This window comes from Rhinichthys klamathensis, unplaced genomic scaffold (genome assembly GCF_029890125.1).
Source record: "Rhinichthys klamathensis goyatoka isolate OS25496 unplaced genomic scaffold, OSU_Roscu_1.1 h1tg000009l_1, whole genome shotgun sequence".
Lineage (NCBI taxonomy): Eukaryota > Metazoa > Chordata > Actinopteri > Cypriniformes > Leuciscidae > Rhinichthys > Rhinichthys klamathensis.
The window spans coordinates 4,765,346-4,909,524 of NW_026606562.1; the positions used below are offsets into that span (position 1 = coordinate 4,765,346).

The 144,179-nt window shown below is 40.8% G+C and overlaps 3 protein-coding genes across 4 annotated transcripts; all 3 read left to right on the plus strand.

The window, feature by feature from the left end:
- Nucleotides 1-38,830: 38,830 nt before the first annotated feature.
- On the plus strand, nt 38,831-41,033 carry LOC130093962 (uncharacterized). 2 transcript variants are annotated; one of them, XM_056260604.1, is made up of 5 exons: nt 38,831-39,474; nt 39,559-39,891; nt 40,060-40,173; nt 40,457-40,536; nt 40,907-41,033. In XM_056260604.1, the coding sequence occupies exons 1-5, from the start codon at nt 39,411-39,413 to the stop codon at nt 40,994-40,996; spliced, it is 681 nt and encodes a 226-aa protein (XP_056116579.1). In that variant the 5' UTR covers nt 38,831-39,410; the 3' UTR covers nt 40,997-41,033. The 2 variants fall into 2 exon arrangements, with proteins under 2 accessions (XP_056116579.1, XP_056116578.1); XM_056260603.1 differs by having other exon boundaries at nt 38,846-39,474; nt 40,036-40,173.
- Nucleotides 41,034-56,698: 15,665 nt separating this feature from the next.
- Nucleotides 56,699-102,358, plus strand: LOC130094584 (uncharacterized). The gene is made up of 7 exons (XM_056260924.1): nt 56,699-56,801; nt 56,893-57,020; nt 57,154-57,478; nt 71,994-72,111; nt 101,629-101,669; nt 101,781-102,101; nt 102,218-102,358. Exons 1-7 carry the CDS (start codon nt 56,699-56,701, stop codon nt 102,328-102,330), a joined length of 1,149 nt encoding a protein of 382 aa, XP_056116899.1. The 3' UTR covers nt 102,331-102,358.
- Nucleotides 102,359-103,872: 1,514 nt separating this feature from the next.
- Nucleotides 103,873-111,686, plus strand: LOC130094592 (uncharacterized). Its single transcript, XM_056260936.1, has 6 exons — nt 103,873-104,031; nt 104,115-104,450; nt 104,620-104,733; nt 104,948-105,027; nt 111,173-111,238; nt 111,540-111,686. Exons 1-6 carry the CDS (start codon nt 103,968-103,970, stop codon nt 111,684-111,686), a joined length of 807 nt encoding a protein of 268 aa, XP_056116911.1. The 5' UTR covers nt 103,873-103,967.
- Nucleotides 111,687-144,179: the final 32,493 nt, after the last annotated feature.

Here is a 144,179-nt window from a genome sequence, read left to right on the forward strand (position 1 = left end):
CACCTTATCCCCCAGAGTTAGATTAGTCCATACATACCTTTTTCATCTCCGTGCGTGCTGTAACTCTATCTGACGCACCCACCGCTAGCCTAGCTTAGCACAAAGACTGGATGTAAATGGTTGCAGCTAGCATACTAATCCAAATAAGTGACAAAATAGCGCAAACATTTTCCTATTTACATGTTGTGATTTGTATAGTCACAGAGTGTACAAAAAACAAAGTCACATGAGACACAGACATATTTTAACCGTATAAATACTGGGAACTATATTCTCTGAAGGCGAAGCACTGCTACTTGGGCGGAGTGATAACCGCAGCACCTGAGACGCACCGTGGTGAGGAGTAGAGAGCGCGTCTCAGGTGCTGCGGTTATCACTCCGCCCAAGTAGCAGTGCTTCGCCTTCAGAGAATATAGTTCCCAGTATTTATACGGTTAAAATATGTCTGTGTCTCATGTGACTTTGTTTTTTTGTACACTCTGTGACTATACAAATCACAACATGTAAATAGAAACATGTTTGCGTTATTTTGTCACTTATTTGGATTAGTATGCTAGCTGCAACCATTTACATCCAGTCTTTGTGCTAAGCTAGGCTAGCGGTGGGTGCGTCAAACAGACTTATAGCACGCACAGAGATGAAAAAGGTATGTATGGACTTTTCTAACTATGGGGGATAAGGTGAATAGGCTAAAGTCCCAAAAAGTCGGAGTGTTCCTTTAAGGTGCAGACCGACTTGGCAGACGACGGGAAATACACCAGTTACTGTAATCTTAGTGTCCTTACGGAAATTGAATTAGTTATTTACTATAATCACAGGACAATACTGTATTTTAAAATACAGTAATTTACCAGGTACATTTATTAGTATAATACTGTAATTTTTCTACTAAATTAGATAATTGTATAAAATAACTCTGAATTTACAATACTCTTTATGCAGTATATTTTGGTATTTGTGAGATGTTAATTACTCTCTCAGCTGAATTCAGCTTGTCACCAGCGGGAGTGCCCTTGACATCCACCAGAGGACTCTCTCCTCTCTTTTTCATTGCCATTCACACATGGACTACACTTCCCATAATCCATTGTCTGGACTCATCATGTGTAATTGCATGCAGCTGTGTCTCATTAGCTCTGCCTATATAAGTCTGGTTATCTCAGTCATTTATTGTGAAGTCTTGTGTGTGTCACTGCTGCATTTCTGAGCGCTCTGTCTTTGGTTTGTTGTTCATGTTCATGATTTTTTACTTTTTGCTCGGTTCTTTTGGATTTCTCTGTTTTGCCTCTGCCCTTGATTCTGTTTGCCTGTGTTTTGTCCTTTGCTTGTTTTTTTTGGATTACGTATTTGGATTACCCTTTAAAACACAACTGCATTTGGATCCTCAACCTCTGTGTCTCCGAGCAGTTTTATGATACAGCTATTATCTCACAAATCATTCAAAATAATTTTCAATATCTTGAAAAACTAGTCTAAAATTCAAATAGAACTTTCATATTTACATATACATTAACAGACATTACTGTAGAGCTCACTCACAAAGGCACAGGTGGCAAGAGTCCAAGAAAGGTAATCTTTAACCCACAAACTGATGCAAATAATCACAGGAGAGCACAATAGCACACCAACAGTTACACAACTAACACCAGACAAAGAAAGAGGAGAATATAAGCATGAGCTTTTCTAATAAATTGAGTAACATGGTCATCATAAAAAAAAAAATCTAAAAGCCACAAAGACACTGAGATTATGTTAACACTTCACAATCAAGGCGACATGCTCAAACAGTGAATCTGCAAAACAATCTGAGATAGTTTTAATATAGATAATAATAATAGCCTAATAATATACAATAGATTTAGCATAAAAAGCATATTAAAGTTCAAGTACTTCAAACTTTTAAAATCAAACTTCATTTGGTTGTGCAGAAGTAATAACATAACCATATGAAAAAAGGCATACTTTACAACGAATAGAGATGTTAAAAGTGTCTGTTAACAGCTCGGAGCGCCATTAAAGTTACCGATGAACCGGTAACCCCTAATGTACAGTCTCTTTCTGAATCTTAAAAATAATATGGCGTGATAATTGGACTAATATAGGCCGGTCCTATCATTTAATCACTATAATATATATGCACTGATGCAGATAAATAATTGTATGCACGTCCATTAGCTTAAACAACACAAAAGTGCACTACATACGCGTATCACACCACAGATAGTGTTGATTAAAGATTGTCGAAAACTCAAATCTCACAACAACTAATAGATCAAGAATGCAATTCCAAAAAATAATTGCAATTGTCAATAAACAGATGTTTTGCTGGTCTCTGAGAGAGAGAGAGAAAATACTGAGATAGAGCAGTTTACTTTTGTGATTTAGCAATTATTGGAGTTTATTGATCATTTCTGTATTTATGTAGGCTACTGTCTCCTTTTTGCTAAGTGTGACCAGCAGAGGGAGCCAATGTTACATTAAGTCGTGGGAATTTTGAAAACTTGAGCCTGATATTTTTTTTTTTTTTTGTGGAAAGTTTAACATGATTTCCTGAATTTGGATACTATTAGCTTACCACAAAGTATCTGACACACTTTACCAAACTACCGTGATATAAAGTGATAGATACCGTGATAGAATAAAGAGACTGCTGAAATGTGCTTGCTTAAATCTCTAAATCCAAAGATGAGCGTTTTTTAAAAATAGATTGTCATGTGTCAGCTCCGAAACTTGTCCATGGCTATTTAAATGAATTAAATTAATAATAACAACTTATATTCTAGCCAGGAATGGACTATATACATGCATTTTGTATTGCCAAACTTCAACTGATATCCTGTGCCCAAGAAAAGAAAAAACTGCGTAGAGGACCAACCCTGTCATTTGGAGCACGGGGTGCAGCCCTGTTGTTTACTGTCTGAGTCACGAAAGGGCGATGCGGTATTTGGAAAGTCCGGTTCATTTATGCGATCCGGTTCTTTTAAACGGTTCGATTCTAAGAATCGGTTCAGAATTATTCAACAATTATTTTATGTTATATCGTATGCCACTATCTATTTTTTTTAACATCCGTGTCAATTAGACGCTCAACCACACTGAAATAAAGCGATAGTATACACCGGAAGATATTTTTTCCGGATCTCGTTTCATGTCGTGTCGGTGTGTCGATGTTTACTGAGTGATTCAAAAGAACCGACATGGGCTGCGTTCCACTTTACAGCTTATCCTCGACGCGTCCGCAAGAGCGCGAGTCACTGACTGCGCGCGCACCTCTACAAACGGACGAGGCGTTTATACACTCGACGCCGCTCGCCGTTGTGCTATTCTGTGAAACGACAGGGGGCGACTAAAGTAATTGTCCTCTTAACCATCAGGAATCAACGTGAGAAGAAGAAAGGTCCACACGTGACAATGTGTATTTTAGTACATCACCACCAATAACACTACAAAAAGAATCGTGTAAAATCCAGTAAACCCTGAGATTATTATTGTGACATTAGAACAAAATATGTGGATATGAAAACGTATGTAGGATGTAGGCTATACAACTCAATTAACGATCTTTTAAATATTTTCTTATTTCACTAAACATTTAATTAAGTTTAATGGACATTTTATAAAACATGGAACTTTATTTTTATTAAAATGGCTCATGTTTGCTATAGGCTCATTTTGTAAATGTAAGAAACTAATTTAAGACGCACAAACTGGATGCCGGTGCGGTGAGACATACATGCTCGGCCAGATTCGGCTCGAAGTCGTTCATCTTCGGATGCGGCGTCGCGTGCGATGTTACAAAAAGTGCCGTGTACACCGCCCGGCGAAATGGGGTCTTGCGCACCCAACGCGCACGACCGCCCACACCGCAATTAATTTTGCCGCGCGCACCTTCGCGCTCGTGCGGACGCGTGGGGTGTTTCTGCAACTACGGGCACTTTTGACCAGAGATGGGACCAAGTCACACATGTGCAAGTCTCAAGTAAGTCTCAAGTCTTAACCTTCAAGTCTCAAGTAAGTCCCAAGTATTTTTTTCCTGGGCAGGTCAAGTCAAGTCAAGTCACAGGCTATGTCAAGTCAAGTCAAGTCAAGTCTTGTAGTAGGTCAAGTCAAGTCCAAGTCAAGTCACCTTATTATTGTAATTTTACCTGCAGAGTTTGATCTATGGGCGTCAGTTTGGTTTGAAATGAACAGAGGCGCATTCGGAAGTGCATTTGGGAACAATGACGCATTCATTCACTTTTTTCTTTCACGCAGGTCATGTTTTGAAAGATGGTGTCCTGTAGCTTACTAATTTAAAGAAATAAAAATGTATACAAAAATGTGATGTCCGACTTCTTTTATGAAGAAGAAAGCCTTAAAGGGGTCATATAATGGTACATGCACTTTTACAAGTTGATTGTACTGAAATGTGTTTTGGCAGTGCCTGTACACAACCATCATATAATGATAAAAATCCATCCAGTGGTTTTGTTTTAATCTCCTTATATGTTTTCCCCTGCCTCAAATCGAGCCGTTCGAGCCTGTGACGTCACAGGCTCGGAAGCCCCTCCCACGATTGTTGAATGACAGCAGCGTTTCAACACAGACCCGCCCTCGCTCGTGAGAGCGAGCTGTCAATCATAGTCTGCGCGGACCGGCGCGGTCATTGTTGATATGCTGGAGCACTGTCTATGAGCAGAATGGCGTCTAAGCGATTGTGGTGTTCTGTTCTTGGGTGTAATAACGAACACAGTCATTTTAATGTTCCTAAATCCGAACCGCTGAAGACGCAGTGGCTGAGTTTGTTTTCGAAGGGAATATTCCCCACGAGCAACGTCAATGCTCTCATGTTTGCCCGAATCATTTCACACACCAGACTGCTTTATAAACGAGGGTGAGTATAAAGCTGGATTTGCTAAGTAGCTGCTCATGAAAAAAGATCGGTACCAGATATTCGTGTTCCTGCTGAATCTCCAGAAGAACTGAAGTGAGTGTAACGTTTTATTCAACTTTATATTAATATTTATATCTTTGCAAATCGCTAGCTGCACACTTCACAATGAATGCGTCTAAGGTTTACACTCAGGGTACATTACGGCATGTTTTCTATGTATGACTTTCTCAATATAATTCATAATTCCACGTTTATACTGAACAACGCGTTATGGTTATTGTGTTATTGTGTTACAAACGGTGTACGCACAGAACAGAGGGGCGGGGTGAGCAAATTATCATTTAAAGTCATATGCCCTGAAACGGCGTGCTGAAAACAGAGCTGTTTTTGACCAAGTAAAATAAGTGTTTTCTTACAATACTAATGAGAATTTTTAATTAAAGTATATTACAAACTTTTAATTTAGACCCCAAAGAATCATATTAGCTTGTACAAAAATGGCATTATATGCCCCTTTTAAGTTTTCAAAAAGCATTAGACATATGACCCACTATTCTGCTTCGTGTAAGTTATTTATCAATGAATTCAAACGCGTTGGCTGGCGCTGAGCCAGAGCCATACGCTCTCAGTGCTGTCATATATCACAACTGTTCAGTGTTTTCAACCACATCATTTTTATTTTAGGTTTCAGACATTTAAATACACATAACTACTAGCAAAAAATATATTTGTAGTTTGTAAAATATACACTGATGTCTATGGAAGCGTCAATAATAATCATTTCCATTATAATAAGACGCACGTTTTATTCATATCAGATACACATTGTGTAAGTAGCTTTACATTTTACCCTATTCTTCTCCCAGTTCACCGGTCACTTACTTTCATGTATTTCGTGAGAAGTTGAGAAATTGACGTGTTGTAAACTAACGTTAACATGGCACCGCCCATTCGCACATACAGCTCAACTAACGCGATCATTATAAAGGTGTTTAAACAACAAAACACATCCACTTACACATATTTGACAATCGGAATATCAGTGTTGCATGTTATAGCTAATACATTTGTGAACATTTTGAATAAAACAGGAAAAATGACATAAAAGCAGATCATTCATTCAGCGCTGTGTTGTGGTTGCGCTGTGTCACTTGACAAGCAATGACGCGTCACCATGAAACATTAAAGTGAGTGACAGGTTCTAAATAACGGTCGCCTAGAAAAACTCACGCTGGGGGATCAGTTAGAATAGTTTAAACTTACTTGTGAAAGGGTTAATGGCTACTTTAGCTATTACATTAGCTAACTACCAACTAACATTAACAAATTGACAAGCACTTACTGGGCAGAATGGCTCTTCAAATGACGGACGAAATTGGAGGTTGTCGTCTGGCTGTCCGCAATGTTAATGTTGTAGCCTATGTCTTGCAAAGCGCTGTTCGTCTTTTGCCATCGTGTGAATAATTCTTGAAGCCGAAAGCAATGACCCTCGGTACCCCTCCGGCTGACATTTTGATGCGATATCTGATCTAAGTGGGCGTGGTGTGCGTAAGGTACGAGGTATGACTGATGATAGTGTCGTGATCAACTTTAAAACATTTTTTTATATATATTTTATATTCAAACTGAAAACATGATGTGATTAACACTCAAGTCATTCAAGTCATCGTGTCTCAAGTCAAGTCAAGTCCCGAGTCTTTAACTTCCAAGTCCGAGTCAAGTCTCAAGTATTTCATTTTATGTCAAGTCAAGTCACAAGTCATAAAAATAGCGACTCGAGTCGACTCGAGTCCAAGTCACCAAGTCACAAGTCCCCATGTCTGCTTTTGACTATCCCAATCAAACCTCTATGAATTTTAATTTTAACCATAACAGTCTGTAATACAAAAATGCACACAAAATAGAATGTAGTCGTTAAGATTTTAATCTGGAACAGGTTTATTTTTTATGTTTTTCGGGTCATCTTCTTAAAAAGTGTCCTTACCGCAACTTTACAATAACGTTCATTTTATACATTTTTCTTTAGTAATTTCTATAAAAAATATATATATATTTAAATAGCTTTTTCAAATTTGATACAGTTTTGTAAATACTGATATAATAAAATAATATACAAAATAGGGAATTTCATGTTTTTTTCTATGCCATGTAAAAAATTTACAGTAACCTTAGATGTCAATTGTTTCCATACACAAAAGATGACATATTTAACTTTTTATAACAGATGTTGCAATTTCAATGTGTTAATCATCTCAGCTTAAGTGTAAAAATATTTTTTGCAAATGAAAATGTGAAAAAAAATGAAAATAGAGCAGTGCTGCGGTAATGACATCTTGTGTCGGTAAGGACACAATGTTAAACTGCCACGAAATCAAAAACAGGCTACTGTAAAAAAAAAAAAAAAAAAGAAAAAAGAAACATGCTACAGAAAACAAAAGGTATTGCATGTGTAAAAGATAGTGGCAGTTTTGCAGTAAATAACTATTTTATTTAACTCTTACTCTTTTAACTGCTTCAAAAATAGTCTCCTAAAGTTGATGATTCATGTTTATATATATATACTAATATATATACTAAATATGCTTCAGTACTAATAATATACTGAATATTAGTCATTTAATATACAGTAAACCTTAAATTTGTCTCTACCGCAACACAAGGTCTTTAAGAAACTAACACCCAAATGTGCTGCGGTAAAGACATGTTGTGGAAATGACATTTTTGCTAATATTTTAGCTAATTGGCAGCTAGCAAGGCCTACCACATTAGTTTTGACTCTTAGCATCTTAATATATATGAATTCAACAGTAATATACATTTATTTTTAAAATGTAGTTCAAAATACACAATTATTAAGCTGAATGGTAAGGACGCACAATAAATACTAGAGCAGAAAAGATGATGTTTACCCTATTTTTTTTATATCTTGTGAGTGAGGTAGTGTGGTGGCCCAGTCTGTCAGCAATGTGCTCAAGTGATCATTTCTGTTTCCATAGAAACTAGACTTGTTTGGGTTCGATAAAACTTCATAATAAAAGCTTTTTTTCATTGTTGCGGTAAGGACTCAAAAGTGTGGGACAGGCACATTTAGTTAAAAAAATAATAAAAATGATCAGTAAATAATAGAAAGAATTTTAAGGTGCTGTAAATGAATCTGTATATTAAACAATTCCATTTGAAATAATGTCAAATTGTAATTAAATTAGCTTATTTTATTTATCTCAACATTGAGACCACAGGTGTGGGACATTAACAAAAATGGTGTTTTGAGCTATAAATGCTTCATAATATTATATTTAATCACATTAATCAGTAATTATATTTTTTGTCAAGGTGTGTGGCACTGTGGATATATTTATGAAACATCAAATGACAAATTTGAACATAAATCAAAAATTTCACTGCTGGGACTTAAAAGTGCCCGTAGTTGCAGAAACACAAGGCACACTCGCGAACTTCCCTAAGCACTCCCCATTTTGAAGTAGGCTAAGTTCCACTTCGTGAAGTGGAGGAGGGAAGTTTATGGACAGACCGTCCTCGACCCCCCTCTGATGCACACTTCAAGCAGTTCTGTGTCCCACAATTCAACTTGATTGTGACGTCACAGATCGTTAACCGTATGACATATGAATTATTTTTTAAATTAATATAATAGAGTATAATATAATTATGTTGATATTTAATCGCATAATACGTGTAGCTACCCTATGTTCACAGTCAAAGTTTACTATTGATAGTAGTGGTATAGTGGTAGAACTTTTGCCAAGCGTGTCAGAGATTCTGGGTTCTAATCCGCACACATCAAAACAAAACTGATTATGTTCATCAGTGGTTGTAATTCAAGCAGGGACACGTAGCCTATGTATGCGTTTTGTGATTTCACCGAAACGAATAGAGACTGAGTCTCCGCAATGTCCGTATGAGTTTGTGCGAGCCACAAGAGCCGCGCCACTGATCGCAGCGGCAACGAGCGCTCAGCTTAATAAAAAAAAACATTTCAGCACTAGACTCTTACAAACGAACGAAATGAATGCTCTGCTAGTAAACTGGAGATAGATATATATATATTTTTTTATATAGGTAGGCTACATCAGTGCCTCAAGATGTTTCAATTAATGGCCAAATAACGGATCTTTATAAAAGGTCAAATATAACACAGATAACATTACATAAATATGTTTTATCATCTTAAATGTTGATTATTAGTTACTCAAACTTTATCTAAGCCTCTCTCGGTCACACCGATCCTCCTCCGAAGCGCAATGGGTTGTGGGCAATATTAGCCTTTATCAGGGCCGGTTCTAGACATTTGGAGGCCCTAGGCAATATTCATGTTGGAGGCCCCCCACCCCCAATAAAAAACTCTTGAAACAAATTTGATTCCTAACCTTTTAATTTATACAACATTTAATTTTAAATGTTGTATATTTTTACTTACACAGTAAATAAGTTTGGACACATTACTATTTTTAATGTTTTTGAAAGAAGTCTCTTATGCTCATCAAGCCTGGATTTATTTGATCAAAAATACAGAAAAATATATAGTGAAATATATAGTGCTTTTATCATTTTTTTCATAGCTGCGGTATGGGCAGGATTTTTCCCTCCCATTTAATCAATATTGACTGCAGATATTGTCATATTATTAATATAAGTAATATGATATTATGCATTGCATTGTTAGCTTAAATATGCTATACACAAATCAAGTGGAAGAGAAAGACACGGTCGCTACTGATTAGAAAAAAAATTCTAAACTGATATTATTGGCGTAACTAAGTAGGCTATGATGTCAGGGTATAATCTAATCATCTGCAGAATTTAGAAGATAGACCCGAGATCCTTTATTTTAAACATTTAAAAATGTTGTAGTGTGTTGGCTTTTTAACTTTGAATACAAACGTCTTGACTTTTACTTTTGTAGCGTTTTTAGTCAGCTCCCGACGCGATGTTATTCATTGTTCGCGCAAATTCAAAGCGTCGCGCCTGGGCACGTTAATGATGCTCGCGCTTTTTTAAACTCGTAATAAAGCGGTGAATGATTTTTCCAGAAATGACGCTGATCTACAGTACAAGTTTATATTTAGAATACATTGCAATCACTCCAAAATAGATGACGACAACTCACACACCTGCATTACGAGCTGTGCTTCTTTGCGTGCCTATTTAGGCTTTTGCTTCGCAGCACCTGATGGATGCGTCCGTTACACAAACTTTCAGAAGCCGGCACCCGCTTTAAAACGGAAACATTAATTGGTTTAACTGCAGATGAGTGACAATTCAACAAATATCCAATGAACAATGAGGCTAGTATTTCTGCCTGTCTGGTGGACTATATATAGGGGATGTTATGATTATGGAGGCCCCTCCTCAACCCCGAGGCCCTAGGCAATCGCCTGCTCTGCCTATAGCTAGCGCCGGCCCTGGCCTTATAGTGAGCACGGATCCACACTTCGAAAATCCACCAGAAATAGTAGACCATCCGGGGACTTTTGGCATACTCTTTTCAACATACTATGCTTTGGGACACACTTATTTTAATCTTGCACATTGTTTAGGATGGACATTGAGAAGCAGGGATAGTCTCATGGACTTAATGCTCCATGTTGCCAAGTCCACTTATTACACGCGAGTTTGGGCTTCTTTTTTTGGCCACGTTGACAAAATCAACGTCGCTGGTTGCAGTGTTTTAAGCTTATTTTTAAAAAAATGTGGCTGCTTGTTAGGAAAATATGATAAGCAACTTTGTTTTTTTATTTACATTTTATTTACATTCCCAAATGGCACCCGAAGCACTTCCTACGAGTCCGTAACACTTTCGTGACGTAACGCCGGTTTGACTGTCGGGAAGAAATCCGTAGAGGAGCTGTTTTTTTTACTGGTTATTTCCCGTGGCTGGTTATTTTACTGTTTAATAATCTAAATCTGATTTATTAGATTTAGTAGTTAATCTACTAAAAGATTATTAGTAGATGATTATTATTAAAAGCGCTAGCCTATAAAAAAAGTGACATGATCATGACTGTCAGCGGCAATCTCACCAATCGGTGAGGCCGAACTTCAAACACACCTAATCAGTTGAGTACTCAAAAATGTTTGTGTTAATGTGTTTACTTGTCAATGCACAAATATAGTGCCGTGGTTTATGTAGCGGCCGATCACCAACAATGATCTGCGGTTTGTGCGTCTTCACGATTCTCCTGTTTTCCAAATGTTTCTTTCTTTATGGCTGCGTTCCACTCCACTCCCCTGGCCCTAGTCCATAGCTGCGTTTCCACTGTCGGGCCAGTGCAAGCCAGGGCTTTAAACGGGCCGTGCTGGGCTAAAAGCCTCGGGCCTGTAGCACCGAGCCCAAAACCACGCTGCGTTTCCACTGTCGGGCCAGAAGCTCCGCAGCGCTTCACTAAAACCATAGACTTTTTATGGCTGCCGCGTGAACGTGTCAGTTGCCAACTCTTGTGAGTCAAAAAAGCAACCGCAGCCCAAAACAAGCCCTATATTATATTATCTATTATCATCAATATTATTTAATATCAATAAATGAGCCTGCAACATATTCAGTTGAAACCACTCAGAGTTTGAAAAGCAAAAACAGATATATTTGACCAAAATCATCAAATTGCAACAAAGCAAGAGCTGTACACTTATATACTATACTAATACTAACATTAGGTATGGTTTGAATTTATTTGATTATGAACATGTCATGTGGCTATATATTACAGCGCTCCCTTAGTGCTTGTCTTTTTCACGATTTGCAGTGCATGTTCACTACACTGCTCCTAATGTGCACCAACTTGAATGGGATAAATTCAGCGGACAGATTCCGACTATGGGTTAGCCTAATTGGACTTCACGTCACTTTATCTCCTTTCCATCTCCAAACCTCCAAACCAGACCACAGCTGATCGGGAAATTGTGCGTACACTTTGTTACAATTTGATGATTTTGGTTAAATAAATTTGTTTTTGCTTTTCAAAATTTGAGTGGTTTCAGTTGACTATGTTGCAGGCTCATTTATTGATAATAATGATAATATGATAGGCTATATAATGATAAATAATGATGATAATATAATATAATATAATATAATATAATATAATATAATATAATATAATATAATATAATATTGGGCTTGTTTTAGAGTTGGCAACTGACAGCCAAATAAGTCCACCACTAGACCGAAAGTGGAAGTGTACCTACGAGTCGTCACTTTCGTGACGTCACGCCGCTTTGACTGTGGGGTTGCGAGCACCCTTATAAATCCTAAAATGACGAATGGGATACGGATACACTAACGGTCTACTGGGCTAGGGCCAGAGGAGTGGAGTGGAACGCAGCCATAAACATTTGGAAAACAGGAAGTGGGAGAATCGTGAGGACGCGACACGAACCGCAGATCTGCCGCTACATGAACCATGACACATTCTCTGATGACACTAAGGTATGTATGGAAAGCCGTTAGGGCCAAAAACACGCGAATTTTAACGCGTATTTCACGCGTATTTCACGCGTAAAATACGTGTATTTTACGCGTGAAATACGCGTTGATTATGTCACGCGTATTTCACGCGTATTTCACGTGTAAAATACACGTAAAATACGCGTGAAATACGCGTGACATAATCAACGCGTATTTCACGTGTAAAATACGCGTATTTCACGTGTATTTTACACGTAAAATACGCGTGAAATACGCGTTAAAAATCAGTATGAACGGGTCCGTGTCATTGGCTGCTGAAGACTTGGGTCTAACCATTTGTGTGAGCTTAGAGGGGTGTACCTTTCATAGACTAGGCTACCACCAGTTTACATTCTATAGATCAGCTTATTCAGGTTTTTTGTATAACCTATATGAATAATATATTTAAATAGCAGTTTTATGACAATTAATTTTATGACAATTTAGATAAAAATAAAATTAACTTGTTTTTCTCCACTCATGCCTTTTTGTAAATAAACACATTAGTGGACATTCTAGCTTTAACATCAAAGCATTAACGTGTGTGGGGAAATCAGTTACAGTGGAGGTAACCAATGCAGGTTTATGATCACTGCAGGTTTAAGATACAGACCACTGTAATCAATATCTGTCTTTGGAAAACAACGTGAGCTTTTGTTGTGCTTACATTTACAGCTATAGCAAGCAGGGGGCGCTTTTTCAAACCTTTTTGTTCTGAAATTGGGCACTCAGACAAACTGTAATTAGGTATACAGGTGATATTATCAATTTAAAGGAATTTAATGACTTAAAGTATTTAAATATGTTATTTAAGGCTTTCAGGATTAGAATGAGAGCTTGTGCTCAGGTCAGGACAGGTATAAGAACTTGATTTGGCTTTCCTGACAGCAGAAGTATTTTACTGCTACCAAAATTAAATATCCTTCTATTTCTTTTTTTCTTTTTCGTCGTTTTCTTGTGTAGCCCAAAGAAAATAGATAGATTGCATTTTTATGAACAAATATTTTTACCAAGATTGCCCCCTTTTGCATATTAGTACATTTACATATTATTATTATTATTATAACAGGGACAATGGACAGTAAAGAACTGTCCCAGAATTAGCAGAGCTAAATTTCATCTGCAGTCCCTGGCATTTGGCAGATGCTTTTATCCTAAGTGCCTTACATTGCATTTCAATGTACACATTTACGTTCTTATCAGTTCTTGCTTTCCCTGGGAATCGAACCCTTGCATGAATTTTGCAAGCGCTAACATTCTACTGTTTGAGCTACAGGAAAAGTAGGAATTTATCTGTAAAACAAATCAACCCAACTCAAGATTTCTAATATTAAAAGTTAACATTTGATTGTGGAAAAGTTTACAGCTGTGGTTCTTGATCAATGCAATTGTAATGAATATCTGTTAAAACAACATAACCTTGCTTGCAGGGACCAAATTACAGAAACGTCCTATCTTAAAGGTATTGTTCACTCAATTTAAAATTCTGTCTTCATTAACTCACCCTCATGTTGTTTCAAACATGCATGAGCCTCTTTGAATGTTTGGTTACTAATATTTGAAGATTATTGGTAACCAAACATTGCTGGTCCCCATTGACTTCCATAATATTTTTTTCCATAGTATGGAAGTTCCACACAAGAAAGAAACTTTGGAACAACATAAGGGTGTAAATGGGTGAACTATACCTTTAAGCCCCAAGTTATAATCTGACAAGTTCAGTGTTTTAAATTGGTTCCAAAATGAAATCACAGTGGTTACTTAAGACAAGATATTACTCTGACTGAAGTTGTTTCTGCAATACAGCCTCAGGAAACCATTCCAGGTCATAATTTCAAGTCCTCCCTCAGTGTCATATATTATTAACTAATATTCAGGGCAATTTGTACTTACCTCAGACTTGTCAGCAGCTTAATATCCTTTTATCTTAGCTCCATATCCTTTATATCTTTAAACATACAATGCTTTAATAGTACAATAATACAAATGCAATAAATTAAACTGTGCAATACTCAAATCTATATTTTCTACTGTTTAGTTTCATAAGTAGAGTATATGTACAAGTAATCTTAATTTTTAAGATTTCACATACGCTTTTATTTCTTTTCTTAAATGTGAGCAATGGTGACATGACCAAATTTAAACCTGGGATCAATAAATTATATCTATTATGCAATTTATTTTCCACATTCACAGTGTCATTACATGGACATTTATCAACTTTATCATAGAAGGCTTTAATAAAATAAAGCTAACAGACATAGGCGTCGATTTCGGGGATGCGGTGATTTCGTACCACCAGATTTCGTCATGAGTCATTTTGCACCCACCACTTTTAACTCCCGTCCATATTAATTTGACTTTTGGTTCGATTTTTTGGACCGTTTTCAGTGGTTATGAGGAGCAATATGAGAGAGAAATTTGGCAATCATTGTCTGACCCAGCAAAAAAAACAACACTATAATACATTTTTTATTGATTTTTCTGTTCGCATTTATGAGGGAAAAAACAACGTGTCAGTTCTCGTTTACGGACGTGAGCGTTCTGAAAGCGGCACTAAAAGACTTCTTTAAAACTTTCACAGAGACCTCAAACAGAACAGCTGCCTTTCTTTACATTTATTTTCGTTTTATATTAATTATATCTTAATTTTAATCAATGTTTCATGAACCAATTGTCTGGATTTATTTAATAAATAAGAAGTAAATATAGCAGAATCACGACATGGAGGCGCCGGCGAGTGAATTGGAGTTCGTCTCATAAATTAACCGAAACTCGGCGTATAATGCACATTCACATTCACAGCGTATTAGACGCATTTATTATCATTACTTTTACCGGTTCTTTGTGGCAAGCTTTATGCGTGCGGTCGTGCGCTTGAGCACAAATTATGAGCTTTTGGCAATTTTTTTTTTATAATTATTGACAAAATTAGAATATAGTAAAAGGATTTTTTTGTGTGTGTGAAAGTTTTGGGTGGGCCTGTTGAAAAGTGGGGCCGTGCCTGAGCTACAGGACATCGTCTTTGAAAACATAACCTGCGCGAAAGAGAGAAAAAAAATTAATACGTCATTGTACCCAGCACTTCTGAAAATGCACTGAAAATGCACTTCCGAATGCGTCTCTGTCCCCAGCACATTTCAAACCAAACTGACGCCCATGATAACAAAGATAGATTTACAGGTGACACTGCAATGACTACCCTTTTAAATTGCTAATTTAACCCTTTACACTTTTTTTTTTTTACATCAGCAGGGTTCACTTGGAATGCTCCGAATGCAATGGGCAAACACGGTCCTCAAGGGTCAATGCCCTCTGCCCTGCAGAGTTCAGCTTCATTTCATTTTTTCTAAATGTAATAAATTTTCAGTGAAATCAATTCTGATTTAAAATAGTAATATGTTAACAAACTAACCCACAGTACCTTTTATCATGCAGATGATTTGTATGAATTTATGATCACAAGCTTGGATGTGTTCTGTCAGCTTGAGGAAGGTAAAGTAAGTGGGGAACTGAAAAAAAAAACCGAGTTGGCTTTATAGCAGTCTCATTTCAGTAAACTGCTGGTTAGGTATGAAATATGCCACATGGTGTCCGTAAGAGACTTGGTGAAAATATGTTGGAAATTTGAGAGTAACCTGTTTATTTGTCACCCCAACAACTCAGTTATTAACAAGGATTGAATGGTTGTACTTAGTTGTGGGTGTATTAGTGTGTGGTTTTCCATAGAAACAGAAAATGCAGAGTAAATATTCTAACATTAAATATTAGAGACAACACACTGACAACATACATTATTATACTTCATCTCATTAAACAACAAATTAAACCCCATGTAGCCTACTATTTAAATCGATTGCTGGACGTCGTAATGTTATTGTAGCATAAATCTGATTTAGCATTTTATTAGCAACCCCCACCCCACCTGTTCCACCCACTTTTTAAAACAAAGTTACGTCACTGATTTTTATGTTTATATGTTTACTTAAATGTTATATGGTGTTTTACCAAAGTGTCTAATCATTTTTACAGATAAATTGCTTTAATACCAATTACCAAGGTGACCTGTAAAATACTTCTGCTGTCAGGAAAGCCAAATCAAGTTCTTATACCTGTCCTGACCTGAGCACAAGCTCTCATTCTAATCCTGAAAGCCTTAAATAACATATTTAAATACTTTAAGTCATTAAATTCCTTTAAATTGATAATATCACCTGTATACCTAATTACAGTTTGTCTGAGTGCCCAATTTCAGAACAAAAAGGTTTGAAAAAGCGCCCCCTGCTTGCTATAGCTGTAAATGTAAGCACAACAAAAGCTCACGTTGTTTTCCAAAGACAGATATTGATTACAGTGGTCTGTATCTTAAACCTGCAGTGATCATAAACCTGCATTGGTTACCTCCACTGTAACTGATTTCCCCACACACGTTAATGCTTTGATGTTAAAGCTAGAATGTCCACTAATGTGTTTATTTACAAAAAGGCATGAGTGGAGAAAAACAAGTTAATTTTATTTTTATCTAAATTGTCATAAAATTAATTGTCATAAAACTGCTATTTAAATATATTATTCATATAGGTTATACAAAAAACCTGAATAAGCTGATCTATAGAATGTAAACTGGTGGTAGCCTAGTCTATGAAAGGTACACCCCTCTAAGCTCACACAAATGGTTAGACCCAAGTCTTCAGCAGCCAATGACACGGACCCGTTCATACTGATTTTTAACGCGTATTTCACGCGTATTTTACGTGTAAAATACACGTGAAATACGCGTATTTTACACGTGAAATACGCGTTGATTATGTCACGCGTATTTCACGCGTATTTTACGTGTATTTTACACGTGAAATACGCGTGAAATACGCGTGACATAATCAACGCGTATTTCACGCGTAAAATACACGTATTTTACGCGTGAAATACGCGTGAAATACGCGTTAAAATTCGCGTGTTTTTGGCCCTAACGGCTTTCCATAGGTATGTCTGTGTGTTGGCAAGTAAACACGTGTGACCACGTGCACGTTTAAGTTTTCAACTGATAGGTGTGTTTAAAGTTCGGCCCCACCGATTGGTGAGATTGCCGCTGGCAGTCATGTCATTTTTTATAGGCTAGCGCGCTTTTAATAATACAGATTGTTTTAAAGCAGATTGAGATATTAAACAGTAAAATAACCAGCCGCGGTTCGTCGGCAGGAGGGGCTTACGCTCCAACATGATATTCACCGAAAACACTATAAACTAAATCAACAATGAATTGTAATGTGTTCATTTTGAATAGGCCTAGTGATGTTACAGACACCGAAGCTTCAAAGTGTGTATCGAGTAGCCTATGCTACACAGCGCAGTTCTCATGAAGCCCCGTGCCGGAGGGCGTATTGTTTCAAACATTGTTTCGTGATCATCGAAAACCGAAACCTTTTTTTCCAATCACGTGAATCCTTCACTTTGCGTGTCGGATAAATGTCCACTACCAAAGATTCGGCTCGTTTGGTACATCACATGTCCTTGGCTGACATGTAGGCGAGACTAGGCGCGGCTGTATGGCAAGCCGTTTTAGCTTAAATTGGACCCAGCCTTAGGGCCGTTACATAGTCAACGCGAGCAACGCGAGCAAGCAACGCGAGCGACGCGAGCTACGCGCTCCTTTTCATAGTACACAAGCGTCACCGGCGATGCGTGAAATGCAATACAACGATCGCGCAGCAGGGGGTAGTAGAGTCTAGAGTCGGGTCACGTAAAATTCAGATCAAAATGGCAACTGAAGAGGAGTGCATATTGCTGATTTTACATCGGCGGCAACAAAGGATGTATACGAACAAGCTCGCATAACTTTTCTCTTCGCCCGCCATTGTATTCAAATCTTCTTCTTCTGTAAACATAATAATATACCTTTTTATGTACATTACTTGCAATGTCGCCCCCACCGACAACGCATAGTATTGCGTGCATCGGCGCGTCGCGTATCAAAAACTAGGATGACACATTTGGCTACGCATCGACGCATAATGGCGGCCGAAGCGTAGCGATGTGTAGCCTTGCGCACGCGTATGCGTACCGATGCGTTGACTATGTAAGGGCCCTTAAGGGGCTTTCACACAGGACGCGGAATGCGGAATGCTTGCTCTTCAGATACAACGTGATTTGCGCTGCGCTATGCCAGAGCAAAGTAGGCTGAGTTTTCAAAAACTTTAAGCGGGAGATCTATACGTCAGTATAATGACGTTAGTTATTTTGAATGTTGTTCCTCCTTTCGGTCAGCAGCAAACTACAAAGTAGTTTTAAAGTACAGCAAAGTAGTTAGCCGTAACCGTAACCATCCATTTTGATTTCCGTGCTTGTTTGAATGTCCCGTTTCTATTGGCCGCACTTATAATCGTCACAGAGCGCAGTGGCAAAAGTTTAACTATTTTGAACTTTGACCGCGGCGTGCGCGCGAGCATGTCAATGGTGCGCACCGCTGCGCTTGCGCTTTGGTCGACGCAGCAACAAAACGTCTTCGCGCGGCTCAAGCCATTGAAATGAATGGGGTTCATAGCGCATCGCAGCGCATTCCTCGTCCTGTGTGAAATGACAATTACTCGTCGTAATTACATTTTTACTAGTAAGAATTCAATTAGAGAGCTCTACAATTCAATTATTACTAGTACTCTACAATTCAATTATTACTAGTAACAATTACAATTAGAGAGCTCTACAAATGAATTTTTATTAGTCATATGTCTCCATTGACTCCCATTCATTTTTAATTACAGAGCTCTCTAATTCAATTGTTACTAGTAAGAATGCAATTGCAGAGCTCTGTAATTAATGGTGCGTTCACGTGCTATGGTAATTATGGTAAATACCAAAAGCCGACGTGGAAAATGCACATGAACACCCCCTCATGTGGTATTTTCCATTGGGCAACTCCTAGAATATTTTGATGCACGAGTTGCCGAGATGAGATTACCTTTGACCTTTTCAAAATGGCGGAGAGCAACGCAAGAGTTGTGAATGGTAAAAATATGTACTATTCATGATCTAGAAAATATACAGCATATTATTTACCGTTTGAGGTTTGATAAATCATTTTCTTGCTGTAGCAGATGACTTAAGCAATCTAAAATAGTTTTAGCTAAATAACAGGTCTGGATCTCCATCTTTTTACCACATTACGACAACAAAAGCACTTGAACGCAACACACTGGTAAATACCAGTTCACAAGTGGAAAATATCATATTTTCCATAGCACGTGAACGCACCATTAATTAAAGAGCTCTGCAATTACATTACTAGTAAGAATCGAATTAGAGAGCTCTCTAATTGTAATTGCTACTAGTACGAATTGAATTGTAAAGCTCTCTAATTGAATTATTACTAGTAAAAATGAAATTACGATGCAGTGAGGGGAGGAGTGAGAAAAAGTGCTGGCAAGATGGTCAGTTCTATTGGTGCGTTCAAGTCATCTCGTAAATATCCTATTTACGAGTTGAGCGCACATGAACGCCACCACAATGTCGTAAATACGAGTGGGAAGCTCGGGATTTTCTTCAAGCTCCGATCTTTACGAGTTCTGGGCGTGTCACTGAGAAACATGGCAGAATACCACAATACTCAAAGAATTTAGCAGTGATATTGTCAGGCTTTTTTTATTTACAGCAAAGTAAGCTAATTGCCGGCACAGAACATGATGGCATTATAATAACAGTGTAATATGTAACAATAAAGTTTGCAGTGGCTTCATAAATTAAATCGTCGTCTGAGACAGCGGAGAGTAGCCAGTTAAGCAAAGAGGTTTCTTTACAAAGATTAAGAAATTATATTTACTTTAGCTAGCTTCTTTGGATGAAGAACAACTAACTTGGATCACATGAGACACCTCAGCCTATCGTGTAATGACAGTGACGTCAGTGCCCGGCATTCAAAGTTTTATGACAGTCAATTACAGCTTATGTTAATCCATTTCTTGTGTTATTAGCGCATTGGTATTGTGAATAAATGTTTTATATTTGGTGCTATATCGCTAACGTACAGTAGAACTGTTTGAGGAATGTGCTATACTGTGGAAAAAAGCGTGAATATCTCTATTAGCTGCAAAGTACTATATTGCAGGGCACATAAAACTACATTTAAGATTACACTAAAGACTTAATTGTAATTTAATACATTCAATTCTTTAAAATTATGTTTTTTTTTACTTTAATTCATTAAAAAGCGCAATGTCATTATCATTAGGCACACAGCAGTCATAAATAATTACAATACAAGATTAACCTGGCAGCGATAGAAAGAACATTTCATTGTTTATTTTCATTAAACAACATACAATATAACACAATATTTTTAAAGTATTAAATTTTCTCTTTTTTCATTAAAGCTACATATCAAGAATTTACACATCGTTCCCAACAAAAGTATTGTTCAGCGTAAAATATGTGGAAGATTAGCGGACAGGCAATCGATTCATTAAAGGGGTCTCATTATGCTTTCCCACCTTTTCAACTTTATTTAGTGTAAATGTTGCTGTTTGAGCATAAAAAGATCTGCAAGGTTACAAAGCTTAAAGTCCACTCCAAAGAAGATAGGCCTATTTAATTTAACAGAATCCACTTTCCAAGAACTACAACGCAATTGTATTCCGGGCTTTATGAAGTCATAATGTAACTCATTTAAAAAATCCCCGCCTACGGAATATGCAAAAAAGGCCTGGATGAGCTGCTGCTATCTCAAAAAGATGCAGGTTTTTCCACAACTCATTTGTTTGACTGGTTAAAATTGGTTATCTGGTTAAAATTTTGGTAAAAATGTATTTAACCCCATTATAATCCCAATGTTTATCTGTGTGCTGCACATTTGAAATGAATAGAGTACAATGCAGGCTAGGCTCAAAAGCTTCTCCATTGACATCCATTTCAAAAAAAAAACAGCCTCTGGTCTCATGCTCTGTGTTAACACAGAGCCACAGCGTTAGCATTAGCATTAGCTGTTACTCTTTTTTTTGGCTAAAGGTCCCAGGCTTGCCTTCTAGTCGTCCGAAAACGTAGGCAGTGACTTGTTGCCTCGCTGCAATGACTTTGCAGGCAGTGTTTGCGCACGAAGGTTCCTCACGAAACTGATTTCAGACAGACTTCTGAGGCAGTGTTACAGTTTAATGATCTACAGCAAAATATAGCGAGCTTTGGTGAAACTAAGTGAATATTTAAAGCTCCCGTAACTTTTCCTCTTTGTCGCCATCTGTCTGTTCGAAATCTGTAACTGCAGTGATTCGCGGAATTATCATCTTTACGTGGGTTGTAAATCGGCATGAAACAGCGCGGATGAACACAGTGCTTTGAGGCGAGTGCTGCTGTCAGTCACTGCGCTGTGTGGATACTGTCATACAGAATCACAGATTCACTTTTTGAAAGTTTGACCAACATAAGAATTTTCATAAGAAAATGTCTTCTGAACAAGTAAGTAACATCCATTTTTGTTCTGACCAACTAAGGGGGAAAAAGCATTCGACATGATAAGCTTCGTTAGATTTAATCAACGCGATTTACAGCAACCGTGCAAATTATAGCCAACTTTGTTCTCAAATTCATGTTAACAACATCACATCAGCATTGCGTGACTAATGTTATATTTAATGTGTTTTATGGTTACCTGTGTAGTTCAGAATTCATATTCTCCATAATAGCAAAATGAGAAAGGCACAACAAAGGAAACTCCATAACTGTGAATTAAGAAAACGTACAGTTACACGATTGAACTATTGAAATGTCTTAACTTACTTGTTCAGCAGAAAAAAGTCGTCTCTTCTTCCGTTTTGAACCCCTTCAAAACACTGAGTTCACGCACTTTTCAAAAGCCCCGCCGATGTTTAAATCCTTGTGTTCGCATGAGACGGTTTCTTTCTCTTTCTCTAGCCACCTTAAATCCGAAGTACAAAGTCTTTTGGGTTTTATAACTGCTGAATCTCCAGTTGACACTGATGATTGTTGTTTGGATCTTTCTGGATGCCATAAGTTTAATTATGTAAAGTGCTGCGAGAAAAGCCTATACATCTAAACATCTCGTCACGCGCAGTATAGCAGGCTAGCCGAAATTACTCCTTTATGTGTACGGGTGTGACGTAATGACGCAAAGACATGCTCGAATTTCCCGCGGAAACCCACCAGTACCACTGGAATTAAAATCATTATTACAAGCTAACCGTTTTGAATCTAGCTATGGCAAGCAGATAGTTTTGACCACTGGCAGAATAAGTTTTTTTTAATATAATTATTTTGGATTATTTTTAACTTAAAAAAGTTACGGACTGGAGCTTTAAGGACTACAATAGCAATTTCTCGCTAGAAACTACATAAGGGGAAAACGTTTATCAAAAATGTACATTTAGACACAAACTGACGACCAGCCGCAACTTTCAGACGCAATCTTTATTTTTTTAGCTCAACTGTCACAGAATGGAAAGCACAGGATTGTGGGATATCAAAGGCAGTGAAGGATACATCTATGCTGCCTTTAAAACTCGATCAGATGAAGGAATCTCAAGAGAGAGAGTGAAACTAAGGCCTCGTTTACACTGTCAGTGAAATGTGACCCAATTCCGATTTTTTTACTCGTATGCGACACAGATTGGATGTGTTCTATGACAGTGTAAACAGGAAAAAAAACGCATCCATTCGGATATTTCGAGATCGGTTTCAGGCCTCGTTCATATGTGGAAATAAATCAGATGTAAATCGGATATGTGCCAATGCGACTGTCATGTAAACGGGCAGATCGATTTTTCCGAGGCATTAGGCTACGTCTCCGCGGTTTAATGACGAGAGAAACCCTGCCGCGTATCTGCGGATGGACGGATGGCCCGATGAAACATTGTGTCGTCGTAGGAGAGGAATGTGGACACACGTTGACACAACATATCAAAGGTTGGCTTGCTCATCCTAAAATTTCGGACCCACTGCTCCTCGTTAAAGCCCGCCACGATCTCATGAAAGTGCGTTTATTGCACGATTTTTTTTTTTTCACGTGGCATTTACGCCAAAAATAGTTTTTGCGTGCATGATACGCACTTTATGGCGTTTAATATGCACGTTTACAGTGCGTATCATATGCAAGCAAAAACTATTTTTGGCGTATAAATGGCATGAGAAATAAAATTTGTGCTATAGATACTCACTTTTATGAGATCGTGTTGTATGTTCCCACCAGTCCTGAGATCTCGCTGCGCGTTCGTCCATCTGAGCAAGAAGACCCCTTTAAACATGCGCGATGTTTCAGTCAAGTGTAAACACATGACTCGGATATGGGTCACAATTTAAAGAACGTGTAAAAGGACGGTAAAAAAAATCGGATATAGGCAACAAATCAGAATTGGGCATCAAGACCTGCAGTGTAAACGAGGCCTAACATTGCATTCAGAAGTGTCTTGATGCCTCACAACCTTGGCATGCGTCCTCTGAAGGCATCATTTATCAGGTTTCAGACGCAGCCATTAAACACCCCCATCCTCCCCCGCTTAATGAAACTATTTGCTACAGCCGGCGCTGCGTGTTAGCTCCTCTGGCTAAAAAACAAACAAACAAAATAACCATTAAATCCTATTAAACCCGTTCTCCAAATATTTTAATAAAGCTGCTCTGTTATTACGTCTCTATTCTGTTATTACGTCTCTATACCGGTTATAGGTATCTCAAACTAATATCAATCTCCTCTTTCCTCTGAACCTCTTCCAGTACTTTTCACAATACATGATAATCTCAACTGCTGCGTCCCAATTCGCCTGCTTATACTACGCCCTAAATGTATGCTCTGTGTTCTGAAGAAAAAGTTCATACTTTTGAGTCTGTAGCAGAAGAGAAGACAAGCTTTGATTGTGACTCCCACACCTTTTTGGACTGTTCTTTGAACTGTTCAACCCTTCTAATTGGTTTCAATCATTTAAAGAAACATGTACTGAACATAGGGCTTAAGAAAACTTTCCGTTTAGAGGGTTAAGATTTGTTTTCGGTTAGCCGGGAATTTTTTTAAATTCTGCTTTACAGAAATAGAACACTATTTTTGGGTTTGCAGAACGTTCCCCTAACTTTCAGCCAAAGTTCTCCTAATGTTTTTACTCCGATAAAACTGACAAAAAACTGATTGTATGTCAGTAATTGTCCAGCACTTCCCTTACCCTATATAGAGAATGTGAAGATGTCATACCTTGTTGCATGCTGGGACAGCAGCGCCCTCTGGTGAGGATCACTCGCTGTCAGATACTGAAATTGATACCAATACAAGTTGTTGAAATCTTGAGGGGAAAAGAATAATATGGCGAAGGGATGAGAAAAAGAGAAGGGTTTTTCTCATCCCAGCTAAAACTAAATATCAATGCCAAGCAACAGTTGGACAAATTAAGACTATGAACAAATAGATCCATTTGGCTTGGCATCCAAAACACTGGATTACAGACTCTGAAGCACTACATCTACTCACATACCCAGACATTGTGAACTATTTCTTTCTCTTTTTTTGGCCTATGTGCATACACTTTGCATGAGTTTAAATGTTAAAAAGAAGAATTTTGCCACAAGCCAGCAAACTGTGAAAGCATAGTCATACTCACAAAGGTAAAATGTCACCCCCTTTTGGCCTAATTATTAAAACATTCAAAAACACTCAGCTATGTGAACTTGGACCTAAAAGCATAGGTTAAAAAAGTTTTTCTACTTGCAGTTTTGTTTGACTGTTTCAACATGACACACCATGACACTGAGTTGAAATACATTCTAGTGACTTCATTACGCAATGGAGTAAAATAACCACTGAATCATTTAGTGAAGTGGTTCGTTGAAACAAACAAACCTGTTCGTGGAAATTAATCAGACTTTTTAATAAATATTGGCTACTGGCAAGTGAGGCGAATTAATGATTCCGAGTAAATTAATGAATGAGTTTCATTTGCACAGCATCTCAAATGTTGGTTTGATCATTCTGAAAAACCTGAGTCAAAGTCTATCATTAAAATGGTTGGGTGTAATGACATCCCTCCCTTTCAACTGATAAATTCTTCCGAACTCAAGATAACATGACAATGACAGTGTTTATTGCATTTTGTCTTTAATTTAAGATGTACGAAAAAAGAGCCACAGTGGCTTCCCCAATTTCCAAAACTTCCATTTTTATTACAGATATTTTGCACCAATTTACCACAAAGTGAGAGGATTTTGTTCTCTTGAACATCTGGAATGAAAATGGTGCCTTATTCGCAAATGTTTTATTCAATATGCGCTAAATTGGAATAAGTTAAATTCGTAACTTTGGATAGTAACGGTTAATGAAATGTTTGTCTGAAACAGAAGTCTTGTCTTGAGGAGAAATATTCTTAGTTAAAGTGCCCCATCATGCTATTTTAAAGGCTCCAAATGTCAGAGGTGGAAAGTAACGAATTACATTTACTCGCGTTACGTAATTGAGTAGTTTTTTTGTGTACTTCTACTTTTTTAAGTAGTTTTTAAAATCTGTACTTTTACTTAAGTACGTTTTGTTTGAAGTATTTTACTTCGCTACATTTGAAATCGTATCCGTTACTGAGTAAAAAATAATAATACAAGGGAGAAAAAAAAAATCACACTCCGGAAACTACTGCATTGATTGGTTGAAGGGCGGGAGAACAAACGCGCAAGAAAGGTGACGCAGACCAGAGACTTTGGCTTTGCGCAGACCCAGCTGAAGCTGAAAGCAAAGCGCCCTCGAATTCTTATGAAGCGAATTATGGCCAGTATGAAAATACTTTGTAGAAAAAAGCGTGGTTGTCCTCGAGGATAGATATCCAATTTGCAAAAAATGTGGACGCAAAGTGGCTGCAAAAGGAGGATACATAGGACACCATCCCTCCAGCAGATAAAGGTAACTAAGGGGGCTTTTACACTGGGCTCGTTTGCTGCTGTCCGAGCCCGAGCGCGTTTGTTCCCGGCGTCCCCCGCAGCGTTGGTCTGGTTTCACACACAACTGGATTCTATCGAACTGATGCGTTTGCGTGCATATGACGTCATCGCAAACGTGCACGGCGCATGATAGAAAACAGAACGTGGGTCAATATTGTTTTTTTTTTTTAATTAATTAGCTGCTATTATGCGCAGTTGAGTGAACACTACAGGTTTACTGTGCGTGTGTCACATAAGGTGGACTTCTGCTTCTTACAAACGGACTCTTTTTAGGAGACAGTGGATTTCCAACTTTGTTTCCCTGATTCCACGCGCAATGCACGAATACACTGCACGCAGGCTCACTCTCGCTCGTATCCAAGGTAAATCATCAACACTATCATCCCTTACAAGCGTTTTATTTAACTAAATACATCACAATAAGCTAAAACGCATGCGCAGGTTACTTTACTTCCTGAACAAGTGCGCACCCGAGTCCGTGTTGCTTTCACATTCACGCGAACCGCGGCACGGTTCGGGAGCAACCGAACTCAGACCACCTCCTCCAGGTAGTCTCGGGTTCGGTACCCCAGTGCGCACCCGGGTCCGCATGACAGCGTTCACATTAGCGATTTTTCATGCGAACCGTGCCCCGTTCCGAACTAAACTGCCAGTGTGAAAGCCCCCTAAGGGTGTATTCACACCTGCCTTGTTTGGTTCGATTGAATCGAACTCTAGTTCGTTTCCCCCCTTGGTGCGGACCTTTTGGACAGGTGTGAATACAGCAATCGAACTCGGGTGCGGACCAAACAACCGAACCGAGACCCAGCTGAAGAGGTGGTCTCGGTACGGTTCCAAACGAATTCTGGTACGGTTCGTTTACGGTGTGAACATGAACCGACCCAACTGCAAGAAAGCACTGCGCCTTTGAGTTAAAAGGCTTCCGTAGTCGGAGTTGCGTTATGGGAAAGTGATCTGTTGTAGCCTACTACATTACATCTGTTGCGCGTCGTGTGTGCATTAGGGGTGGAACGGTACATGTATTCGTATTGAACCGAAACGGTACGGGCGTCACGGTTCGGTGCACGAATTTACACGGAGAATACACGGTATAAAAATAAATAAAACTCGCGTGCAAATTAATTAATGTAATGCGGAACTACTGTTAGATATGCGGGTTCTTTAGGAACACATAATCTGTACCACCGGCTTAGCTCTGAACGCGCGTTCACTTCAAACGTTTGCTTTATGCGCGTCCAATTCGCTTTGGACTAGCGTCGAACTAGACGCGACTTTGACGCTCTATTCGCGTTTGGTGTGACCGCATAATGAACAGGCTGCAATGTCAAGATTGCAATGCTGGAGTGTGTGTGTGTGTGTGCGCAGAGGGGCGGCCGTGATCGAACTGTGTGTGTGTGTGTGTGTGTGAGAGAGAGGCGCGGGCGCGATCGAACAGTGGAAACATAAAAAAACATACTCCGTCATTTTGTTCATACAGATCATTAAACCTGCAAAGTGTTTACTTATATTTGTGTACACTCGCAATAAAACACAACATTGTGCTTTTGTCACACTGTAAACTCTTGTCAAACTGTAACCCACAACTGTCATCATTGGAATGGAATGAATGTATGAGTGTGTGCATCAGGACATTCACATACAGAGCGTTCTCTTTAGTCTAATCGCGCATAGATGCAAAAAAAAAAACATTTGCAGTTCATATAATGTAACGATAGTTATAATACAAGGATGATGCTGCGTTAATTTACGTTAAGCCTTTTTTGCACTTCCTGATTTCCCTACTTGAGAATCCTTGTCCAATGAATGGACGACCTTAGCACACGTGTGGTTTTGTTTACAAATTTTGGTTCACTTGCAAAAAGAGCAGTGTGAAAGCGAACCGTACCAAAAAAAAAAAAAAAAAAAAGTATTTGGTCCGGACCAAAGCAAGTGAACTATCGAACTTTCCTGGTGTGAATACACCCCTATGTCCCGATTATAATATGCAGAGGGAATCCCGGAATCAAGTCATGAAAATGGAATTTACATAACGCAGATGTCACGTAAAACACGCAAAATAATGGATGGATGAATACATGGAAAGTAGAACTGTGCAATAAGTCCAATCGCGACATGGTCTGTGATTTAAGCACAAAAATACTGCTATGTAAATAACCTATTTGTTCTGCTGAGCTGCGCCGCTTTGTCTACTAAGTTACATACTCAAGTACGCGTGACGTTCATGGTGTTTTCAGCGTCTCACAAACAATTTGAGGACATACATGAACATTTCCAGAGCTGCTCTGAGAGAACGCCTAATGAGCATTTTCATAATTTTATTTGAGAAAAACCATTGTCAAATACACTTTGAAACAGGTCTTCACTACAACCTGTCAAAATAAAAGTTCGGTTAGGAGAAATTCGGACAGAAATATATTACTATTGTAGGCATACAATAGAACGTACTTCTCAAAATAATAATAATAATAATAACAACAATAATAATACATTTTATTTAAACATTATTTAAAGGAATATTTTTTTTTTGTCCATGGTTTAATTTAGTAAATCTGTTTTTGCAGCGCTTCCCCAAAAAACAAAAGGACACAAGTTTAAATTTACATTTGATTACCACCGTTTTTGATTATATATTTGGATTAAATCATAAAAAGAAACATTAATTTTCTGAATAAAATACATTTGATAGGACTATATTATTCTTAAACATTTTAATAAATTATTAATGTTAAAAATAAGTTGTTAATCTAATTCATTATCAATTATTGAATTTAATTGATTAGACATGTTTTATTGAAATTTTAATAAACAAAACAAACAAATGGTTTCAAGTTTGTTATAGTAAAAGCATTTGTTCAACCCAAAAAAAGTCATTTTAACTGATGATAATAATAATAACCATAATTTAATAATACCGTTTATTTATTTAATAATTGATTAATACTGTAAACCGTGATATTTTCTGAGATGTTATCATACTGTGAAAATCTCATACCACAATGAAAAAAAAGTTGTAAAAAAGTTACTCAGTAACTTTTACTCTGAGTACATTTTAAATGAGCTACTTTTTACTTTTACTTGAGTAGATTTTTAGACCGGTAATTTTACTTGTACTTAAGTAAAATTTCATTGAAGTAGTACTTTTACTTGAGTAGAATATTTTATTACTCTTTCCACCTCTGCCAAATGTTGTTTATATGTATCAAAGGTCAAAAAACTTTTTCATTTTCTCAGTATATACATTGCACATCACCACATTTTACAATGATTCTCAAACAACTTGTCTGATGAATCAATCTCTCAAAAATCCCTCCTTTCCGAGAGCTCACTCTGATTGGCCAGACGGCTCAGTCTGTTGTGATTGGTCTACCGCATACAGCGCGTGTCAGAAACAAAAACGCCTATTGCCATAACAGAACTTCAGCTCCGTCTGGAGGCTTACAGCTCAGCGATTGTAAAGACAGCAACGATGTCGATTTTACCATATCAATCCTAGTGCGAGTCCAATGATGAAACATTGGAAGAACTAGTTATTCAACCCAAACCTCCATTACAAAGACGACTTGACGAGGACGTTTCTCAGTGATACGCTACTCCGTTTGAGGTACATCAAGAGATGGTACAGCTGTTATTCCTCACCATCAGCATTAACAAGAGTATGTCTATCAACAAACCCATGTGTATATTTCTAATTTATTGCGGTGCACATGTGGGAACTGTATAAATAACGGTGCATATGTTCGCCCAGCACTAACGTGAATAACGGATGTAACATACACGTTGGTAAAACAAATCTCGCTCCATCCTTCATCTTTACTCAAAGTAGTGAGAACGACAGATAATCTGCATTAATAGACACAGTTTTAGGTAATAGTGGCCCACAACTGATTCGCTGAAGTATTTCAGTAAGACAGTAATAAAACGAGTTAGCCGTAAACGAACACAATATAAAACACAAAACTATACTTCAATAATTATCCATACTTACAGGTTGTGATTCTGAGGAGTAAGCTGGTGCAAATAAACTGAGTACTGACCCATCTGTCAAGAGCAAGAAACCTGCGTTCAACTTTGAGATTTGAGAAGCAGTCGTCAGAAAAATTACGTTTAATGGCTGGTCAAGTTGTTCGCGGACAACGTACAACATATACAGGATTATGCAAATGTATCTTCTAGTGACATAGAACCGTCACGCAGTGGGATTCGAAACAAACGACTCGTATTGGTGGTTCAGAGTCGATTCTTTCTTTTGGGAGATAATAACTTTATTTATCGTGCACTTTCGACTTTACAACTTTGCAGAACGTTTACATTCACAAACAGCTATATTACACACTGCATGAAAGGGAATATTTGAAAAAGCATAATAGTAATGGATAGGCACAAGAATCATAGATGGCGCGACCAGCCATTGTTTATCAAATATTAACTTCGCTTTCTCTCATTTGTGCAGATGCTGCTTCATAGTATTACTTCTACATCTGACAGGCAAGGGTAAGTATTCACAGACCTCAGTTAAGATATTTGGTATCTATTGATGTATTTTATGTTTGGTGCAGTTTTTGTTGTTGTTTGCTTCCTAATGTAATTACTCTTTTCCTCAGTGTCTCTGCAGGACTCTGCAAACACATTTGAGTGTGTTGTTGGAGACTCGGTCACCTTGCCGTGCTTGTATGAGAATAAACAAAGTAATGTATTTTGGCGACACAATGTAAGAAGGAATGTGTTAAATATTATAAATGGCCAACTCTCACTACAAAAACAGGACACAATATTCCAGAATCGAACGGAAAGTTTATCTTCAGAGTATGTAAACGGAAACTATTCAATTACGCTGAAAAATGTGGAGTTAATTCATGCAGGAAACTACACTTGTTTTATTCAAGAATCAAATGAGAAAAAGAAGCTACAGCTTTATGTCAAAGGTACATGTAATCATTGTTTGGAAAATGACAGCATTTTAAATTTCCATTTTATCTCTATTCAACACTAATGAATTTACAGAACTGCTTCTCTCTACATTATTTTGTTTTTCTTACAGAAAAGCCTGCAGAACCAGCTCAGAAACAAAGAAACTCGTCCATAAAAACACAATCAAGGAAGATTATTACTTTCCTAACTGCTCTATTGGGACTTACTCTGCACTTTATCTGAGTTTTGCTTCAAGTGGCTTGGAATAGCTTTCCAATGCCATTGCCGTTGATAATAGGAGTAAGCAAGTTTGGAATGCGTACAAACGGAGTCGATGCAGGCGGATGTAGATGCAAACAATTGTCTTTCTATATTACTTGTGCTCCATTAAACATGATCTCGAAACTTTACTTAAAACTTCTTGTGGCCTTTCCTTGTTCACATGTACACACAAAGCCTTGTGAACAGCATAAGACTTAAATCCACCTTGCGAGCTAAACACTGTGTGCTTCCCAATTACCAACGCACACACTTGTTGCTCAGGTGCTCTAATTATACACAGCCACTGCACCATCCAGTGGACAAAACTTTACCACACAACAAACGGCTCCTACACATTTGATAACATTTAGTGTGTTTGCTGTTGACACTACTATTCTCAATCTGCATCAGTTCGATTTAACCTTGATGCACAAGCTATGAATACCCCTTCTAATGCACAACATGGGTCTAAAAAGACCCGTATTCATTTCCTATGTTATTTCATGCATGGTTTGGAATTTATTTTGTTTCACTTTTTGAAATCACTTTATTTGAGCATTTAATATTTCATGATCTATAAATTTCATGATTTATGAATATTCTAAATATCTTGTTTTCAATTATCACAAATTCATATTTTAATATTTCCTAGGTTTTGTGTTAATACATCAAGTTTACACACATGGGTTTAAAATGACCCATCTATGCAAGCGTGATAAAACAAGAGAATAAAGAAAGCTTTTTGTTAAAATAGCCAATGTCACAGTTGTTTAGATCAACACATTTACTGTAACACTTGAAATATGTTTATTGGCCACTTTGTCACACATAACACACATATAACGATAACACTGAAATTGAACTGTAGTGTAGTGCAACTGTATGGGGGATCTTCCCACCACCAATGTGCAGCATCCACCCGGATGATGCGACAGCAGCCATAGTGCACCAGAACGCCACCACACGACGGCTTATGTGACCGATAGCATTGATTTATGACCACAAATAAAAATGAATATGGAGGTACAAGGTTTCTGCCCAACAGCGACAAAATATATAACTTTCTATTGCAACTTTTATTTTGTTGACCTAGCTAACATTAGATCAAATAGAATATGTTGACCGAAAGCTATCTAATAGTATTGGACATGTTTCTCTTTTGCACTGGTAATGGATTTCAAGGTCAAGGTAACCTTAGCCTAAACGTTCAAATATTAGGCTATATCTAGATGTCTTTCACAAAATATAAAATATTTTCTGTGACAAAATTTTTTTTTAAATAAAACTTACATGCATGAAAAATACAAAAGCAGCCATGTTGAATTGTGAAATGTGTGGCAGGTGAATAGTTTTCTGAAGTAAATATATTTATACTATTTATAAATATCAAAGGTTCCTATTAGGGATGCTCCGATCAGGATTTTTGCAGCCGATACCGATAGCCGATTTCTTGTCATGGTGATCGGCCAATACCGATCCCGATACCGATGCTTAATATACTTAATATAAGACAATGATAAATACAAACAAAATGGAGCAGTCTGATGCAGCCCACAGGCTTAAATTAAACATTGTCCAATAGTAAACTTTGGAGGACAACATAAACATTTAATCACCTAAAATAGAGAAGTCATAACTTAAACCTTGTCCAATACAAGTCTGAGCAGGACAAAAATTAAATAAATAAATAATTGAAACTCCTAAAAGAACAAATTGGAGTAGTTTGATGCTACTCATTAGAAGGGATGGGCATTTCGAGCAAAAATAATATTCGAAGATACTCTAGCTGGCTATTATTCTAAAATCGCACCCCTCCCCCATATGCACGCACACATGCATAGGCCACAAAAGTGAGAAAAGCGGAGTGGTCTGACGTTTAGGCTAAATATAACTTAAAAACGTAAATATACATTTCATATTTGTTTTATATAATATAATGTTCTTTTTTTATTTCATCTATGTTGATTATATGAAAAAGGAACCGCATGAGATGGGTAAGATAGGATCATAAGATGCCCAATATATCAGGAGACATTTGGAGTGGGTCAGACATGATTTTGACCACTTAATTAAGTTTTGTTTTGTAGAAAGCCATTTTTTAAAGTGAATTTCGTTTTGTAAAAATTGTATCTTAATTTCAATCAATTTCAATCCGTACCATGAGAGCAGCAGGCGTAATGATATGACGCAGCGCCTGAAAATAGCCCCCAGCTCTATTGACGGAAGGTAGCCTATTTTCAGGCGCTGCGTCATGTCATTACGCCTGCTGCACTCATGGTACGGCAGTAAAGTTTCTTGATTATTACGCAGGATTGAGAGTATAGTTCCTAGCCATATCAGCCTAAAAAAATCGCAACTTTACATTTTCCGTCGGTCTTAGTGCACGATGTAACTACAGAAGAGTCAAGTTTTAAATAGGAAAAATATCGAAATACTTTGGTGATTTTTGTTTGAGAAATGCTAATGGTCTTGTCCACTTCAATGATGTATGCTAAGCTATGCTAAAAGTGGTACCGTCAGAACCGGAGATCGGCTGAATGGATTCAAAAACGGTAAACAGTTAAACTCTTGGGGAGTTGTAAAATGAGCCTATTTCCAAAAAAAGTGGAGTATCCCTTTAACACTGCAGAAGTAATTGCTTGTTTGGTCATTATATTTTTCATACTCATGTTTGGACCAGTGGATCACAATGCAGACACTCTGGACTCTTTTGACATATGAAACATCAACATTTGTATTATATGTGCTGAAAAAATGCTCCCAAGTTTGTGCACATTAATATGAATGGCTATAACTCTGTGAACAACATGAGATATTTTCACCAAACTTGACTTGTCACATTGACATGAAACGTCAAATCCCCACCACAAGAGTGTCTTATCAACTTGTTCACGTTATCAATTATCTTTTTTTTTTTTTGCTGTTAGTCTGCTTAGCCTCTTAACTCTTGCTGTTCTCGTCCTCTCTGACTCTCTGAATGCTATTGTTATTGTTAAATACTAAACTTAAAACTTAAATGCTAAACTTAAACGCTGCGTAGCTTTAAGACGCAGTGGGAACGCCCTCTGGGTGTGCCGATTGTCTGAAGCCCTTATAGAATCACGCCAATCCATTGGCTGATGGCACGGGCGCCGCCCCGACGCTCTTACGTCGTAACATTATATACGCGCGCGCGCCATCTGCTCCTCAGATTTCTCTGCCTTCACAAAGCGGTCATTTCATGCCCTTCGCTTTCGGTTTTTCTGAGTCTGAAAAATTCGGATTACAACTGCTTCGTCGTCTTCTGCACTTCAGCGACTGGAATAAGTGGAACTCTGTTCTCCTTACAGTGAAGTGCAATAGAATATTGTCGTTACTCTCCGCCATGCGCTCGCTTCATTGTGAGCGACGACCCTCACAGTAAGTGCGTTAAGTGTTCGGGTTTTTCACATGCGCGTGAGGCTGTTTTAGGATCGTCTAAATGTAAATTCTGTGACAATCTGCTTCTCAAAACCCTCTGCTCTAGGCTCGCGTTTTTTGAGAAGGCATTCATTCGTTCCCCACCGTCGCGCTCCCGAGACCGCCGAAGCCTCTCGAGGATCCGCGACCTGGGGTTTGGATGTAGAGCTCGAGGATTTGGAGTATGAGCAGACGGGCCTCGCCCTTTCGCTCCCTCCCTCTCCCGAGCGCGAACGTGGCATGCCAGTCAAGTTCGCGCATGATTATTTATGCCCCAGCCCGGGAGCACGCGAGACGGTTTCTTTCGGGCTGGAAGACGTAATTTATACTGCAGCTTCCGACTCTGAGGATTTCGGGCCTGCTTTAACCGACGACGTTATCCCGCCTAGCGGCCAGGAAACGCGGCCTACTGCGGCTTACACGGAACTTATAGACGTGCTTTCGCGCGCTACGGAAAAGCTCGCTATTGACTGGCCTTACGAGCCCCGCGAGTCACAGTCGTCTAAACTCGACGATAGATTTTTATAGTGGCCCTAATTCTAGGCCAGAGTGAAGAAAGCTGCCCTTTTTCAGTGATCTGCATCACGAGATTTGGCCACACACTATGGCCATTCTTCAGGCCTACCAGGCGAACGTCCTGAAGGAAATGGACGAGGGAAATGGAGTGACTCCTGAAGCTGTCAAAGGGCTTCGTAAAGCCACCGATCTGGCCCTAAGAGCCACCAAGCATACCGCACGCGCTGTAGGCCGTTCTATGGCGGGTGCGGAAGCGGAGCGCCATTTATGGCTCAATCTCACGGAGATCCGCGACAAGGAGAAACTTTTTCTTCTAGACGCCCCTATTTCACAGTCTGGTCTGTTTAGGGAGGCGGTCAACACGGTTGTTGAGAAATTCCGAGCTGCTAAGTCTCAGTCGGCTGCGTTTAAGCAGTTTATGCCTAGGAGGGTTAGGGAATCTTCCAACCCCTCCCCTTCTCAACCCAGAGAACCCCCCTCTCATAGAGCGGAGTTCCCTACTAGGAGGAGTGACCCGGCTTATCCCCCACCAACCACGGTTTAGGGAGCCCGTGGCCGCCCATTTCCCCGCCAGCGACCTCACAGGCGTCTTCAGTTGAAGCGGTCCAACAAACCGGCTGCTCCAGCTTCCTCGAGACGTTCCTGGACCCTCTGGTCAGAAAAAGGAGAGCTCCACTCCATCTAAGAGGTTGGGACAAGACTGCGCAAGCGTTTCTGCCCACCTCTATACCGCTCTCCTTTTCCTACCCTGTCACCTTCGCCACCCAGTGCGTCACCTCTTCCTGTGGTCCCAGAACAAGTTCCTCTCTCTGAGGGCAGTTCATGTTCCGGGGATTCTGAACCTCGCAGCAGATTTCCTGTCGAGGCAGAAGCTCAGGTCAGGGGAATGGATGTTGAACCACCAGACGGTGGCCCTGATCTGGGAGGTGTTCGGGGAAGCGGAAGTGGAAGTGGACCTCTTCTCAGGAGTCATCCCAATGCCCGCTCTGGTTCTCCCTGAGTCCACCAGCTCCGTTGGGGATAGATGCTTTCGCCCACCCGTGGCCGATCCGGAAACTCTATGCCTTCCCGCCCATCAAGTTGATCCAGGCGGTTCTGTCCAGAGTGAGGTAGAGTGGAGTCCGCCTCCTTCTTATAGCCCCATTCTGGCCATCCCAGCCTTGGTTTTCGGAGCTCATTGCTCTGCTGGAATCCTCCCCCTGGGAGATTCCGGTCAGGGAGGATCTACTTTCCCAACTTCAGGGCAGGATATGGCATCCTCGCCCCGACATTTGGAAGTTGTACGTTTGGCCCATCAGAGGCCGCTAGCTTTAAGCTTTGGTCTCCCAGCTGATGTTCAGGAAACCATCACAAGTGCGAGAGCCCCTTCTACGAGGAGGCTGTATTCCTCCAAGTGGAGGGTGTTTGAGTCATGGTGCTCAGCACATGCTAAGAACCCAGTTAGCTGCCCAGTTGGCTCAGTGCTGGAATTCCTGCAAGAGAAGTTTGCTTCTGGAGTGGCCGCTACCACTCTGAGTATACGTCGCGGCTATTTCCGCTCATAGAGAGTCGGACGAGATTCCCCATGGTAAACTTAGGCTAGTTTCAGCCTTTATGCGTGGGGTGAGGTGCCTAAAACCAGCACACTCCCCTGGAGTTCCCTCGTGGGACCTGTCAGTCGTCTTGGAGGGCTTGACAGAGGCTCCCTTCGAGCCCTTGGAGTCAGCCCCTGAGCGGATTCTGACTCTTAAGGTTGCTCTTTTGTTAGCTTTAACTTCGTTGAAGCGGATAGGAGACTTACAGGCTCTCTCTATGACCGAGTCATGCTTGGACTTCGCTCCTGGTCTGGTCAAGGTTACCTTAAAGGGTTAGTTCACCCAAAAATGAAAATTCTGTCAGTATTTACTCACCCTCATGTTGTTCCAACCCCGTAAGACCTTCGTTCATCTTCGGAACACGAATTAAGATATTTTTGATGAAATCTGAGAGCTGGATCACTCCTCCATACTAGTCCATAGGCTTCTTCAGGGATTGAACTTGTCGGCCTCGAAAAGTTATTAAAGACATCGTTAAAATAGTCCAAGTGACTACAGTGGCTCAATCTTAAGTGTGTGATCCAGCTCTCAGATTTCATCAAAAATATCTTAATTCGTGTTCCGAAGATGAACGAAGGTCTTACGTGGTTGGAACAACATGAGGGTGAGTAAATACTGACAGAATTTTCATATTTGGGTGAACTATCCCTTTAAGGCAGAGACCCGGGTATGTACCCAAGGTTCTGTCCACAACGTTCCGCTCTCATGTTATTAACCTTTACGCTTTCCATCCTCCTCCTTTTGCCTCTGAGGAGGATAGGAAACTTAACTTGCTCTGCTCGGTTCGAGCTTTGAAGTTCTATGTGGACCGCTCGGGTGGTTGGAGGAAATCGAACCAGCTCTTGGTATGTTTTGGTGCTGGCCGCCGCGGGCTTGCCGCATCAAAGCAGAGGATTTCCCACTGGGTTACGGAAGCTATTTCACTGGCTTATGAGGTGCGTGGCCTGCCTTCACCTCTTGGCAACAGAGCACATTCCACTAGAAGTGTGGCTTCCTCTCAAGCTCTTTTTAGAGGGGCCCTCTTGGAAGATATTTGTGTGGCGGCAGGCTGGTCCTCTCCAAACACTTTTGTCAGATTCTATAGTTTGGATCTTGACATGACTCCAGGTTCCCAAGTTTTATCTTCTTGAACCGGTCGTGTACTAGCTATGGCAGCGCTTTAACATGGCGAGTTTGGTATTTCGTTCCCACTGCGTCTTAAAACTACGCAGCTTTGGATTAACCTATGAAAGAGAACGTCTCTGGTTACTTACGTAACCTATGTTCTCTGAATAGGGAACGAGACGCTGCGTTCGCTGCCAAGCTCCTTGCGCTGCCAACAAGTTTTCTTTTTCGGCAGAGAAATCTGAGGAGCAGATGGCGCGCGCGCATATATAATGTTACGACGTAAGAGCGTCGGGGCGGCGCCTGCACCATCAGCCAATGAATTGGCATGATTCTATAAGGGCTTCAGACAATCGGCACACCCAGAGGGCGTTCCCACTGCGTCTTAAAGCTACGCAGCGTCTCGTTCCCTATTCAGAGAACATAGAACTGGTAAGTAACCAGAGACGTTTTTAATTGTTTTATACTTATTTTGTAATTATCATATTGTTTACATCTTTGTTCTTATTTTGTTTTTGTACAACAAACCAATCTAAAATAACAAGTGATATGTACGGTAAAACAAAGATAAATAATATCAGACCTTTTGTATGTTTAATGTAAAAATGAAAACCTATGCAATGCCACTGAAAACTAAAGTGACACAATTCAAAGAAAATGTTTTACAACTTACTGCATAAGTGTGCACACTGAACTAATACTTAGTTGAAGAACCATTTGATTTTATTACAGCACTTAAGACTGTTTGGATAGGAGTCTGTCAGCTTGGCACATCTTGTTTTGGGAATATTTTCCCACTCTTCTTAGCAAAAACATTCCAGTTCTGTTAAATTGCAAGGGCCTCTTATTGTATCCTAGTTAGTAACTGTATTTGTAAATCATTTTATTCTCTATTGCATTTACACATTTAGGACATTTAGTACTTCAATAGCACCTGCTGGTGGAATCCTCAAACTGCAAATGCACAGAGTTTTCAAACCCAGAGTTGAATTTTTGGTCAGTGATATTGTGATTGTTGGCTAAATTATAAACTTAAGTGCAAATTATTTTAAACCACTCCAACATCTTTCCATTCCAACAGTTAGTGGTGTTTTGCAAATCATAAATATGCGTAAAGAAAAAGCCTGTTAGCCTTTTTTGTGTGGCTGATTGTTTTGGAGTTTAAATGTATATATTTTTTTTTTCTGTTTTATATTTGTACAAAGGGGACTTTGATATAATCCAGCCTGCTTCATATGATGTTGAAATTAATTGGAAAAATAAATAAATAAATAAATAAATAAGTGCTGTGCGATCATAATTCCAGCTCTGACTTCCCCTCTCGTCTGTGTGGTCGAGGTTTGTGTTTCCGCTCTCAGTACGAGATGTTTGAATGATCACTATAGCAGATATTATTCATCTGGATCAGATCATGAAGATCATACAGCTGCAGATCTGTGAGTTTCTCATCTCACATTTATTTGTGTCAGTTTTCCTTTGATTTTATATCTTAATAAATGTGTTATTTCTTTCTGTCATAGATCTGTTCATGTTGTATCAAGCCACAGAGAGTCTAACACACATACCAGTAACTTTAGGATCTGATGTGAATATAACCTGTGATCTTGATATAGAGGAGATTTACTGGTACAAACTGAAATTACCGGATCCTCCAGTGTTGATGTTACGCACTTATGATAGCACAGTTGAAGGAGGTGAATATGAAAACAGCATCTCTAAACACAAATACTCAGTGAAAACTAACAGTCGTCTGTTCATCAAGAATATCACCATTGATGAATTAGGAGTTTATTATTGTGTGAAAACTAGTGAACCACTAAAATTCAACAACGGCACCAAAATCTACATCAGCGGTGAGTTATTTTATCATTTCATGTCTTTATAAACCACATGATGGAGTCCATATTGAATATACTGTATGAAGAACTAATATTTTTGCAGTTTCATTGTTCTGTTAAAGACTGAAATTGAAAGATTGAACTTCAAACCTTTTACAGACTTTGTCCAAAAGAATATTACAGACTCGGTCCACAGGAATCAGACAGATGACGCTCCACAACACCAGATACCATGGAGAAATATGACCATCTTCATATCTGTCCTGCTGAATGTGCTTCTGACCATTGCATTAATAAGTTTGTACTTGTTTTATACAGTAAAAGTCTCATTGAATCTCTGTTCGATTAATTTCCTATTATCACCATAAAGCTGCTTTGAAACAATCTGTATTATAAAAATTAAAAGTGCTAGGCTATGTAAATGAAGGTGATTGAACTCACCAGTAGACAAAATCAAGATCTACACAAATGCAACAATATCCTATCTTATATCAGTATTAATTTAGTTTTTATTTTGTTTGTTTAATCTGTCAAAAGGTGTAGTGATACGGAGATGTTTATTCACTGTTGTTTTATTCAGGTGTGGTGAAGAACTGCCTTCATGCAACTAGAACATCTAAAAATAGTTCAGAGAAACCCCCAAGTACCACTGCAGCTCAGGTGAGAATAATTGTGTAATGAATAATAGCTTAATTTAATTGTGCTTAATTAGCATACTATTTTCAAATAGTGTTGTAGATCTATTATTTGAATGAATATGTGATATTAAATAACTACAGTACAGTATAACGAACACTAAAATGCATATTTGACTGTTGTTAATTGCACTATAGTTTCATGTCTCACATAACTGCACTTCTAATTTGTCAGATCTATATTTCATGTCCATTTATATATTTAATTGATTATTGCAAAGTAAACCCGTTCAGACACTACTTCATGTTGCAGGATTTATTTTATGATAATGATGGCCTGGCTGTACTAATACTTACATGTGTGGACATTCATTGCTAATATCTTAATCTTTCAGTATGCTGAAGTCGAATCATCCGTGGCTCCCGGTGGAAGCAGGCCTTGCCAGGATCAGACCTACTCTCTTCTACAGCCAGTCAAAACGTAATAATGTATGATATTTAATGATTTATAATATTCATAATTTGTATATAAAAATATAAAGTTTAACATTTCTGTACTTCTATTTGTGGAAATTCATAGATTTAAACCCTTTAGTTGCGTATTCTGATTCATATCAAATGCAGAGTAATGAACATGACAACAGATTTTGTTCAACTTTGTTTCAAATCTGATCATGGACTCATACTTGTATGAACACAGACAGTTAGTAATAATCAGTTCTGAGATTATTTGACACACAACGTTTAAAGTTATTAAAAGTAGAATTAAAATGCTTATTGGTTGAACATAAAGTGCTGAAAGTAGTGGACACTGGGGCTATTTTCCAAAAGAAGAAATTGTCACAAAGACTACCTGTAAGTTATAACGTTTTGAGTCCAACGGGTGTTTCCACGACTGGTGGTTTTAACCACGAGGTTCATCTGCAACAATGTGTAAACATGCAGTGTGGTCGATGCTGTACATTGAGTGTTGTAGATAATAAACTGTTCTCCTCTGGTATGAAATGTTGCTGTTTTGAATGGAGATCTTCCTTTTGAGTTGTTCAGACTAGCAGTGGAAGTTGCATGTAAACCACAGTCTTATGCTACGTTCACAACGGACGCGAATAGCGCGTCAGGCGCGAGTGATTTCAATGTTAAGTCAATGCAAAGACGCGTTAAGGCCAATTTATACTTCTGCGTCGAGTGTACGCCGTAGTGTACGGCGTAGGCTACGCACGTAGGCGACGCCGTCATGAGCATTTATACTTCTGCATTTAGGTCTGCATTGCTCTACAGTACAGCGCCGAAACGCTAGTTGGCGGCGGAGGGTTTTAATGTTCCACTGTGTTTAGATTCCTCGCGGCAAGAAGAAGAAGATTCCTCGCGGCTGTTTTGAGTTTAGGTTTCTACAAGCAATGGCAACTGAAAGAGAGCAGATCATGTTGGAGTTGGAGCTTATCGAGGTGGAAAAGGTAAATTTTTAGTTTTTTTAAAAGTTTCGCTGTACTTAGAATTTAAAAATGGCGGGCGGTGCAGAAGAACACGCCGGAAATGCATAGGAGGAAACGCGATGCTACCAAGCCGACCAATCACAGATCTTGCGGTCCGCGTCGTCGCGACGTGTAGTTAAATTTTTGAGGAGGTGCGCGTCAGGTTACGGCGAAGGGTACGGCGTATGGTACGCGTCTGTGCGTGTGCTACGCCGTACCTACTGCGCGCACCCGACGCAGAAGTATAAATTGGCCTTTACGCGCGTAAAAAATTCCTGCGGCGCGAATGAGGCGAAGAGCGCGGCACGGTAGACGCGAATACGCCTCAAGGCCAATTTATACTTCTGCGTCGAGTGTACGCCGTAGTGTACGGCGTAGGCTACGCACGTAGGCGACGCCGTCATGAGCGTTTATACTTCTGCGTTTAGGTCTGCGTTGCTCTGCAGTACAGCGCCGAAACGCTAGTTGGCGGCGGAGGGTTTTAATGTTCCACTGTGTTTAGATTCCTCGCGGCAAGAAGAAGAAGATTCCTCGCGGCTGTTTTGAGTTTAGGTTACTACAAGCAATGGCAACTGAAAGAGAGCAGATCATGTTGGACTTGGAGCTCATCGAGGTGGAAAAGGTAATTTTTTTGTTTTTTTAACAGTTTCGCTGTACTTAAAATTTAAAAATGGCGGGCGGTGCAGAAGAACACGCCGGAAATACATAGGAGGAAACGCGATGCTGCCAAGCCGACCAATCACAGATCTTGCGGTCCGCGTCGTCGCGACGTGTAGTTACATTTTTGAGGAGGTGCGCGTCAGGTTACGGCGTATGGTACGCGTCTGTGCGTATGCTACGCCGTACCTACTGCGCGCACCCGACGCAGAAGTATAAATTGGCCTTCATTCGCGCGTCAAGTTCGCGCGAACGGCGCGAATTGAGCGTCTGGCGCGTTACGCGCGAATGGTGCATTTTGTGCATTCACGCGTTTGACGCGAATTCGCGTCTGCCGCCCGAGTTGAAAAATTTTAACTTCTGCGTCAATTCGCGCCGCGTTAACCAATCAGGAGCCTAGCTGCATGCTGCTGTCACGTGGTGAAGTATCTGGATGCTTCAATAAATTATTTTGTAATATGACGGTGGTTCTAATGTAGTTCTAATGCACAACAAAGCAAATATTTTATCACATAAAACTTGATTTCAATATAGGCCTATGAGACATATTCATTTTGTATTGAATGCTATTTATTCCATATCTAGATTAGGCCTATATGAAAGATTATTATAATGTAAAGACAACCAACATTCGTGTCTGGACAGTGATGTGTGTGCGAGAGAAAAAAAATCACAGGACAGATTAATCACTTTTGGAGGCTGGCTCCATTTATCATCAAAACAAAAATAAATGACAGATTAGGTGGATGAGGGCGAGGGTGATCCTCACTCCGATGCGGGACGAATTTGACGCGCTATTCGCGTCCGGTGTGAACGTAGCATAACGGGTTTCTTGGGCCTGAAGCATCTTCTTAGTAGCCTGATTTCGTCATATTCATATTCTAGTCAGAATGTGAGTCCGATACTGCTTCATAGGGCTTTGATTATGAGGCGTGTCTTAACCGAACCAGGAAAAAAAAAAACTCTGCACTCAATTGGATAGACCTACAACCAATGAGAGCAACGCAGTAAGTCAACTACTTTGCATAGCACAGTTGTCAACTACAGAACTCAAATGCACGCACGCTGGAAGAAGTAAAATAACGAGTGTTGCTTCTTTTACTTGGCCCTCTATGAGTGCGACCAAAGGAGAAACCACAACGACCACAGGGTTTTCATTGCGTCCCATCTTCTTAGTGACCATCGGAGCCAGCTGATAAATTACACTTTTGCCGAATCCCGTAGGAAGGACGGCAAACACATCTTTCCGATCGACAAATGCCTTGATTGCAGTTCTCTGTTCGTCTTTTAAAATGAATGCGCTGTCGATTTCTTTTACAACGGAAGCGATAGCGGAGTCTCTACATCTCAGTTCTCCAGCGGCAGTCATCTCTGAGGGAAACCAGTTCAACCCAAGCGCTCTTTGATAACGTGAGGATTACGTCCCTGCAGATCATCTGTCCATCATCGTATAAAGCCCGCCCTGGCAATTTGATTGGCCCGACGATTTCTGAACCGATCATAATTACTCCTCAATGGTGCGAGTCCAGACCGAACTTCCCGATCAAAAAATGTTGTGGGCGGGGTTCGGGCTGGCATCCAGGCTATCTTCTTAGCCCAGTTTCATGAAACTTGCAACAAATAATCCTTAATCTGACCACAGATCAGATGGCACGTCTGAATATAAAATTCCTGCCTTGCATTATTTTTCTCAAATGTTCTGCTACTTTTATGTTTCATAAAGATTTGACAAGCAGCTCGTAATCACAGCTTTCAATGGCTTGCGTATAAATAGTTTTTAATATTTTTAAAGCTATTAAAACCCCCACTACTGCTCATATCTTCTTTGTGGTTGACACACGTGGCGTGGTTCCTTGCAAACGAACTTTTCCGCTGTTTGGTCACTTGATAGACACAGCTCTAGTCACGAGTCACTCCTGCGAGTTTATTTATATTTTGTTTATAAGTCATAGACCAGGGTAGATGCCAAATCTAATTTTATGCATATGAGAACAAGACTGTGAGAGATAGACATAAAATCTTTATAATGCATGCGCTGTAAAGCTCCAAGATCACATGCCGTTTTAACGAAAACTCAAAACTTTCAACTGTTTAATGGAATTCTTGTCCATGGAATTTTGTTTTCTTTTTTTCGGAAAGATGTTTCTTTTGACCACTGAATAATAGTCCAGTTGTGTCTTTGCGAACAGCGTTGATGTGTTTTGTGGACGGAGCCTAACTGGTGGCAGAAACTCACAGTTCTGCTGTGGCAGTCTATGGAAGCCACGGAATAAAAGGTTTAAAAAATAATAAATACGTCATTTCGAGTTTATATCACAATTCTGACTTTTCCTCAAGTCACAATTCCGAGTTTATATCTCAGATTTAGAAGAATTGAGAGATATAAACTCGTTATTCTGTCTGTGAAATATTTAGGTTTAAATATTATTTCATGCTGTGACTATAGTGCATTATGTCCCGTATGAACTGCATATGTGAATATTATTTACTACATTATTTATATTTACATCAAATTCATGCTTTAACAGTCGGGTAATCATTGCAGGTTTCATCAGTCTGTCCGTTGTCTGTGTTTGGCTTTTTTAAGGGAGTCTTTGACAACAAATGGAAGTTCTTACTGGATTTCACATTCAATTTTAAAACAAACAAACAAAAGCGTGGGAAATGAAAGTAGGCTGCCTACACAAAACCTGCATGGGCCCAAAGGTACAAAAGCCCACACTGGGCCATCATGGGCTTAATGTGGACAATCCGATAATGTTGGCTGCTCACAGAGAGCCTACGGTGAGCCCAAAGCTGTGGGCCTGTTTAGGTTTGGTGTGGGCTGGTCCTAGCCCACTGCCTGCAAAAAGCCAGCATGTTTGCTGGGATCTATTCTGTTGTACGTGTCCTTCTTTAAAAAGCTCCTCATACCTCCATACTTACCGTGCGTTGCGTTGACACCGCCGCCGGCGAGACCGGATTTGCCAGCGACGCCGTGGAAAGATTCGTGGACGCTCTGATGCTCTGACGTAGATCGAATGCTTGGTCCTTTTTTTTTTAAACTTTATTTAAAGGGGCCGCAAAGCAAACAAGCATGTTGATCGTTATTTTGCAGAAAATTGACTGATGAAAGAACTTAACAATTAGAGTGACATGTTTGCTAACGAAATAAACCAATTAAAAGCCATTTGTGTGGTGTGGCTTTTGTGTTCATGGTTAAATGCTATTCTAATTTGCATTCCCGCTGAAAAACAAGTGTTCTAGAGCGAAAATCTTGCCTATAAATAGTGTTGCGCGCCTTCTAGGGGTGGAACGGTACATGTATTCGTATCGAACCGAAACGGTACGGGCGTCACGGTTCGGTGCACGAATTTACACGGAGAATACACGGTATAAAAATAAATAAAACTCGCGTGCAAATTAATTAATGTAGACCTAATGCGGAATACCGTTAGATACGCGGGTTCTTGACACATAATCTGTACCATCGGCTTAGCTCTGAACGCGCGTTCACTTCAAACGTTGGCTTTATACGCGCGTCCTATTCGCTTTGGACTAGCGTCGAACTAGACGCCATAGACGCGAATTTGACGCTCTATTCGCGTTTGGTGTGACCGCATAATGAAGGCTGCGATGTCAAGATTGCAATACTAGAGAGAGAGAGAGAGAGAGAGAGAGAGAGAGAGAGAGAGAGAGAGAGAGAGAGAGAGAGAGAGAGAGAGAGAGAGAGAGAGAGAGAGACGCAACCGAACAGTGGAAACATAAAAAAACATACTCCGTAATTTTGTTCATACAGATCATTAAACCTGCAAGTGTTTACTTATATTTGTGTAGGCCTACACTCAACCAAACACACGCACACACACACACACTGTTTTAAAAGAAAAACATATTTATCCGACTCCATTTCAAAACAGTCTGTGTTCCATCTTTTGGACATTCATCATATTGCATTGGTTTTCATTTCTTGTCCTCGGAGCACTAATCTTACACATTCTACATTGATTAAAAAAGAAAATCGAATGTGTTTTTAATGGTAGTATTATTTTAACAGAAATCAATTATTTATAATTCAGATGAGAATGTTACATTGTTAATTAATAATGTTAATTAAAATTAAGAAAACAAATATATTGATCTGAAATATAGCAAAATAATTTTAAATTAATTCAGAAACAATTACCAAACATATCGCAAGGTCTTTTTGTCTTTTCATTAATTTAATTAATAAACGAATTATATAAAACTATTGTCAGTGCACTACAAATAAACTGGTTCTATGCCTTTATATAATAAAACTTATTTTAAAAATACAATGCCTTCTGCATTTTTGTTTTGCTTTTCCCTCCATTGTACCGAAATCGTACCGAACCGTGACGTCTGAACCGAGGTATGAACCGAACCGTGACTTCTGTGTACCGTTCCACCCCTACCCGCCTTCTTATCAAATTCAAATGATCAACCTCTCCTCTATTTTGCTTGGGAACTAATGTGGTCGGAACCAAAGTTTACAGGACTGCGTTCTCTGGAATCCTCTCAAACGGAGCACTTCTGCATTCCCATTGGTTGCCGCCGAACCGGGTCATAGCTCATTACCATAAAGTGGACCTGATTTCAACTCTCCTCGCCGGAGCTCGCCGCCGGCTCTCATTGAAAATGAATGACTTCCGGCCACTTTGACGCTCTCGCCCGCGGCGGTGTGAACGCACAGTTAAAGTGAAATCAAAGAATGAACTGGTGTGATGTCATTTCGAACAAAATCAGGCCGAAACAAAGTTTGTTTTGGGAGATCGAAACCAAATCTGGTAAACTCCACCTTCTTTCACGTGAAAATCTTTTCTTGTTCAGTTGGCCTGTTCAGGCGGTTGAGGTCAGATGTTGTTTTGATGCTTTGTTGTGTTTATTTTGTTATTGAGAGAAAAGCACGCATCACATTTACTTTTTTTTTACTTTTTTCATCGCATTTACATTTACTTAACCGTCATTCTCAGCAGTGTTGGCGGCGTCAGATGCTCGATAACAGTATAACGCTGCTCACGTATTTACCCCTAAACAAAGAATGAAAAAGGACTTCGCCGTGAGTATATATCGGGGCCTAAAACATGAAACTGGTAGCCAATGTTGGTGGGTGTTGTAACACCATCTGACTCCAAAGAGAAAAAAAAAACATGAACAAAACTATAAAAAGTAAAAGAAATACAATCCGGGCTTATTTAAGTAGGGTACATACTTGTTTTCTTTGCGGATAAACGTGTTTTGTGTCGACCACAGTGTTTTGTGCAGCAAATTACTGACTGCCAAAACCGTCATTAGCGTTTACTTATATAATGGCTATATAGGCTACAGTTGAAGAAAATATCAAATTAGTGTTATCTTGAGTCATATTGTCTGTTACAAGTATGAAATATGAATTAATATTTTTTTTCACAAAGTGAAAAGACTAGGCTATTTGCGTTGTTAACAGAATAAAACACTACATGTGTGGGCAGACCAAGCCTGACTTTAACTTCCTCTTGATGTGTGAATCACCGTTTTACAGCTATGGGGTAAAGTTTCATGTGAAAGTAACAAGACTAGGTCATGCTGAAGTGTTTTAACACCCTAAAGATCATGTGCTCACAGATTAATTAAAGATTATGTTATCAAGTAAAGTGCTTTGTTTTATGATGTTTAATGACAAAATAATGATCCATATTGTGTGTGTGTGTGTGTTTATTTCGCAGACTTGCTTATGGTGTGAGATCAACTAACAGATTTGGGTCAAAATATGACTTTAAACTGTGATCTTGATGTAAAGAAGGTTACCTGGTTATTACTGAAACTACCAGATTCTCCGGTTCTGATATTGCGCACTTTCTCATCTACAACTCCTCCTCATTACAACAATAATAGATTTAGGCACAAATATTCAGTGCAAAGTAATCATCGCCATGATTACATGAAATCATGTCACTGTTGATGATTTGCGACTTTATTACTGAGTGACCAAAGACGTCCCTCCGAAATACAGCAATGACGGCAGACTGCACATCTTTGGTGAGTTCAGTCATCATGTTATTACACTACATACTTTTTACATACTTATAAAAAATGTATGTAAAACCCTTCAATGGTTGTGGTTCAATCATCGAACCGACTCCAGAGATCCATAATCAGAATCGAACACAATGGACAACTCTTACCCTGTAGTTGTTCTGTTGAATGGTCTTCTGATCATTGTGATGAGTTCCTTGATAGAATTGCATTTGTTACTCTTCTGTTAAAAAAATAAGTGACTTTTGTGATGCATGGGGTCCAAAAACAACTTGACTTTCATGAAATTCTTCTTTTTTTTTCTTTTTTTCTTTTGTGTTCCACAGATAATGTTTCTGAGTGTAGAATTGTTTGAATTTAAAGACAACAGCAATACGTTTGCCTTCTGCTTACATGCTATTGGTTTCCTGTTGCTTTTTCAGTACGCTGTGGTGGACTTTTCCACACCATGTCAATGGTTTCCGTCCAGCCAAGTCAACAGCACCTGTGCACCACTACAGCTGCTGAAAGCAAGAATACCTAACCATTGACCTCATTTCTCATTGCATTTAATAAAATGTCATTTATATTCTGTTGGGTTTTTAGACGTATGCTGGGTTGGCAGTCAAACAGCAGAAGTCCAAAACTATCTATCCTCTATGTGTTTATTTTAGATAACCTGATAGTTTTCTTCAAGGTGAAGGGGGTGAAACTACTGCCGCTTCAATGTCCTGTTGAGTGATTTGTAATGAGTGATTATAATCAAGGTATTAATCAATATTTATCCGCCTACATATTAAATGATTTGATTTGTGTTTTTCTAGAATTACATGGTTTCTGGAATGTGCACTCTCCATGTTTTTGAGAGAGACACCACACATATGTTAAAACACAGCCTATATTCACTCTTGGTTGACCAAGACAGCCAAGGTCACTGGGGGTCACTCCAGCCTGTCTCCTATGTGACCAATTCTTATGTAACACATTGGCGTGATCAAAATGGTCTCATGCTTGAGGCATCATAAAAAAAAAACCTTCCCCTTTTCCCTTTGTTCAAACTTGATCACTGGTCCTGCTTAAAGAGTTGCAAAACTACTTCTCTTCAACTTCTCCCTGACCGACCCTAGCGGAGACGGTGTCTGGGGCAAAAGACAGCCGAGGCCCAGAGACTAGAGACAAACTTGCAATACACATAAGAACGGACATTAGATCCATATTTACCCACAATCTACAGCCCCAACTGTAGTGTTCTCCTGTGGCTTTTGTATCCCTATGATATATTAGCCTTGTTGTAATTCTTTAGTTAAGTTAGGGTAACTTCAAATGCTGAAATCCAGGTTTAAGTATCACTGTTTTTAACGTTTACAGACACCATCTATTTGGTATCAAAAGAATCCTCTTTTCATTTAATAATTTATGGTGTATATTATGTTATGATAAAATGCACAGAGAAGTTTTACCAGTCTTTTGGGCAAAACTGCAAAAATTCTTCAGGCCAACATACATATGCAAATAGGGTGAGGATAGAACAAAGACTTTCTCTTGATTGGCCCTTGTGCCAGAAATGGGTGTGACTGATAGGGCCTTTAAAGAGTTCCCCATCCTTGAACAATCTCTTTTTAGACTACGTTTCTTGACCTCTTCCGGCTTTTTTACCTTCAAGTTAACTTTGTTGGATTCAACGTGGACCATCCAGAAGAACTGAACAAACGCTTCAGCGCACTCCTAACAAAATCATTCAGAATCTCTGGACTCTATTGCAACTTAAGTCACTGCAAGTATCTGTCTTGCAGCCTGTAGATGCGTCTCGAAGTTGTTCCTCTATTTAAGGTGACCCAGATTCTTTGAGGTTTCTCATAGGCCGTGGTTAACTGATTGTAATCTTGCCATTCTCTTCTCTCTCTCTCTCTCTCTCTCTCTCTCTCTCTCTCTCTCTCTCTCTCTCTCTCTCTCTCTCTCTCTCTCTCTCTCTCTCTCTCTCTCTCTCTCTCTTCTTTACTTTCTTTATAATGTATATAATCTTTCCTTAGTTTAGTTGTATGTAGCCTATACTTGTAGTTTCATTCATTAAACTATTATATCCACGCTTTATTGTCTATGTGTTGGTTGCACACAAATCAAAGTCACTGAAACATTTTGGTTTTGCGACATGCTATTACCCTTCTAGTACATTAGCAAAAAGTTATTCTTTCTTGGCAAGGAAGATAATTTACTTCCTAGAATTGATAATAGATTAAGCTGTCTGTTCGGTGGAAGTCACTAGAATAAAAAAGTATGAATATTGTCTGAACCTCTCACTGAGAGAAAGAAAATGTTATCAGTATGTGTTTTGGGAATGTTTCCTGATCAGAGCAAGAGCTCGACCAACTTCAGCCATAAAGAAGCTGTGTGTGTGTGTGCTAGTACTGTTTGTTACAGGTCCTGTATCGGTGAGGTGAACAACTGGCTATGCGACCTCGGATGGTCACTTCGTGCCGATCCTTGTGTCATCGGAATAACCAATGGAGATATGGTTCCGTCAATCAGTCCATATTTGGAGATTTTATAAGTTTATCAATTTCTTAACCAATCAGAATCATTATACATAGATTAGTGACCCGTGTAAAGTATTATTGCTGTGGTTTTGTGAATGTTTACGACAGCGGCCTACGAACTCCTCGCTGAGTGTTGAAGCTGCTGATTTGAAACTTATAAAATAATCTTCAGTAATATTTGCTTCTGTCGATTCCATCTCTCGACTCCTGGTCTTTCATTGATCGCATCTGGTCCTTTGGTCTTTATCTGTAAATCCCCCAACAAAGGGCATTGGTTGATTTCAGCTGTGATAGTTTCATATATCTATTCTTTCTCTTTCTCCTAATAAACTAATTCCAATTCAGATCAGTATGTCATGTTTATTTGGTAAGTAGCTGATATTGGGATATAAACAGTTAGCCCACTTTTTTTCCTGTAGGCTATATTTCCAGTGTTAAACATGCATACACTCATGTTGTTTGTTATTTTTTATGAAAACTGTTACAAAATTAGATGTTGGGTAGAATGACCATATGGTAATTTATATATTCTAACTCCCAATGGACAAAAAAGAAACTTTTTTACTCTGTTTATTCTAAATATATCAGGAGAAGCATAGCCAACAAATCAGTTTCAGCTGAATCCTTCTTCAGCCTTGAAACAAAATAAGCTAAATAACCTTTTCACAGTTTGGTGTCCTCTTCACTTCATTTCCCAGCACTCTTCTCGGTTCCCATCTGCACATCATTCCCAAGCAATCACTATAAAGACACCTTCCTCACCCCAGTTCCTTGTCTGACTTTGATTGTTGATTTGTGTGATGTGGACTCATCTTCCTGTCTCCAGCTCCATCCTCGATCACCCTTTGGACTCCACTACCCTGTTCACCTCATCCCTGCACTTGTTATTCAATAAATCATTCTTCACCATCATTCTTTCTCTCCTGTGTTCATATCTGCAACTCCTATAGCTACATCTGCACAGCTTTGCTAACCTGTGGCTAACACTAGGAGTTTAACATGAGGTCGGCTGTATGCAAAGGTGTTTAGAGATGGTCTTGTACAGTGTGACCGTCTTGCTTGTTACAAGCAATTAACCACAAAGTCTCAGCTTTGTAAGAGTATAACGAACCCATCTTTTTTCTGTTTGACCTTATGCATCAAATTATCACGATTTTCTTTATCTCAACAGGAAGAGTGTTAAAATGATGTTAAATGTCCCAATGTTAAATTGTTAAAAATGGTTAAATCGTTTTGTGCATTGAGAAAAAAGATTTAGCCTATATTGTGCATGCATACTTTTTGTGTTTGTATTGGATCTTTGTATCATAACGCATAAAGTACGCAAATAGCCTAGCAAATAATTGTAAATGAGAAAGGCTAGTAATGGAAATTTTCCCCATTTTAGATCATAAATTAGCATGACATAGCTGTGCAGTGTACATTATTACAAGGGTTTTTACCATTAGATGTGAAAACGTCAAAAAAGGTTCTCAAAAAATATTGAGAAACTTGAAGAACCAGAATCACTGCTGAAGAATCAGCGTTATTAATGTTACTTTTCTCACCGCTGGCCAGAATGGACCAATCAAATACATTTGTGATATTGTAAAAGAATGCATAAATATGATTGTGTTTTCAGAAAGATTGATAAATCATGTTTCCATTTATATGTCAGCTGCAACGTCCTGAGAATATATATATGTAAAAGTTTACTCTTTTAGAGTACAAATTTGTCCTGTAAGATAAAATCCATCCAATGCCTCTCCAATGCAGATTCAGTTTTCTGGGCCTTCACACGCCCTCTGGAGGAACACTATGGTTTAACAGAACCTTTTTTTTATTTTTTTTATTGCAGAATCTACATAAGACAGGGAACAGTCAATCAACAATGTAAGCAAGTAGTCGATATAGACATCAATGAAAAAGAAAATATTTTGACAGAGAGAAACATAGAATTTCAGACTTGCTATTATGTTTTTTGAAACATTACTTAAAATAAGCACATCTTGTTGGGTTATAGGAGAAATTGTCTCCATTTTTACTGACAAACAGCTATGTATATCAAACCAAAATTATGTATATCAAACTAAACAACAATGATGAAGCCTCAAAATGAAATCGTTTCTGTATAAAATCATCACCTGGTTAAATCTTAATTTTGTAACAAGTCTCTTTGACCTTTGGAGCAACTGGGTAAGATATACAGTAACAGGTAAAAGCTTCATCCCTTACTGAGGTTTCAACATCTCCCAGAAAATGACACTGATAGTCAAGTCAAGTCATCTTCATTTATATAGCGCTTTTAACAATGTAAATTGTTCCAAAGCGGCTTTACAGTGATAAAAGAAAAATAAAGTAACAGATTGTTTTGGCTTTATGACAGCTCTAGAATAAAGTTATTTTCCAGTTAAAGTTAGTTTTGATTGATTCACTTCCGTCGCAACGATCATTAGTTATTAACTTAGGGGCCGCTAACACGACACCGTTTTAACAGAAAACTCTTAAGTTCTCTCTACGTAAACTTTAAAAACGCAGACCTGTGAGAACGCTGATGGTGTGCACATGCACATTAAGAGTTCATTCTATAGGTCTGCGCGTTTGAATATATGTGCGCAGGCATGTAGTCCTTCCCTAAAAAACCAACCCTCAACAAACTACTTGTCTGGCCTTAAAATTTATAATACTGAATTGTATCGCTTCGGCGTAGCCACGTGAACCGGAATTATCCCGACAACGATTATCTGTACAGAGGTAAGGGGAAGGAGGCCTTCACAGGGGAGGGACTAGTGACACTTCAGGATTGCATTGTCGTCGTGTCCGGGCGCAGGTCCTTCATCAGATCTGGATACGGCCTGGATACGGCCTGGATCCGGCGGTCTGCGGTAAACCTGGGGATAAACAGAGAGACTAATATAAGCGTAGACGCCATCCTTCTTATGATGTAACAAGTATACATCAGGATTTAAGGGAAGTGTTCCCGGTTCCGGCTGACCTAATCTATGCAGCCTAACACTGAATTATAGAAGTCGATAATGTGTTATGTGAATGCTAGGTCAAAGAGATGTGTTTTTAGTAGGGCTGTCAGTTAAACGCGTTATTAACGGCGTTAATTTTTTTATCGTGCGATTAACAGTCTTTTTGTCCTAGCAAACTTTGTAGTTTTTTTCACATGCTTTTGCAACAAGACGCGGCATGCGCTGGATAAAACCCATTTATTTCAATGGCTTGCGCCGCGCAAGGACGTTTTGTTGCTTCGTCGACCAAAGTGCAAGCGGATCTAGCTAGACCTGAAACAAAACAACAGGCACGCCGCACACACTTGTTTGGGTCTGCGAGCCGGCCAAATAGAAGGTTAACATTACGGTTTGAGTGGATGACGAGTGCGAGACGCCGAAATGGGTGCCAATACGATTCTGAATGGAAAGTTTACTTTTAAAAAGTTGCCAAATGATTTTTTTGTCGTTGTGAACTGAGCTATCATTGATGGCCAAGCACACACATACAGCTGATGCGAATTCTTCGCCCCCTCGTCAATATCAGGACCTCATCAGTATTTCTTTCACCCTTTTATTGATGGACAGTGTTACATTGTGTGAGAGATTATTTGCTCCAAGTGAGAATGTTAGTGTGAAATTGAACACAGTATTGTCAATAGTGTTTTCAATAAAAAAACACATGCACAAAGCAAGCCGATCCACTTTTCCATATTGATAAGAGCATTAAAATGAGAAAAAAGAATGGGACAAAAAGAAATCAAGAGACATCTAGAATAGATAAAAATGTGTGATTAATTGCGATTAATCGCGAGTTAACTATGACATTATTTTAATCGTTTGACAGCACTAGTTTTTAGTCTAGCTTTGAACTGCCAGAGTGTACAATGGTAGGAAAACTGTTCCAAAGTTTTGGTGCTAAATAGGAAAAGGATCTACCACCAGCAGTCGATTTTGATATTCTAGGTATTATCAACTGGCCAGAGTTTTGAGATCGCAATAGACGTGAAGGACTATAATGCGTTAAGAGCTCGCTCAAGTACTGCGGAGGTAAACCATTTATGTCACAGTCATCGTCTGCACCTTCTGTCGTCGTCTTCACTACACTTCCCAGAATCCTCCTTGTCTCCACACCTGAACTCACTCCCTCAATCACCCACCTGTTCTTTGTCATTATCATCTGTGTCACCTGTCTTCACTAATCTATGTTAATCAATGTCTGTATTTAGTCCCTTCAGTTCAGTCACTCTTGGTCAGTAGTTAGTCTTATGTTGCGTGAGTTATCCTGCCTGTTTGTACCTGCCTGATGTTTCTTTATTAGTAAAAGGATTTGCATTGGAGATCTCGCCTTGTTTTCTTCTTCTGCCTGCACCACGTCGTGACAATTTAGTGTTTTGTAAGCAATCAGCAATATTTTAAAATTTATACGATGTTTAATAGGGAGCCAATGCAGTGTTGACAGAACCGGGTTAATATGGTCATACTTCTTGCTTCTGGTAAGAACTCGAGATGCTGCGTTTTGGACCAGCTGTAGTTTGTTTATTAAGCATGCAGGGCAACCACTCAGTAGAACATTACAATAATCTAGCCATAATAGTCACCAGTGATAATACGTGTATGTTCTTTGTAAATAATAAGTACAAGGCGAAATAAATAAGTTTGTTATTGCACTTACTGTCTAAGAGGTCTATATTACATATTTTTAAAGAGGGAAGAGCAACAACAGGTCTAGAAAAACTGCTTTGGATTGTTTTTACACTCTAAATCTTGGGTTATTTTTTCTACCCAAATCCTGGGTTGAGCCTTTTGGGTCATATATTTTCAGTGTTTAGGTAGTTTTGTGTTACCCTGCTCCTGGGTCAAATGTAACAATCCAATGTTTGGGAAGTTTTTGTGTAACCCAGATCCCAGGTCAGACATAACAACCTGGTGTTAGGGTTAGTCATTAGATGTTAGGGTTTTTGTGCTATCCAGATACCGGATCAGACGTAACAACCCAGGCCAGGGGTTGAGTTATTTATCACAGGCTTTTTGCGACCTCTTCAGGAGAGAGCATTCAGCTCCTTCAAATTGTTGCATGTCTTCAGCAAAATAGAGGTTTTTGTACATTTCATTTTATCTATAAATACGTTATTGTTCTGTACATCATTTAATTTAATGCAAAGCAACATACAGGGGCGCGATGTGTGACGAGTGTCGTGTCAGTCTTTTTGCCTGATGGAAACGCCTGATGCCTTGCATAAAATTTTAGTATTTAAAAAATATACAGAAATAAATGCTTAGAAAGTTAAAATATGTTCTTAGAACTGTACACTGATTGTTTATGGACAGATTATGGAGTCAGTCACAGTATATTCCGGCTACAAGTGAAACGCAGGGCGGCGGTCTGAAGTTCCCCCGTCTGAACATGACACAACAAGCTTAAATGTATGCAATTTGTATTATAAAATAAGCTATAACGTATACCAAGCAAGCCTCAAAATTACCACCACATTGACCATGGGACTGTGCCATCGACCTGGGTCTACCCACTCTCCATCCCCGAACAGAAGGCCATGGAGGAGTATGTGAAAGAGACTCTTAATCAAGGTTACATCCGTCCCTCCACTTCTCCTGCTGTTTCCAGCTTGTTCTTTGTGGCTGAGAAAGATGAGGCTTGTGGCCTTGCATAGATTACCGGGCATTACTGGGTAAATGTCCACAGTTTATCTCATGTGTTTGGAAGACCTCTTCTTCTCCCTTCCATAAGTCTCACATCTGATACCAACCATAGTCCACTGGGCAGATGGAAAGAAAGGTGCAGGAGGTCAGCCTCTTTTAGAGAATGTTCTGCCAGAGCCACCAGCACTTCTGGAACCAGTTCCTCGCCTGGGCCAAGTATGCCCAGAAATCCCTCTCACAGCCAACGACAGATCTCACTCCATTTCAATGCATAAACAGTTTTCAGCCTCCATTATTACCCTGATCAGATGAGCCTTGTGATGTTCCTTCCTTTAACCACTATTTCCAGGAAAGCGAGAGGGAGTGGCACGAAGCTCATCACCATCTTCAGCGGGCAGTCCACAGACACAAGAGTTATGCTGACTCTCGACAAGGCAACACTCCCACCTACCATCCAGGACAGCTAGTATGGCTCTCGACACGGGACATCCGTCTGCGTCTGCCCTGCCGTAAGCTTACTCCCAAGTACATCGGTCCATTCCAGGTCGTAAGACAAATCAACCCTGTCACATATAAACTCAAGCTCCCTGCAGAGTACAGAATTCACACCACATTCCATGTCTCCCTATTGAAACGTGACTATAACGCAGTTCGGATGTTATGGGAAGAAGGAGGTGGGAACCGGCAACATTTAAAGAATTTAATAACAAAATAAAACAGCGCCAGCGCCTTTTTCTTGTGTTTGAAAAGGTGAGAGGCGGCCATCTTTATATTCAAACATTCTCACCAACTGTCAAAATAAGAGTCCCTTCAAAATAAAGGATCCTAAATCTAACAAAACATACCAGTGCTCCAATAGCACAACAATTTAGGTTAAACTAAACTCAAAATAGCTCCTACATAGCCGGCCCCTTATAGCTATTGCAGAAGGCAAGCTATAACTAACTAAATGTAATTTTCCAAGGAGCTATATATTATTTCCTTAAACTCATTATGCATTATTCACAAGAATAAATGGGTGCAAAGATTCAGTATATGCATCTGTATGATAGTGTGTGCACGTGCGCAAGTTCGTTCAAGTCTCACTCAGCTTCAGAATGTTGGCCTTCTACTAGCAAGCAGATTTTACTGATAGGTCTTTCAAGCTGGCTTGTTTTAGTTTGAAGCCGTACGCTGCGGACCAAGCCTTTGGAATCAGGGAAGGCTTCAGTGATTCTAGCCAGCATCCATGATCCTCTTGGCGCTGTGCTATCGGCTACTAGCACAACGTCTCCTGGACAGAAGTTGCGTCTGACACGAGACCATTTTTGCCGTGTTTGCAGGAGAGGGAGGTACTCTCTGACCCAGCGTTTCCAAAATAAGTCGGCAATGTACTGGACCTGTCTCCAACGATGCCTGATGTAAAGATCTTCTTTCACAAACAAACCTGGAGGTAGAACAGGCTGCACCTTAAGTTGCAATATATGGTTAGGCGTTAATGGCTCCAAGTCATTTGGGTTATCAGAAACAGTCGTGAGTGGACGGCTATTGAGAATGGCCTCAACCTCACACATTACTGTCTGAAGGCCTTCATCATCCAGATACTGCTGGCTGGTGACTGACCGTAATGTCGTTTTGACCATGCGAATCAACCTCTCCCATACCCCTCCATAATGGGCACCATGGGGAGGGTTAAATGTCCATTTTACCCCCTTTTGGAGCAGACTTTTTTCAATTTGTTGCATGTTCCAAGATTTCAAGGACTTGTTTTGACATTAAGTTGTGCCTTTTAAACACCATTCTTCAATCACCTACCAATCGTTTGTTGAATTTGTGGTCTTCCACCGACATTTGTTTCTTTTCCTCAAAACTCTTTTCTGGGAATTCATGGTTGTATTGCTGAATCAAAAGTTCACTCAGGCTATCAACAGAAATCCGATGTGCATGAACATATTTCTGACCTTGCTTGTTGATGCATGCATTCTCAGTATGGAGAAGTCCATTCACCACCCAACCTAGCAGTGTTTTAACAGCAAAGGGTCCATTACCCTGGCTATTGATAATTCTCCAAGGTTCCATCAATTTGGGTGCATTAATCCCAATCAGAAGGTCAATCCCAGCATTAATGTTGGGAATATCAACATCTTGAAGATAAGGCCATTTTCGAATATCTTCTCGTCTGGGGATATGTTCTCTGTTGACTGGAATTTCCTGCTGAGTGTACACTTCAGGTAACTTTATGAATTCCTTTCCTTCCAGGCTACACATGCACAGATTGATGCACATCTTTAAATTCATCCAATGTCCAAGTAGTGTTCAATAATGATTCAAAAGCGTTTCGATAGCAAAGTAAAGAACTGTATGCCTATACGTTCCAACAGCTTCCTTGTTCTTTTTCTTGTGTTTGAAAAGGTGAGAGGCGGCCATCTTTATATTCAAACATTCTCACCAACTGTCAAAATAAGAGTCCCTTCAAAATAAAGGATCCTAAATCTAACAAAACATACCAGTGCTCCAATAGCAAAACAATTTAGGTTAAACTAAACTCAAAATAGCTCCTACACTAAGAAATGACAAAGTAAGGGCGGAACTAAGAAATTATTATATTAATATATTATAGCCTTGGACAGCATTCAAATGAAGTTTACTATCAATAAATGATAAAAGAATATGTAAGAACATAACCCAGAATGACAGCACAGCAGAAAGGTTTGTTTGAGCAGCGCCCTCTACTGTACAGGCATACATTTGCATTTCCTTCAGCTAGGAAGAGAGAGCAACAGCCGGCTGAGGTGAGAAAAGCAGTGGCGGAGCCAGAAGGGTAGTTGGGGTGGCAATTGCCATCGCAACCCACAAGTGGGTCATTGATAATTCTGCAGGGGGTCGCAAGACTTCAGTGTTCACTAGCACAGCCAATCAGTGGGCTTCACAATAGGCTCATTGCAATACGTGCAAGTGCAACAAAATAATCCGTTAGTAAACGCATTGGCGGCTCAATCGGACTAAAAAGCCTTAACACCTAATCATATAAATGCGCACAGATTGAAACAAAAGTTGTAAACATAGCCAGTCCTCCAACGAATCTGATTTTCGAATGTCGTACTGTCTTCATTATTGCCGTGGCTTCTAACGCTGTATTTCAACTATCCTATCAAAATAATTTATTATTGCCGCGAAAGGCTCTTATTGGACAAGTTCATACTCTATTTACATAATGTTACTAGCCCTACCTGCTATGCCAGACCTTATTATTAAATTATACGCAGCCACGGTCTGTTAGCTTGACAAAATGCATCCGTTTTTTAAAAGAAAAAACGCAGAAGGTTCGGAAACTCCTTCAACTTCAAAGGCAGCAAAATGTACAACCCGGACTATATTAAATATGGATTTACTTCTTCGAACGAAAAACCACAGTGTGTCGAGTGTGGTGAGGTCTTGGCAAATGAGTCCATGAAGCCATCCAAACTTGAACGTCACCTACAGACTAAACATCCAACATGTGTGGGTAAACCTGTGGATTACTTTGTACGAAAGCGAGACCTACTTAAAAGACAGCAAAGTAGTATTGTGTCGCTCACAATAGCTTCAAAAAGCACCCTGAAGGCAAGTTATCTGGCAGCTGGCCATATCGCCCGTGCTAAGAAATCGTTTAATATTGGTGAAGAGCTAGTTATCCCATGTGCAGTTGACATGTGCCGCGAGGTACTAGGGGAAAGTGCTGCTAGCAAAATAAAAGAAATCCCACTCTCCAACGACACTGTCTCCAGACGGATTATAGACATGAGCGATGATATTGAAACGCAACTTTTGGATCGAGTGCGAGCAAGCCCCTTGTTTGCCATTCAAATCGACGAATCAACAGATATTTCAAAGATGGCTTTATTGCTTGCATTTGTACGCTACAACTGCGAAGGTGCAACACATGAGGATCTGATGTGTAATGAGCTCTCGACACGGACGACAGCAGATGAGTGTTTCAATTGTCTTGATGACTATTTCACAAAGAATGGCCTGGTTTGGAAAAATTGCGTAGGTATTTGCACGAATGGCGCGGCCGCAATGACAGGCAAACATAGTGGTGTTGTGAGAAAAATTTTGGACAGAGCACCCGAGGCGACGTGGGTTCACTGCTTTTTACACCGTGAAAGCCTTGCAGCCAAAGAAATGTCAGTGCCCTTAAATGAGGTAATGGACTTTGCTGTCAAAACAATTAATTTAGTGAAGAACAGTGCTCTCAGTTCCCGCTTGTTTTCAATTTTGTGCGACCAGCTGGAATCAGACCACCGCCAGTTGTTATATCATAGTGAAATTAGGTGGCTCTCGCAAGGAAAAGCTCTTAATCGTCTTTTCGAAATGCGCAAGCAGGTGCACACATTTCTGGAGGAGAAACGGTCTCCCCTGGCAAAGCATTATACGGAGCCTGAATTTCTCGGGAAACTGGCATACATGTCCGATATCTTTGACCAGCTAAACCAGCTAAACCTATCCTTTCAGGGGAGAAACAACAGTGTTTTCTTGATGGCTGACAAAATTGAAGCATTCAAACGGAAGTTGGTATTGTGGGAGAAGAGAGTGCAGGAGAACATTTTTGACATGTTTCCTAACCTCACTGATGTTCTGCAGGAATTCCCTCACATCAGCACCGACATACAGAGAATTGTCCGGGAACACCTGACCAGATTAACACAGAAATTCTCCGATTATTTTCCCAACGACCGAAGAGTTGGGAATGCGTGGATTCGCGATCCTTTTTCAGTAGATCCAAGTGATGTGGATGTTGTACTCCCCATTAATTTGCAAACACAGTTAGTGGAACTTGCATCTGACGGAAGCCTGCAGCTTGCTTTTCGCAAAACAGACCTGAGCTCATTCTGGATTCAAACCAGACACGAATATCCTGAACTCGCAGAACGTGCAACGAAGTTTCTCTTGCCATTTAGCACTACCTATCTTTGCGAATCAGGATTTTCAACAGTGACTGCAACGAAAACAAAAAGCAGGAATAGGCTGACAACAGCTAGTTTGTGTGCGACGCTACGAGTCGCAATTTCCCAAATTCCACCGCGTCTGGATATGATTATTTCAGAGCGGCAGTCCCAAGTGTCACATTAACTTGAGCAACAAAAAAAAATCTGTTTGCCTCATAGTCTTGTCTATTGAAAATGTTTCTGTGTTTTTGTGAAATTAATTATAATAAACATAGGCATACGGAGTAGTAGCCTATATATCTAAGAGGCATTTCAGTTAATGTTTACCTTATCCCAGGTATTACCCTTCTGTACTTATTTATTCTATTTGCTTCTTTCTCTTTTATCTCCTTTTTTTCTTCTGTCTTAATTGTTTCTATTTCTCATATATTCTTTTTTTTTATTATTAATGGAATATGATGTGTTGACCTGCCAAGGGACTACAGATGATAGCTTTTCTGCTAACTCTGGCGCATTTACATTTTGAGTGATGTCAATTGATGTGCATTGTCCCTTTTAAATAAAAAAAAATAAAAAATTGAATTATTTCCAGCCTTAGTGGGTCGTATGACTGGCATACGAAAAAAAAGTGGGTCGCAGTAGGCAAAAGGTTGAGAAACCCTGCTCTAGACAACACAACACAAAACCAGACCGATTACAATTAATACAATTTGTGTTTTATAAATACAGCAAGTTTATGTTGGAAAAAGTTCAAACATCTAACATCAATCATCAAGCGTATAACTAGACGCGGTAGGCGCGGATTTGACGAGCTATTAGCGTCTGGTGTGAACGCAGCATAATAATGTACCTTTATACCGTTCTGGGGCTTGAAAGTGGTAGTTGCATAGACTGTCAATGGAGGGGCAGGAAGCTCTCAGATTTCATTAAAAATATCTTCATTTGTGTTGTGAAGATGAAAGAAATTCTTACATGTTTGGAACGACATGAGGGTGAGTAATTAATGACGGAATTTCCATTTTGGGTGAACTAACCCTTTAAAGGGTAACTAAACCCTAAACCAACTTTTTTTAGTTAATGATTTGTAAGAATGCAGCTTCATAAATGCTGTTCATTGATTTGAGTAACTTTTTTGACATTTGGATATAAAGTGTTTTAATTCTACAATATATGGTATAAAAACGTCTGAGTGCTGCCCTCTTCAGGTTGAACGGTGGCTACTGCAGTTGAATTTTCCTATTGGATGTTTGCGGTGGTTCGTGACGTAAGCGGTTGTTGGTGACGTAAGCAGGTTCCAGCTCACCACGCCCTTGGCAGTATAAAAACCATCTTGTTTCATCAAAACCACTGTGAGTCAGGAGTTGGAATTGCGAATATTTAAAACGATCAGGATAGAGTGTTTTAGCATCTATTTAGCATAGCATTTATATAGTTATTTAGATTATTTAGTGTAGCTTATGAAGTTAATTAGCATAGTTGTTAGTGTAGTATTGTCAGAAGCATAGTTAGTTAGTAGTATAGTATTGCATCAGTTAGGATAGCTTCAAGTTAGCGTAACATTAGATTTATCTGTATTTAGTACAGTGGTCAGGATGGTAATGCAGTAGAGGTGGAAAATTTCTCTACTTTGCAAATACCAAGAAATATTACAGCAGTTCGTCTTCCGAGTAGACTTGCAAAATCTGCGATGAGACTGAGCTCGAAATCTCGAATAGCTTCCGCGTCAGTGACTTTGTTTTTATTGTGCGAAATCGCTGTCAATCAAAAGGAGATGCAGTCCTCCAATCATCACGCAGACACCCGGACGCCAGGCCAGCCCACTTTCCTATTCACCCCAGAGACGCTGAGCGTCCGTGGGCGGGACATAATCGCAGCATTTATCCAATGACCGTCTAGTTTCGAAGCACTGAAAAAAAACTGTTCAAAGCAGCTCCATTGAAGTCAATGGACGCTGAGCTTCAACGGGGAAATGCCATAGGGAAATGCACTGTGACGCGCTACGGGAATGTATGAGTCAGCCGACCTGCTATATGTAGCTGATTCTGAACGAACTCGTCTTTGAGATGACCGTGTTCTAACGCATTTTTAGTCAATAAAATGTTAACACAATAGTACACATTTGACCATTAATTTTTCGACATTATAAGGGAAGCTGAGCTTCCCTTGCAGTCTTAAAGAAATCGCCACTGGTGGAAATGGGCTTCTCCACACAGCTGGCGCTGAAAAGCGACGCAGTGCCAAACGCTGCTCCTCCTGCAGGGACTCCACCACCGCAGTCGCGTCTTGATGTGAGTGAACATGTATGTTTTAATCACAATTTATGGTTAGGCTCAAGTTAATCCTCTGGGGTCGACAAACGCGCCGGCACATTTTGCTGGATTTTTTCACATAGCGACAAAATATGAATATGCCCACAGAGAGCGCGCGCTATTGACATCAACTCGACAAAACTCATCAGATGCCGATCGCGATGCGGGAGTGAAGACCGCAGTTTGAGCCAGCGGCTCGAATTGATATGGCCCTGTGTCCACAGACAATTCACCCTCCTCCACTTCAGGTGAAGCTGGGGGAGAAAAGTCCTCGACTTCAAATGGCCGCTCTGTTGCAAAGCTACTTGCGTCACTCCAGTCACTCGCATTTTTAGAGTCTGACAGCAGCTGTCAATCAATCCATCACTACGGGTCTCAGGTGCACGCCCCCCGCTCAGCCCCGCCCTCAGCTCATCTCTTCTATCTCTGCTGGGCTCTGCCCACTTTTCCAGCATTTTTCAAATATTGCCAGTGGGTGGAGTCAGGCTCTGACCAGGGGTTTAGTTAGGCTACCCTTTAAGAATAAATTAAGACACCCACCTTAAGAAATCTCACTTATAGTCAGCCGCTGGAAGAATCTGTGTTCCCTTTTTGTGGCTGTGATGTCGGACAGGTGATGGGCAGATATTTCCCAATCAGTGGAGTCTAAAATTAAACAGCAAGAAAACATCTACCTGTTAAATCATGAAAACAATTGGTTTGAAAACTAATTTTAAGTAAAAAATAAAAATGACTTTTGTAAAGTAATTTGACTGGACAAATTCAAAATGAGTGTTAAGAAACAGACAATCTAGTTATACCAAATAGTAGAGCCCGACCGATATGGATTTTTGGGGGCCGATGCCGATATTAGGGAGTAAAAAAAGTCCGATACCGATATATCGGCCGATATTATTTATGTGTATATTATAATACAGTAGCAATATTATTTATGTGTATTATAGTACAGTATACCAGTCAAAAGTTTGGACACTTTCCTATTGGTGTGTACAAACGTTTGATGGGTACTTTACACAGTATAAACAGAATAAATATATTTTATAAACACGTTTTGCAATGATCACTCAAATGTGGTGATCAAACTCTTGTGTGACACAGATATGTAATGAGGCAGGGGGAAAGATAGAATGAGAATTATACAGTTGAGCTGTAACCAAACTAGTTTGCATTGCATGTTATATTATATTATATTATATTTTATTCTAAATACTGTTGCATAATCTTCACTAACGACTTTGTCTTTTAATTTAGTCATAACTTGTATCAATAAATATATAAAAAGGGTCACTGACAAAACCTTATTATCTTCTATTTTTAGTCTTAATTCCTCTAATCTCTACCAGTGGAGGAAGAACTCAGATCTTTTTACTAAAGTAAAATTAATAATATCATAATGAAAACGTTTTTAATTACATATGTACAGTACTTTTATACTATTTTAAATAATTAGTAAGCAAAATGTACTAAACGTGAAACTAGGCTACTCTTAATGCAAAATGGCCCTATATAAAGTGTTATAATTATATAAATTGGAATATTGCTTGATGTTGTAACGTAGCGTTATAGGCAGAATGAGCTTTAACACGGTGTCTACACCGGACGCGGCCGTTATTGCTCGCGTCGCAACAGCTGTTTACCCGAGACAAAGCAGAATCAGTTTACTGTCGGAGATTTGTCGCTCGTGCCACGCATTTTAATCAATGTTTCATCAACCAATTGCCTGCATTTTAATAAATAAGAGGTAAATATAGTAGACAATATAATCAGGACTTCTCAGCTGCGCGCTTGCAATAGTCATAAGCTCACACAATACGTGACAGAGGCTTGTAGCAGAGAAATCAATTCTGTGAATTACACTGCGCAAATCACAAGTAGGCTACTACCCACCGGATGAAGAAGGGTTGGCTCTCAGTCTCCACAGGCTACATAAAATATTTATTTTATTTTATTTTATTTTTCGTGTTCGCATTTATGAGGAAAAAACAATGTTACAGACGCGACAGTTCAGCACTACGGACGTGAGCGCTCTGAAAGCGGCACTAAAATATGCTTTGAAACTTTCACATAGACATCAAACAGAAAGCACAAAACCTTTCCTTTCAAAGTGAATTTCGTTTTGTATTAATTGTATCTTAATTTTAATCAATGTTTCATCAACCAATTGCCTGGATTTAAGAAGTAAATAGCCTATAGCAGACGATAGATAATCTCGACACGGAGGCGCCTGCGGGTGAACTGGAGCTCGTCTCATGAACCGAAACTCAGCGTATAGACCTGAGAATTGAAATATATCTATATTGAAATGTCTACTTTTAAACAGAACAATTCAAAACGAAAGACAGACAGACTCATGTAATCGAATGAAATGTGCATTTCTCTCTGGCACGCGTTCACTGAAGATCGCGAGTCAGCATCGTCAACTTCATCTTTGGCTGACACTGACTGAAAACACTTGTTTATTAATAAACAATTAAAATGTCTCCTTGCTATATTTGTTGTATTTATAATCATTACTTTTGCCAGTTCTTTGTGACAGCTTTTAGGTGCTTTATTGGCAGCGCCACCCTTACATGAATCACGCACCCGCATTTTTTAAAATATTCATTTATCGGCCATTATAAATGCCGATACCGATAGTTTGGAAAATGCCTTATATCGGCCCGCCGATATATCGGTCGGGCTCTACCAAATAGCAACAAAGCTATGATTATTTTCTATGTTTGTGCCCATGATTCTCTCATGTTATCTGTTAAATCTTAACATCACCAGGTTCTAGTCTGTACAGTCTTTAAACACCAAGCCTGGTTTAGCCTTAGCCACTCAGTGCATCATAGAAATGCTCCTAGCAAACACAAATAGCTAAATCAATACATTTAAACATGAAAGCATAACCACCAAACATCAATCAAAAGTTATTCTGATAAGTACATTTTGCATAAATATTTAATCTGAAAGAATTAGTTACCCATTCTAAGAAAATTGGTCCTCCAAAAAAGGAAATAAAGTGACCATTTCACGTGCATTGTTGGTCTGCAGTCTGTGTTGTTCTTCTGTTTTTCAGTTAACTTATACTAGGTGTGCTGGTAAACGAGAGTAAAAGATAGTTTGAGGATAAATACATGCTTTTAATATTTGCACATCACAAATATTGTCATAAAACAATATAAAACACGTAAAGTTTGGAAGAAAAATCCAAGTCCAGGCACTCAGTGGGTTACAAAAGTAAAAAAGCCTTTATTATTATTAAAGCGAGGGCTAAACCATTAAAAAACACCAACGCGATTTTTACTTTTGTAACCCACTGAGTGCCTGGACTTGGATTTTTCTTCCAAACTTTACGAACATTCAACCCTTCCAAGAGCACCAGAGGATACAAGGGATACCCGCAGCGCTCCAGCTTCCTTTTGTTCAATATAAAACACGTATTGTAATGAGTTAAAACACTTACTTTTTGTTTTTACTGTTAAAAGTAAACTCCGTGTCAGCACTGCGTCACGACTCAAAGAAGACGCAGGCCTAATCGTCTGTGGGCCTAGTCTGTGAGAAAGGTTTAGGCGCGCACATCACATACATATCGTTACAAAACAATATAATGCCATGAAATACATGTTGTAAATTAGGTTAAAAACACTTACTTCCGGTGTTTTCCTGTTAACGTTACAAGCAAACCTCCTCGTCGTCAGCTCCGTATTGAGTCAAAGAAGATCGTCGCCTTTGAGAAAAGTTTCGGCTCGTTTAAGCGCGCAAAGCATTTAAATATTGCTATAAATCAATATATTATAAAATACATATTGTAAATTAGATAAAACACTTACTTTCGCCGTTTTCCTGTTAAAAAGCAAACCCACGCCATCCTGGTCTGATCTGCATCGCGCGTCAACGGAAATGCCCCCCTGAGAGCGGTTTAGCCGTGCACAGCACATACACATTGTTATAAAACAATAAGACGTTATAAAATGCATATTTAACTGCGATAAAACACTTAATCCATGCGTTTTCCCTCGTCGCATGCCTTGCATCGCGAATCAAAGAAAATGGCGTCTGTGTAAAAAGTCTCAGCTCGTTTCGTCGCGCTCAGCGCGTAAATGTCCCGGATGTAACTCATCAGTGTTATTTAGATCAGAGGGTGCGGCAAATTAACAAAGTTGAGTCAAATAATGTTTCTAGAACAGTGAATAAAATGTTGGAAATTGGCTGGAATATATTTTTGTATATGTGACATGAACTCTGGTGGTGATATGAATAAGAATCACTTCGACATTGAGGAAAGTTTTATGTTTGTAGGTTAAGAACAGTATACTATCTTAGTACTGTGATAAAGTTTAGAGAAATTGTCACAAATGAAAATGAAATCTGGTGATGCAGAATTTAAAATAAAAAACTATTGATATGTAAAATATTCAACTGTATCTTGTAGAATACACTCTAATAAATATTTTTTGTAATTAAAATGTGTGCTTGTGTGTGTGTAGTTTTAAATATTGTGTTTCATCTAATGTTGATTATACAGTATGACCATGATTGACTAGGCATAGGGCTCCTCTTAGGGCTCCACAAGATAAGAGCAAGAGCATGAGTGAACTGCAGCCTTACACTGATTGGTAAACTGCACTGTGTTTTATTAGTTTACTTTCAAAAAAAAAAAAAAAAATCTGATAATTTACTCACCCTGATGTCATCAAAGATATCCATGTCTTTCTTTCTTCAGTCCAAAATAAATGAAGGTTTTTGAGGAAAACATAGCAGGATTTTTCAAATATTCAGACCAAATATTCAAATGTTCAAAGAAGGTTCAAATGTCCGTCTCAATGTAGCTTCAAAGTCTCGACACGATCCCAGTCGAGAAATAAGGGTCTTATCTAGTGAAACGATCGGTCATTTTCTAAAAAATAAATAAATAGATATATATATATTTGAAACTTCTTTGAACATTTGAATAGTTGGTTGCCAATAGTTGGTTGAAGTCCATTCTGTGTATAAAACATTTAAGAAAGAGAGACATGGATATCTTGGATGACATCAGGGTGAGTTTGAAAGTGAGCTAATACTTTAATACTTTAAGATATATGCTGGACATGAATATTAAATTAGCATTATTTTCCTACGTTTTTACATCAAGAAAATCTATATGGCTTTTGTACTTAGGACATACAGTATATGACATATATGATTAAAAATACATTAATATTATGCAATTTATATATGTGGATTTTGCAGCATATATGTCCCTTACAATATTCTGTTGGAACATATAAGAATCACAGGTGTTTTTAGCAAACCTTTTCCATATGGGTGGTTGGGATGGAGATGTGAAAGACAGGGCAATATTGGATGGTGTTCCTTCTGTCTTTTGTCCTGGGAAAGTATGTACATTCTACTTGGAAAGGAATAAAATACACTGACTAAAATAGTTAAATACACTTTAATAAAAAATAACACTTTAACTAAAATTAATTTAGATTCTTAGTGTCATAGCTCTGTCACTTCTGCTTTTGTTACTAGTTTTGTGTGGTGACAGAGCTATGGCATTTCCTGTCTGTCTCATGTTTATGTTAAGTCTAGTTTCATGTGAGCACAGGGCTTCTGTGTATTCCTGGCCATGTGTTCTTCTGTCTAATTGTTAGCTCGCCCATCCAGTGATCTGTTTAGTGGTTAACCTTCCTCACTTGTCGTGTAATTAGCCTTCTGTGTTTGTTCTCTATTTAGTCTCTGTTGTGTTTGCAGTTCAGTGTTGGTTCGTTTATCCAAGTACCCGGTTCCTAGCGTTTTTGTTCATGGTCTGTATTATTCCCGTTTTCCCCCTTGAGGGAGTTTTGATTTGTAGCTTGTGTTTGTTTGTTGTTTCATTAAATTAACTTTTCACCTGCAATTGCATCCACACTTCCTGATTTATCCTCACGTGACACTTAGCCCTTTAGATTCGTTCCATGCTGGCATGTTTTTATATTCATGACCACTGCCACATCTAGCACATAGTTGTTTACCCTTTCAAACAGCTGCTACATTCTTGTATTTTGGGCATTTGAAACATCAGTATAGGTGTTTCTGTAGTATAGGAACAGGGAATAGTATAGTAGTATAGGGAACTATATAACTTACATATCCAATGTAAGTTAACTTTATCTGGCATCTTCTTCTCATCAAATTGTTAGGCAACTGATAAACTGTCCAGTTTTTCTCCATCTCTACACATAGGCTACGGTAGTCTTTTTGCTTCAACCACTTTTCTTCCTACAATCGAACTCTTAATTTTAACAAGTGATATATCTGTAGGCCCTTCTGTGACTCCCTTTGTCTAGTTTTTTTCATAATTTATATTAATATCAATTAATTGATATACTGCGTCCCAGATTTGGGACAAATATATGTACATACTGACTTCATCCTTGGCTAAAAGATTGTGTATTGTGCATTTACAATTAGTTTTTTGTGGCTTGAATAAAGTATTTTGCTTCCTAATAATATAGCCTAGATTGCCTTTACGTTTGCGCCGTTTTTGTTCCCCCCAAATACCTTAATTCAAACTCATTGATGCCAATTTGTTAATTCTTGAAGTGAACTTTTGCCTGTATTGGTGATTAGATTCACTGTTTTGGACTGCCGCCTTGAACTTGAGAATGCAAGTAGCTACAAAGTGACGCGACCAGTGTTAGCACTCTGCTGGAGTCCTAGGAGACAATTAAGAGGCCACTTTCTCCGACCCAGTCTCATGAATGCCGCATGTCCAAGACTTTAGCACAAAAAGCGCCCTATAGCATCTTTATTGCTATGCACAGGTAAACTCGTGGCTTTCGTTGAAGAAGCATTTGCAGTCAATGCTGACGAAAGAGGCATGAATTGACAGCCTGTCTGCTAATTAACGTTTAAATTTAAACATTAATTTTGAGTGAGCTATATTGGGAGTTTACTACAAATAAATGCTGTTAAAATTACAAGAGAAGTCACAGAGAATTTTTTTTTTTTTTTTTTATCGGTATGCGTGAAGTTCCGTACAGTATATGGTTGTCATAAGGCTAAAGGCGATTCAATGATTCAGAATCAGATTTAATAATAAATATCTTTAAATCTAAGATGTAACTTTGATAATCTGATTTATTAATGACCATTTTGTTTTGGCTAGTAGAAGTTCTCAATGGCCGGTAAACTAAAAATGTAGTACCCAAATTGGCTGGTGAGTGAAAAAGTTAATTTCAAACCCTGATTTCTATCATTCTATCATTTCTATCATTCTATCAACTATCATTCTGTTGATTTTATTGTGTGGAACATGTATTATGTAATATATTTAAACTAGACTTTCTACTCGATATACAATAATTATGAAAAGAGTATTTTTGGGAGGAGGACAGAATGATTGTTTACAGGGAACTCTTAAATGTAAGGGGACAAATGAAGGTTTTGAGCCCTGAGGTTGTGCCGTGCATGTAAGGGTTTGTTTTCGACTGATATGCAAGGAAATGTAGCAAGTTATCTGATGCACTTACAGCACACAGAATTTCCTGTTCATCTTCAATTATGTTGAAGTTAACACATTTCAGTCTTCTAAAGAGTAAAACTTCCACAAATATGGTTTTGAGGTAAAAACATATACATGGCAAACAGAAGTACAAGTCTTTTCTATGATAAATGAATATGCATAACAAGCAGATAATTTGACCAATAAACTTTGAGGAAAGTTTGTTTGTTTTATTCTTCCCATCTGGGAATGCATGAAAAGGATCTGAAACAGCACGAGCGAAACAACAGAGGAATGTTTGTGGGAAAAGATTTACTAATTTATACATTTTCTTACAACTCGTGAGCATCTAGATTGAGATGTAGTTAATGACAAATTAACTTAATGTGCCTTTCTTTCTGATTCTGGTGTGAAATGTGACCCAGGCATGACTTGACAAAAAATACTCTTTATATGTGACTTATAAAACCACTGGACTGATATGGCATGTAAACAGACCTTTATCATTGTGTGGGAGGGACCATTTGTACTGGAATAGACCATTTGTCTAAGGAAGTGATTCTTGTGGAAGTATCAGTTACGGTGGTTTTTGCACATGATCTGTCATTTAAACAACAGATTCCAGTCACGGTTCGGTAGGTAATTATCTTAATTGCTTTTGAATAGTTCATTGCATTTATGGATATATATTTTTTCTCACATTTATCCTTTCCTTTTTTTTGAGTGTCACATAATCATGTTGCTTTTAACGTTGATGTTGTATATTATGTGGCCAGAATCATGGGTTTTCAATGGTATAGGCTATAAGTAATTGTGTGGTGTGGCGTTGTAGGAATTGTATGGTGGTAAGGCTGCATTAGATGTTGGGCATTTGTGACAAGTGTGTGGTTGTGATCGCATTGTGTTGGCGCCCCTTCTGAGTTGCATGTTAGTTTTGTAACCGAGTGAATGTATTATAATAAAAATGTGTTCCTAATTCCTACCCCAGTCTATGGTTAGGGAGAGAAATAACAAATAGTAATGCAACAAGAAGACACGAAATGAAAAAAGATAAACCACAACAGATAAAAGCTTAACAAAAACTTAATAATTAAGTTAATAATAATTAAGAAAATAATTAGGTGTGTGTGAGTGTTCATACCTCCCTCCCTGACTAACGAAAAACATGTTTTCCTTAAAGGGGGGGTGAAACACTCAGTTTCACTCAATCTCATGTTCATCTTGAGTACCTATAGAGTAGTATTGCATCCTTCATATCTCCAAAAAGTCTTTAGTTTTATTATATTTATAAAAGAAAGATAGGCTGTACCGAGTCTTTCCGGAAAAACCCGAGCGGGTGGAGGCGTGCCGTGTGGGCGGAGCTAAATAATCACGACACGAGCGCGCGAAGCTTTTGCGTTGAGAGCGTCTGGAAGCTGTGAGTGACATCCGAAAATAAACCATGGCTAATAATCAGATAGTAATCAGAACAAGGATCTAAACAATACTAAGGGCTCGTTCATACAGAACGCGATGGGCAGTGAAATGGGTGAAAAACATAAGGTCTCGAGCGTTTTTTTAAAAATAGAAATGATTTGAACTTGAGCGCAGTGTTTTTAGAACACCATGTCATGCGCGAGTTTTACAACATTTGTGTGTTGTAAACAGACAGACTCGTGGTTTATGAGGACATGGTTTATTTTTACAATAAACAAACTGACACCTACAGTGGCCAGCTAAACAAATGTATTTAAACACACACACACACCATACATCGCATGCTCCATAGATACATTAACTGTATGTGATCATGTTGTTTACTTGCTGTGCTTACACGCCGATAGTTAACAACACAGACATTTGAAGCAGTTTTACTCACCGCCTGCGGTTCCAACGCACGACCGTGAACCTTTATCGTTGGGACTGCTCCATCTAAAGATGAGATTTGAGACTTCTCCACTCAAGAAGTATTAGGCGATCTGCAAATCCGGCGTTGAACTGGGCCTTGTTTATAAAACTATTACCGTCGAAATGAAGGGAACAAACAAAAACACTTGCACAACTCCGTTGCTGCTCTGGAAAAACAAAATCCATCCACAGGTCCCTTAACGCTGGGTTCTTTGGAAATTTGTGCAGTGTTGTCTTGCCCTGGCAACCAAAAACACACTTTTTTGGTGCCATTTTTTAATAGCTGGGTTTCAGTCACGTGATTATGATGACGCGCGAAATTCAGATGGAGGGCAGGGAGTGAAGAGCGCAATGGACGAGATGGAGGAAAGTCCGTACTGTACTACTTTACACGCTATTACAAGAGAAAGATATAAACAAAAAATCAAACATATGTTGGACGTGATCCTTACGTTATGAAGAGGAGCGATTTTCAACTGAATTGAAAGATTTTCCTGCCATCGAGGCGGTAGATATCAGCAACTACCTCGTCTTACAGACATACTTTGACTTTACAAAGTTCGGAAACGTTACACGTTACACAAACATAGCCACTTAAGTTGTATTAACTCACATTTGATGAAGTGATCACTGCACACACGGGCATTTTCCCATTCGGCTCCTCCCGACCGCAGACGTAGCTAGATTTGCAAGCCGTTTTTCCGGAGTTTTTCGGTCAATGTCTTGCATTTTCCCCCCTTATGAACAACAACTTTTGGTATACGATAAAAACTCCTCGCGGTTTGATCGATTTAAGTAACCATAAACGAGGCAAAACATAGGCATTTTGAGTTTGTTATAGTGCTTTCTAAATACAGCAAATCACTTCCTGCCCTCCATTTGCATTTCGCGCCATGGCAACGCAGTAGCGTGACGTCATATGAAAACAAGCTATTGCAGCGCAGCCGAGCCCAGCGCTCTGATGGGCATAGGCGTACTCTCGCACGCACTAGGCTACAGATGCGCGCGCGCCCTTCCGGGAGAAGTGCCCTTAAGACCCGTATAAGGAAATTCCGGCCACTCTGACGTCACACACGCCCGTATTCGAAAAAAACTTTCCGAAACTTGTGACAACCCGGAAGGAGTATTTTTGGAACAGAATTACTCCATCAAACTTACAACTTTATTTTTTAAACTTTGTCCATGTTTAGCATGGGAATCCAACTCTTTAACAGTGTAAAAACTCACTATGCATGAAACAGCATTTCACCCCCCCTTTAAGATGTGCTATAGCCCAGGTGTACCCTACAAGTTCAAACATGTTAGTTATGCTATTCCAGCAGACTCTCCAAGCACTTTTTCCCTTTACTATCCAATACTGGTAAAAAAAAAAAAAAAAAAAACCTTTTACCATTCCATGCTTGACTAGGGCTAAACATGAAACTGATTCTAGATTTTAAACTATTTTGTTTTTCTACTGCTGTAGTACAAATACATTAGTATGTAGCAAGCATTTGTTCCCTAAATGGTAATGTACCGCTTATTTTCGCTAATTTTCTTCAGTTGTGAAAAAAGATAGGCTAGAAATGTGAATAGGATAAGGATTGTGAAACAAAACAAGCATAAACCAGCCCAAATAGCCAAATGACCCAATCCCAAATAACAAAACTCAAAATATGCCACTTCCATACCTAAAATACATATTTTACATTCACTGTTATGTGCTACATACAATTTCAACTTGAAAATCACAATATAGTCATAAACACAAGTTTACATGAGAACACACATGAGATCAAAAGACTTCGACAACAAAAATATGTGGCCTGATGTCTTCTGTTCTTGACATTAAAAGAGACACAATTTATGCAAGACATATCAATAAAACAAAAGCAAGGAGAATACATAATTATGAACATGTCACTGTTTCATATTCCTCCTTCTGGTATCAAAGGGTAATACCATGCAAGTCATATACCGTGGTAGTCTGGTTCATGTCCAAAACACCACCATGACACAAGTGACTGACTGGTGTATAAGCGCCCCCATCTTACCACAGCCTTAATAAGCTGTGGAACCTAAAGGTGCTGTCTGTAAGAATGCCAGCTAGTGGTCGGAATAGGTACTGCAGTCCTAATTCAAAATACCAGAGGCCGTTGTTTCCCCCGCCCCCCGCTCCTCAGACTCGATGCTCACGCGGGTTGCCAGTTTCAGGACACGCAACAGGAGCGAGCGCAATTGACGACGAAAACCGAGGAGACTTACGAAACGTAGCATTACGTAAGTTAATGAGGTGATTTATCAGTGTTTTAATATGCTGTCGTTCCTAGAGATTTTTAGATGGATACCGAGGCTTTTTAGGTTGTGTGGAATCTGCAATCTCTGACCAGTTTGTTTGCTAGTTTTCAAGGCTGCGATACGCTGTGTTTCCTGTCAACTAGCGTCCCGGGGTGTCGAAATACTATTGGGTGAACTGGCAGTGGGCGAGATCACACAGACCAAAACAAAACCCGACTGACATCACGGAACGTGTAAAATAATAAGTACAATAACTGGCTGTAGAAGTGTTTTTCAGAGAAACGCGTATGTGAACTTCTGCAAACTTATTATGGTATTTTTTATGCTTGTAACATGTAAAAAAAGTTACATACAGCACCTTAGTGTGTAATATAGCTGTTTGTGAATGTAAACAATGTGCAAAATTACGAAGCAAAGTCCAAACCAAGTTAATCTCTCCAACAGAAAACAGCTGCCTAAAAACGCCTCATTTGTGGTCCTGCCATTATTTCCATGACGTAGCTACCATGTCACGTATTTGCATAATGCTGGCCGATTGTACCACCTCAGAAGGGCTTTTCACACTTGAATTTGTTAATCCTGTGTCATTCTAAAACCCAGGTAAGCAGAATCCTGTTATGCTTTGCTTCACGTTTCAAACTGGGGTTAACAATTAATCATGAGTATTCATAAGAACACGTCATATATTCCAAAAACCCGGGTTAAAGTTCTTATCTGTATATTTGGGTCATTTCTACAGTTTGATTCAGTTTTGATTTGATTCGTATTTTTCATAAAAAGTTAATCAACTTTCATGCCACATCAAGGCCACTGGAAGTCATTTTGAACAGGGGGTGCTGTGAAAAATTTGTGTTTTTTTTTTTTTTTGGACAAAAAACCTATGAGCCTATAGGCCTATTTAAAATACATTTTAAAAATAAATACATTGAGATTCACTACTCTATTGTCATATACACTTCAGTGCACACAGCCAGAGTCTGAAACACAGACATCATCAGTTCTCAGATGACTATATGCGCTATTAATCAGAAGCAGAATCAGACATACTTTAATAATCCCAGGGGGGAATTACTTTTGTTACAACTCCAGATATACATACATACAACATATTTACATACAACATATAATATTATAACAACATAATATTAATTAAACTTCACAATAACGCTATAACAATGCAATCGATTTGGTCAGCTGGCATGAACCTGAGTCACTGCACGTTTGTCACCACAAGGAAACAATCTCGGACTATTTAAGCACGTTATTTCACAGTTCTCCACATCCATTACGCAAAGAACACACGCACAAAATAACACTCTCTGTCTCCGTCTCCAACCTTTTTATACAAACCACAAGGAAATAATCTCAGACTATTTAAACGTTATTAACAGTTCTCCACATCCATTATGCAAAGAACACACGATCAAAATAACACTCCCCATCTCCATCCCCACCACCTTGCAAAAATACTATAGTGTACTACTTACAATTGCTTGGCTAGTCAAAGCTGATCCCACTTGTTGTCTAAAAAATAAATGCTACAAGCGCGGCGGCACCATGCTCTTACCTGAGCTACAGGCTGGGTGCCCAGGTTACAGGTGTCCAAATGTCAAGGTGCGCTCTGGGGTCGTGGAGATAAAGTCTCTCATGAGGGGACGAATGTCCAGGGAGTTCAGAATGTCTGTGTGGGCATGCATCAGCGAAAGGTGTGTGAGTCTTTTCTGGGTCATGGTGCTGCGTACCCATGTCTTCAAAAGACGCAAGGTGGAGAAAGTGCGCTCGGATGAGGTCACGGAGATGGGTAGGCACAGACATAACTCGATCAGTTTTTCTGTGTCTGAAAACATGGCTCTTGTTTGTGGCTGGAGCTTTGTCAAATATGATGCTACATCTGGGACTGTGACATCGGCAAGCTGCTTGGCGATGCTTGGCCTAAGCATTTTGAGCTGGAGTTCAAGGCGGTCTGTGTCAAGCTCCTCCAGGAGCTGAAGGGCCTCCAGATTGACGCTCCTTCCTTCCTTCCTTCCTTCCTTCCTTCCTTCCTTCCTTCCTTCCTTCCTTCCTTCCTTCCTTCCTTCCTTCCTCTGTCCTTCCCTCTGCTGCTTTGATAGCAGCCCTCTCTCGCTTTGTGGCAAGCTGCATACTGGCCTGATCAATTCTTCTGTCCAGCTCCGCCGATATCACATCAATAGCCTCGAAAAAGCTACGTCGCCAATCCACTGTTTGTGCGCCACTGCCTCTGGCTCTCTAGTTTGGCAAAGGGGGTGGTGGTGTCTGGCATTTTCAGGGAGGTTTGTGATGCGCAGGTTTCAACCTTGCGGATCAGCTCGTCCACAACTGCATCATCCCGGAGTGTGGCTATTTGTTCTCTCAGCACACCTGTGCATTCCAGTGCACCCTGCACACTTGCCGTGGCACTCTGTAGGCTTGTGGCAACTGCTTCACAGGGCTCTAACAGGGCATGGCAGCATAAAAGACCGAAATATGTTCTCCCTTTTAAAGCCTGTTTGTAGAGTCCCTCAATCTTTGCTCTGCTGTCCCCCCTGACACACTTGTCATCCTTCAGCTCGTGCAGTGTAGTCAGGAGAGTTGGGTAAGCTGCAGTGACGCGTTTAATGGACATGTCACGGATACACCACCTTGTTGGGTAAATGCCTAAGATGTTGACAGCAACGTCATCACAGCCAAAAAAAGATTGGTAGAGCTGTTTTCGCTTTGATGACTCTCTTATCACAGATGAGACACCCTGAACAAAATTCAAAGTATCGGCCACAAGACTCACTTCTCGCGCGGCTTCATGGAGAATCAAATCCAGTGAGTGGTTGCTGCAATGCACATAAAGTGAGTGCGGGTTTAACTCTTTAAGCCGAGCTTAGCAGAATATAGCGAGCAGCTAATATGTCAGGGTGCCTGAAAAACACCCTGACATATTAGCTGCTCCATCAAAACAAAATCCTGCGATGCGTTCAATGGGGATGTTTAGTCTTAAAAAAAATATCCTTGATGCAACTGAAAAGAGTTTATCCAGTGCTGTCCCGGGCGTTATAAAACCCAAAAACACAGTGTGAGGCTCCAAGCTGCTTTCAACTTAACGTTAGCCTCATAGCATAATTGCCTAAGTCATTTTGTGTTTTTTCTTGTTTTCCAAAGACATTGAAATATGACTTCGGCAATTATGCTATGAGGCTAACGATATGTCAGACTGCAGGAGAACTGCTCAGTGGTGCTAATGTCAGTTGTACCGTCCGCTGTGAGGCCATAAAATCGGCAGTGCGATGAGCGGGCAACAATTTCCCTCTGGATAGCATGAGCAAACTTTTCAATTATTTCATTTTGTATAGTGTCCGACATCCAGTTGTCTCTTCCTTCTATCCACTTTCTTTCATCAGGGAGATCATAGGTGCGCTCCAGCATCAATTCATACAGTATTACTTCGCCTCCTGTCGCCCCTGAAGGCAATTCCCTTGCTCCCAAAGAATCGGGTGGTGGTGACCCATGTCCCCAATCATGTTTTCAACTCAACATTGAAATAAGTTACATATTGATTCTAAATTAGCAATTTTGAGTAGGCCTATTATCATGTACATGTACTTATTCTCTTTGGCATAAAATACAATTTATTGTGATAACAATTTTATAATGTGTAAAACCATTAAATCAGTTTATGTCCATCAAACTCCAGTCCACCTTGTCGATGCTCTGAGCTGTCGACACAATCTCATCACAGTTGTTGTTGGTGTGTCCTACGATGTGTATAGAGGCCGATCCTCGAAGCACATGGCCAGCCACAGGTGTCGCACATATACTGAGATGGTCCTCACTGCAGAACACGAAATCCAGGGGGAGGAGTTGGATCTCCCACCTTACATATACCTAAACCTACCCATCTCCGCCCCCTGATCCCTAACCCCACCCCTAATCCTACCCATCTCCACCCCCTGATCCCTAACCCCACCCCTAATCCTACCCATCTCCACCCCCTAACCCCACCCCTAATCCTACCCATCTCCGCCCCCTGATCCCTAACCCCACCCCTAATCCTACCCATCTCCGCCCCCTGATCCCTAACCCCACCCCTAATCCTACCCATCTTCACCCCCTGATCCCTAACCCCACCCTAATCGTACACATCTCCACCCCCTAACCCCACCCCTAATCCTACCCATCTCCGCCCCCTGATCCCTAACCCCACCCCTAATCCTACCCATCTCCGCCCCCTGATCCCTAACCCCACCCCTAATCCTACCCATCTCCACCCCCTGATCCCTAACCCCACCCTAATCGTACCCATCTCCACCCCTTAGATCTGGATCCAACTCCGCCCTCTGGATATCGTGTACTGCAATGAAGGTGCTACTGCATAAACTGGCTAGATGTTGTTATGTTTAAGGTATTGTGCTTTCAGCATCTTCATTTGTCTACTGCAATGGTTCTCTGACTGGACTCAAAGGAGTGTTTAACACGCACAGAAAAACTTTCCCTTCAGACCAGAATTTTTTCCACTAAGCAAAAAAAATGTTTTGCTTAATTGCTCTTCTTCAATGTAGAAATTAATCTGGAAAAAGGTTTTTGATAACTGTTTTTTTTTTTATTAGAGTTTTTTATGTCCACTACAATGGACACCACGACTGAAACAACATAAAAATCCACATATTTTAACCATACTTATGAACTAGAGTTTAAACAGTATGTGAAAAATAAGATTTAGTAAAGAACATTACTGTAACTAAGCAATGCAATAAGAATGTAGAAAAAGGGTAAGATAAGATGAAGTATCAAAAAACTTGTTTGATTTTATTTGTTGGTTGCAATGGTGTGTGTGTGTGTGCGTGTGTGTGTGTGCGTGTGTGTGTGTGCGTGCGTGTGCGTGCGTGCGTGCGTGTGCGCGTGTGTGTGGGTGTTATGTGTATTTTCTGGTATGATTGTGTGCATATAGCATCAAGGCATCAGTGTGTGAGTATGTGTGTTGCTCAGATTGAAGATTGTTGCCCGAAGATTGTGGGTTCGATTCTCAATACTGGCAGGAAAAGACTGAGTTGCCCTTGAGCAAGGCAAATAACCCCCAATCACTCCTGTGTGTTCACTACTCACTGCTCCTAATGTGTGTACACTAAATTGGACGTGTTAAATGCAGAGGACAAAGTATAGTATAGGTTCTAAGTATAGGTTACCATGCTTGGCTTTCACGTGACTTCATGTAATAATTAATAAACATTAATATTCATAAACCTTTAACTCTGTATTTTAATTTTGAACTGCTTGCACAAATTTCACATCCTGGCACACAACTAAGTTATGAGGTTCTTGCTGAAATCTATCAAGACCTGATGTCCTTGCGATGGACATTAAATAAAAAAATATCCTGTTTTCTACAGCTCTGAAAGATCTTCAAATTAACTTTGAATATTATCACTTGATACTAAGATTCAAATAGGTGCAAGTAAATGAGGCTACAATAAACATAAATTAGCATAAAAAGTGTTCTTAAAGGGGGTCGCACACCGAACGAGAAGCGCAGCGCCGCGCCGCGCCGCGCCATGTCTTTAAAATGTGAACACATTATTCTCTATGAGTGTACACACACCGGCGGCGCCATTCGGCGTCTGTCCGCGGCGCCCCTCTACGGCTCAGGACCTTGTTCAAAACCCTGACGCGCCACAGAGCGCCATTTACATAGTTGTATATTAAATTTACATTTATTTGTCTCAAATCGTCGTTAATGTACATACTGACTTCACCCTGTGCTGCAATATACATTTAGTTTTACATTCATTTACATAAATCAGCAGCTAGAATTAAAATTGCTTATGTTCGCGGATTTTCAGGTGATATTCTCAATTCATTCAGTTAACGGACGCTCTGAGGTAAAGTGTTCAGACTGCAGACTAAGCAACGATTGTATTTAATCATAGAGTACAATCACAACATAGTACAGACATTATCTTAATTCCATAATGTCCTTAAACATAACAATATTGCTGGCCATAAACTGAGAAAGTGCGCATCCGGTGTGTGATACCTCGAGTTGTCCTACACGCGACGCCGCGCTTCTCATCCGGTGTGCGACCCCCTTTACTCCTCTTTAAAGGGATAGTCCACCAAGGGCGGAGTCTATGCTAATATGGCAGAGTCCATCCGCAATTGTGGGCGGGGCCTGTTCAATGTGACATCACTGCTGACATTCTGAGACACTGATTATGATTTATGGGAATTAAAAAAAGAGTGAGTGGATTTTTTACCATTATATGGTGGTTGTGTACACACACAGCAGGCACACATTTATGTTTAAACATGTAAAAGTGAATTTTGCATAATAGGTCCCCTTTAATATTGGAAATTTGCAATGTAAAATATTAAAATAAGTTTAAAAATTGAAAAACCAGCTCTGAAAAAAATGATTTCATATTGTTGTTGAACCACAGAAGCACTTTGCAAAAGGACAAATATCTCCTGACTGAGATGGAATGTAAACGATATGTCTTTGTTTATGAGAGAAGTGTACATGAAGTGGTTGTTTTAAGAATAGCAGTTTTGTGATTTTGTCTTCTCCTGAGAAGCTGTGGAATGACACGATCTCGTTTTGTTTTAGTATATAGTTTTTGCGATGTGATCTGGCATTTACTGTAGGGTTGAACAGATTCCAGTGGCAGTCTGGTAGGTGTTTTTTTTGTATAGATGGTGTGCAAATGAGCTGCTATATTACACCATTTGTATAGGTGGTGTGTTGACAGTGTGTGTGTGTGTGTGTGTGTGTGTGTGTGTGTGTGTGTGTGTGTGTGTGTGTGTGTGTGTGTGTGTGTGTGTGTGTGTGTGTGTGTGTGTGTGTGTGTGTTCAGTACTCACTGCTGTGTGTGTGCACTTGGATGGGTCAAAAGCAGAGCACAAATTCAGAGTATATTGGACACCATATTTGGCTACCCGTCAAGTCACTTACGGAAGAAAGTTTGATGTGAATATTTTGGAGTTTACTCGGATGTTCTTACTGTGCATTCTCCTGAATTACTTGAGCTTTTGTGTTCCTGTGTATTTTAAAAACATTAATATAAATCAATCGTGTGATATAGCCAAAGACATAGTTTAACTGTACAGGAATTAATCAGTTATTACACAGAGCTTTTGTGATGTTTGTGTTCAGTGAATATAATGTGTCTTTAATGTTGTGAGTACAGTATATTTAGAGTGCTTCTTCAGATTACTTTAAATTATTTTTTACATTTATTTCTGCTTTTATTTGCATTTTTTTCAGTGTGTGTGTGTGTGGTTTTTCTATGGTTTACGATCATTTATATCAATACATCTGGTGGGTTGTGACCAAAAAGTCGTTTGCTTGCTAATACTATACAATATTTGTCCCAGTGTGCCATGTGTTTAAAACGCACTCCTGCTGTTTTTTTTTTTTTTTTTCAGTTTACATTTTTTATATTTTCCTATGCAGTCTGTGTTTAGAGTTCTCTGTGTAAAATAGATTAATTGAAGTTATAGAATCTGTCTCTATTCAAACTATTCTCACTTTTAATAAAACTAAAAAGTCCAGGTGGAGAACTTTACAAGTTTGAGATTGTTGTAGGCATGTTACTCCTCAACCCCTGAAACAGTAAGAGTTAAACAGAGTTAAACTTTTCAACACTCAAGTTCCAATATATGAGCAATTGGTCTATACTCTTTACCATCAACCACTCGTAAAAACAGATAAAAAAAATGGCTCATATATTGAAATGTCTCAGTGATGACAAAACAATGGCTTCTCACACTAAATCTTTTATTCTGAATGATGACACAGAATAAGTTTACAACAGACAACTCACCACTCAACACTTTCTAAAAAAGAGAAATGAACCCCTTAGGTTCTGTAGCATGAACGGCAAAGTAAGAACAATAGTAAGATTGTGACAAAACACTGCAAGTCGATCACAGTCGAAGCACTACTGACTGTCGCCATCATCCTCCTATCCAAATCCGGTACCAACATCAGACATCTTGACAAATGCCATGCATTAGGCCACACCAGTGACTAAAAAGATTTGGAGAGTGACCCTTCCTCTTGGGGACCTAAGCCCAAACTTGTTCCCCGGGCACAAAGTCATTGTCATCATTATGGATGTTATATGCCGTCTGCCATGGTCTCCTGTTGGTCATTGATTACTTGAATGACTACTTGTCTCATAACCGCCACAAGTAATCCATACTTGGATACCCCCCGGTATCTCTTGTTCAAGAGGAGCCCTAACACTAACTCCACCACCGTTCAAAGTTCCCAGCCAAATATGAAAACAGCCAGTGTGCAGTATTTGGACCCCTAGACCACTGTCCAATAGGACCACAGGACAAGAGGTAGGTGACGGTCCCAGTTACGCTGGTGTTCACTATTTAGGATAGCCAGCTGGTTGGACATAGTGTGGACAAAGCTGCTCCACTAGGCCATCGCTTTGTGGATGGGAGGGAAGGAGTGCATGCCTTAATTATTCCAAGGAGCCAACAGACTTCTCCAAAAACTGCCTTAAAATTGCGTCACTGTGAACTTCCTCTGGATCAGCATCTTGGCTGATCAGGTACCACATAGTGTGACCACTTAGTGAAGTAGACCATGTTGACTAAAACATAGAGGTTCCCAGCCTCTGAAATTGAAAGGGCCCCAGGATGTTGACTCGGGTGTTGGATGTTGGAGATGTTGAACTGCTCCATCGGAGCCCCCACAAGGTCCCGCTGCAGAGTGGCATGTAGTCACTTCATGGGACCTTTTCAGGCTGCATCGCTGCAATGATCATGGAGCTCCACATCCTGAAAACACCCTGCCCAATTAAACTGAATCCTTAGCCATTTCAAGGTCTTTCAATGTCTTTGCTAGCTACTTGCATCAGGGTAGGGCCGTCTCCTGTAGCTGCTGCAATTCATGTCATTCCAGGAGTGCCCAGTCATCATCTTCCTCAGCGACCTGCCGCACCATCTTGTCTATTGTTGCTTGCTCCCATTCCTTCAGCCTTTGGCAATAACAGCAGTGTCACCTCACACTGGCAACGGGTCATTTGGTCCCATGCTGTCCGACAGCCTAGTGCTGTACTTTGAAGGTGTAATCCTTAAGGACCTCCAGCCATCAGGCCACCTGACCCTCTGGGTTTCTTAACAGCCAGGTAGGTCAGTCTGTAGCCGGATCCTTCTTCTGTAAAGGTATGGCCTGGAAATGGTGGAGCACCAACAGCCCCCTGCAAGTGACACACCTCCCCTCAGCTTTATTGAAAGCCTGACTGTTGTACATGATAACGTGCCTCTATTGTCACCTGCATGGGATAGCTCTGCACCCACTTCCACATTGCTGACATCGGTGTCAACAATGAATGGATGCCCTGGGTCAGGATATGTAAGCACTGAAGCCCCAGTCAATGCCTCTCTAGGCTAAGGGAAGGCTTCTTCGCAGGCGTCAATCCAAAGGAAAGGTTGCTGGTTCGTCAGCTGGTGCAGCGGACTAGCGATTGTGGAGAAGTTTTGGATGGCGATCGGTATCTTGCTGCCAGCTCCAGGAACCTGTGCAGCTCTATAGTGTTCTTTGGCACAGAACATTTTCGTACCACTGTTACCTTCGCTGGTTCAGTGTCTACTGCGGCGCTCACCATATGTGCCAGAAAAGATGTTTTCTCACCGTAGCAGGGGACATTTCTTGGGCTTAAGGTGCAGACCGACTTGGCAGACGACGGGAAATACACCAGTTACTGTAATCTTACAGTGTCCTTACGGAAATTGAATTAGTTATTTACTATAATCACAGGACAATACTGTATTTTAAAATACAGTAATTTACCAGGTGCATTTATTAGTATAATACTGTAATTTGTCTACTAAATTAGATGATTGTATAAAATAATTCTGAATTTACAATACTCTTTATGCAGTATATTTTGGTATTTGTGAGATGTTAATTACTCTAAGCTGAATTTAGCTTGTCACCAGCGGGAGTGCCCTTGACATCCACCAGAGGGCTCTCCTCTCTTTTTCATTGCCATTCACACATGGACTACACTTCCCATAATCCATTGTCCGGACTCATCATGTGTAATTGCATGCAGCTGTGTCTCATTAGCTCTGCCTATATAAGTCTGGTTATCTCAGTCATTCATTGTGAAGTCTTGTGTGTGTCACTGCTGCATTTCTGATTTCTGTCTTTGTTTTCTCATGTTCATGGTTTTTGACTTTCTGCTCGGTTCCTTTGGATTTCTTTGTTTTGCCCCTGCCCTTGATTCTGTTATTGTTTAGACTGTTTGCCTGTGTTTTGTCCTTTGCTTGTTTTTTTTTTTGGATTATGTATTTGGATTACCCTTTAATGAACAACTGCATTTGGATCCTCAACCTCTGTGTCTCCGAGCAGTTTTATGATACAGCTATTATCTCACAAAACATTCAAAATAATTTGCAATATCTTGAAAAACTAGTCAAAAATTCAAATAGAACTTTCATATTTACATATACAATTACTGTAGAGCTCACTCACAAAGGCACAGGTGGCAAGAGTCCAAGAAAGATAATCTTTAACCCACAAACTGATGCAAATAATCACAGGAGAACACAATAGCACACCAACAGATACACAACTAACACCAGACAAAGAAAGAGGAGAATATAAGCATGAGCTTTTCTAATAAATTGAGTAACATGGTCATCATAAAAAAAAAAATCCAAAAGCCACAAAGACACTGAGATTATGTTAACACTTCACAATCAAGGCGACATGCTCAAACAGTGAATCTGCAAAACTACCAGAGATAGTTTTAATATAGATGATACTAATAGCCTAATAATATACAATAGATTTAGCATAAATAAAAAGCATATTAAAGTTCAAGTACTTCAAACTTTTAAAATCAAACTTCATTTGGTTGTGCAGAAGTAATAACCTAACCATATGATAAAAGGCATACTTTACAACGAATAGAGATGTTAAAAGTGTCGGCAAATCACATTGTAATACACATCTAGCTCATTCCGTTAACAGCGCGGAGCGCCATTAAAGTTACTGATGAACCCCTAATGTATAGTTTCTTTTTGAATCTTAAAAATAAAATAGCGTGATAATTGGACTAATATAGGCCTGTCCTATCATTTAATCGCTATAATATATATATATATATATATATATATATATATATATATATGCACTAATGCAGATAAATAATTAAATGCACGTCCATTAGCTTAAACACAAAAGTGCACTACATACGCATATCACACCACAGATAGTGTTGATTAAAGATTGTCGAAAACTCAAATCTCGCAACAACTCATAGATAAAGAATGCAATTCCAAAAAGTAATTGCAATGATCTCTGAGAGAGAGAAAAATAAGCTATTGTCTCCTTTTTGCTAAGTGTGACCAGCAGAGGGAGCCAATGTAACATTCAGTAGTAGGAATTTTGAAAACTTGTGCCTGTTAGGTTTTTTTGGAAAGTTATATTATTTCCTGAATTTGGATGATATTAGCTTACCACAAAGTATCTGACACACTTTACGAAACTACCGTGATATAAAGTGGTAGATAGGCTACCGTGATAGAATAAAGAGACTGCTGAAATGTGCTTGCTTAAATCTCTAAATCCACACTGCATATGATGAGCGTTTTTTAAAATAGATTGTCATGTGTCAGCTCCGAAACTTGTCCGTGGCTATTTAAATTAATTAAATTAATAATAACAACTTATATTATAGCCAGGAATCGACTATAGGCCTTTATAGGCCTACATGCATTTTGTATTGCCAAACTTCAACTGATATCCTGTCCTCAAGAAATGGAAAACGTCTCCGGTTACTTTCATAACCTCGGTTCCCTGAAAGGCAAGGAACGAGACATTACGGATGTCGTATATGGGAACTCCTCTCATCCTTCACTTCCGCTGAAATCTTATAGGCTAATGCCAGCAGAGCTGGCCAATTGATGCAAATATGCAAATACTGAACTTCGTAGCAGTAATAAGCAAGTGCAGCGTCAATTCCCTTCAGAATCGAACAAAAAACGCTAAATCAATAGCGAACACGGCGGCGAGCGTAATGTCTCGTTCCTTGCCTTTCAGGGAACCGAGGTTACGAAAGTAACCGGAGACGTTCCCTATCAAGGCTACGGAACTCGACATTACGGATGTCGTATATGGGAACTGTATAGAATCCCGCCGTGGCAGCAAACAACCACTGTCAACAGACCCAATACCAAAACCGCCCCTCCCCAGTATGCAAGCGTCTGATAGGCCAAGATTGACCAATAGCGAACCTCTAACCTCTGATTGGCCCAAGGGGACCAATCACAAGCTCACAAACACTGCCAGAATTTGCATATCCCGAGCAGTATAACCGGGGGAAGTTTGCACTGTCGAAAAACAGGGCAATAACAACAGTAAGAGAAGGTCAACGCATAGCGGTGACAACAGTACAAACACACAAATAGCACACAGAACAACTCATAAGCAAAGCGCAGAGCAGCTCTATCCAGTGCTGTGTGCGCAATCAACTCACCGAAAGCACTTGAGACGCTACAGAGGGTAAATCCAACTTGTAAAACCTGGCAAACGTGTTCTGAGAAGACCAGCCAGCCGCAAGACATAAATCCTGAATAGACATACCCTTATTCCAAGCCAACGAGGAGGCAATCGCTCTAGTCGAATGGGCCTTGTCGTTAAGGGGGCATTCCTGCCCCAGGCAATCATAAGCCAAAACAATAGCGTCCACAATCCAGTGAGCAACCCTCTGTTTAGAGACCCCCCGTCCCTTGTTGCACCCACCAAAGCACACAAACAGCTGGTCCGATTGTCGAAAAGCTGCCGAGCGAGAAATGTATTCCCTGAGCGCTCTGAATGGGCAAATAGCACTCTGAGCAACCGGATCCTGAGAGGTTGATGGCTCAGTGGACAGGGCAGGCAGAGAAACAATCTGCGCTCTGAACGGGGTATCGTGCAGCGTGTCCTGCCCGCTCAGCGACCCTGCAGCGGCCACACATGGAGGTTCCACAGCCCGGGGTTGGGATGCCAGATCATTCCGCTCGCCTGAGACAGAAGGTCCTTCCTGAGCGGAATCTCCCATGGCTGTCCTGCCAGTAACTCTACCAGATCCGCGAACCAGGGCTGATTCGGCCAGTTCGGGGCTACCAGAGTGACCGCCGCCTTCTCCTCCCAGATTTTGCACAACACCATGGGCAAAATTTTCACCGGAGGAAAAGCATAGAGGCGGACTCTCGGCCATCGCGCACATCTGACAATGCGCATTCTCGCTCGTCGCAAAGAGGTCGACCTCCGCTCTGCCGAAACGATTCCATATCAGCTGAACCGTCCCGGGGTGAAGCCTCCACTCCGCTTGGGGAATCCCGCTTCTCGAAAGCATATCCGCCCCGCGATTCAGAACGCCGGGGATGTGAGCCGCTCTCAGCGAGAGGAAAAATCGGTCCGCCCACAGCAGAAGGGATTCCGCCTGCCTGAAAAGGGCTCTGGAATGTACCCCGCCTTGGCGATTTATGTACGAGACCACGGAAGTGTTGTCGGTCCGAATCAACACATGCTGATGCTTCAGCCGAAACCGGAAGGCTTTTAGAGCTAGAGAGACCGCTTCTAGTTCCAAACGATTTATGTGCCATTCCATCTGCTTCCCTAACCACCGACCCGAGGTGGGCTTTCCCAAGCAGACGGCTCCCCATCCGGTGGACGAAGCGTCCGTCAGGACCTCCACGCGCCGCGTCACTATGCCCATAGGGACACCTGAGCTGAAGAGATCTGGATTCCTCCACGGGGCCAGGGCGCGGGCGCATCCGCGTCCCGATAGTTCAAGACGCGCATTCCGCTCGATCTGAGGGGTGAAAGTACCGCGTCCACGCATTTCGAAAACGTTCGGGGGGCTAGGGCTAGTCCAAACGGGAGCACTGTATATTGGTACACCGAATTTTCGAACGCAAACCTCAGGAATCGCTTGTGACGCTTTACTATCTGGATATGAAAGTAAGCGTCCTTTAAATCCACCGAAGAGAACCAATCCCCGGGGCGAATTTGCGCCAGGATTTGCTTCAGAGTAGTCATCCTGAAGGCGCGCTTGTGAAGCGCTCTGTTGACCGGTCTCAGATCCAGAATGGGGCGGAGACCCCCTCCTTTCTTCGGTACAACGAAGTAGCGGCTGTAGAATCTGTCCTCCCACTCTTTCGGGGGAACCGGTTCTATAGCCTTTTTTTCGAGCAAGCTGCACACTTCTTGCCTCAGCACGTGAGCGTTTTGGGGCAAAGTTAATGACTGAATTACGCCGCGGAAGCGGGGTGGTCTGCGTTTGAACTGAAGTGTGTATCCGCGCCGAATTATATTCAACACCCACGGCGAAATGCCCGGAATAGCTTCCCACGCTGCCTGAAAACGACTGAGTGTGGGCTGATCTAAACCTGCGGTCATCGCCGCTGCGGTCATCGCCGCTATGTGAGGGCTGGGAATATTTATTGACCGTGACTCTGCGCTGCTCAAAGGCAGGGCGGGTAACACAGTGTGTGGTGCAAGAGGAGATAAAAGCTCTGTTTGTGAAGTAGTGATCTGCTTTATTTTTGAACAAGAAACAACGTTGACAACATTCACAAAACAACTGCACGCGTCGCTCGCAGAACGCCGAGGGACCAAGTGCATTAGAGCGCGCCGCTTGGACGCGGGACCGACCTGGCGCTCTCTTCTCCTCTTGCCCGAGCGGTCAGGACGACTGCTTAGGCCTCGCAGGGGACGCGGTGGGCTTTCTGCGCGCGGTGGCGGCGGCGCCCTCCGAGGAATCACGTGGCTCATGGCTTTCCCTTTTTTTCTGCGTCTCGGAGTAACGCTCAGTGACTTTCTCCACGGCGTCTCCGAACAGGCCTCAGCAGCGTCTTCCTATCGGCCTCCTGTACGTCCAGGGTGACAGGGTGAGCCACAGGTGTCTGTGGAGGACCACCAGGAACCCCATCGAACGGCCAATTGCTTGGGCCGAACGCTTCGTGGCCAGGAGCGCGAGGTCTGTGGCCGAACGGAGATCTCGGATGGCGTCAGCGTCGATAGAGGCGGCGTCATCCAGAGACTTGAGTTGCTTAGCCTGCAGCACTTGGAGAACGGCCATGGCATGCAACGCAGAAACCGCCTCCCCCGCGGCACCGTAGGCCTTGTTCGCTTGGTGGGCCGTAAATCTGCAGGCTCGGGACGGCAGGCTGCGGTCCGAGCCCAGGGCGGGAGCTGACGGGCAGAGGTGCGCAGCGACGGTCTCCTCGACGGGGGGGATGCGGAGGTAGCCGTGGTCCCCCGCCTCGTCCACGGGGGCAAACATGGCTTGGGTGGAAGTGAGGGTGCGCGCCGATTGCGGGGCCACCCACGACTTCACCACGTGCTCATGCACGTCAGGAAAAAACGGTGTTCCTCTTTTCGAAGCGGCCTGACGGCGGCTCGATTGGAGGAACCACGTATCCAGTTTGCTCTTTGAAGGTTCGTCGGGAGCCTTCCACGACAGGTCCAGTTCCTCGACGGCCTTCGAGAGGATACGGAAGAGCTCATCCTGCAGGTCCGCCGGGGTCTCTTGCTCCACGGCCGTCCGCGATGCGGCCCGCTCCGCACCCCAGTCGTTCTGGGAGGCAGACAGAGACATGGAGTCGTCTTCCTCACTCGCCCCGAAGGAAACGAAGTCAGCGACCTCGCGAGGGGGCTGAAAGGTGGGGTCGGGAAAGCTCACCGGGGGACCTCGACTCCGCGGTTGGGAGGGGCTACCAGCGGCTCAGTGGCGGCGGTAGGCCCGATCCCCGCTGCTGCGCGAGCCTCTTCCCTCCTGGCTTTGAGAGCTCGAAGAGACATGTCTGCGCAGTGGTCGCAGGACCCTCCGTCCCTGAGGGCTGACTCGGCGTGGGCCAGCCTCATACACGCGACACAGAACAGGTGCGTGTCGGGGGGCAAGATGTGGCCCGAGCACAAGTTGCAGTTAGTTGCCATCGGATGCAGGAGACAGTGCAAGTATCTCGGCGCAACTTCAACGACGGCGAAATAATCCAGGGTCACCGAAGTCCCCTATGTCGGTCACCTACTCACCGACCAGGGTGTTAAACCTGATCCTGCCAAGACAGCTGCTGTCCGCCTGATCCCCCCCCCAAAGGAAAAGCACAGCCTCCAGAGGTTCCTAGGTATGACCAACTACCTGGCCAAGTTCATACCGGGTTACAGTGAGCTCACTGCACCCCTGCGTGAGCTCTTGTGTCAGGATGCAGACTGGTGCTGGCTGGAGCCCCACACGGCGGCATTCACCAAACTAAAAGAGGTCATCGCCAGCCCCCCGGTGCTGAAATACTTTGATGTTCACCAACCTGTGGTACTGTCAGCTGACGCCTCGCAGCATGGACTGGGTGCTGTCTGTCTCCAAAACAACAGGCCAGTGGCTTTTGCTTCAAGGGCCCTCACAGAGACTGAATCGCACTACGCTCAAATTGAAAAAGAGCTCCTGGCCCTTGTCTATGCCTGCACCAAATTCCATCATTACATATATGGACGGGCTGTGACCGTTGAAACTGACCATCAGCCCCTCATCACCATACTGAAAAAGCCACTACACACTGCCTCCGCACGCATCCAAAGGATGATGCTGCGCCTACAGCGCTATAACCTCAATGTCACCTACAAGAGAGGTAGGGAGCTCTACGTTGCTGACGCTCTTTCCTGTGCATATTTGCCCTCCACTGACCAGGCTGAGGAAATGGAGGACTACGAGGTCATGGTGGTGGACGTCCTCTCCTCGCTCAGGGTCGAGGAGCTGAAGCGTGAGACGCTGGCTGATCCTGTTTGCCGGCGTCTCTCAGAAGTTGTTACCGCTGGCTGGCCACCTACATTTAAGGAGGTGGCACGTGACCTGAGGCCATTCTACGCTATGAGAGAGGAGCTCACAACTGTCGATGGTTTGCTCCTCCGTGGTCAGCGATTCATCATTCCACACTCGCTGCAGCGCTACTATGTGCAGCAGCTGCACCAGGGCCACCCTGGTCTCGAAGCCATCAGGCGCAGGGCCAGGGAAACCATGTTCTGGCCCACCATCCACAATGACATTGAAAAAGAGGTCTCCAAGTGTGGCCCCTGCAATGCTCTCAAGCCACACCAACCCAAAGAGCCGCTCCAACCACACGTCGTCCCTGACCTACCGTGGTCCCTCACAGCAGCGGACGTGTTTGAGTGGGAGGGAAAAGAGCATCTGGTGCTTGTTGACTCCTACTCGGGGTGGTTCGAGATAGACCGGCTCCCTGGAACTACAAGTGCCACACTGATAACCAAGTTTAAACGCCACTTTGCCACTCACGGAGTGCCACAGCAGCTCATGACAGACAATGCCGCCTACTTCACAAGTAGAGAGTTCCAGGAGTTTTCTTGCAAGTGGGATTTCTGCCATGTCACCAGCAGTCCCCAGTACCCTCAGTCAAATGGACTTGCTGAGAGGGCTGTGCGCTCTGCAAAGCACCTGCTGGAGAAATGTGCACGAGACGGAACAGACATAGATGCAGCCCTCCTCAGCCTGCGTAACACACCCAGAGAGGGACTGCCGTCACCAGCTCAGCGCCTGCTTTCCCGGCGCACCAGGGCCTTGATTCCCATGACCAAGGCCATGTATTCACCTAAAGTGGAGGTACATGTTCAGACGGCCCTGACACACGCGAGACAGAGAAGAAAAGCCTACTATGACAAATCTGCTAGGCCGCTGACTCCACTGCGACCTGGGCAGACTGTGAGAATGCAGACACAGAGAGGCTACGACAGACTGGCGACAGTGATAGGAACGGCACCGCAACCCAACAGTTACCAGGTCAAGGCTGGAGGTGCCACATATGTCAGGAACAGACGCCACCTACTCCAAACGCCTGAAACCTACGCCTCTGCCCCCTCAGCAGAGGACCCGCCTGCTGCCACTGAAATCGCACCTCCCCCAAGTCCACGACATGTTGCTGTAGAACCAGAAATGGCACAGAGTCAACGGCCTCTGACTGTTACTCGCTCAGGGAGAGTATCAAAACCCAGCTTTCTCTACGATGACTTTATCACAGACCAGCTCTGTGACATGCAGGCGCATTAACATTTCACCTATATTACAGCCTTTTCAGGTGGACTGTGGAGTGTGGACACTGTTTGTTTTGTTGGTTCTGTTATTTTTTTTTTTCTCTTTTCTTTTCTCTCCTTCCTCTGTGAAAAAAAATAAAAATAATATATATATATATATAAATGCAGGATAGGAAGGAAATGTGAAGTTGAATATAGTGCTGGATGCCCTGTGCATACGTTTCACATGTGTTACCCATATGTTTATACCACAGTTTATTGAAGTTTCTCTCTGTGCAAGTTTGTGCCTTTGTTCGCTATGTGTCACTACGCACTTTCCTTAGGGAGACACTTAACTTACGAAGGGGGATGTAGACCGTGTTGACAGTTGCCATGGTTACGGCTATGACGGGTTCACGTCAGGGGGCGGGGGAATGCAAGTTGGACGTTACCAGAGTCGGTGTTGTGTATAAGCTGTGTGTGCTAAGCTTCAATAAAGGCTAGTGTTCTCAACACGGAGATTGTTATTTAACACACGCACATCTACAGGCTTCTTTTTTTGGCTGCGTTAAAAAATCATGGGTCGCTGGTTGCAGTGTTTTAAGCTTATTTAAAAAAAATGTGGTTGCTTGTTATGATAAGCAACTTTGTTTTTTATTTACATTTATGGTTGCTGTTTTCTCCAATGCATTGATTGGCCCTGTCCCAAATGGCACCCGAAGCACTCGCGGTCTTCTACGAGTCCGTAACACTTTCGTGACGTAACGCCGCTTTGACTGTCGGGAAGAAGTCCGCAGTGGAGCTGTTTTTTCTACTGGTTATTTCCCGCGGCTGGTTATACTGTTTAATAATGTAAATCTGCTTTAAAACAATCTGTATTATTAAAAGCTATTAAAAGGACTTTTTTGGCTGCTGCATGCTAAAGTTGCCAACTCTCGTGAGTCAAATAAGCAACCGTAGTCCAACAAGCCTCCAAAATAATATATATTATATTATTTATTATCATCGATATTATTTATTATCAATAAATGAGCCTGCAACATATTCAATTGAAACCACTCAGAGTTTGAAAAGCAAAAATAGATTTATTTGACTAAAATCATCAAATTGCAACAAAGCAAGAGCTGTACACTTCCATCTTTATTACAGGCTAATAACAATTAAAAAAAACAAGTAGGCTACTACTAACATTTGGTATGGTTTGAATTTATTTTATTATGAAAATGTGGCTATATTACAGCACTCCCTTAGTGCTTGTCTTTTTCACGGTTTGCAGTGTGTGTGTGTGTTCACTACTGCTCCTAATGTGTGCACAAACGTTGTAGGCTATGGGATCAATTCAGCGGACACATTCGGGGTTAGCCTACTATAATTGGACTTCACGTCACTTTCTCCTTTCCATTTCCAAACCTCCAAAACAGATCACAGCTGATCGGTAAATTGTGCGTACAGCTTTGTTACAATTTGATGATTTTGGTTAAATAAATTTGTTTTTGCTTTTCAAAATCTGAGTGGTTTCAGTTATGTTGCAGGCTCATTTATTGTTAATAAATAATATTGATGATAATAATATAATATAGGGGTTGTTTTTGAAGACTCGGGAGAGTTGGCAACTGACACGCGCACGCGGCACCCAAATAAGTCCACTACTAGGGCGAGAGTGGAAGTGTAGCCTACGGCCCTGTCCCAAATGAGCACTCGCGGACTCCCAACGAGTCCGCACTTTCGTGATGTCACGCCGCTTTGACTGTCGGAAAGCTTCAGTGCAGGCTCGGTAAAAGTCATCATCGACGGCATAGGGGGCGCTCGCCAGCACCCTTATAAAACCTAAAATGACGAATGGGATACACTAACGGTCTCATGGACTAGGGCCAGGGGAATGGAGTGGAACGCAGCCATAAAGAAAGAAACATTTGGAAAACAGGAAGTAGGAGAATCGTGAAGACGCGACACAAACCGCAGATCTGCCGCTACCATGACACTGAGGTATGTTTGTGAGTTGACAAGTAAACACATATCACGTGTGACCACGTGAACGTTTAAGTTTTAAACTGATAGGTGTATTTGAAGCGCGGCCTCACCGATTGGCGAGATTTCTAGATTTCCGCTGGCAGTCGATCATGATCATGTCACTTTTTATAGGCTAGCGCTTTTAATAATACAGATTGTTTTAAAGCAGATTTACATGATTAAACAGTATGCCGCAGTTCCTCTGTAAGGGCAGGAGGGGCGTAAGCTCCACCAAAATATTCACCGAAAACACAGACCTATAACTATCAACAATGAATTGTAATGTGTTCATATTGAATAGTGATGTTACAGACACTGAAGCTTCAAAGTGTGTATATCGAGTAGCCTAGGCTACACTGCGCAGTTCTCATGAAGGCCCGTGCCGGAGCGCGTATATTGTTTCAGACATTGTTTCGTGATCAACGAAATACGAAACCTTTCTTTCCAGTCGCGTGAATGCTTCACTTTGCGTGTCGGATAAATGTCCACTACCAGAGATTAGGCTCGTTTGGTACATGTAGGCGAGACTAGGCGGCTGCAGTGAGGGGAGGAGTGGGTAAAAGTGCAGGCAAGACGGTCAGTTCTATTGGTGCGTTCAAGTCATCTCGTAAAGATCCTAATACGAGTTGAGCGCACATGAACGCCATCACAATGTCGTACGAGTGGGAAGCTCGGGATTTTCTTTAAGACCCGATCTTTACGAGTTGTGTGCGTGTCACTAAGAAACAACATGGCAGAATACCACAATACTTAAAATAGGTTTGTATCATGTAGTGTGTCATATCATGTACTTCATGTAATGAGATTCGTGTGAAACTCCAAAAAGCCGTTCTTCTCTGCTCTGAAACAGAGGTGTACGTTACACTTTTTGCACATCACTTTGGGTGTTCCTGCCTGCATCTTCCCTTCTTGTCACAGATTATTTGCCAGTGTGAGGCATTGTCCAAGACATCCTTCAAAAGTACCCCTTATTGCACAACTTTGCCCTGAGGCAACAAAAAGAATAACTGAATTTCTGAACATGCAAAATACAAAAAAAAACTTCATAAAACTTGCCTAAAGGCTTCTCTACACCTTCATACACACACACACACACACACACACACACACACACACACACACACACACACACACACACACACACACACACTATTGGACTGTTCTTTGAACTGTTCAACCCTTCTAATTAGTTGCAATCATTTAAAGAAACCTGTACTGAACACAGGGCTTAAGAAAACTTTCCGTTTAGAGGGTTATTGTTTTTGGTTTGCCGGGAAATCTTTTAAATTTTGCTTTACAGAAATAGGACACTATTTTTAGGTTTGCAGAATGTTCCCCTAACTTTCAGCTAAAGTTCTCCTAATGTTTTTACTCTGATATCACCCGGGCGTGTTGTATGTCAGTAATCGTCCAGAACTTCCCTTACACTATACACAAATCCGGCGAAACACGAAAGTAAAGCAGCGCCGCCATTACTGCGGGCCTTGCTGCTAAGGAAGTATAGCGTTGGTCCCGTCGGCGCCTGTAGCAGATGTTAGCTGTACGAAATGTTATTTCTATGTAGTTTTTTTAGTACGTATGCTGTCCTGCCGGGAAGAGCGTGTTGTGTGGTTGGCTGTTTTAACAACAAATAAAACCGTTTGTGAAATTCACAAACCTTTGTTGCGCATTGACTGCCCATGTTTATGGCCATACGGTATACACAAGTTCCTGGCGCGGGCGGTAAGCACTCACTCTGTGTGTGAATTCTCTATGCTGGCAAATCTTCTAATTATAACAAACAAAGTGTATATATTATGAAAGATTCATTGTGCAGTCAGCTTCATTGATAATAATAGAGATGTGTGAGTTCGCGATGAACTGATGTCAGCTTTTTAGGAATTATTAAGGGAGCGCACTTGCGCGCATTCAGACATACCAGACCATGCACGCAGTAGCCTGCTTGCTTTTATAACAGTGTGGTTTGTGTGTTAATGCTTTAATAACAAATAAGTTATCAGAGTATATACGCTGATGTGTATGGTGGCGACACGTAGGCTAACTTGAAACTATTTGGAGGTACAGAAAAAAAGTCTATTTGCGGCGGGAGAAAGTAACATAGAAAGTAGTTGCAGGGCTCTCAAGTGTCACGCATTGAGCGTGACAGTCACTCATTTCGGTCTTTTGTCACGCTCTCCCGCCACACATTGTATTTCTCACGCTGAAAAACTATTTATAATATGTAATATGCTGCAGCACCCAACATTTCTCTGGCCGCGCCGCTCTCACTATGGAACTGGCAGGAATCAAGCGCGTCTCGAAGTTCATGCAGTTGTGTCCTCATGTAGGCAAATAAACAGCTCGAGCGTCACACATGCTTCAGCGCGCGCGCGTGTGTGTGTGTTAAATGAAACTGCGCGTCAACGGCACCATTCATTCACACAGAACACGTAGGATTCGTATTTAAATAGTATTATTACAAAACAATAGGGGAAACACTGAGTTATTTGCAACTTGTGAAGCTTGTGAACATATTAGCAACACAGCTAGTAATGACAGCGTTCGGTTTTATTGTTGTCATCAATTAATACACGTCTTAATTACATTACATTTGGCTGACGCATTTTTACATTAATACAGTGTTGTCAATAAATTAGCTTTATCTGTAAGCTTTCATTGAAATGTCATTAGAGGGCACCGGCAAGTGTCACACCGTCACCCTTAGCAGGCCCGCAGTAATGGCGGCAGGCAAGATGGCGGCGCCCATAGAGTTCGCGGCGGATTTGTGTATATAGAGAAAGTGAAGATGTCATGCCTTGTTGCATGCTGGGACAGCAGTGCCCTCATGTGAGGATCACTCGCTGACAGATACTGAAATTGATACCAATACAAGTTATGTTTTGTTTTGTTCGCATAAATTGTTGAAATCTTGAGGGGAGAATAATAATATGGAGAAGGGATGAGAAATAGAGAAGGGACCATACCCAGCTAAAACGAAATATCAAAGCTAAGCAACAGTTGGACAGTTAAGACTATAAACAACATGGATCCATTTGACTTGGCATCCAAAACACTGGATTACAGACTCTGAAGCACTACATCTACTCGCATACCCAGACATTGTGAACTATTTCTTTTCTTTTTTTTCTTTTTTGGCTTATGTGCATACACTTTGCATGAGTTTAAATGTTAAAAAGAAGAGTTTTGCCACAAGCCAGCAAACTGTGAAAGCATAGTAATACTCACAAAGGTAAAATGTCACCCCCTTTTGGCCAAATTATTAAACCAAACAACAACAAAAACACTCAGCTATGTGATCTTGGACCTAAAAGCATAGGTTAAAAAACTTAGGTTTTTCTACTTGCAGTTTTGTTTGACTGTTTCAACGTGACACACCATGACACTGAGTTGAAATACATTCTAGTGACGTCATGACGCAATGGAGTAAAATAACCACTGAATCATTTAGTGAACTGATTCGTTGAAACAAACAAACTGTTCGTGGAAATTAATCAGGCTTTTTAATAACTATTGGCAACTGGAAAGTGAGGAGAATGAATGATTATGAGTAAATTAATGAATGAGTAAATTATCACACATCTTTACTTTGTATTTAAAGTAGTGCATCATTTACTTGTGCTATGAATTAAAAGCCCTTTTCTCCCTCTCTTTCTCTCACTCACTCAAACACACATAGCCTACACAGAGAAAAAGAGGGAATCCACATAGGCCTATGTATCATGTCTAGTACAGATACAGAAGTATGATTGCAGAATGATTGCTTAAGAAGTTTAGTATGTCAGTTATCTATCTGTACATTATTGTTGAAACAAGATGGAGCTGGTCTTGGGCAGTAAACCCTGAAAATGGTGTGTGTGTGGGCGTGTGTGGGTGTGTGTGTGAGATATTATCTGCACTACAAGGAAGATGTATGGCTTTGAAATCATGCACTCCTCTGGACACAATTGACATTACCTGTGTTTCTATTTACCTATTTTTATGCACATTTTTGGAGATTGCATAATCGCTGGATGGAAACAAGAATTTCTAAAAATGCACATAAAAACGTATGTTCAATTGACGTAGATAAAAAAAAAAGGTTAGGACAAACTACAATGAAAAAGCATTTACTGAATAAATCCTTCATTTCGAAACTAACTGATTTGCCTCAAGAGAGGATCTGATTGTTTAACTGGACTAACCAGTGGATCAATTTCATTTGCACAGCATCTCAAATGTTGGTTTGATCATTCTGAAAAACCTGAGCCAAAATCTATCATTACAATGGTTGGGTGTAATGACATCCCTCCCTTTCAACAGATAAATTCCTCCGGACTCAAGATAACATGACAATGACAGTGTTTATTGCATTTTGTCTTTAATTTAAGATGTATGAAAAAAGAGCCACTGTGGCTTCCCCAATTGCAGCTACTTCCATTTTTATTACAGATATTTTGCACCAATTTTTCTCTCAATTTTGTTCTCTTGAAAATCTGGAATGAAAATAGTGCCTTATTTGCAAAGGTTTTATTCAAAATGCGCTAAATTGGAATAAGTTAAATTCGCAACTTTGGATTGAAACGGTTAATGAAATGTTTGTCTGAAACAGAAGTCTTGTCTTGAGGAGTAATATTCTTAGTTAAAGTGCCCCATTATGCTATTTTAAAGGCTCCAAATGTTGTTTTGGAGTCTCCTACAACAGGTTTACATGCATCAAAGGCCAATTTTTTTTTTCATTTTCTCATAATATACATTGCACATCACCACATTTTTCAACTTCTCAAACGACTTGTCTGATGAATCAATCTCTCAAACATCCCTCCTTTCCGAGAGCTTACTCTGCTCTGATTGGCCAGACAGCTCAGTCTGTTGTGATTGGTCTACCGCGTACAGCGCGTGTCAAACAAAAACGCCCATTGCATAACTAAACTTAAGCTTCGTCTGGAGGCTTCCCACAGCTCAGCAATTGTAAACACTCTAAAGACAGCAACGATGATGTCGATTTTACCATATCAATGCGAGTCCAATGATGAAACATTGGAAGAACTAGTTATTTAACCCAAACCTCCATCACAAAGATGACTCGAGCAGGACGTTTCTCAGTGATACGCTACTCAGTTTGAGGTACATTATGAGGTGTTGCAGCTGTTATTCCTCACCATCAGCACTAACAAGAGTATGTCTATCAACAAACCCGTGTATATTTCTAATTTATTGCGGTGCATATGCGGGAACTGTATAAATAACGGTGCATATGTTCGCCCAGCAATAACTGATGTAACATAAATGTTGGTAAAACAAATCTTGCTTCATCCTTCATCTTTACTCAAAGTGGTGAAAAAGACAGATAATCTGCATTAATAGACAGTTTTAGGTAATAGTGGCCCACAACTGATTCACTGAAGTATTTCAGGTAGACAGTAATAAAACGAGTTAGCCGGAAACTTATACAATATAAAACACAAAACTACGTATTTTGAACACCCGGTAGAAAGTATATACATCAATAATTATTCATACTTCCAGGTTGTGAGTCTGAGGAACAAGCTGGTCCAACTAAACTGGGGACTGACCCATCTGTCAAGAGCAAGTGAAACCTGTGTTGAACTCTGAGATTTGAGAAGCAGTCGTCAGTAAAATGACGTTTAATGGCTGGTCTAGTTGTTCGCGGACAACGTACAACATAGGCGGGCATTATGCAAATGCAAATCTTCTAGTGACGTAGGGATTTGGGATTCAAAACAAACGACTCGTATTGGTGGTTCAGAGTTGATTCTTTCTTTTGGGAGATAATAACTTTATTTATCGTGCACTTTTTACTTTACAACTTTGCAGAACGTTTGCATTCCCAAACAGCTATATTACACACTGCATGTAAGGGAATATTTGAGAAAGCATAATAGTAATGGATAGGCACAAGAATCATAGATGGCACAACCAGCCTTTGTTTATCAAATATTAACTTTGCTTTCTCTCATTTGTGCAGATGCTGCTTCATAGTATTACTTCTACATCTGACAGGCAAAGGTTAGTATTCACAGACCTCAGTTAAGATATTTGGTATCTATTGATGTATTTTATGTTTGGTGCAGTTTTTGTTGTTGTTTGCTTTCTAATGTAAATTACTCTTTTCCTCAGTGTCTCTGCAGGACTCTGCAAACACATTTGAGTGTGTTGTTGGAGACTCCGTCACCTTGCCGTGCTTGTATGAGAATAAACAAAGTAATGTATTTTGGCGACACAATGTAAGCAGGAACGTGTTAAATATTATAGATGGCCATATCTCACTAGAAGACCAGGACACAATATTCCAGAATCGAACGGAAAGTTTCTCTTCAGGTTATGTAAATGGAGACTATTCAATTACGCTGAAAAATGTGGAGTTAATTCATGCAGGAGACTACACTTGTTTTATTCAAGAATCAAACAAGAAAAAGAAGCTACAGCTCTTTGTCAAAGGTACATGGAATCATTGTTTGGGAAATGACAGCGTTTTAAATGTCCATTTTATCTCTATTCAACTCTAATGAATTTACAGAACTGCTTCTCTCTACATTATTTTGTTTTTCTTACAGAAAAGCCTGCAGAACCAGCTCAGAAACAAAGAAACTCGTCCATGGAAACACAATCACAGAAGATTATGACTTTCCTAACTGCTCTATTGGGACTTACTCTGCACTTCATCTGAGTTTTGCTTCAAGTGGCTGTTACATTTTGTAATGGCTTTCCAATGCCGTTGCCGTTGATAAGCAAGTTTAGAGTCCATGCAGACGGATGTAGATGCAAACAAATGTCTTTCTTTATTACTTGTGCTCCATTAAACATGATGAATACGTGTGAACAAGGAAACAAGTTCACACAAAGCCATACCTTGTGGACAGCATAAGACTAAAAGCCACCTTGTGAGCTACTCTGCTGTGTGGTCAAAACACTGTGTGCTTCCCAATTACCAACGCACACACTTGTTGCTCAGGTGCTCTAATTATACACAGCACCACCCAGTGGACAAAACTTTACCATACAACAAATGGCTCCTTCACATTTGATAACATTTAGTGACTGACCAGTTGTGTTTGCTGTTGAAACTGCTATTCTCAAACTGCATCAGTTCTATTTAACACTGCAGAAGGAATTGCTTGTTTGGTCATTTTATTTTTCATACTCATGTTTGGACCAGTGGATCACAATGCAGACACTCTGGACTCTTTTGACACACGAAACATCAACATTTGTATTATATGTGCTGAAAAAATGCTCCCAAGGTTGTGCACATTAATATGAATGGCTATAACTCTGTGAACAACATGAGATATTTTCACCAAACTTGACGTGTCCTATTGACACGAAACGTCAAATCCCACGAGAGTGTCTTATCAACTTGTTCACGTTATAATATCAGATATAAACATTGTTTTGCCGTTAGTCTGCTTAGCCTCTTAACTCTTGCTGTGCTCATGCTCTCTCACTCTCTGAATGCAATAGTTATTGTTAAATACTAAACTTAAAGCAGTGTTTTTAATTGTGTTATACTTATTTTGTAATTATCCTATTGTTTACATCTTTGTTCTTTTTTTTTTTACAACAAAGCAATCTAAAATAACAAAAAATTGTTTTTTAGTGATATGTACGGTGAAGATAAATCATATCAGACCTTTTGTATGTTTAATGTATAAATGAAAACCTAAGCAATGCCACTGAAAACTAAAGTGACACATTTCAGAGAAAGAGTTTTTTTATTTTATTTGTTTTATTTTTTATACAACTTACTGCATGAGTGTGCACACTGAACCTATACTTAGTTGAACCATTTGATTTTATTACAGCACTCAAGACTGTTCCCACTCTTCTTTCCAGTTCTGTTAAATTGCAAGGGCCTCTTATTGTATGTTAGCAACTGTAATTGTAAATCATTGTATGCTCTATTGCATTTACACATTTAGGACATTAGTACTTCAATAGCACCTGTTGGTGGAATCATCAAACTACAAATGCACAGAGTTTTCAAACCTAGAGTTGAATTTGAGGTTAGTGATATTGTGATTTTTGGCTAAATTATATCCTTAAGTGCAAATTATTTTAATCCACTCCAACATCTTTCCATTCCAACATGAGTTGGTGTTTTGCAAATCATAAATATGCGGAAAAAAAAAGTCTGGTAGCCATTTTTGTGTAATCTTTGATATAATCCATCCTGCTTCATATGATGTTGAAATTAATTGGAAAAATAAATAAATAAGTGCTGTGCGATCATAATTCCAGCTCTGACTTCCCCTCTCGTCTGTGTGGTCGAGGTTTGTGTTTCCGCTCACAGTACGAGATGTGTGAATGATCACTATAGCAGATATTATTCATCTGGATCAGATCATGAAGATCATACAGCTGCAGATCTGTGAGTTTCTCATGACACATTTGATTGAGTCAGTTTTCTTTTGATTTTATATCTTAATAAATGTGTATTTCTTTCTGTCATAGATCTGTTCATGTTGTATCGAGTCACAGAGAGTCTAACAAACACACCAGTAACTTTAGGATCTGATGTGATTATAACCTGTGATCTTGATATAAAGGAGATTTACTGGTACAAACTGAAATTACCGGATCCTCCAGTGTTGATCTTACGCACTTTCAGCAGAACAGTTGAAGGAGGAGGTGAATATGAAAACAGCATCTTTATACACAAATACTCAGTGAAAACTAACAGTCGTCTGTTCATCAAGAATATCACCATTGATGAATTAGGAGTTTATTATTGTGTGAAAACTAGTGAACCACTAAAATTCAACAACGGCACCAAAATCTACATCAGCGGTGAGTTATTTTATCATTTCATGTCTTTATAAACCACATGATGGATTACATATTGAATTTGAATATACTGTATGAAGAACTAATAATAGTTGTATTGTTCTGTTAAAGACTGAAATTGAAAGATTGAACTACAAACCTTTTACAGACTTTGTCCATAATAATATTACAGACTCGGTCCACAGGAATCAGACAGATGACGCTCCACAACACCAGATACCATGGAGAAATATGACCATCATCATATCTGTCCTGCTGAATGTGCTTCTGATCATTGCATTGATAGGTTATAACTTGTTTTAATACAGTAAAAGTCTCATTGAATCTCTGTTCCATCAATTTCCTATTATCACTGTAAAGCTGCTTTCAAAATCAAGATCTACACAAATGTAACAATATCCTATCTTATTTCAGACTTAATTTAGTTTATCATTTTGTTTGTTTAATCTGTCAAAAGGTGTTGTGATACGGTGATGTTTATTCACTGTTGTTTTCTTCAGGTGTGGTGAAGAACTGCCGTCATGCAACTAGAACATCTAAAAATAGTTCAGAGAAACCTCCAAGTACCACTGCAGCTCAGGTGAGAGTAATTGTGTAATGAATAATAGCTGAATTTTTTAATAATTAGCATACTATTTTCAAATAGTGTTGGTGACCCATTTTTGAATGAATATGTGATATTAAAAAACTACAGTACAGTATAACAACCACTAAAATGCATATTTGACTGTTGTACATTGCACTAGTTTCATGTCTCACATAACTGCACTTCTAATATGTCAGATCTCTATTACATGTCCATTTATAGATTTAATTGATTATTGATTATTCCTTACATGTGTGGCCATTCATTGCTAATATCCTAATCTTTCAGTTTGCTGAAGTCGAATCATCGATGCCTTCCAGTGGAAGCACTTCTTGCCAGGATCAGATCTACTCTCTTCTACAGCCAGTAAAAACAAAATAATGTATGATATTTAATGATTTGTAATATTCATAATTTGTATATAAAAATATAAAGTTTAACATTTCTGTAGTTCTATTTGTGGGAATTCATAGATTTAAACACTTTAGTTGCGTATTCTGATTCATATCAAATGCAGAGTATTGAACATGATCAGATTTGAAACAAAGTTGAACAACATCTGTTGTCATGGACTCATACTTGTATGAACACAGACAGTTAGTAATAATCAGTTCTGAGATTATTTGACACACAACAGTTAAAGTTATGAAAAGTAGAATTAAAATGTTTATTGGTTGAACATAAAGTGCTGAAAGTAGTAGTGGACACTGGGGCTATTTTCCAAAAGAGGAACTTGTCACAAAGACTACCTGTAAGTTATAAAGTTTTGAGTCCAATGGGTGTTTCCACGACTGGTGGTTTTAACCACGAGGTTCATCTGCAACAATGTGTAAACATGCAGTGTGGTCGATAATAAACTGTTCTGGTCTGGTATTAAATGTTTCTGTTTTGAATGGAGATCTTGCTTTTACAGCTCTTATTTGTTCAGATTAGCAGTGGAAGTTGCATGTAAACCACAGTCTAACGGGTTTCTTGGGCCTGAAGCATCTTCTTAGCCCAGTTTCATGAAACAATGCGACAAATAATCCTTCATTTTACCACAGATCAGATGGCACGTCTGAATATAAAATGCCTTGCATTATTTTTTCTCAAATGTTCTGCTACTTTTATGTTTCATTACGATTTGACTCACAGCTCATAATCACAGCTTTCAATGGCTTGCATATTAATAGTTTTTAATCTTTTTTAAGCTATTAAAACCCCCACTACTGCTCATATCTTCTTTGTGGTTGACACACGTGGCGAGACCAAGACTGTGATAGATAGACAAAAAATCTTTATAATGCATGCGCTGTAAGCTCCAAGATCACATGCCATTTTACGAAAACTCAGAAAAACCTTTTTTTTTTTTTGGAAGATGTTTCTTTTGACCACTGAATAATAGTCCAGTTGTGTCTTTGTGAACAGCGTTGACGTGTTTTGTGGGCGGAGCCTAACTGGTGGCAGAAACTCACAGTTCTGCTGTGGCAGTCTATGGAAGCCACGGAATAAAAGGTTTAAAAAATAATAAATACGTCATTTAGAGTTTATTTCACAATTCCGAGTTTATATCTCAGAATCAGAAGAATTGAGAGATATAAACTTGTTATTCTGTCTGTGAAATATTTAGGTTTAAATATTATTTCATGCTGTGACTATAGTACATTATGTCCCGTATGAACTGCGTATGTGAATATTATTTACTACATTATTTATCTTTACATCAAATTCATGCTTTAACATTCAGGTAATCATTGCAGGTTTCATCAGTCTGTCTGTTGTCTCATCATGGGCTTAATGTGGGCAATCCGCTAATGTTGGCTGCTCACAGAGAGCCTGCGGTGAGCCCAAAGCTGTGGGCCTGTTTAGGTTTGGTGTGGGCTGGTCCTAGCCCACTGCCTGCAAAAATCCAGCATGTTTGCTGGGATCTATTCTGTTGTACGTGTCCTACTTTAAAAAGCTCCTCAAACCGAACAAATATTTCAGGAGTCAAGGCCCATACTTAAAGCGAAATCGAAGAACGATTTGGTGTCATGTCATTTCGAACAAAATCAGACTGAAACGAAGTTGGTTTTAGGAGTTTGAAACAGCCAAAGCTGGTAAACTCATTTTTACTCCCATTGGTCCGTGACGATTACGTAATAAGTTGGTGTGCACAGAGGCTACGCCTTCTTTCACGTGAAAAACTTTTCGTGTTCAGTTGGCCTGTTCAGGCGGTTGAGGTCAGATGTTGTTTTGTGTTTATTTTGTTATTGAGAAAAAAGCATGCATCATATTTACTTATTCATTTAACCGTCATTCTCAGCCGCGTTGGCGGCATCAGATGTTCGATAACTACGGTGGCCGAGAGAGCTCAACGCGCTGCAACTGAAGAAAACACATGCAAATAGAAAAAAAACGCGTGCAAATACAAAAAAAAAAACGCGTGCAAATAAAAAAAAACACCCGAAATTAAGAAAACATCTTCATCAGTTTCACAACACACGTGTGCTCCAAATACTCACAACACCACCAAATACAGAAACGTGCTGCAAATAACACAGAGCACAACGGAAATGTTTCCAGGGGAACCAAATAAGTGACGAACCCGGCCGAGACGTGCTGGCATAGATATCCATAAATCTATACGTGCTGGTGCTTACAGCTTAAAATTATACTTTATTTATTTATTTATTTATTTATTTGTGCAAAACATACAGAGATTACATTTTTTTATGACATACAACTTGTATACAATGTACAAAATGTATTAACAATATGTTCAATGTCATCAGAATACAAATGAGAAAAGAACAATGAGCTGGAAACTAAAATAAATAAATAAAAAAGATAAAGAAGAAAAACCTGAAGGAAAGATATTTATCTATAAGTTACATCAGTTACACTGTACAAATTGTTTCATGTTATTACATTTTCATAAAGAAAAGTTTCGTAAGAAATGTTAGGGTCCAAAATTTTAAAGTTGAGACACACAGATATATAACGCATATTTTAAAAGCTTTTTTGTAAACTAAAAAAAAAAAAAGTATTTGCATCCGTTATGTTAACAGCATCATATTTCTGTCGTAAGACCAGCTCTTCAGCTGATGGACGCCGTGCTGCGTTGTCATGGGAACATCCCAGGTGAAAATAATGAGGAAATTACGTTGTCTTTCGTTGCTCCTTCATCAAGTGCGCTCCACACGGCTATAACAGCACACTAGAGCCCTGCTCACTCCACAGTCCCACTTTAAGGGCTCTGCAATCTGCCCTTCGAAGGGAGTATGGCATAGGGAAGCTCACGAGCAACAAGCACGTCCCAGCCGAGTTCGTCACTTATTTGGTTCCCCTGGAAACATTTCCGTTGTGGTCTGTGTTACTTGCAGCAAGTTTTCGGTATTTGGTTGTGTTGTGAACTTTTGCAGCACATTTCTGTATTTGGAGCACATGTGTGTTGTAAAACTGATGAAGATGTTTTTTGTTTTTATTTGCACGCGTGTTTTTCTATTTGCATGAGTTTTTTTTCTATTTGCATGTGTTTGCTTCAGTTGCAGCGCGTTGAGCTGTCTCGGCCACCGTAGATAACAGTATATCGCTGCTCACATATTTCGAACTTCGTTTTACCCCTAAACGAAGAACAAAAAAGGATTTTGCCGTGAGTATATCAGGGCCTTAAACATGTAACTGGTTATCTTGGCCTGTTAGCCCCTGTTGGTGGGTGGTGTAAAAAACCAAAACATGAACAAAACTATAAAAAAGTAAAAGAAATACAATCCGGGCTTATTTAAGTACATACTTATTTGCTTTGAGGATAAACAATGGTTTGTGTCGACCACAGAAGCAAATTACTGACTGCCAAACCGTCATTAGCGTTTACTTATATAATGGTTGTATAGGCTACAGTTGAAGAAAATATCAAATTAGTGTTATCCTTCCTGAGTCATATTGCTGTCTGTTACAAGTATAATTTTTTTTTTTTTTTTTTTTCACAAAGTGAAAAGACTAGGCTATATGCATTGTGATATGCAACAGAATAAAACACTACACGTGTGGTCAGACCAAGCCTGACTTAAACTTCCTCTTGATGTGTGAAGCACCGTTTTACAGCTATGAGGTAAAGTTTCATGAGAAAGTAACAAGACTCAAGACTAGGTCACTCTGAAAGTGTTTTAAGTTACCAGATTCCCTGGCTCTGAAATTGCGCACTTTCTCATCTACAACTCCTCATTACTACAATAATAGATTTAGACACAAATATTCAGTGCAAAGCAATCATCGCCTGTTCATATATAATGTCACTGTTGATGATTTGCGACTTTATTGCTGTGTGACCAAAGACGTCCATCCGAAATACAGCAATGACGGCAGACTGCACATCTTTGTTGAGTTCAGTCATCATGTTATTACACTACATACTTTTTACATACTTATAAAAAATGTTTGTAAAACCCTTTAATGGCTGCCTCTTACATTATAGTTGGTCTGTTGAATGGTCTTCTGATCATTGTGATTAGTTCCGAACTTCCTTGATAGAATTGCATTTGTTACTCTTCTGTTAAAAAAGAAGTGACTATTGTGATGCATGGACAATGCATGGGGTCCAAAAACAACATTGACTTTCATGAAATTCTTCTTTTTTTTTTCTTTTTATCTTTTGTGTTCCATAGATAATGTTTCTGAGTGTAGTAAATTGTTTGAATTTAAAGACAACAGCAATATTGTTTGCATTCTGCTTACATGCTATTGGTTTCCTGTTGCGTTGCAAGTCAACAGCACCTGTGCACCACTACAGCTGCTGAAAGCAAGAATACCTAACCATTGACCACATTTCCCATTGCATTTAATAAAATGTCATTTATATTCTGTCATTTGTATGCTGGGTTGGCAGTCAAACAGCAGAAGTCCAAAACTATCTATCCTCTATGTGTTTATTTTAGATAACCTGATAGTTTTCTTCAAGGTGAAGGGGGTGAAACTACTGCCGCTTCAATGTCCTGTTGAGTGATTTGTAATGAGTGATTATAATCAAGGTATTAATCAATATTTATCCGCCTACATATTAAATTATTTGATTTGTGTTTTTTTCTAGAAGTACATATATGGTTTCTGAAATGTGCACTCTCCATGTTTTTGAGAGAGACACCACACATGTTAAAATGTACTCGGTTACTAACGTAACCTCGGTTCTCTCTAGAAGCGGGAACAAGTACTGCGTAATATCTTATGCTAGGGGGAAACCTCTTTTCCACGAGATATTGAAGCCAAAAATTATCCTTAATTTTGAATTAATGTAAAACGTTGCGGCAGCGTGCAGACATAGGCAAGACGGCTCGCGTGCCTATTGGCTGTCCTGCGACAACTGCAGCAGCCTATCAAGAGAGGCCCTTGGTGACGTCAGATCCAATGGGGGCGCTTCCCGCCCACTATATCACCTCTCGCCAAAGCGGCGTGGCCTGGGCCTATAAATATAGCTCGATGGGCTGATATAGTCTGATTTTTCATCGCTGAAGTGAACCAGAGCGTGTTTGTCACGGGTGACAAATTTTAAAACCGGAACGCTAGATGTGAGCTGGAGTTTCCGGGGGGGACGACTTCCGGTGCGGGACCCAGGAAGTTCCGGTTGTAGCGACCGATGACGGAACTCATCACCAGTAATTAGAAAACGGTGCGGGACGAGAAGGGGGCGTTGTGATTGGAACACGCACCGACGGAAGAGAGGATAAATAGTAGTACCTCACTGTGGAGGGGGAGAAGCGGGAGCGGAAGCGGGGAGGCGGCAATGATGGTGTGTTTTTTCTGAGAGCCAGTCGAGCCTTTTCGACGGGTGACACCTGATCGCGCTGTGCTGGGGGCCGAACTGGACTCACGAAGCAGATGTGTTTGGCGGCCGAAAGCTGGGCCGAGGATACTTGTAGCAGGCTGGAGCCTGCCCGAAGAGAAAGATAAGTGACTTTGGGAACTGAATTTCGGCACAATTGATGCTTGTAGTGGACGACGGGGGAGGATTAACATTGAAGTAGGATGTGTCTGTTGCATTCGGATGTACTAAATACGTTGCCATTTTCCCACGGAGCTTCCAGCGAGTGGTGAACGGAGATCCACGCCTAGGCCTTGACTTTGTGAGTGCAGTGTTTTGCAGTGCTTCCCATGTCCTTCTTTTCACGTGTGTTTGTGTGTAAAGGTTTTCACCGGACATGAGAGTGGGGTGTTAGCCAAGGCAGTGGTGGGCCGGGATACTGCAACGCTGGTGAGATACGTACCTGCTCTCTCTGCTTGAGTCCTTTGAATGCACTGTAACGTTGATGAAGCATCGATCATCCTCTCTGCTTGAGTTCCATGAGTACGCAGCAACGCTGGTGAGATACGGACCTTCTCTCTCTCTGCTTGAGCCCTGTGAATACACTGTAACGTTGATGAAGCATCGATCATCCTCTCTGCTTGAGTTCCATGAGTACGCAGCAACGCTGGTGAGATACGGACCTTCTCTCTCTCTGCTTGAGCCCTGTGAATACACTGTAACGTTGATGAAGCATCGATCATCCACCTAGCTTGAGTCCCATAGGAATACAGTAACGCCGGTGAACCATGGAGCATTCGGTCCTTTGGAGTTCTGTGAAGATGCTGCGTTGGGAGACCCGAAGCCGCTTTCCCGTCTGGGCTCTGTGAAGAGGAGTTCCCTGGAGATCCATCACTGAGTCACGTTGCTTACCAAATAAAGCCCGCTGCTTTTAGATCTTTTATAAATTAATAAAGCATTAGTCCTTTTTACACTTTATCTGCCTGCCTGGTTGTTCTTGTGGTGTTGGCTCCTCACGGTGGTGCGTAGTTGAGGGGCGTGGCCGGTCATCTTGAGTCCGCCCCGACCTGTGCAGGTGACATGTTGCAGGCACGGCAAAGATACGCAGTACTCGTTCCCTCTTCTAGAGAGAACCGAGGTTACGTTAGTAACTGAGTATGTTCTCTTATGAGAGGTTCTCTCGTACTGCGTAATATCTTACGCTAAGGGAACACAGTGAAAAACGCCGTGCGTGCTGGGATCCAACACCAAAGTCCCAAGGGCAGGTGCCCGGGGCTCATATAGTGCATAATTATTAGGGACTCAAAGAGTCTGAGAAGAGAGGCTAGAAGCGTCATTCCCAATGAGTTAGCGTCCTAAGGGAGCTAATCACATCAACAGTGTTCCACACAGTCAGGGTGAAAATGTTCGGCCTGAACTGCGTAATGGAATGGTATTACTTTTGCCCATGGAGCTATTTTATCGATCAGCGAGCGGTGCTCAAGCGGTTGTAGTATTCTGAGCCGAAGCAACGGGGCAGACAATACTGATTTTTAGACCGAAAGTAGTTTAGCCTGCAAGGCGGGAACCTCTAGGTTATAAAACCTTATAAATGTAGACAGGGAGGCCCAGCCTGCCGCCATACAGTCAGCCTGTAAAGGTTTCGGGACCTGATGCCAGCCTGGCGATTTATGTAAGCCACCACTGACATGTCACCACGTCTTGGTCCGCTCAGACAACCTTTTATTTGGGGAAAAAAACGCCTCAGCGCGTTGTCGACTGCAATCATTTCTAGACAGTTTATGTGTAGGAGCTTCACTATGGGATGAATATAGTATCAAAATGATTAACACGTACAAGCACAATTATCAATGAACTTGATACATGTTGCAGAAATGTTTTATCCATGCCTTTAAACTTGCGTGTGCAAAATTCAAAATTGAATGAATGTGTAGCAATTTGTACAAATAGAGACATTTTTGTGAATACAAATGTTTTCTTTTGTATTAGTGTATCATAATTTGCGAATAGTCGATCTCATTTGATTCATTTGGATTTTGAGACTTTCTTTTTGCTGTTTTTAAGCATTTCACAACCCACACACAAACAACTACAAATGAATAGGCCTGGTGCTAATTATTAATGTGTGCACAACTACCCATTTATTTGACAAATTCACAAGTGTGCGTCGCTGCATTTAAACTTGTACAATACAACTTGTGTGTGCAAAGTCCAGAATCACATAAATGTGCAGCATTGTGTACAAATAGAGACATATTTGTTAATACAAAAGCTCAATTTTGTATTAATGTAGGCCAGAATTTGTGCGTGCAACAAGTAAGATGTGCATTTGTGGATGAGGTGACGCGTGTGCATTCATTGACTCGTTTCTGAGTTGATCCTTTTTGATTCATTTGGATTTTGAGACTTTCATTTCGCCGGTTTCGCCTTGCAAGATCCACACACAATGTCTGAGAAAACCTGCTAACGCTAGATGGCAGTATTCTGCTAAAACAGACAACGGCCGCGTAATCAAGTGATCTTCCAAATTTAAGACACTTAATGTGAGTGATATTGAAGCGCCAAATTTAATATACAATATAGGCCTACCTTATTAATAAAGCATACTTTATAGAGGCAATCAGATTATGAACAACACCCATAGAAAACCATTATAAAAAAACTCTCAGCAAGCGCGAGAGCTGCATGATCCTCTTCCAGGCAGGATGCAAATGACATGGCGGTCCCCGTCGCTGAGTGTGGCTCGACACGAGCGTTAGGAAAGAGGCATCTTTAAAAAGACGCTGGCTCTTTTAGAGAGGATAGAGAGAGGGAGAGTGTGAGTCGCGGCGGCGAACACACACTAGGCAGAGTAAAAAGGATATAACGCCGGAAAGCGTAGCAGGTACGGCGACTGAAGGTGGCGAGATGAAGGCCAGCGGTTTTAGATGCAGAGGGTCGTCCCGCAGAAAGCTTTTCTCAGACGGCGCTGCTTCTTCACTCCGGATCCAGCGATGCGTGAGCTTCGCTGAAGAGATGAAAAATCTGATTATATCAGCCCATCGAGCTATATTTATAGGCCCAGGCCACGCCCGCTTTGGCGGGAGGTGACGTAGTGGGCGAGAAGCGCCCCCATTGGATCTGACGTCACTAAGGGCCTCTCTCGATAGGCTGCTGCAGTTGCCGCAGGACAGCCAATAGGCACGCGAGCCGTCTTGCTTATGTCTGCTTGCTGCCGCAACGCGTTTTACATTAATTCCAAATTAAGGATACATTTTGGCTTCAATATCTCGTGGAAAAGAGGTTTTCCCCTAGCATAAGATATTACGCAGTACGAGAGAACCTCCCGTAAGAGAACATAGCCTATATTCACTCTCTGTTAACCAACACAGCCGAGGTCACTGGGGGTCACTCCAGCCTGTCTCCTATGTGACCAATTCTTATGTAACACATTGACGTGATCAAAATGGTATCATGCTTGATGCATCATAAAAAAAAACCTTCCCCTTTGTTCAAGCTTGATCACTGGCCCTGCCTAAAGAGTTGCAAAACTACTTCTCTTCAACTTCTCCCTGACCAACCCTAGCGGAGACGGTGTCTGGGGCAAAAGACAGCCGAGGCCCAGAGACTAGAGACAAACTCGCAATACACATAAGAACAGATATTAGATCTATTTTTACCAGGGCTGGACTGGCCATCGGGCATACCGGGTTTTTGCCCGGTGGGCCGACATGCTTTGTGGATACATCTCATACTTATTTTTTTAAATAAAAAATTCGGCCCATAAAATTCGTACATCGGCGGCCCATTGCGTTTAGTTTTGTTTAATTGGCGGCTCTGGGATCTTTGTGCCGGTGTAATGCATTGGACAAAAAAGTCAGCGTAGGTTTTTCTTTTTTTCACAGACCGGCGCATGATGAAACGCGTAAATCAGCAGCCCATTGGTTATTTTCTTGATTGACACTGGGCTGGTCCAATAACATCTTTAAACTCCTCCCCCATTGAGCTCTGAGTGAGCGAGCAGTGTCAGTGTGTATCTGTCAAAATAGTCAGAGTGATGGAGAAGAAACGCAAGGAATGTGCAGAGAAATAGCGTGAAAAAGAAACTTCAAAGGCCCTTCAAGTGTCTGATGAGGATAGCGAGGACTCGGATAAGGAGAGATGAGTGAGTGCAGAGAACTGTGGTAAGCAGAACTAGGCTACTGTCACAACCATAGATATCATATAGATAGGTTTCCGATGACGTCACATTTCTCCCGCAAGTCCTTTCGGCGCCATCTTGTGTGTCAAGTGGGTTAAGCATTTGTGTTACGGAGAATGATAATATCCTGAAGCAATGGGTCATTACAGACTTTAACCTTAATTGTACATGCACATTGATAATAATATTAATACCTTATTTTTTTTTATTTTTTTATTTAACAGGGACAATACACTAAGCATTGTTACACATAGACAACCGATGCTGTGTACATAGGGCATATAGCATAAAGCTAGTTTGCGGCCCGCGGCCCTGGTTAGGCTTTTACATAAAATCAAAACATCCAAAAAACAAAACAAAAAAACAAACAAACAATCATCACAAGAAACAAAACAAATACAAATACAAACATGTATACATGTGTGCACATGTTATATCTTTATATGTTCTAGTCTAGTAATATGTAGCCTGCCTACCATCCATTATCAGCAGTTTTAAAGGGATGGAAATAAAAAAAAATGTAAACTGCTTAAACTTTCTATTTTTATTTTGATGCTTACATTGAACAGTAAAAATTTAAGGCACTGACTGGGAGCCTGATTTTATCATCAATTTATCATCAGTTTAGTTTGATTTGTTTTTGCCAAAAGGACGTTGTCCCAGTACACTTTATTATTGTCCTGGTTGCTCTCATGGAACCTTTTAAAAGCTTGTCAATTAAACTGGGCATTATTCTCCGTTTGGCTGGAGTTAATGTTCAGTGCTGCTCTTGTGAACATTTAGAGGTTTTGTGCTCTGGAGATGTGACACTTTATCTAATCATTTCCAAGATGGGCTAGCTAAATGCGCTAGCTCTCATCGGCTGTCAAATCACTGTAACGTTACCCAGGCGGCTACTATCGACACAGACCTTGAGAGGTGTTGGCTCGGCAGAAGTACACTGACGATTGTCCACCTTCATCACTTGCTCTGTGGCCACATCAGCTGGACGAGGCAGAGGCTAACTTACACCTGAAGCACATCGCTCCGTGCCTCTGCTCTCCATCTCTCTCTTTCACTGAATTAGTTCCGAGCGTCGTGTTGTTGTTTTTTTACCCAGATATATAAGGGCTGTGCAGATATCAGCCGCCTGGCTAAAGCATGTGAACCGTCAATGCAGGGCTCCAGACTAACTTTTCCACGAGGGAGTGAGAGCAAGACAACGCTTAGTTTGGAGACGGTGAAATCTTGTTTACACTTTTCAAAACTGACTTTTGCCTGGCTCCGAGAGAGGGAGTGCGCGCGCGCAACCGGCTCTCTCTTTCTGCTCGTAACTCGTTCTTTCAAACTGTCACAAGCGCAGCAGTTCATCTACATTACTGACCAATCAAATAAGACTTTGGCGGGACAAAAATGTGATTGAACGAATAACACACGGATTTAAAACGCATACAATTTTCCCCCCTTTTTTACCATAGACAGTATACGTTTTTGACAGCTTTTGACACACAACATGGCGGCGCGGCGCAGAGAATAATGGGTAATTTGAGAAATGGAAACCGTCTCCGGTTACTTTCGTAACCTCGGTTCCCTGAAAGGCAAGGAACGAGACATTACGGATGTCGTATATGGGAACTCCTCTCCTCCTTCACTTCCGCTGAAATCTTATAGGCTAACGCCAGCAGAGCTGGCCAATTGACGCAAATATGCAAATACTGAACATGCAGTATAAATACAAATGCAGCGTCAATCCTTCTTTAGAATCGAACGAACGCTAAATTAATAGCGAACACGGCGGCGAGCGTAATGTCTCGTTCCTTGCCTTTCAGGGAACCGAGGTTACGAAAGTAACCGGAGACGTTCCCTATCAAGGCTACGGAACTTCGACATTACGGATGTCGTATATTGGAACTGTATAAAATCCCGCCTTGGCAGCATAAACAAACCACAGGCAACAGACCCAACATAAGACCGCCCCCCAGTATGCAAGCCTCCGATAGGCTGAGATTGGCCAATAGCGAACCTCTAACCTTTGATAGGCCCAAAGGGACCACTCACAAGCTCGCAAAACACTGCCAGAATTTGCATATCCCGAGCAGTATAACCGGGGAAGTTTGCACTAACTATCAGTCAGGGCAACGACAACAGTAAGAAGGCCAACGCAAGCGGTGACACAGTAAAACACAACACACAGAGCAGCTCATGAGCGCAGCGCAGAGAAGCTCTCATATACTGTGCAAAAAAATCAACTCACCGAAAGTACACAAGACGCTACAGAGGGCAAGTCCAGCTTATAAAATCTGGCAAACGTGTTCTGAGAAGACCAGCCAGCCGCAAGACATAAATCCTGAATGGACATACCCTTAGTCCAAGCCCACGAAGAAGCCACCGCCCTAGTCGAATGAGCTCTGACTTTAAGGGGGCATTCCTGCCCCTGGCAAACATAAGCCAAAACAATAGCGTCCACGATCCAGTGAGCAAGCCTCTGCTTAGAGACCCCCCGTCCCTTGTTGCACCCACCAAAGCACACAAACAGCTGGTCCGATTGTCGAAAAGCGGCCGAGCGAGAAATGTATTCCCGGAGCGCTCTGACTGGGCAAATAGCACTCTGAGCATCCGAACCCAGGGAGGACGATGGCTCAGCAGACAGTGCAGGCAGAGAAACGATCTGCGTTCTGAACGGGGTATTGAGCGACTTAGGGACATAGCCCGGCCTCGGCCTGAGAGTTACATTACAGTTTCCCGGTCCAAAGCGAATACAGTCATCACTCACAGAGAAAGCCTGTAAATCCCCAACTCGCTTCGCCGAAGCAAGAGCGAGAAGCAGTGCCGTTTTGACCGAAAGCTCCTTAATAGCGAAAGAAGCTAAAGGCTCAAAGGGCGGGCGCGACAGAGCCTCCAAGACCAATGCTAAATCCCACGGCGGCACCGAAGGTGGACGCGCAGGGCATAATCTCCTAGCCCCTTTGAGGAACCGTGTCACCGACACATGTCTACCGATAGACTGTCCGTCAACAGGGGGGTGGAATGCCGCAATAGCAGCCACATACACCTTCAGAGTGGATGGCAGGCTCCCTTCATCCATCTTGTGCTGCAGGAAGCGTAAAATAACCGACACAGAGCAGTTCGCTGGGTCTGTACCGCCATCCTGGCACCATTTAGAGAAAACACCCCACTTCAGAGCGTATAGGCGCCTGGTGGACGGGGCTCGCGCTTCCTCGACGGTATCCAAAGCACGCGAGAGAAGCGCATCTCGCCCGCTCAGCGACCCTGCAGCGGCCACACATAAAGATTCCACAGTCCGGGGCTGTGATGCCAGATCGTTCCGCTCGCCTGAGATAACAGATCCTTCCTGAGCGGAATCTCCCATGGCTGCCCCGCCAGTAACTCCACCAGATCCGCGAACCAGGGCTGATTCGGCCAGTTCGGGGCTATTAGAGTCACCGCCGCCCTCTCCTCCCTGATTTTGCACAACACCATGGGCAAAATCTTCACCGGAGGAAAAGCATAGAGACGGACTTTCGGCCAACGCGCAGCTAGCGCGTCCACCTCCTGAGAGGAACGGGACAGCGAGAAGAACGTCCGACAGTGCGTGTTCTCGCTCGTCGCAAAGAGGTCGACCTCCGCCCTGCCGAAACGATTCCATACCAGCTGAACCGTCCCAGGGTGAAGCCTCCATTCCCCTTGAGGAATTCCGCTCCTCGAGAGCATGTCCGCCCCGCGATTTAGAACACCGGGGATGTGAGCCGCTCTCACCGAGAGGAAAAACTGGTCCGCCCACAGCAGAAGGGATTCCGCCTGCTTGAAAAGAGCTTTGGAATGTACACCACCTTGACGATTTATGTACGAGACCACTGAAGTGTTGTCGGTTCGAATCAACACATGTTTCTGCTCCAGCCGCGACCGGAAGGTTTTTAGGGCTAGAGAGACCGCTCTCAGTTCCAGGCGATTTATGTGCCATCCCATCTGCTCCTCTGACCACTGACCCGAGGCGGGCTTCCCCAAGCAGACCGCTCCCCATCCGGTGGACGAAGCGTCCGTCAGGACCTCCACGCGCCGCGTCACTATACCCAGAGGGACGCCTGAGCTGAAGAGATCTGGGTTCCTCCACGGGGCCAGGGCGCGGGCGCATCCGCGGGTGACCATAATGCGCATGTGGCCGGAATACCACGCACTCAGGGGGAAGCGTGCTTTCAGCCAGAGCTGAAGAGGTCTCATATGCCGCAGCCCCAGATGACACACTGATGAAGCCGCTGCCATTCGACCCAGTAGCCTCTGAAATTCTTTCAGTGGGACGAGCCTGCCAGGTCTGAAGAGACCGAGAGAAGAGCTCAGGGCCTCCGCCCGCTCGGGGGAGAGGCGCGCTCTCATCCTCACCGAGTCCAAGCATACTCCTAAGAATGAGGACGTCTGACTCGGTGTGAGCACACTCTTCTGGGCGTTCACCTTCAAACCGAGCACCTCCAGGTGCCGAAGGAGGGTATCCACCTGGCTGACCAGCGCTTCTTTCGACTGCGCGAGAACCAGCCAGTCGTCCAGATAGTTCAAGACACGCATCCCGCTCGATCTGAGGGGTGAGAGTGCCGCGTCCACGCATTTCGAAAAAGTACGGGGGGCGAGGGCTAGTCCGAACGGGAGTAGGGATGGGAATTGATAAGATTTTATCAATATCAATGCCACTAACGGTTCTGCTTATCGATCCGATTCTTTAACGATTCTCTTATCGATTCCTGATAGCACAGACTGCACTGTGTGGAAAAAAGTAGGCTAGTCATATGCTTTTTCGGGGGAAAAACAAGTGGTTTTATTTGTTTTAAGCTTACACTTGAGCAAACTGTACTTATGTAATTTATGTAATAAATGGAACCTTATTGTAAAGTGTTACCGATTAGTTATAGGCCTACACCGATTAAAAATGTCCCGTGAGTTCAGTGTTGGAAAGATCAGTTGATTTAACCATTCATTAAAACGAATCGGTTCAAATGAGTCATTAGTTCGCGAATCGGACTTGTAATTTTCGGACGTGTGCGCGTTGTGTGATTATCCCGCGGTTGGGACATCCCACAAGATTTGTGTCATCACAGAAAACGTTTAATCACTGGATAGTTTTTTTTCGTTTATTTAAAGTGTGGTTTATGTCAGCCGAATGTGCGGAACGCTTTTCCGATAAAGGCAACGTATTTTAGCACAATTCACACCCAGCGGTAGCCTAATTCAGGAAAAACAAATCTCCGAATGCTCCACATGAAACTTTAGTCTCCCGACCTTACCATCGTGTCGTTTATTTTGATTAATATGTGCGAGGGAGAGAGAGCAAGACAGCGCTTAGTTTTGAGACGGTGAACCCTTACTTTCGCTTTGCTCCGAATAGAGAGAGTGCGCGCGCGCGACCGGGGCTCTCTCTCTCTCTCTCTCTCTCTCTCTCTCTCTCTGCTCGTTCGGTTAAACATGCGCCCTGTCACAAGCGCAGCAGTTCATCTACATTACTCACCGATCAAATAAGACTTTGGCGGTACAAAAATTCGCTTTGGACGCCGTGCTATGGTGATTGATAAAGGACAAGTTCACGGTCTGTAGCCTATGGCTGACTCAGAGCAGGAGCATCGATAAGAGGACTCGTTAACGTCGAGGGCATACAATATCGATGGATCGTAAAACTTAGAACCGGTTCTCGAGTGGAACCGGTTTTCAATGCCCATCCCTAAACGGGAGTACCGTATACTGGAACACTGAATTCTCGAATGCGAATCTCAGGAATCGTCTGTGGCGCTTTTCACAATCTGAATATGAAAGTACGCGTCCTTTAAATCCACCGAAGCGAACCAATCTCCGGGGCGAATTTGCGCCAGGATTTGTTTCAGTGTAGTCATCCTGAACGCGCGCTTGTGAAGCGCTCTGTTGACAGGTCTCAGATCCAGAATGGGGCGGAGACCCCCTCCCTTCTTCGGCACTACGAAATAGCGGCTGTAGAACCCGCTTTCCCACTCGCTCGGGGGAACCGGCTCTATCGCTTTTTTCTCGAGCAGGCTGCACACTTCCTGCCTCAGGACATGAGCGTTTTGGGGCAAAGTTAACGACTGAATTACGCCGCGGAAGCGGGGTGGTCTGCGTTTGAACTGAAGTGTGTACCCGTGCCGAATTATATTTAGGACCCACGGTGAAATGCCCGGAATAGCCTCCCACGCTGCCTGAAAGTGACTCAGTGTGGGCTGATCTAAACCTGCGGTCATCGCCGCTGTGTGTGGGCTGTGAATGAACACCTCGCGGCCGCGAGGTGCCCTTATAGTTAACAACCGTGACTCTGCACTGCTCGTTGGCAGGGCGGGTAACACGGTGTGTGGTGCAGGAGGGGAAAAAAACTCTGTTTGTGAACAAGTATTTTGTTTTATTGAACACACACATGCAACAGCATTTACAAAACAATCGCACACGTCGCTCGTGAAACGGCGAGGGACTAGGTGCTGAAGAGCGCGGCGCTTTGGAGCAGGGCCGGCCTGGCGCTCTCTTCCCCTCTTGCCCAGGCGGTCAGGACGACTTCTTGGGTCTCGCTGGAGACGCAACGACCTTCCTGCGCGGGCTTCTCTGGGCCGTCCGCTTCTTCCCCGCACCCTGCCACTGGTTGCTCCGCCCTCTGTGAGCATCCGGCTCCTGGCGAGGTGCTGACTGCCGTCTCGCCGCCGCTTGAGGTTGGCGGCCCGAGGCGGATGACGAGCGAGAGCGAGGCTGCGGTGGAGGCGGCGGCGCCCTCCGAGGGATGACGTGACTCATCGCCTTTGCCTTCTTCTGGGTCTCGGAGTATCTCGGTGACCTTTTCGATGGCATCTCCGAACAGGCCTGCTGGGGAGATCGGTGCGTTCAGCAGCGTCTTTCTGTCAGCCTCCTGAACGTCGGAAAGGGTGAGCCACAGGTGTCTGTGGAGGACCACCATGAACCCCATCGAACGGCCTACCGCCTGGGCCGAGCGCTTCGTGGCCAAGAGCGCTAGGTCCGTGGCTGAACGAAGGTCCTGGATGGCGTCAGCGTCGACAGAGGCGGCGCCATCCAGAGACTTCAACAGCTTCGCCTGCATCACCTGGAGCACGGCCATGACGTGCAGTGCAGACACCGCCTCCCCCGCCGCTCCATAGGCCTTGTTCGCCTGGTGGGCCGTGAATCTGCAGGCTCTGGACGGCAGGCTGCGGTCCGAGCCTAGGGCGGGAGCCGATGGGCAGAGATGCGCGGCTACGGTCTCCTCGACGGGGGGGATTCGGAGGTAGCCGTGGTCCCCCGCCTCGTCCACGGGGGCAAACATGGCCTGGGTGGAAGTGAGGGTGCGCGCCGATTGCGGGGCCGCCCACGACTTCACCACGTGCTCATGAACGTCAGGAAAGAACGGGGTTCCTCTCCTCGAAGCGGCCTGGCGGCGGCTCGACTGAAGGAACCACGTGTCTAGCTTGCTCTTGGACGGTTCATCCGGGGCCTTCCAAGAGAGGTCCAGCTCCTCGACGGCCTTGGAGAGGATGCGAAAAAGCTCGTCCTGTAGGTCCGCCGGGGTGTCCTGTTCCGATGCCGTTAAGTCCGGGGCGGCCTGTTCCGCGCCCCAGTCGGTCTCGGAGGCAGACAGAGACATGGAGTCTTCCTCCTCGCTCACCCCGAAAGACACGAAGTCCGCGACCTCGCGAGGGGGGCAAAAGGTGGCATCGGGGAAACTCACCGGAGGCCGTATCTCGACTCCGCGGTTGGGGGGGCCCACCAGCGGCTCGGTGGCGGCAGTGGGCCCAATCCCCGCAGCTGCACGAGCCTCATCCCGCCTGGCCTTGAGAGCTCGAAGGGAAATGTCCGCGCAGTGCTCGCACGACCCGCCATCCTTGAGGGCCGACTCAGCATGGGCCAGCCCCATGCATGCGATACAGAACAGGTGCGTGTCCGGGGGCATGATGGGGCCCGAGCACAAGTTGCAGATAGTCGCCATCGGATGCAGAAGACAGTAAACGTATCTTCGGCGCACCTTCGACGACGGCGTGAAAAATCCTTAGGTTTTGTTGTAGTATCAGCTATCTAGCACACGATTTGAGCGTGAAGAGAGAGATTCTGAAGAAGGATTGACGCTGCATTTGTATTTATACTGCATGTTCAGTATTTGCAAATTTGCGTCAATTGGCCAGCTCTGCTGGCGTTAGCCTATAAGATTTCAGCGGAAGTGAAGGAGGAGAGGAGTTCCCATGTACGACATCCGTAATGTCGAAGTTCCGTAGCCTTGATAGGGAACCATCTATAGAGACGTCTATGGTCACAACACTTATGGTGTGCTTACACCGAACGCGAATAGAGCGTCAAATACGCGTCTATCGCGTTTAGTTAGACGCTTGAACATTCGCTCGAGTTCCAATTTTTCAACTTGCGCGGAGGACATTCGCGGCAAACGCGTCGCCCAATTCGCGTCATTCGCAACGCCCGGCGCGAATGATGCGTCTATTCGCGTCGTTGCATTGACTTTGTATGTAATCTACTCGCCCATATAATTAATTCGCGTTCGGTGTGAACACACCATTAGGCTATGTAGGAACCCACTAACCAGTTACGCATTATTTACACATCTGCATATTTGACGATTACGCATTTTATTAGAATTGTAATGAGACAATAATGAGTAATGAGTTTGTAAACCATATTTTCCGTCAAAATAAAAGATCATGTGCTTATCTATAAAAATTAGTACGAAACTAATTATGAAAGTTGCTTTTATTTTTCAGTGCATTTGTTTTACAACATATGGCTATTACTGCCATGGGATTAATATTATAACTATTATTACCGGTATGTAGTAGTGTAATGTAGACAGACATATCACAACTAAAAGAGTTTTGAGTTTTTCTTTGTTCAATTTGCACACTGAATATGGGTTGGAGCTCTTTATTTTTAACTCTCAAAGTGCACCAGATTGATGAATTTAACATTAAAAAGCACAACATTTTCTTACGGGGGACCATGCCCCCGAACCCCCCTAAAGGGACAAAGATGCACTCACCACAGATTTCACAAAAACCTGTGGGAAAAACCGGTATTGCTATCCCAGCTTATAGCTTTCTTTAGGATTCATCACTGTGGAGTATAGTTCAACTTAGTAGTTATTTCATCGGTTAACTCTTACTCACTCCTTTCACTTATGGCATTAGTGGTTTTAATAGGAGTTGGTATACATATTCAAGGGCGTGCAAAGTTCGGTTGTGTTATATAGTGGGCCAGTCTGGGCCAAAATGCCCGGGCCGGTTTTTTGTCCCAGTCCAGCCCTGATTTTTACCCACAATCAAACTGCCCCAACTGTAGTATTCTCCTGTGGTTTATGTATCCCTATGATATATTAGCCTTGTTGAGATTCTTTAGTTAAGTTAGAGTAACTACAAATGCTGAAATCCAGGGTTCAGTATCGTTGTTTTTAGCGTTTACAGATCTGTTTGGTATCAAAATATTCCTCGGTAACCAGTGTTGGTCATCTTACTTTAAAAAAGTAATTAGTTACAGTTACAAATTACTTCTCCCAAAAAGTAATTAAGTTAGTAACTCGGTTACCACATTGTAAAAGTAATTAGTTACTCAGCAAAGTAACTGTGATGTTATTTATGTTCTATAACGCTATTACGTTCTATAACATATTTAACATCACAGATGTTTATATTAACTGATTGAAAATTCAGAACACTATATACAGTATTTTAGAACATTTGGTATTTATTTGAACTCAATAGATTGCAGCCTGCCATATGATATGCATAGAAATAAAAACATAAAAAATAAATATTGAAAATAAAATTCAAGTGCAAAATTAAGACACACAAATGTAAACCTGGGTAAAAAGAAACACAGGAAAATCTGGCCATTAGGTAGTGCAAATCTCTGTAACTGTATATTAGGCCTACTGCACAATAAACATAACACTATCCAACTCTTAAATATTCAGTACAGTAACAAAATTAAATAATGTTCACACACTTTGCATTCAAGTGCAAAACTAAGACACACTGCTGCTTTGACAGCAGCCTTGAATAAGAAACAAAGGAAAATCTGGCCTTTAATTAGTGCAATTATCTGTATCTGTATAATACTACGGCACAATAAACAGCACTATCCAACTCTTAAATATTTAGTAAAGTAATAAAATAAAAATTAAATATTTAAAATAAATAATATTCAGTTATTCACACACTTTGCAATCAAGTGCAAAACTAAGCACACAAATGTAAACTTGGGTAAAAAGAAACAAAGGAAGATCTGGCCATTAAGTAGTGCAAATCTCTGTACCTGTATATTATTGCACAATAAACAGAGCACTATCCAACTCTCTAAGGAGATTAACATGTTGTTCGTTCTCAGTGAAAATTAACAATACATTAATCTATACTAAAATACTCCTCATCTAACGACTAAACCAGTGGTTGTAACGTAGGAGGAGAAGCTTTTCAAATCTTTTGTCTGACAGTCTGTTCCTCTTTGGAGAGAAGACAAGCTTGCCCAGGCTGAACAGTCTCTCAACAGGTGCACTAGATGGAGTAGCAGCATTGTAACGTAGTGAAATTTTCTTGATGAGAGAAAATTCACACAGAGAGTTGAAGTTTTGTGCTGAAGATCTAATGTAGTCTGCCACCTGGTTTTCTGCTGAAGAGGAGGTGTCCTCCTCATCCTCCTCAAAGGAAAAGAAATCGTTCTCTTTGGCTGAATCTGTGTGATGTGAAGATGTGCTGGTACCTGGCTGTGGATCTTCGAGGACAATCTTACGGCACTCTGTCAGCAAACTTGCTTTAGCCTTATCCTTTAACTCCTGTGACCGCAGCCAGCGAAGTTTGAACTTTGGAAGAGTTACGGCAGCAAGTGTAGCCTCTTCATTTCCCAGGACATCAGCAAATCTGGTTTTGATAGCCTGAAATGATAAGAATAATCACATTAAATGTATCCACACAAATCAGTGTTATTATTATTATAATTAGTAGTAGTATGTATTATCATACAATGTCACTTAATAAAAAATAAAATATTCAATTCAAGTTCTTACTGTGACTATGGCGTCAGGAAGGTCCCTCAGTATTTGCAGGCCACTTTTAAGGGCTTCTGTCTTCAGCATTAATGTCTCCATCGTTGGTAGGAGTGTACCATAAAAACAGTTGTCTTCTCCCTGAAGTATATCTAAGGCAACTGTAAGGGGCTTCATCGCAGTACAGTACTCCTTTAAAAACTGGTGTTCCCTTTCTGTTATCGCTGTCAGTCCTAATTTGGAGGAGATGGTGTTAAGGTCTACCATGGATATTTCACATATTCGAGCCAGGGCATCATAGAAGGAATTCCATCGTGTTGTACAAGGTACAAGCAGCTTTTTTGACACCACCTCATCAACTGTTTCAGTAGCCAAAGTTGATCGACTAGTCTTGTTCCATAGGGCAGAACATTTGGCAGTAGCACTTCTGTAAACAGCCTTTATTGCAGGTTTTGACAGCAGCCACTTGTCAACATCTGTGCATGAAATCAGGTTAAGTGTGTGTGATGCACATCTCTTGTGAGGGGGCAAAGTGATCACAACATCACCATCATTATCATCAGTTGCATGTAGAGCATCATTAATGTCTGTAAATGTCACCTCATCTTCATCATCTTCAGAATCACTCTCCTCAAGTGGCTGGTACCTCTTAAATGCTTTAACAAAATTAGAGCCATTATCAGTCACTGTTGCTGTGATTTTGTGTGTTATCCCATATGTTGAGTGTATATTGTCAAGCTCAACTGCAATAGCGTCATGAGTATGATGCCCCTTAAACCGTCTGCAGGCAAGAGCTGCTTTCTCTCTTTCCATGTTATTTGGATTGATCCAATGTGCTGTCACACCCATGTAACTTTTATTGTGGGCAGACCAGATGTCTGCTGTAGTTGAAATGTACTTGAGTTCCTCAAATGACTTTTTGAGCTCTATATTCATATTTTCATATTCACTGTCTATGAATTTAGCAAAAGTGTTTCGGCATGGGGCAACCCCCCTTCCTCCTCCTCGTATTGGTATTTTAGCAAGGATAGCTCTGAATGACTCAGACTCCACAGTGGACAGGGGTAGCATGTTTTCAACAACATACCTCGCAATCAATGTGTTCAGCTCTGCCTTGGTCACCTGTTGCTGACCCGAAAAATCGAGTGTTGCTTGCTTTAACAGAGTGGCTCCGTCTCCTTCGCTGCTGGAGCTCACGTTGGTAGCAGCAACAAGTGTCGTGTTAGCATGTGTTGATGTGAGGTGCTTCATAAGATTCGAGTTGCTTGAGGCAGACGTGGATAAAGTCTTTTTTCCTGGGCATAGCGTGCATGTTACATAAACATTCTTGCGTTTAATTTCAATGAGCGAGAAGTAGTGCCGGTACTTCCAGTTCGAGAACGCTACCTTTGAATTTCCCTGGCTCATCATCGCCATTGTCGCTGTCTTGTGTTTATTGGTAGTCAGAGCATGCAGTGAGACAGCGCGTGAGTAGCGCATCCGCCCACCCAGCCAATCATCATCGCATTTGCAACGGTGTCATCATCCCCCCACCCCTGCTCTCTCCAGGCAGCTGATGTGCATCACACACTGACATCTCGCGCTTCATTCAACCAAATTGTAGTAACGCGCCACTTTACATTCTCAGTAACGATAACGGCGTTGCAAAAATGGGAAAAATAATTAATTAGATTACCCCGTTACTGAAAAAATAACGCCGTTAGTAACGCCGTTATACTTAAACGCCGTTACTCCCAACACTGTCGGTAACACTTTAGAATACTGTATCTTACTTACTGCATAACTAATAAGGAATTATTGAAGAACTAGTAGGTAATTCTTCATTAACTACCTCTTCACTGCTGTTAACTACTAAGGAATATGTGTTAACTAATCAGTATGTAATATAATTTTATGATTGTGTTAAGTTACAGTTAGTTAATCAATAACTAATGAATTCTGGCATACCTCCTGAAGAACTACCATTAATTATCTACTAATTAAGGTTCAAGAAAAATAACTAAGTAGTAACTAATGAACAGTCATACAAAACTAACCTCAGATTAGTTTTTATATTTTATATACAGTACTGTGTGTGTCTGTTTTCCTCAGCATAGAATGCCATTGAGTAAATTCATGTATTTTAGGCAACAACTGAGGGGAACTGAAAATATAGGGAACTTATTAGTAATTAATAAATAATTATTAGATAATTTTCCAGGAATTATTTATAATCTGGAACAGTATTCTAAAGTGAAAATACAGGGAACCCATTAGTAATTAATAAAGAATTATCAAATAATTATCCAGGAATTAGGCTACTTATAACCTGAAACAGTGTTCAAAAGTGAAAATATAAGGAATTTATTAGTAATTAATAAATAATTATTAGATAATTATTCAGGAATTACTTATAACCTGAAACAGTATTCTAAAGTGAAAATATAGGGAACCCATTAGTAATTAATAAAGAATTACCACATACTTCTGACTCAAATAAAACTTACTGTTAAAAAAACACTATTAACGTAATCACCTTTGTAAAATACACGACAATGACTCGTTTAAGCTATACGATATCTTCCTTTATTTCAGATGATATTTTGTTTTAACATGTATACTGCCTACATTTAAACTTGTTTAACAAACATTTATAATCAAAAATTTAAATTTAAAAGTAATTCAAGTAATCAACTGTTCTCGCGTCTCCACGGTAGTGTTGCTGGATCTCTTGCGGGAGCTGGGCTCGTGTTCGGCGGGGAAACTGCTTAACTTCAGACCGCCGCCCTGCGTTTCACTGCCCATAAACAAACAGTGCACAGCTCTAAGAACATATTTAACATCTGATAAATAGATTTACTATATTTATGAATAAAATAATTTGTTTTATGCAAGGGATCAGGCATTTCCATCACGCAAAAAAGACAGACTCAGCTAGGTAGGCTTACTGACATCGCGTCCTTGTATGTTGCCTTGCATAAAATAAAATGATTTACAGCACAGTAATGATTTTACAGATTAAATAAAACGTACACAAACCTGTTTTTCGCAGAAGAAATGCACCAAATCGGCGGCGCTGAGAACTCTCCAGAAGAGGATGCAAATGCCCGCGCTCTTGCATCACCAAATCACTGTAAAATGTAGGCTACCGTGATATTGCCGGAACTTGAATGGTGCAAAATAAGTTTAAAATGTATAAGAACTAAGTAGAATAATATGCTTTTGACTTTTTAAGTACTTTAAAAATTAATTACCTTTGTACTTTTACTAAGGTAATTTTGAAAATGGCCTAATTATAATTGTACTGGAGTAATATTTTATTGGGGTATCTTTACTTTTACTCAAGTACTTGACTTGATACTTCTTCCACCACTACAATGCTAAAAAAAACTGGATTATTGTAGTGACTACTGTGTATGACTGTTCATTACTAGTTACTTCATAGTTATTTTTCTTGAACCTTAATTAATAGATAATTAATGGTAGTTCTTCAGGAGGTATGACAGAATTCATTAGTTATTGATTAACTAACTGTAACTTAACACAATCATACAATTCTATTACATACTGATTAGTTAACACATCTTCCTTAGTAGTTAACAGCAGTGAAGAAGTAGTTAATGAAGAATTACCTACTAGTCCTTCAATAATTCCTTATTAGTTATGCAGTAAGTAAGATACAGTATTCTAAAGTGTTACCTATTCCTCTTTTCATTTAATAATTTATGGTGTATATTATGTTTTGATAAAATGCACAGAGAAGTTTTACCAGTCTTTTTTGCAAAACTGCACAAATTCTTCAGACCAAATAGGGTGAAGATAGAACAAAGACTTTCTCTTGATTGGCCTTTGTGCCAGAAATGGGTGTGACTGATAGGGCCTTTAAAGAGTTCCCCATCCTCGAACAATCTCTTTTTAGATTACGTTTCCTGACCTCTTCCAGCTATTATACCTAACTTTGTTTGATTCAACGTGGACCATCCAGAAGAACTGAACGAAGCGCACTCCTAACAAAATAATAAAGAATCACTGGACTCTATTGCAACTTAAGTCAACGCAAGTATCTTTTTTGCTGTAGATGCGTCTCGAAGTTGTTCCTCTATTTAAGGTGACCCAGATTCTTTGATGTTTCTCATAGACCGTGGTTAACTGATTGTAATCTTGCCATTCTCTTCTCTCTCTCTCTCTCTCTCTCTACTTTCTTTATAATGTATATAATCTTTGCTTAGTTTAGTTGTATGTAGCCCTTGTAGTTTCAGTCATTAAACCATTATATCCATGCTTTATTGTCTATGTGTTGGTTGCACACAAATCAAAGTCACTGAAACATTTTGGTTTTGCGACATGCTATTACCCTTCTAGTACATTAGCAAAAAGTTATTCTTTCTTGGCAAGGAAGATAATTTACTTCCTAGAATTGATAATAGATTATGCTGTCTGTTCGGTGGAAGTAACTAGAAAAAAAAGTATGAATATTGTCTGAACCTCTCACTGAGAGAAAGAAAATGTTATCAGTATGTGTTTTGGGAATGTTTCCTGATCAGAGCAAGAGCTCGACCAACTTCAGCCATAAAGAAGCTGTGTGTGTGTGCACTAGTACTCTTTGTTACAGGTCCTGTATTCGGTGAGGTGAACAACTGGCTATGCGACCTCGGATGGTCACTTCGTGCCGATCCTTGTGTCATCTGAATAACCAATGGAGATGTGGTTCCGTCAATCAGTCCATATTTGGAGATTTTATAAGATTATCAATTTCTTAACCAATCAGAATCATTATACATAGATTAGTGACCTGTGTAAAGTATAATTGCTGTGGTTTTGTGAATGTATACGACAGCGGCTTACGAACTCCTTGCTGAGTGTTGAAGCTGCTGATTTGAAACTTCTAAATATTCTTCAGTAATATTTTATTGATTTATGATCGCAAATCATCAACAGTATATTTTCTTCTGTCGATCTCTTGACTCCTGGTCATTCACCATATCTGGTCCTTGGGTCTTTATCTGCAAATGCCCCAACAAAGGGCATTGGTCAGATTTGTTTGACTGCTGTTAAACTGATTTCAGCTGTGATAGTTTCATATGTCTATTATTTCTCTTTCTCCTAATGAACTAATTCCAATTCAGATCATTTGTGTTTATTTGGTAAGTAGCTGGGTGATATTGGGATATGAACAGTTAGCCTACTTTTTTCCAGTAGGCTATATTTCCAGTGTTAAACATGCATACACTCATGTTGTTTGTTATTTTTAATGAAAACTGTTACAAAATTAGATGTTGGGTAGAATGACCATATGGTAATTTATTTATTCTAACTCCTAATGGACAAAAAAGAAACTGGTTATGGTTATGCCTACCATAAAAAATAGTCTTATATTTCCATACACATTCTGAAAAATTGTCTTTTTTACTCTGTTTAGTCTAGTATTTATATAACGAGAAGCATAGCCAACAAATCAGTTTCGGCTGAATCCTTCTTCAGTTACAGCCTTGAAACAAAATAAGCTAAATAACTTTCTTACAGTTTGGTGTCTCATAGCCTATTGGCACAGATCACCCTAGCCACCTTCCTTTTCACTTCATTTCCCAGCCCTCTTCTCGGTTCCCATCTGCACATCATTCCCAAGCAATCACTATAAAGACACACTCCTCACCCCAGTTCCTTGTCTGACTTTGATTGTTGATTTGTGTGATGTGGACTCATCTCCCTGTCTCCAGCTCCATCCTCGATCACCCTTTGGACTCCACTACCCTGTTCACCTCATCCCTGCACTTGTTATTCAATAAATCATTCTTCACCATCATTCTTTCTCTCCTGTGTTCATATCTGTAACTCCTTTAGCTACATCTGCACCGCCTAGCTTACCTGTGGCTAACACTAGGAGTTTACCTCATATGAGGTCGGCTGTATGCAAAGGTGTTTAGAGATGGTCTTGTAAAGTGTGACTGGTCTTGCTTGTTACAAGCAATTAACCACAAAGTCTCAGCTTAGTGAGAGTACAAATGAACCAATCGTTTTTCTATTTGACGTTATGCGTCAAATTATCACGATTTTATTAATCTCAACTGGAAGAGTGTTAAAATTGTTAAAAGTCCCAATGATTGTTAAAAATGGTTAAATCGTTTTGTGCATTGAGAAAAAAGATTTAGCCTATATATTGTGCATGCATTGCTTTTTTGTGTTTCTATTGGATCTTTGTATCATAACGCATAAAGTACGCAAATAGCCTTGCAAATAATTGTAAATGAGAAAGGCTATAGTAATTGTTTCATTTTAGTTCATAAATTAGCATGACATAGCAGTGCAGTGTACATTATTACAAGGGTCTTTACCATTAGATGTGAAAACGTCAAAAAGGGTTCTCAAAAAATATTAAGAAACTTTAAGAACCAGAATCACTGCTGAAGAATCAGCGTTATTAATGTTACTTTTCTCACCGCTGGCCAGAATGGACCAATCAAATACATTTGTGATATTCTAAAAGAATGCAGAAAAATGATTGTGTTTTCAGAAAGATTGATAAATCATGTTTCCATATATGTGTCAGCTGCAACGTCCTGAGAATATATGTACGTAAAAGTTGACTCTTTTAGAGTCCAAATTTGTCCTGTAATATAAAATCCATCCAATGCCTCTCCAATGCAGATTCAGTTTTCTGGGCCTTCACGCGCCCTCTGGAGGAACACTATGGTTTAACAGAACCATTTTTTTTATTGCACAATATTCATAAGACAGGGAACAATCAACAATGTAAGCAGGTAGTCGATATAGACATCAAAGAAAAAGTAAATATTTTGACAGAGAGAAACATAGAGTTTCAGACTTGCTATTATGTTTTTTGAAACATTACTTAAAAAAAGCACATCTTGTTGGGTTATAGGAGGAATTGTCTCCATTTTTACTGACAAACAGCTATGTATATCAAACCAAAATGATGTATATCAAACCAAACAAAATTTAAAATTTATACAGAATTTAACCGGAACCGGAATTATCCCGACAACGATTATCTGTACAGAGGTAAGGGGAAGGAGGCCTTCACAGGGGAGGGACTAGTGACACTTCAGGACTGCGTTGTCGTCGTGTCCAGGCGCAGGTCCTTCATCAGATCTGGATACGGCCTGGATCTGGCGGACTGCGGTAAACCTTGGGATAAACAGAGAGACTAATATTAGCGTAAATGCCATTCTTCTTATGATGTTACGAGTACATCAGGATTTATGGGAAGTGTTCCCGGTTCCGGCTGACCTAATCTATGCAGCCTAACATTGAATTATAGAAGTCGATAATGTGTTGCTAGGTCAAAGAGACGTGTTTTTAGTCTAGCTTTGAACTGACAGAGTGTGTCTGCTTCCCGGACAATGGTAGGAAGACTTTTCAAAAGTTTTGGTGCTAAATAGTAAAAGGATCTACCGCCAGCAGTCGATTTTGATATTCTAGGTATTATCAACTGGCCGGAGTTTTGAGATCGCAATAGACGTGAAGGACTATAATGCGTTAAGAGCTCGCTCAAGTACTGCGGAGCTAAACCATTTAGTGCTTTGTAAGCAATCAGCAATATTTTAAAATTTATACAATGTTTAATAGGGAGCCAATGCAGTGTTGACAGAACCGGGCTAATATGGTCATATTTCCTGGTTCTGGTAAGAACTCGAGCTGCTGCGTTTTGGACCAGCTGTAATTTGTTTATTAAGCATGCAGGGCAACCACTCAGTAGAGCATTACAATAATCTAGCCATAATAGTCACCAGTGATAATACGTTTATGTTCTTTGTAAATAAGTTTGTTATTGCACTTACTGTCTAAGAGGTCTACATTACATATGAAACAACAGGTCTGGAAAAACTGCTTTGGATTATTTTTACACTCTAAATCTTGGGTTATTTTTTCTACCCAAATCCTGGGTTGAGCCTTTTGGGTCATATATTTTCAGTGTTTAGGTAGTTTTGTGTTACACTGCTCCTGGGTCAAATGTAACAATCCAATGTTTGGGAAGTTTTTGTGTAACCCAGATCCCAGGTCAGACATAACAACCTGGTGTTAGGGTTAGTCATTAGATGTTAGGGTTTTTGTGCTATCCAGATACCGGATCAGACGTAACAACCCAGGCCAGGGGTTGAGTTATTTATCACAGGCTTTTTGCGACCTCTTCAGGAGAGAGCAGTGCAGCTCCTTCAAATTGTTGCTTGTCTTCAGCAAAATAGAGGTTTGTGTACATTTCATTTTATCTATAAATACGTTATTGTTCTGTACATCGTTTCATTTAATGCAAAGCAACATACAGGGGCGCGTTGTGTGACGAGTGTCGTGTCAGTCTTTTTGCATGATGGAAACGCCTGATACCTTGCATAAAATTTTATGATTTAAAGAATATACAGAAATAAATGCTTAGAAAGTTAAAATATGTTATTAGAATTGTACACTGATTGTTTATGGACAGATTATGGAGTCAGTCACAGCATATTCCGGCTACAAGTGAAACGCAGGGCGGTGGTCTGAAGTTCCCCCGTCTGAACACAACACACGAGATCCAGTGCCATTACGGTGGAAAAGGGACAAAAGAGACTGGTCAGTACACTTGAATTACTTCTAAATATTAAATTTTTTGCTTCTAATATTTGTTAAACAAGCTTAAATGTATGCAATTTGTATTATAAAATATGCTATAATGTATACCAAGCAAGCCTCAAAATTACCACCACATCGACCATGGGACTGTGCCATCGACCTGGGTCTACCCACTCTCCATCCCCGAACAGAAGGCCATGGAGGAGTATATGAAAGAGACTCTTAAAGGGGTCATATAATGCCATTTTTGTACAAGCTAATATGATTCTTTAGGGTCTAAATTAAAAGTTTGTAATATACTTTAATTAAAAATTCTCATTAGTATTGTAAGAAAACACTTATTTTACCTGGTCAAAAACAGCTCTGTTTTCAGCACGCCGTTTCAGTGCATATGACTTTAAATGATAATGAGCTTTGCTCACCCCGCCTCTCTGTTCTGCGCATACACCGTTTGTAACACAATAACACAATAGCCATAACGCGTTGTTCATTATAAACGTGGGATTATGAATTATATTGAGAACGTTGTACATAGAAAACATGCCGTAATGTACCCTGAGTGTAAACCGACGCATTCATCGTGAAGCGTGCAGCTGGCGATTTGCAAAGATTAATATAAAGATTAATATAAAGATTAATAAAACGTTACACTCACTTTAGTTCTTCTGGAGATTCAGCAGGAACAAGAATAGGTTCCGATCCTTTATTCAGGTGCAGCTTCTTAGCAAAACCAGCTTTATACTGACCCTCCTTTATAAAGCAGTCAACTGAGAAATGATTCGCGCAAACATGAGAGCATTGACGTTGCTCGTGGGGAATATTCCCTTCGAAAACAAACTCAGCCACTGCGTCTTCAGCGGTTCGGATTCAGGAACATTAAAATGACTGCTGTGTTCGTTATTACACCCAAGAACAGAACACCACAATCGCTTAGACGCCATTCTGCTCATAGACAGTGCTCCAGCATATCAACAATGACCGCGCCGATCCGCGCGGACTATGATTGACAGGACGAGCGAGGGCGGGTCTGTGTTGAATCACTGCTGTCAATCAACAATCGCGGGAGGGGCGTCCGTTTTATTGACGTCACAAAAATGAACGGCTCAATTTGAGGCAGGGGAAAACATATAAGGAGATTAAAACAAAAACACTGGATGGATTTTTATCATTATATGATGGTTGTGTACAGGCACTGCCAACACACATTTCAGTACAATCAACTTGTAAAAGTGCATGTACCATTATATGACCCCTTTAAACAAGGTTACATCCGTCCCTCCACTTTTCCTGCTGCTTCCAGCTTTTTCTTTGTGGCAAAGAAAGATGAGGCTTGTGGCCTTGCATAGATTACCGGGCATTACTGGGTAAAAGTCCACAGTTTATCTCATGTGTTTGGAAGACCTCTTCTTCTCCCTTCCATAAGTCTCACATCTGATACCAACCATAGTCCACTGGGCAGACGGAAAGAAAGGTGCAGGAGGTCGGCCTCTTTTAGAGAATGTTCTGCCAGAGCCACCAGCACTCCTGGAGCCAGTTCCTCGCCTGGGCCAAGTATGCCCAGAAATCCCTCTTACAGCCAACGACAGATCTCACTCCATTTCAATGCATAAACAGTTTTCAGCCTCCATTATTACCCTGATCAGATGAGCCTTGTGATGTTCCTTCCTTTAACCACTATTTCCAGGAAAGCGAGAGGGAGTGGCACGAAGCTCATCACCATCTTCAGCGGGCAGTCCACAGACACAAGAGCTATGCTGACTCTCGACAAGGCAACACTCCCACCTACCATCCAGGACAGCTAGTATCGCTCTCGACACGGGACATCCGTCTGCGTCTGCCCTGCCGTAAGCTTACTCCCAAGTACATCGGCCCATTCCAGGTCGTATGACAAATCAACCCTGTCACATATAAACTCAAGCTCCCTGCAGAGTAAAGAATTCACACCACATTCCATGTCTCCCTATTGAAACGTGACTATAACGCAGTTCGGATGTTATGGGAAGAAGGAGGTGGGAACCGGCAACATTTAAAGAATTTAATAACAAAATAAAACAGCGCCAACCCCCCCACATACCACTAAACTTTGACGAGGAACCCATCTACGCTGTGAAGGAGGACTCCTGGACTCCCCACACCGTGGTGGCCGCCTTGAGTATCTGGTGGACTGGGAGGGATATGGCCATGAGGACACGTCCAGGGTACCTCATGATGACATCCTGGATCCCGCCTTGCTAACCGAATTTCACCAACAGCATCTTCATCGTCCTGCACCTCTGAGTCATGGTCGGCTACCGCAATGTCTGGGTTTTGATCCGCTGGAGCGGACCATGGAGAGGGGGGTACTGTCACAGGGTTACCAGGCTCACTCCACCACTCAGCGATCCCTCTCATAAAAAATAATTGAATATAACATATACACATGACCAAAAGCTGGTCGTGTGTATATGTTACGCGGTTGCCCAGCCCTGATTGTTTGAAAAGCGAGAGGCGACAATTGCCGTCATTACGTTGTGCGTCAAGTTCAAGGAGAAACTAAGAAATGACAAAGTAAGGGCGGAACTAAGAAATTATTATATTAATATATTATAGCCTTAGACAGCATTCAAATGAAGTTTACTATCAATAAATGATAAAAGAATATGTAAGAACATAACCCAGAATGGCAGCACAGCAGAAAGGTTTGTTTGAGCAGCGCCCTCTACTGTACAGGCAACCATTTGCATTTCTTTCAGCTAGGAAGAGAGAGCAACAGCCGGCTGAGGTGAGAAAAGGCAATGCAAAAGTAATGAAACAATAAAAAGTAACTAAAGCAATGAGTTATTTTTTTATGGAGTAACGCAACATACAATTAACTTTTCCCAACACTGTCTGTAACCTTAGACTAAAGATGTGGCTGTGGACGGTGCTAGTTGTCCAGCCTAGAGGTCTTTCAAAGAAATGTAAAGCCAGGAATGAAACAGCTTCTAGTTTTAGTATAGAATGGATTCATTACATCTATTACAATCAGCAGATTCATTAATTATACAAATGAGGCTTTGACTTATGTACACAAGCAGCAAGATGCAACTAGCAAAATGATTGTGCAAAAAAATAATATTAGCAGAAAAGGGAGGTGTGTGTGTGTGTGTGTGTGTGTGTGTGCTATGTTTGATGATATAGTATGAGTATGTCCTTTACTTTCTTTCTAAACACACTACTTCAGAAGGATTTACTGAGGTTTTGACTAAAATTAAGGATCTACGAGATGAGGTATAGCAGCAGATATCGGCCATCAAGGTATTGAGGGATCTATCCGTTTCTTTGAACACTTTGCTCCATTGGGTAACTGCTATAATTACTACATTACAACTATTATACTGTTGATTTTATTTTGTGGACCATGTATTATGCACTGTATTGAAACCAGACTTTCTGGTTTTATGCCACTCGATATACAATGCTTGTGAAAAGAGTATTTTTGGGAGGAGGACATGAATGACTGTTTACAATGAACTCTTAAATAAGGGGACAAACGAAGGTTTCGAGCCCTGAGGTTGTGCCGTACAGGTGCGATTTTGACTGACATGCATGGAAATGTAACAAGTTATCTGATACACTTGTCCGGTTGTAATGTAATGATATAAGGGCCTCAGATAACTGTACACAAGGTCACCTTCTCATCACACTATACAAGACTCAGATACGGGTTGCCTTGCCTTTTTTAGGCTATGTTTACACGGAAACGATCTGAAGAGAAAACGCAAAAGTGGCGTTGCGTTATCACTTTTTTATTCTGCGTTTAGACGAGCGTTATGGGTGGGAAATCCGCGTGCATATGGAGACGCAAAAGTGTGTGAAATTCGATGTAGTATGCACTCCAGGCGGCTAGGTGGCAATGTGAAGCACTGCCACACAACAACACCAAGTCCGCGCGCCTGCCCTGCGTACAACCTTCACTGTCTAGCAGACTTTTGCGTTTTTACCCTTTAGACGGGAACGCGACGGTGGAGTGTTTTTAAGATTCCCACTCTGGAGGGTGGTTTCACTTTTTTGCGTTTTTAAGCCCCCAAAACGCCGTCGCCGTGTAAAATAAAGGCACATCCGATAAAATATTTTTACGTTTTCACCCGCAAGCGTTCTCGTGTAAACAGGGCCTTAGTCACTGTTTTACTACTAAATAATGTTTTGTGTGTACTTGTACAGCACACAGAATTTCATGTTCATCTTCATTTGTGTTGAAGTTGACACATTTCAGTCTTTAAAAAAGTAAAACTTCCACAAATATGCGTTTGAGGTAAAACATCAACACTGTAAAGTAAACAGAAGTGCAATGCCTTATGACAAGCTGATCATTTGTTTATTCAAGCAATTTTGAAAGTTTTTGTTCTATGAATATGCATAACAAGCAGATTATTTAAACTGTGTAGCTGACCAATAAACAGGAAGTAGAAGGAGATTTGTGTTTCAATCTTTCCATGTGGGAACGGATAAAAAAGGATCTGAAACAGCACAAGCGGAACAACAGAGCAAAGCTTGTGGGAAAAGATTAACTAATTCATTCATTTTTTCCTACAACTCGTGAGCATCTAGATTGAGATGACATGAATAATGACAGATCTTAATTAACAAATCGCCATTCTTTCTGATTCTGGTGTGAAATGTGACCCAGGAATGCCTTGACAGAAAATACTCTTAATATGTCACTTATAAAACCACTTGTCACAGTTGTGTTTGTTTTCATTGGACTTTCATTCATCCTCATTTGTATCACCTGTTTTCAGTTAATCATTGTCATCAGTGTGTGTATTTAGTTCCTTCTGTTCAGTCAGTCTTGGTCCGTTCGCTGTTGTATTTGGTGTGTGTGAATCGTCTGCCTGTCTGTACCTATTTGAGTTATCTTGTAAGAAAAAGTTTGTATTGGAAGCTTTTATTCTCCCTCATCTACTTCTTCCTGCACCACGTAATGTAAAAATTCCTTTACTGTTGTGTGGGAGGGACCAATTGTATACATGAGGAAGTGATTCTGTGGGAGTATCAGCTACGTGGATTTTACTAGTGATCAGTCATTTAGACAACAGGTTCCAGACACAGTTCGGTAGGTACATATCTTTATTTTTTTAGAATAGGGAATTGCATTTATGGTTTATTTTTATTTATTTTTTTAATGTTTACTCAAATAAATCATACTAAATTTCCAGAAAATCTTGTTTCCCCCCACATATGTTTTTTCCTCTCCTTTTGAGTGTCACAATTATCATGTTGCTCTGACGTTGCCAGAAACGTGTTTTTAATGTTATAGGGGTGGCTATAAATAATTGTGTGGTGTTGTGGACATTTTTTGAAGAGAGAAATGTGTTTATAAGGCTGCATTTGATGATGAGCATTTAGTTATTTTTTATTACTTTTAGCTGTTTGGATTTATTCAATGTAACGTGTCTAATGTTATGTACAGTGCATATTAGGACTTTAATTTCTCTGGCATTTGATTTTGCATTTACTTTTTTTATTTTATCATTTAGAGTATTCTTGTGAAAGTGTGTTGATTGCATTGTGTTGTTATGAAGTGAATGTAGCCTATTTATAATAGAAATGTTATGGATGCATTTCTTTTTTGTTTCTTTTATGTTCTATTAAAGCATGATAAACCAGTCCCTTGTTTTATGCACATGTAACACACACTTTTTTTTTCACTTTTTGTAACATGTCAGCTATTTGTCTCAAAGTTTGATACAATTTTCCCAAGTCAATCTGCTACAAAAAAAAAAAAAAATTTAAACTCTTCTGCTGATCTCTTAACTTTGTAAGAACTGAAAACTGTATAAGTTTACAAAGTTTTTTTGCAGACCTGGCAACAAAGTTAACTTACAAAGTTACTTTGCAATCATACACTGGAGTAGTAAAGGAAAGAATGTGCCTTCAGCTGTACCCTACAAGTTCAAACATGTTAGTCATGCCACTCCAGCAGACTTTCTAAGCATTTTTTCTCTTTACACTCCAATACTGGTAAAAAAAAAGTATCTTTTTAGCATTCCAAGCTTGACTTCTATAGGCTAAAATCAAAATGGCCGATTAAAAAATAGGCCAAAACGCAACTTGGCCTATATAACCTATAGCTAACGTGTTTGGTTGTCGCCCATCCCGCAGCTCTACGGATAACTGTTAGCGGGGCGCCACGTGCCAGCGCCCAGGAGGATGCTACACTTCTTGTTGAGTGAGATCACAGCCTGAGCGGGCAGGGCACGACTTGTGCTTTGTAAGCCAAGCCGATGGCATCCACTATCCAGTGGGCCATCGTCTGCTTGGAGACAGCCTTCCCCTTCTGCTGGCCTCCGTAACAGACAAACAGCTGGTCTGAGGTCCTAAAGCTTTGAGTTCTGTCCACGTACAGTCGCAGAGCGCAAACGGGACAAAGAAAAGCCAGAGCTGGGTCTGCCTCCTCCAGGGGCAGTGCTTGCCCATAACAAGACATGTGCTCACACAAAACGAGACATGAACACTCATATGAGTGAACACTCATAAGCCACGTTCACACGAAACCTGACAACGTGAAAGCACACAGCTAGTGGTAAACACAAGCTGTGTGCTACACACAAGACAAAACAGGAGTGTCAGGGCTCTGTCACAAAACCAAGAAATAGACCAGAAGTGACAGAACCCTGACAGAATGGCCAGAAATTAGAAAAATAAAACTTCTTGCATTCATTATGTTAAGTTTGTTGTACACATAACATATTTACATACTTTTGATGCGCCACAAGTGTGTCGCACGCAAAAACAATAATACAGCACGACATGGGTAATCTGATACAAATATCTGAGTTGCTGCTTTTAATGAATTGAAACGCCTAGTACGTCAGAGTGCGCCTAAATGGGCGTGGCCTAAGCCTGTAAAGATCGCTCATTTCGGCCAATATATTTTAAGATTTACTCAACTTCAGCGACACGTCACGTCTCTGAGTCCTCACTGAAGCTTTACGCTGTTGAATCAAGCCAGATCAGCTAGAGCAAGCCTTGAAAACAGCGGACAGCGCCTTTCAACTTACCCGGAAGTCGCTCCTCTTCTGTCGCTGTTCTCCTGTGGCCATCCGGCGAGACAACGCTATATCCTTTTACTGCTGCATTAGCAATAATGATAAATGCTCTCAGCAGAGGCGGACAGAGTACAGAGCTTTGTTACTTGAGTAAAAGTACAGATACCCCTTGCTAAATTTTACTCAAGTACAAGTAAAAGTACTACATTCAGATGTCTACTTAAGTAAAAGTACTAAAGTACTTGTTTTTAAAAGTACTTGAGTATCAAGAGTACAAGAGTAAATTTTCTAAATATTGCATTACTAATCTACTGCCACAGTGCTTACATTTATGCACAGAAACGTCATACATGGAGTTATGAAAAATGTTAATGTTAATACCTTGGAGAATGTAAAAGGAATTGAAAGTAAAATCAAGTCATTTTCATCTTTTTACCATGTTGCTTTATTTAATTAAATTAAATTTATGGGGGGTCCCATCTTAAATGCGGGGACAACACACACACACACACACACACACACACACACACACACACACCACATGTAAGGGTGGCGCTGCCAATAAAGCACCTAAAAGCTGTCACAAAGAACCGGCAAAAGGAATGATTATGAATATGTAAAATATAGCAAGGAGATATTTTAATTGTTTATTAATAAACACTTGTTAATAAACAAGTGTTTTCTTTGTCAGTGTCGGCTAAGATGAAGTTGACGATGCTGACTCGCGATCTTCAGTAGTGAACGCGCCAGAGAGAAATGCACATTTCATACGGATTACATAAGCAGAGAGCAGTCTGTAGTCTGTTTTCTTTCGTTTTGAATTTTTCTGTTTAAAAGTAGACATGTCTGTGAGAGGCAAGTAGGCCACCTTATACACTGAGTTTCGGTTCATTTATGAGACGAGATCCAGTTCACGTGCCGGCGCCTCCGTTTCTTATCTATTGTCTGCTATTTACTTCTTATTTATTAAACCCAGGCAATTGGTTGATGAAACATTGATTAAAATTAAGATACAATTAATGCAAAACGAAATTCAGGTTAAAGAAAGGTTTTGTGTTTTCTGTTTGATGTCTCTGTGAAAGTTTTAAAGCATTTTTTATGCCGCTTTCAGAGCGCTCACGTCCGTAACGGAGAACACGTCCATAACATTGTTTTTTCCTCATAAATGCAAACCCGAAAAATAAAATAAAACAAAATTAATATTTTATGTACTGTGGAGACTGAGCGCCAACCCTTCTTCATTCGCTGGGTAGTAGCCTACTTTGGTTTGCGCAGTGTAATTCACATAATCAGTAAAAATATATTTTGCCTCCTAAAGTTTTTTTTTTAAGAAATCAGAAATCCCTGGTGGCTACGCCACTGCCACATTTGAACCTGACTGTGTTAAACACACCACATGCTCAAGAACATCAAACCAAATGCTTGGCTTACATTAATGTGTAATATAAAATCTGACCATGGAGTTGACTTTGGCGGAAAGCTGGAAGTGATTGCTGATAGGCTGTCCCAATCAGTGGCGCCTGCACAATCCAATCACGTTTGAGAGGGAAACAACAAATTGAGGGTTTCCGAGATTTTTCTTTTTTTTTTTACTTTTTTTTTTTTTTTTACTCGGGTACTCACGGTTATGGATAGAAATGTATTGGAGTAAAGAGTACAATATTTGCCTCTCAAATGTACTTGAGTAAAGTCATAAGTACTCCCCAAAAATGATACTCGAGTAAAGTACAGATCCCTCAAAATTGTACTTAAGTACTGTACTCAAGTAAATGTACTCCGTTACTGTCCGGCTCTGGCTCTCAGTAGCAGTACCTGATTAACATCGTGTGTTTCAGAATGGGTGGAAATCCATCTTTTTAAAGAGATCGGCTTCCTGCTGTTTGTCCTGTGACATGAACCATTAGGTTTGCCACCTTGAGATTTGTATTTTTTTTTTTTTTTGGGCACAAATGCCTTTCCAGGCATTGTAGCACCTCTCCCCCTCTCCAGAACACACTTGGTTGGATCAGGTCCCATAATCCTGTTATCATTGCAGCCAGGCCATTGATTAAAGAAAGCCAGGCTTTTACAGCCCTGACAAGAGAACCCCACGAGATGAGCCAGTTCTGAATTATTCCTCTTTAGATCCATTTGCATACTTCGCTGGGATGGGTCCAGCTCAAGGGAGATGCTCAGTCTTCCCGAGCGCGTCCGGAAATGCCGAGGGATTAGAGCTCGTGGCAGTAAGAGGCCGATAGTATCTCAACGCTGTTTAGGCCCAGATCTGCGGGTGGAGTCAGCCAGACATTGATTGCAGAGTCAGCAGACAGTCAGGGTTGAGCGCCAGCTTTGATTGTGGCTAACCAGGCTCAATCATCTTCCCTCTGATTGGTGGAGAAGGGTCTGGGAATGGAGCCACTGTCAGCTTTATCTTGCCCGTTGACTCTAGTATTTTTATGAGATCCGTTTCTAGCTCTGCTCATACTGTTCAGTTTTGATTTGGGCATTTTTGCCTCCTAAAAAATCTGGGTCAGTGACATGACGTGACATTTTTTTTTTTTTTTCATATATAGTGTATATATATATACACACACACACACACTGTCGTTCAAAAGTTTGGGATTGGTACGATTTTTTATGTTTTTTAAAGAAGTCTCTTCTGCTCACCAAGGCTGCATTTATTTGATTACA

What these genes read in the sequence shown, in the direction of transcription:
- LOC130094592 (XM_056260936.1), top strand. Translation starts at nt 103,968, where the DNA reads ATGATCACTATAGCAGATATTATTCATCTGGATCAGATCATGAAGATC. An exon ending in CACCAAAATCTACATCAGCG is followed by an intron (nt 104,451 to 104,619) that starts GTGAGTTATTTT and finishes ATAATATTACAG; the next exon opens with ACTCGGTCCACAGGAATCAG. An exon ending in TCTGATCATTGCATTGATAG is followed by an intron (nt 104,734 to 104,947) that starts GTTATAACTTGT and finishes TGTTTTCTTCAG; the next exon opens with GTGTGGTGAAGAACTGCCGT.
- LOC130093962 (XM_056260603.1), top strand. Translation starts at nt 39,411, where the DNA reads ATGATCACTATAGCAGATATTATTCATCTGGATCAGATCATGAAGATC. An exon ending in CACCAAAATCTACATCAGCG is followed by an intron (nt 39,892 to 40,035) that starts GTGAGTTATTTT and finishes AACCTTTTACAG; the next exon opens with ACTTTGTCCAAAAGAATATT. An exon ending in TCTGACCATTGCATTAATAA is followed by an intron (nt 40,174 to 40,456) that starts GTTTGTACTTGT and finishes TGTTTTATTCAG; the next exon opens with GTGTGGTGAAGAACTGCCTT.
- LOC130094584 (XM_056260924.1), top strand. Translation starts at nt 56,699, where the DNA reads ATGGAGGAGTATGTGAAAGAGACTCTTAATCAAGGTTACATCCGTCCC. An exon ending in GGCTGAGAAAGATGAGGCTT is followed by an intron (nt 56,802 to 56,892) that starts GTGGCCTTGCAT and finishes CCCTTCCATAAG; the next exon opens with TCTCACATCTGATACCAACC. An exon ending in CAGATTCCAGTCACGGTTCG is followed by an intron (nt 72,112 to 101,628) that starts GTAGGTAATTAT and finishes TCATTTGTGCAG; the next exon opens with ATGCTGCTTCATAGTATTAC.